This window comes from Drosophila nasuta, chromosome 2L (assembly GCF_023558535.2).
Source record: "Drosophila nasuta strain 15112-1781.00 chromosome 2L, ASM2355853v1, whole genome shotgun sequence".
In the NCBI taxonomy this organism is placed as follows: domain Eukaryota; kingdom Metazoa; phylum Arthropoda; class Insecta; order Diptera; family Drosophilidae; genus Drosophila; species Drosophila nasuta.
In genome coordinates, this window is record NC_083455.1 from 5,009,529 (window position 1) to 5,131,424 (window position 121,896).

A 121,896-nucleotide genomic window follows, 5' to 3' on the forward strand; every position below is an offset into this window, starting at 1 on the left:
AACCAGAATTGAAATTCAATCAAATATGTTTGATGTCCGAGAACTGTTTCCAGCCGAGACGAGCTGAGCTGAGCTGAGTTGGGAGCTGGAAGCTATGAGCATGCCGGGGCTATTGCAAGTGACAACTGGCAACTGGCAACAAATGATTTAGAAAATGATTTATGGCACATTCATCTAATTACCACAATGCCCGCAGAGCAATGCAATGCAGAGCCTGAACCGAACAGTATTGTCGACCATTGTGAGACCAGAGAGGCAAAAAGCCGAAGCAAAGGCAAAGCCTGATGACAATTGTGAACGTTTTGTTGTGCGTATACTAGGACTCTATGCTGGCGTGTGTGTGTGTGAGTGCGAGTGTGTGTGCGACACTGTGTGTACAACACCATTGCTGACATTAATGACGCATGCCATCAGTCAGCAGCACCAAGAAGGGGGAATGAAAAAGAGTGGCAAACTGGAAACTGGAAAATGGCAAGCCTGTTGCTAAGCCTTTTTCCGCGAATGCAGCGCATCAATCTCAACATCAACTGTCTGTTCAGTGGTGTAATGAGAGGGGAGCGAGGAGGACGAGGGTGAGATCCCGGCCCTAGGACGCGTATTAATATCGCATCAATTATAATTTTCATCTGCCAGCAAACCAAGTTGACATCCAAATGCGTTTTAGTTATGTGATTTGTTGCAATTTTTGGTCCAATTTTTCGTAAACTGTTTGCTGTTCGTTCTTGTTCATGTCTCCATTTCACTGTGACAATTTAGCCCCCATTGATATTTAATTTCGTTTGGAAAAACAATACTGTTTGTTTGACAACAAAAAAAAAAGTAGAAATGCAAGTTACATGATTTATTATTGATTTATCATTACGGTTGTGTTGTGTTTGTTCGACATTTGTTTCGTACCAATGTAATTGACAGATTTGGCTAATGATCTGCTGCCAACTAAACGCAATGATTGAATTGTTGCCCAAATTTAAGTGTGATTTGCCAACAATTTAAGAGAAACTATAAATCTATTCTCATAATATTCTTTATTAATTTAACAAAAAGGTTATATTTTCTACAATTTTTAACAGAAAGTCTCTCATTTATCTCTCATTTTGATTCAGATTTAAAAACATGACTTGAAAAATGCCTAATAAAAAAACTAAATCTTAATATGATTAGTGATGAATAAAAAACTAAATCTTAATATGAGTTATTTATTAGTACAATATCAATTATATTAAATTATTGATGAACGTTTCAGCTTAAAAGATAGACAAACAGAATTTGGTTATATTGAGAAATATTTTGAAAAGTAGGTACATTGTGAATTTAAGTCTAGCAAACCATTTATGAATGTTTTTTTGTATATAATTATTTTAATTCAACAATTATAATGCATTTGATTTGACAATGTTTTCTCAGTTTCTTATGTATTCCAAAATTGGTTCAAAGTAAATTGTCAAAACTAAACAAAAAATGTTCTACATTATTTTTCAATCACATCATAATAAGCAATAAATATTGTGAATTATTGTTTGTTAGTTCATTTAAATTAAACTTTAAATTGCGTTTGTCGTACTGATTATTATCTGAGCAAAATGTAAAGTCTCCTTCCCCGCTCTACGAGCTGCGGCTGACAACTGCTTAAGCATATCAGAGGCAGGAATAAATTCGAAATTTAATTCAAATCAAAACTTCTCATAGCGCTTAGAGGAAGAACACAGAGTTTCAAAGCTTTTCAATGCTGTTTTCCCAGCATCTGTCAGAAAAATAAACAAAACTGCAAATTTTATCGTGCTGAACGTTTATGCGCAAATTGCTTCCAGGTTTCCGTCGTCGTCGTCGCCGTCGCGTTCGCTGTCGGTGTGTCGCCTTATCGAATTTCAGGGAAACGACCCCGTGAACACTGTGTGTGTGTGTGTGTGAGGATGATGCCAGGACTCAGTTAAGGAGGACGAGAGACTTTAGGGCTCGGGACTAAAGCTGAAGACGACGTCGCGTCTCGTCGCCAGTTTGACAATGGGCACAGATTTCTCCATGGCGTGCTCCACAGCATAGTAAAGTTTCGTTGCTCAAGGCGTGAAATGAAATCGACAGTAATTTGTGTTTATCTCTGCCAATATGTGTGCGTTTGTCTGTGTGAATCTGTATCTGCATCCGTGTTGAAATAACAATTGTCACAACTTTTACTACGGCTTGCAATTCGAAAAGTTGTGCGACAAGAAATTACTTTAATTTGTGAACTTGACTTTATCAAACTATCAGATCTCCCCCCAACACGGATGGCTTGTGTTAATGCAAGCCAAACAAATATTTCATCTTCGTCTCTGATTCGCAGTTAGTCAATATAAAGCCAACTTCATCATATTGCCATACGAGTGCGTCTATTTAGATGTGGAAGGCTACCAAATGGAAATGGAGCTACGAAAATCGCTTTGATGGCGCATAAGTAAGTGCCTATGAATAATTCATATCCTATTTATACAAAATCGAAATGATAATCGTGCACTTTAGCATTTAAATCAGAGGATGCTGACTAGAAAAGGAACGTCTTCAGACCAGCTGCTGAAGGGTAAAGAGAATGGCAAAATACTGTAAAAAAAAAAACAAACAAATTTACATAAATGCGGAGAGAGTGAGTGAAATTTAAAATGGTTAAGCTATTGGAATGCAGACTTGTCATTTGGTTAAGACTTGTGTAATACTGCTATTAATAATATTGTTGACTCTTGGTTTAAGTCACTTTCGTTTCTGTTGGTATTGTAAAATGACATTAAATTGTCTGGAATCTGTAATTAATGCTTGAAAGGAACTTCACAGTGCACTGAAATGTTGAAAATGGCGAGAAGTAGTGAAAAATGTAATCTTTATCGTTTAGGTCAATTCATAATTATTGTTCAGCGAGGCACGTTGATTGTTCCTTTGAAAGTAGCTAGTTCTAGTGATTTGATAGTGCTTAAGCTTTTAGCTTTAGTTACACATTCAAAGGTAGAAATCAGTTATAAATCAGTTGCCTAGTAGCTAAAGCTTAAAACTTGACTTTTAACTTTGTAAAGTTATTTATGTTTTAGTGATTTGTGGTTGTTTGTATAGTTTAACATATAATTTTTCAGAATTTAATGACTTTCATTTCAGATATTTGAAAATTAATTTTAATTTAAAAGTATTTATAATTTAATTTTTGTAGCAAATACTTTCTTGCGCCGTTAGATTGATTTGGCAAATTTTGCAAAGTGAAATTGATTATGCTTATCAAGAAATAAACATCCATCTATAATTATTACACTGCAAGTAGTTGCAACCGCATTTCATTTCCTCACCATTACCGTTACCCATCCGGACTTGTTGCCGCTTGCCACTTGCCGCTTGCCACTTGCCACTTTGCGTGAGCCAATTGACATTTATGGGTTGTGCGGGCATGCAAACTCGGCGATAACACGCCTCACTAAGCTCCAAGGAATACTCAAGTTGAAAATGCCCGCTGCAGATGTGAGCGAGTGAACGAGTGTTCAATATGTTTTCAAGAGCTCAAGTTCCACTACCTACGAGATGCACGAGTACGTATTTATTCATAACTGTAGTGGCGCTTAACCCTTTCGCCACGCCCCTTTTCCCTCTGACTCTGTCTCTGCCTTCGCCCTGCAGCACTCACGCATTGGCAGGCTGTCAAGCATGCATTTTTGCATTAAATTGTCTTGTTGAAGGGGAAATCGCATACACTTAATGCCATAGTAAAACCGATTTGCAAGAGACGCTGGCATGGGCTGGATGAATATGGATGATATGGAGTTACTGCTGAGGGAAGAGAAAGTGAGGGAACAGAGACACAGAAAGAGACAGAGAGAGAGAGAAGCAATTCACTTCGCATTGTTGTCAGCAGCTGCTGAAATGCATTTCGCTTGACAGTTGATAAACGACATCAGTACTGAGCTCTACAAGCACTGAGTGCCGAGTCCTTAGCTAGATAGTCGAGTTTGCTTTAGCCCCTACACACACACACACACACACACACATGCAAAACAAGGACTCCGAAATCCTAAAATACATTTGCTTCATTCTTTTATTCAGCTTGGCTTCAAGTGTCCAACTGAGTGATGATTGTCAGACGGTTGCTTCATTTTTTTCATTTCCCTATCTATTATTGTTTTTTTTATACCCGCTACCCATAGGGTAGAAGGGTATTATAACTTTGTGCCGGCAGGAAATGTATGTAACAGGTAGAAGGAGGCATCTCCGACCCTATAAAGTATATATATTCTTGATCAGCGTTAACAGCCGAGACGATCTAGCCATGTCCGTCTGTCCGTCTGTCCGTCTGTGTGTCTGTGTGTCTGTGTGTCTGTTCGTCCGTCCGTATGAACACCTAGATCTCAGAGACTATAAGAGATAGAGCTATAATTTTTTTTCGACAGCATTTGTTATGTTTGCACGCAGATCAAGTTTGTTTCAAATTTTGCCACGCCCACTTCCGCCCCGAAAATCAAAAAATCGAATAACAAGCGTAATTTTAAAGTTAGAGTTGCGAATTTTGGTATATATAATAATAACTATAGTAGTTATGATTCCTGAAAATTTGGTTGCGATCAGATAAAAATTGTCGAAGTTATTAAAGAAATACTTTTGTATGGGCAAACACGTCTACTTACTAGGGTTGTTGCTTTAGATGACAATCTGGTATATTGTGCCGTCTATGGTATATTTTGAATGCGGTACTATATCAATATACCAAATATACTATTTGGTATATTTTTAGTATTTTTGCAGTATATTCGGTATATTTTGAGAAAATTATAGCAAAATATATTTCTTTTATTCAAAATGGGTAGCGGGTATCTCACAGTCGAGTGCACTCGACTGTAGCTTTCTTACTTGTTTCTTTTTGAGCTTATCGCTCACTTGTTGCCGAGGCTTTGCATAATTTATGATGTTTAGTGTAATTGCCCTATTTTATGTGGGCATCCGGGAAGGATTTAACGACCTTCCCATATTTGTAGGCGTTCTCGTCGTCGTCGTTGTCGTCGTCTGCTTATCATGTGCCACATTACGTGGACTACAACCACGAACTAGGACGGGGACTAGGACCTCAACCTAAACGAAAGGGCTGTGGCACTTAAGCCCTTTAAAATTTATGTCAAATGCATTTGTAAAATATGCCAAACGTACGAGTGGAAGCTAAATTAACGTTTATCAAATATATCAGCCAGATTTTAGCTAGCATTTACCATTGTTCAAAAGGAATCGAGGAACCGCCAATGTCGCTGCCAATGGGAAACGTTTTCTGCCAACGTTCGAGTTAAAACAAAGCACGATAAAAAATAAAAGAAGAAAAAAAAAACAATAAAAAAATCTTTGTGCATTTTCGTGCAGTTTGTTGGTTGTGGCAAATGTTCGTGCAAAGAAAATGTAATTTTTACTGCACGTTTGAGTTCGGAGCTGGCGCTGTTTCCTCACATATGGAAGTACCTAAAACCCTTACCCACACTTCCAGGCATATATGTGTGCCTCTGTATGTGTGTATGCATATAAGACGCAAATGCAACGAAATGGCGACAAGCGACCACGTTTCTTGTCTTTCAGTGTGTGTTGTCTTTATCAGCGGAGTCCTCATCTTCCTCATCGTAGTTTGTGTTTTTGTATGTTTTCTTGGCTTTTATAGAAAAGACATTTTCACCATTTTCACATAAGTAGTCGCATACCCTGTTAACATTCAGAACTACGAATAGTATTGCTCACCTATAAAAGTATCGAAATACTTTATCGTATTCCGTCAGTCATAATTGACATCAATCAACACAGATCAATCAAGTAAAACATTACCTGAAAAAAATATACTTCGCCACTCAAGTTACAAAACAAAAATAAACCATCTGCATTATGGCGGCTAATTTGAATTTAAGACTGTTGAATTATAAAAGTTATGACGATTACTTGAATTCATTTATCAAGACCGAGGACTATCGTTACATTGGCAGTATTGCAATAATAAAAAATCTCGTTAAGCTTGGCTATCGATGTTCAGACAAAGTCTACGAAGAGAGCGAGTTCAATTATTTGAGAAACAAAGTGCATGATTACTTAAATCCGAAAATTACGAGTGTCCTTTATGGCAAATACTTTAATGGCACCGATAATGCATTAAAAGCTCTCATGGAACGTGAGGAATACAATCTGACAGGAATTTTATCGGTAAGATACTATATATAATACATTAGTTTGGAAAAAGAAAAAATTAAATTAATGTTCTTTTAGACTATTATATTTGTGCAGATACGACAACGAAATGGTTTCGATATAGCCGGATACATCGACTATGAGCAGAGACTGCGAGAAAGCAGTTTGCACAAGCCAGACTGCACAAATTGGAAATCTGTTTTCGAGGGCAAAAAGTTGATAAAACCAAAGAAAAGTGACCTGAGTTACTATGACTGGCACAAAGGTCGCATATACCATAATAGTACGGATAACTTTCAGACAGTTAGCGGAGGAGTAGGATTAACATTTATGCACAAGGCGGATCACAAGCACATTCCTGTTACGGACAAACCCAGTAAATATTCAATGAATGTTAATCGCGTTCTGATACCATCAGACTTATATGGAAATATGATTTTGTACGATCATTTTGTTAGATGAGTTCAAAATTAAAATATAAAATTTGAAATAAAAAAATTAATACACAAAACCAATTTTTTGCCATATTTTCATATTTATTCTAATTAAGTTAATTCAAAAAATCTTTTGTTAAAAAAAGTTTGGCTAACATAATAATTTAACATTTATTTACAGTGAAAAAAAAACCAACTGTTTTCTGTTTTACGATAAAATAAACAAATTCGTTCATTTTGTGTTATTCGTTCGAATTCGTTAATTTTATCTTAATATCTTAAAATAAATAAAATTATTAAAAAAGCATCCTTAGCTTGAATTAAAGTGCTAATCAAGGGCTGCAAAATTCATCTATATTTTTTTTCACTTTTAACATTGTTTACACGCGACATTTTTAACAGAGAATTTCCCATATACAAAATTAGTTTTTTTTTAATATTTATTATAAAAGCCGTTAATTAAGTGTTCTTGTGTTCAAAGGTGGAAATAAAAACTTTTGATATTTTTGCAGGTCTAAATATTATAAATAAATATATTATAATTTTTCAATTTCTTTTTGCTAGGTGTCTCTCCGTTGAGTGTAAAGTTTCTACACATTGCTTCTTTGGTTATTTTAGTCTTTTATCCAATGCAAATAATGCATGCTGCATGCAAAAATTTCTTTCCATACATATGTAGCTAGCTTTTTGGAGATAGGCAGGTGTGTATGTCATTTACACATGCGATAGTGTGCTCTAAATTTGGTCACGAATTGCCAAAAATATTTTTTGGCATTAAAGAAGTGCAAACGATGGTGCTCAGATGCTTTCATATGACAAGCCATTCATCCATCCTCTTTCTGTGTTTGTTCTCGTTCTGGTTATTGGCATAACTAAAGTGCTGTCTTAAATTTGATTTTTAAATGAAAAACGAAGGAAGGCAAAATAAAAATAAGGAATTCAGTTGTGCATATAAATCAATACGCACTTCTGTGCAAATACTCGTTCTCGTTCTCGTTCCCGTTCTCGTATATTTGTGCGTGCATGCTCAATATATATTGTGCAAATAAAATGGCACCAACAAGCACGCACCATATTGTATTTATGTAAATTTATTTCCGTTACATTTCCGCCGTTCAATTGAAAATCGTCGTGTGATTCTCCTTCTTTCTTTTTACCCTTGTGTATATTTGTTCTGTTGTTCACACTGGAGGCAGAAGGCTGGCCCCAAAAACGAGTCGGCACTGAAATCACAGCAGCCTGGCGAAATATACATTAACACAAAGCAAAAAAAACGCAAGAAAATTCTCAAAAAAAACTACAAAATATGCATCATTCATTTATAATATATTCGCATGATTCGGATCGATTCGAAGGCCAAATTGTAGCAAGTCAATCTCAGCGTTGTTCCCAAAGTATAACAGAAAATTATTATATCAATTTAAAGAAAAAATGCAACAAAATGTTATCATTGCTAAGGTGGTACTGTGAAAAAGCAATATAATAAAATTTATAATTTTACTGAAGTAAGAACAAATATAAAAAAAACACACAAAAAACATATTGATGTTGAAATGTATAAGTTATATATTTTTTTATTTCATATATATTAAAATACTAAAATCTTTATTTAGTTTCAACACTTTATTCGAATGTATTATGCAAACGATAGCGACTGCCAAATATCATTATTAAAATACAAATATTTTAGTTTACTTCATTTTACTTTAAAAACAGTTGATTTTGAACATTGAGCAAACTATTGATTCAGCTGCATTGAGATTACTTCATTCATTTTCTTTTATTTTTACATTCAACAGCTTTCTTTGCATACTTCGCATGATAAGTTTTTCAGACTCGAACCAAATTCAATGCATTTACCTTATTGTGATATCTAAATTGTTTGACTTTTGGCTTTTGTTGTTGCTCAAAAAGGCAAACAATGGAATGGCTTATTGTTTTTCAAACAGATGCTGACAAAGCCAAACTTTTATCACACCCAGACTCAAATACATAAACACTCGAGTATATGTTGTGTATGTATGTAATATATGTACATACTTACACATTCACAACTCTTTGTTGTCTATTCATCAGAGCAAAAGGCCGATAAGCAGCAAACGTGGAGCTGATGAATAGGAAATTACAGAATTCTCAATGCACATTGTGCGCTTAATTAAACGTCAAGAAGCAATTTGAACTCGCTGTCAAAACCAATGTAACGAGTAGCGAGTAACGAGAGCTGAATAACGACCAGAAAAGTTCATCAGTTGAGCTGCAGCTCATTTTTGTATGTGATTATTTTTGGGCTTGTTGCTGAACCTGAGCTGAGCTGAGCTGAGCAGAGCAGAGCTTCTGCTCGACCATATCGAGTTGATATTCCCCTTGATGCCTATAAAACAATAACAATAGAAAATGCTCATCAATGCGGTTGGTTGCTCATCAAAATGTGCACATGGCGTTGACGATGGCGATGACGATGGTGACGACGGCGGCTGTTGATGTTGCAACAGCTTCAACACATGGATTTAATTTCCTGCTCTCTACCGGCTTCTCTCTCTCTGTCCCTGCATCCGTCTCCGTCCACTAACTATTTAAGGTTTAATGCGTATGTGTTTGTCTGTCTCTTGGTGCAGGCTGACAAACTCATTTACCATTTACCATTGAGCATTTATGCGAGAGACCGTCTCATCTTGTTACACTAGAAGAACTTTCGTGTTGATAAAGTTGCAACATAATGGCCTTGCTTGGCTTCGGGTGCAACGCGCTTTGGTTGCATGCGAATGTTGCGCCAAGTGTTGCCTAATAATCCAAAAATGGACCAACTTGGCGGCCGCAAAACTTTTGCCAAGCCGAGTGTGCAGTGTAGAAAACACCAGCAAAGAAGTTTGCCAGAGTGTAGCCAGGATAAGTTGAGACTGCTCGACTGCTGCTTTAATGTTTGTTGTTACTGTTGTTTGTTGTTGTTGCTGCTGTTGCTGTTGCTGCTGCTGCTGCAGGCCAGAAACATTGGCACATTCATCATTTTTGAAGCTGGGCAGAAGGCAGCAGAGTGTGGCAGCAGCAACAACAACAACAACAACAGCAGCTGTTGCAGGCAGCCGCGGCAAGTTCTTGTCACATGTCACGTCGCCTGCCTCAGCCAGGGAAAGGAGTCGATGCCATTCTGAGGCTGAGGCTCGTGTTGGGTTGGTTTGGTTTGGTTCGGCTTGGTTTGGGTCTAGGAACTATCACTGTGGCCGTGGCTGGTGTTGACGAGGGAACAGAAGGCCTCCAGCGTTTTCACCACTGGCATTTTTCGCATGCTGTTGAAAAGTTTTCCGTGTTGGCCAAAGAATTTTAGCATGCAGTGTATTAACGAACACTTTAAACTTTGCTGCCATTTTAAATCGCATGCGACAACTTCAACCACGATACTTGCTCAATAGCCAATTTAAAGTGGCCAACCAGAATGTCACACGATAAGTACTCGTTTATGGAGAATGGGTCAAAGTGTTCTCAAGAGGTGATGGCATTTTTCAAAATACTTATACATGCATGATCTGCTTTTAAGAAGCTGGTGGCTCTTCCTTAAAGTGGTAGGCAGCCAATTCTTAAAGGTGAAAATGATACGGATAAATTATTCTACTCTGCAACTTGCATACAAATTTAGTTAGATCATTAGACAGAATTTTCGGGCAGTCAACATTTGTATAATTTAATGTAAATCTTATAATTAATTTCGCTCTTTATTAATTTAACGCTGTATTATAAACAGTCATTTGTTGCGCAGTTAAAAAATAAATAATTATAATTATAACTATTATCGTATGTTTGTCTTTACTTCTACAAGTAAAATTTAGTTTAATAGTAAGCATATTTAATTAAGCTTAAGGCATATGCATTTGAAAGTATATAATACTTTTTTCGATTTACTTGAGTTTTTATGAGTATTGGATTTTTCAATTTTGGTAATTTCAACTAACTTACTAAAGACACATTCATTAGGATTATTTCAACCAACAAATTACAACAATATGTAACATATGTACGTCAAATTAGACACATCGCTACATCTTACACGAGCAAATTCTCAATAGAGATGTATATTCTTTCATTCCCATATTAACAAATATGTTAAAATTTTCATGTGTGTGGCCATAAATTAGTTTCTTATCGTTTCAAATTTAGGCGCATAAATGTTGTAAGATATCACTCTAAAATTTGTAAAACTTGCGAAATATATAGTTTTTTCGCAAGTCAATTATTTTGTTCATCTGGAAACGGCAATTAAGTGAAAATTGGAATCAATATAGTATATTTTGTATAATTCTAATATTATTCCTAATTTCAAACTAGTGACTGGTGCTAGGCTCAATTATCAAATTATTTCACTGCTCTATATCTATCATAATGATCTATTTGATATAAATTGATAAAAAAAAACATTTGTTTTGGTTAAAGTGTGAAAATATATTTAGGATTTTTCGTTTTTACAAAGGGTGGAAGGTGGAATAAATATAACACATGCATCAATCAGTTCGATGCTTCAATGCCTTGTGTGTGTGTGTTAGCCTGGGTGTGTGTGTGTGTGATTCTCTGTTTAACTCCATTCTTTGTTTTGCCGTGTGTTCGTTCCTGTGTCCTGTGGAAAGTGTCTTAACCGCGGAGTGGCCTGCCACCACGTCTCCTGATCGTGTTGCGGCGACGGCTGGGGCCACGACGCCTGCGGTTGTTGGGACCACGACGACGACGACGGTTGTTGCCATTGCGACGACGACGAGAGTTCCTGGTGCGGCTAGGACCACGACGACGGCGCACACGACGGGCACGGGCATCATCATTGCTTGGCCTCACAATGGTCTCCTTGAGGTTGTCCTGCTTGCTGACTGCGCCGCTGTGGTTCTGTTTAAGCTGAAGGGTGTTGTTCTCGTCAGTCTCTTTATCCTCCTCCTCTTCGAGTTCCTGTTCACGCTTTGCCTCAACTTCAATGCCGTTCTTGGTCTCGTCGGCTGCCTCGACTGGGCGAATGGCACCATTGCGACGCTGAGTGGCTGCCTCGGTGGCCACCAGGCAGCAGAGAGCCGCCAGGACAAAGATCAGTGCGCATTTGGAAGACATTCTGAGGTCCGATAGTTGCTTGTAGAACACCGGAAGTGTTTGTGATGCTTTCGTTGTGGCACAAAGGGCGTTTTATAGTGAGGCATACGCTTGACTTTGGCTGCAGCCACCAACTGTTCAAATGTTTATCCACTGCAGTTGACACTGCGCCTCCTACCACTTTCCACCTCATACAACCTCTTTCGTTTTAATAGTTGCCCTCCATTCCCCCAACCCCATAGCAGCTGTGTTTGTTGTTCCTCACAGCCAAAGTTGTTGGTCATGCTATTAATTTGATCTTTTGTTTGCTGTTGCCTCTTAGCTGCCAGAGATACTTATTTTCTATTCGATGCATTGCCTTGCCCATGCTTTTCACTCTGTCTCCTTCCTCCTGGTTTCATTCGCTTCATTTCCTTTTATATTACTGGCGTCCTTTGGCTGGCGCAACTCCTTGCTTCAGATAATTGGTTTCTCCATCCAGCTCTAGACCAGACCAACTCCATTGCAATTCAAACACGCTAACCCGTTTGCCAACGGGAAATATCATTTAAAAAGAATAACGTAAATAATCGAATTGTGCACAAAAGCGTTTCTAGTTGCGCTTTTCCTTCTCTGTCTCCCTTCGACTTGCGTTGCAAGAATTCAGCAGGGAGTGCGGAAAGAACACGTTCAAAGATAATTTATTTCTATAGCTTAAATGTAGGAAAATATGAAAAACGGCATAAAAAGTTTCTCCACACAAAATCAATCTTATATTTCTGAATACCACCCATTTTCTGTTTTCTCATTTTCAATAATCGTTTTTCCAATTTTGTGCTGTAAAATATTAATTCAGAAACTTCAAAAAATATGAAAAAACCTCAAATGTATTTTCATGAATAATTACAATGTTTGTATATTCTTATTTAACTGAATTTTGTAAATAAGTAAGAATCTTTTCCTTTTTTAGCAACTTCCAGTTTCAAACCCGATACTAAATTTTGTGCTACACTTTTTCCATGAAATCAATAAGAAATATACAAGGTATAATAACTAAAAATAAAAATAATATTTTTTTTTTCAACCATAAATTTCAAAATATTTTTTTAAAATTTGAATATTCTTTTGCATATAAACGTAAACCTCTAAGTACTGGGTATTTTATAACGAATCATTTGGAATTGCGATTTCCCGCTGTTTACCATTCTGACAGATACGAATCAGCGTCTATTAAAAATCTGTAGGGCAAACAGCTTGAAGCGATTTACTTGCGACTTTAAATGAATTACAAATTGGAGTTTGAAAATAAAGAAGATGAAAGGGCAAAGAGTTGAATATGCTTGCTTCTTCTCTTCTCTTCTTTTTTTTTTTGGTTAGTTGCCAGTTTTCAAGCGTATTTATTGCGCTTGAGCGAGATGCCAATAATTTGTGCTTTGGCAGCTGTTCATGCTTGGGCCGAGTGGGCGCGAGGCTTCGCGGGCAATGCCGGAGGCCAAATTGTACATCGAGTTGCAGGAGAGCACGTGCAGCAAGTGGAAATCACGTGGCGGGCATTTGTTGAAATGATTTAGCACTGTTTATTATTTAGCCAAAAAGCAGCTGCTCTATTTTCCCTTTTTTAAGCCAGCTGCAAAGTTTTTATTCTTCTCGTCTATCGCTTTTCACATAACTCCCACTTTTTGGTAGTTTGTCAAATGAATGGGGCCAATCAATGTGAATTGCTAGCTCAATGTGCTGCCAGCTATTAAATTTTTACAAAAGGGCTGAAAAATCTAATTAAAATCCAATGAATTTCAGCCAACAAAAGCTATTGCATGTTGTATGAGATGTGGTCAAGTAATTATTGCTGCTGTTGTATATCAAAACGTATTTTGCTTGAAGCCATAGTCAAGCCAGCTAATAACGTGTATTATAAGAATAAATACATATGTAATGAATTACAGAAAAAAAATTCAACGACTAATAAAAAGACTACCGAAAATTGTATTGCTCTCAGAATAAGTAATAAATACAATTTTGTAAATATGAATTTAAAAAAAATTATAACAAGTAAGAAAACTGCAGTCGAGTTTCCTCAACTGGAAGATACCCAATAAATAGCTATTGGTATAATAATAATACCAAATTTATATTTAACAGAAATACAAAAATATACCGAATGATATATTTGGTATATTTATATAGTAATAGTTTAGTACAATATTTGGTATATTTGAAGAATAATGCAGCGCTGTTTTGCTTCTATCCAAAATGGGTACCGGGCATCTCACAGTCGAGCACGTTCGATTGTAGATTTCTAACTTGTTTTTTGGAGGCATAAAAGTTAGAATATACCCTTTGGGTAGCGGGTATAAATAATTCAAAGACTCTAAGTAAAGTAATTTTAAAAATTATGTTGCTCTCAGATCAAGTAAAGAGTAAACCTGTTTCATACAACTAACATATAATATGAATTTAAATGATATTTTTAAGGTTTGCTTAAATGGTAATCTTCTTTGTATAATTAATAAATCTTTTGGCCTCACTTTAAACATGTTCGTATCACAGCTGCAAAATATACAGATAAGATTTAGCATCAAATAAATCTAGTGATCCTGGACTTTTGGCTTTTTTCGAGTCGACGTAGACAGACTGAAAATTAACTCCATTAAAAGTACATTCGATACGTGAGATCGAACTCAGACCGGAACATAAAATAATTTCAATAACATTCCACTGGAAATATATATATATACAAACGTAAAGATGTCTTTAGAAAATCTAGAAGAGATTGTGAGTCCCAGGCTGAGCGCTGAGGATGAGATCAATACGGATGTGGATTCGGAAGACGAGATCAACAATGTGCCAGCCGCGAGCGGAGTATTCGTCCATGGATTGGGCATTTCTGGCGATTTGGACAACTTCCGCTGCATTGTGTGCAACACGGTGCCACTTTCAAAGATTTACCAGTGCAACAATGGGCATCTCATCTGTGCTGGCTGCTATCAAATACGTGTGCTGGACAAAATGCTCGGCTCCCAGATGGGCACGTGTTCACAGTGTGGAGTGCGAATCTATCGACAACGAGTAAATCGCAATACAGATGTCGAACAGCAACTAGCTGAAGCAGTTGTGGCCTGTGAGAAATGCAATATGCATTTGCCGCGCTGTCAGCTGCGTCTTCATAGCTTACAAGACTGTTGCAACCGGTTGACAACATGCAAATACAAGCGCATCGGATGCAAGTGGAAAGGTAAAGTGGGCGTGCTGGAGGAGGCACATAATGAGAATTGCGAGTTTCGTCACAAGAAAGCTGAAGAATTGCTCAAGGAGCTGCGTAAGATGACGGAGAAACGCGATAAGAAGACTGCTCTCCGGGTCAATGTAATGAGGTTTCTGCAACTGCCGCAGATCACAGCTCGTATGGTGCACCTCATACCGACAGATGAGACATTTTCGCCAAATCTTTTTACGACCTGCCATATCATTGATGCTTTCAATCGGCGTTGGTCAGTTGAATTCATGTGGCGGACGGCCAACCTTGCTGATGAGCCCAACGAAGAGGAAAGCGATCCATGTACTCTCTTGTTTCAATTGTGCTTGTACAACTCGGGTATCGAACGTTCACCTCTGGGACTTTCTTACACACTGCTCAGCAGCACCTATTCGGACATCCGATTCCAGGCGAATCTGTGCATGAGACACGATTTTAGCAGAGATAATCCTAACGGACCAGTGGCGATCCTCTATGAAAACTCTTGGTATAACATCAACAGACTTCTCAACAAGCGCGGATTCTATGCCCGTCTACTGATGGCTCGTCTTTAATATATTCCAAACATTTAACAGATTTATTTGAAAAATAGGTAAAATTAAGTAAATTAATTTAGTTAAGAAATACATTTTTATTTGTTTATTTTCTAAGCAAGATAATAATAATTCAAGGTGTCTTTCATTCCATTTTCAGTAGAGTAGCTATAAACAAGTAAGAAAGCTACAGTCGAGTGTACTCGACTGTGAGATACCCGCTATACATTTTGAATAAAAGAAATATATTTTGCGGTATTTTTTCTCAAAATATATACCGAATATATTACAAAAATACTAATACTTTAATAACTTTGACAATTAAACAATTACTGTGTATACCGAAAATTCACAGAAACAAAAGAAAGCTACAGTCAAGTCGACCCAATAAATAATATAATAATATTCTAAATAAATATTTAACCATAACCAAGATGCGACAGCAGAACCCATTTTTAATCGGCTTTTACATCAGAGCATTAAATTGATTGAACTTGACGCGAGAATATCTCGATAAATCTGACAGGGAAATATGTGGATGCTGCGAAATAGAAGTGTCTGTTTCGGTTGGTATGGCCCAACCGATTAAACACAATTGGAATGTAGCGTCGCAAAAATAAAAATAAAGTGAATGTATCTGCGTACCTTCTTAATTATTTGAACTGAGTATCCAAAATATTTAAAATTATTAAAACGAAATCAGCAATTCAAGTTCTTTGATCACACATGAAAAATAAATATTATTAGCTTATATAGGCTTTCTGACAATATGATCATATAATACAATAGTTCCAAGCGACGGAGAAAAAATCATTCGGCGCTTAGAAGTAGGATTACCACATTTGTATTCTGGATCAATAATCTTGTGATCGCCCTTATGCAGAAACAAGAGTGAGTTTCCAATGGCCAACGTCTGATAATTGTCACTATTATTATGAGTGACTTGCTTCTTTTGCATATTGTAGTAGCTCAAGTCGCTCGACTTGGGATGTAACTTTTGGTTTCCCTGAAAAATTTCCTTCCAATTGGAGGCGCCAAGAACATTCAAATCAAATTGACGCAAGCTCATTTCGTAATCCACGTAACTGGATACATCAAAGCCACTCGGCATCCGTATAACTACGAAGATTATTGTCTGAAAGAGGAAATAAATATTTAAATAAATACCCAGGATGCATTAATTTTGGGTTATAAAATATACAGATATGTGCTTAAATTGTAATATTCTAATTTATTAAAATAAATAAAATTTATATGTTCAAGCTCTCAAAATATAGCCGAAGCCTGAATGCGCACTTAGCTCTTTGAATAGAATTCTGAGCTACAATAATAATAAATAAAAAAAATATATATTCAGGCTCGTAGATTTTTGTAATAGGATGGCATCTAAAATTTAAAGTGAATATGCGCCATAAGTGCACAAATCTATGCATGAAATTTCACTTAAATTAATGGAGATGCAAGTAGAGACAACAAAACTATGATATTATTCTATCACCATTAATTATGAGGTAAAAGATATTTAGTACTGCTTACTGAAAGTTTTTTCAATAAATTCGGCGTTTCACGTTCCGCCAAAGCTTGCAGCCCCGGATCATTACTTTTCACCAAATGTCCGCTAGTAATACTCATTTTAATCTTTGGGTTCATTAACTCTAACGTCTTCATTCTGCACAATTTGAACTCTTCCTCATTGTAAATTCTGCTTGTATTTCGATATCCAAGTTTTGCCAATTCATTTATGGCTGACAGGCAACCGAGATACCTGTGGTCCTTGACGGTCTGGAATGATTGCAGATATTCCTCATAGGTTTCAAAATTAAGTAAAGTGAAGTCCGGCCTCAGTGCAGTCATTTTTTTTTCTTTTATATGTATATTTATTTTATTTTATTTATTTTTTTTTGTTTTTGTTGGTTAGTGTGATGTGTTTGTGTGTAAGTGTAATAGTGTTATTTTTTGTTGCCTACATGGTAGCCTACTATGTTGGCTAAATTTCATTGATTTCATTGTATATTCTTCCAATTAACAATAGAATAAGAATGTTGCAAAAGAGCGTACTCTACTCTGAGATAATAATAATATAATTTTTTATTAAAGGGAAACAATTTTTTTCTCACGGTCTGTAGACTTCATACGTTATGACTTTTGAAATCAAGTCTCTTTGTTCCATAGAAAAATCTTTCTTTTTATTTGTCTATTATTTGATTATTTCTTTTTCTATTATTTGATTATGACTATTATTTGATTATTTCTTTTTATTTTTTACTTGACAGAATATTATCACATAAATCTTCGAATTTTATTAATCCCTTTTAAATACAACATATGTTTTATGATGCTCATAAAGATTCGACAGGCAGATCTATTAGCGAAAATTGTAATTGCTGACCAATGAAGACCGAATCTTATATTTGCTACTGTGGACAAGAAATATATACAAATATATATAATATTTTAACATATATTTATATTTCAACGGGATGATCTGATCACTTCATTTTAATATTTATTTGATATTACATCATAATTTAGTAATGCAAGAGAGATAGCTTATTCCGGAGACATTGTATTAGATTGATGTTGAATGAGTTTCTCTCTAACTTTGCGGTAAATGTTAGACAGAGGTGTATAGAATATTTAAAAAAAACAAGTAAGAAAGCTACAGTCGAGTGTACTCGACTGTGAGATACCCGCTACCCATTTTGAATAAAAGAAATATATCTTGCGGTATTTTTCTCAAAATATACCGAATATACTGCAAAAATACTAAGAATATATCAAATGATATATATGGTATATCGATATGGTACCGCATTGAAAATATACCATAGAAAGCACAATATCCCAGATTGTCGGATAAAGCAACTCAGAGTCTGAGTTGAGTCTGAGTCTCAGACCCCCAGTAAGAAGGCGTTTTTGCCCATACAAAATAATTTCTTTAATATCTTCGACAACTTTTATCTGATCGCAACCAAAGGTTCAGGAATCATAACTACTATAGTAGTTACTGTATATACCAAAATTCGTAACTTTAGTTTTAAAATTACGATTGCTATTCAATTTTTTTGATTTGCGGGGGCGGAAGTGGGTGTGGCAAAAATTTGAAACAAACTTTATCTGCGTGCAAACATAACAAATGATGTCGAAAAAAAATTTTAGCTCTATCTCTTATAGTCTCTGAGATCCAGTGCTTCATACGGACAGACGGACGGACAGACAGACAGACGGACATGGCTAGATCGTATCGGCTGTTGACGCTGATCAAGAATATATATACTTTATAGGGTCGGAGATGCCTCCTTCTACCTGTTACATACATTTCCTGCCGGCACAAAGTTATAATACCCTTCTACCCTATGGCTAGCGGGTATAAAAACTCAAAAAGTCTTCGTCACAATCATATTGAATGTGGAATGGGCTGCTTTAATGGATATGAAAAATTGAAAATATTTAAGTTACAGCCCCAGTCTCGAGGAATCGATAAAAATGTATGTATTTTAAAAGGTTATAAAATAAATAAATTACATTCATGAATTCAATGATCTTCAATCAGTAGTTCGAATCACTAAACATTATAGCTTTTTAAAATAGTAACCTACATTCATGCCCAAACACCTCTTGAAAAAGAGCGAAATAAAGTATAAAGAATAATACCACAATGAGTAATGCACAAAATATAATATTTTTGACGGTGTTCGCATCTTCCGTTTTCATGTAGTGGTAAAAAAGCACACACTCTTCATATAAGGAGGTGTCAAATAATTTTGGACATGAGTGTATGCTTATTAAATTAGTTAAAAAAACACTTTTTGTGGAAAAACTTTTGTTGGAGAGCTATGAAGCTTTCCTTACAATGTGATCATACAAGACTACACTATCGTACAAAGGCGATTCAATTAGTGTACGCCTAACGTTATCCTTATGGACGGAGTCCAGAATTGTGACGGGAATAATCTTATGATCTCCGTAGTGCTTAAACATCAAAGTAGTGCCATAGGCCATGGTCTCATAGTTGTCACTATTATTGAAACTCACTGTTCCCGTGTGCCAGTCATAAAAACTCAAATGGGTGCGATTGGGTCGCAGCAGAATTCGACCTTCAAAAATAGCCTTCCAATTGGTTGCCCCAAAAGCATGGATTGCACAGTTGCGAAGACTATCGGCATAGTCAATGTAACCCGAAATGTCAAAGCCATTCTTTTGTCGTATCTGTAGAAAAATAATCGTCTATGCGCAAAAAATAGAATTTATTATATTTATTATTTCAAATATCTCATTACATACCGATAACTTTTTCTGCACGTTCGGTTGCTCACGCTTAGCTAGAGCAACTAATGCCGGATCATTTCCCACAAGGTATTGGCTAAACAATTTGCTTGTGACCGCCTTAGGATTAATCAAATCATAAAGATGTTTCTTAATTTTATAGAACTCCTCCTCCTCGTACACTGTTGCATTGGTACTGTAACCGAGTTTCACAAGGGACCTAATGACGTTCATACTTGAAAGGTAACGATAATCATCGACTTTTGTGAACGACTTGAGATAGTCGGAGTACGTTCTAAATTTCAGCAAGTTGAAGTCGCTTCGAGTTCCCATTGTAATTAAAAGTGTTTTAATCAGTAGATAAGTGATTTTCTAAAAAAAAGTTCAGTCTTATTGTGTATGAGTTTGTTCGTGTGCCTCTGAATTGAATGAATCGAGCGATTTGCTCTTCTATTTCAAAGCATGCAGAGCCTACTGGAAATTGAAGTAAAAACACTATTTTATTGAATATGTTATATATTTCAGACGCGGTTACACGTCATTATGCAGTTCCAGTTAAGAGTAAATAACGAGGAATGGAAGATATCCAACTCGAAAATGAGCCGCACGCACTTGGCTTTTGCCTGGTAGCGTAAATTACGCGCATAAAATGAACATTAGATTCATATTTTAATGTGCTAGAGCGACATGCACACATTCACACACACACCTACACACTCGCACCCACACACACTTGTGCTCATAAATAAGAGCAGGCTAAGTGCACACACACACACACACACTGGGAGTTCTAGTCCTGGAAATGCCAGCGACAGCTACAAAAAAGGTTATGCCAAATAACCTGCAGCTATTACAAACACAAACAGGCACCTTCACAATTCTACATACATACGCACATACAGTAAGTACGTGTATCTACTTATTTCCATTACAAATGAGCTTATTATGCGCCCGACTCACAAAGTCATTGCGACTTAAAAGGATTTGCATGTGATTAGCAGCACGAAATGTAAACAAAATTCTTGTGCCAAAAGACAAAAGCCAACAAGGAAAACGAGTGTCTTCCTATAAAGTGACACACATATTTGTTACCCTGCTTTACAGAAATACAAAAAATCATAAACTCAAACTCCTTAAGTGAAAACTTTACAGGATTTCGTTTTAAACAAGAAAAAACTAAAATAAAATAATATATATAAAAGTCTCAGAAACAAATAATGATAGAAAATGCTAGCGAATTCCTAAATTATATAAGCTTTCACAAAAAATAACATGTTTACAAATTTTTGTTCTTTAAATGAAATAAAATTACTGATTTCAAAAAGAAAGTATATAGTATGAACGTGCTAATTTTTTTTGTATATTATAAAAATTAAGCTTACAAAAAAATATTTCACATATTTTTATAAATTCTATTGTTAAGGTATTTATTTGTGAAAGGAAATAATTTAGAAGACATTTATGAGAATAAAATATAAAATTCTATTCCATTATTAATATACTTATTTGGAAAAGTTGATATTATTCTTAATTTCAGTAAAAATTAATGAAGAAAAATGTAATTTTCTTATATTTTTAATCATGTTGTTCATCATGTGGAAATAAATTTTTCACATATATTTAAAAAATCTTGTATTAATATATGGATTTTTTTCTATTTTTATATTTTAAAAGAAATATGGCCCAACAACACTTATTTAATGAAGAGTATTATTATTTGAAAAAAAAACAAAGGTAAAATGTATGCAAAATTGATGTGTAATATTTACGAAGCGTTACAAACCTTATCAGTTAGCTATGTTGACCCATTAAATATACTTGCAAGCAAAAGACGATTTGTAAGCACTTGAAAAGTCTAGCTGCTCGACAAGAAAAAGTTACAAATGTAGTATGTGTGTACGTAGGACTCTGCAAGTGTGTGTGTGTGTGTGCAGGCATTTTTGTTTGTATTGCGTATTTGGCAAATTGCCTTTTGGCAACGGGGCGCATTAAAACAATGAACACATCATAATCATAATTTTTGTTGCCTAATTTCAGGGGCAAAACGTATTTGCCGTATAAATATGCAGTGTGAGACAGCGAAAGAGTATGATTGCGTGTGTGTGTGTGTGCGTCTGACTGCTTGGAATACAATGCATAATTTAACCTGGCTTTCGACCCAAACTGGCAATATGGAATCGAAATCCTTAAAACTCAACTGACAGACGCCTGGAAATTGACTTTGAGTGGCGCTTTGCGCTTCGATGGCTCTGCATAATGGAGATTCTTTTTTGCTTAAGCCGTGAAAATCTGCACAAAAGTAGCACCAAGCAAATAGAAAAGCCACTTTGCATTTTAGCCAAGCTGCTGACGTCTAATTGAAGCTGACTTAAAAAAAAAGCGCTAGCGATGGACGCTAAAAGAAGTTAAGAAAAAAATATCAGTATCGATTAGCCTTGCATGTCGGAAAATAAAGTATTATTTAAACGCAGCTAGAATTTAAACTCTGACTTGATCATGCGGTCTTTGGCTAAGCTGTTGGGAAAATACATATTTATGTGTGTCTACTTATAATGACGTCAACTGCTCGGTCATGGTGTAACAGCAATGACTTGCTCTAAGCCCAAACACACACACACACACACCCATTCGCATCAAGTGAGCATTCGCTCAAACTCTTCACAGACATTCATAAAAAAAGAGCAAACAAGCAACAAAAAAAAAGGAATAGAAAAAAAATAAACGCAGACAGCTCATGAATGCAGCCCATTGAATTGGCATTTGGCACAAAAGACTAGACTCCAAGTTTAGCTAAAAGTCAAATAAGTAAATATATGAAAAAAACTGTTGTGCTTTTGAATAAATAAATCGTAGCACAAATAAAGGTGAATGGCAAGAATGAAGAAGCGAAGCATATGAAAAAAAAATACTTAACTCTCTCGTTCAATGGACTGACAATGGAGTAACGATGACGTCAAAGTTCAGATTTGAGTTGGCTTAGCACTTGGCCAAGTTTGCGTTATTAACGTAAGTTAGCTTTAAATCGAATGACAGCAATTTAAAGCACAAGACGCACTTCAAAGGGTCTTAGTTTACCAACGTAGTCGGCATCAAAATCAGCATCAACATCAGCGTCAGCGTCACCGTCAGCGTCAGCGTCACTTAAATTAAGCATGTATGCCACGTGGCTTAGGGCCGACGGCTATTAGGCAACACGGGAACACGAGAGAGTAAACTGTGCATAAAACTCAATCAAGTCGAGACAAGCAAAAACAACAACAACAACACGAACAAGCAAACACACACATCAATGGCCTTTAGATACCTCAACGCTGGAGCCAGTCGGTGGCACTGAGTGTCCTGGCATTGTCCCTGCAGGCATGTCAGCTCTAATGCCAACACTGACACGCTCTTCTTATTCCCGAGCTGCTTTGCTCTGCTTATAAAATAGGAATCAGCGTACAACACAAAAACAAAATCCATGCCCCGATCCCACTGTTTTGGCAACACAACAAAACACAACACACAAAAGCGGGTTAACAACAAAATGTTACTCTACCATATGTAGAGCGAAGTGTGTTGCAACAGCAACAGCATCTTTTTGCCCTTTTACTGCTCGGGGCCTTTGCGACGACTGCAAAACAAAAAAAGACCAAAAAGCCAAAAACAAAAACATGAGAAGAGAAAAGAAAAAAAAGTCAAATAACTTAAGTAAATGTGCGAAGGCCTTAAGAGCTGAACTTAAGTGTCTGAGGAGCAAAGCATTTCTCGCTCCCCTCGGCGCTCCCCTCTTGTCCTTCCCCACTCGAGGCCGCGTTGAGAGCGCCTTAAATAAACATGTGCAACTTTCTTATGTTAATTTCATTTAGTTTGGCTGTCTGATCCAAGGACTTAAATGTTCTTAAATCTCTGTAGTTATTCTTTTTGTGTTTGTGTATCTTGTAAACCTGAGTGAGAACATATTTAACTAGAAAGACTTCAAAGCTTACACTGTAAACCATATTCAAAAAAGATTGTGCAAATTTAAAAATATTAACTTTAATTTTAACAAACTCAAATTTAAAAAAAGCTACTTATTTTAAAGACTTCTCTACAATTCGTAAAAGTTTTATCATTGTTATGTTCTATGTACAATATAATCTAAAAAGAATTAGTGAATATATATACAAACAATTAATGATGCCTACTATAAACAACTATTACAAGATTTACAGCATTAAATAACCATTACAACACATTTTAGGAAAACTCATACTCATATCATAAGTAGAAATTTATCGTAGTTCACGTTTGAATAAACGTTTTGGCAAAATCTTAATGCTTTAAGATCCTCTGTCCTTTGATAGGTGAAAGTCTCCTCCCGAGTCTACTTCGATGCCAAATTAGCCTGTCACTAAAGCGGCTCGTATGTCTGCCAATCTTCTCATATACAGAATGCAGTTTCAGATCGCGACGTAATGTTGATCGCCGTAGAACGAAATTCTCCAGTACCTGAATGCGCTTAAATTTGCAATCTGTATAACCATATTGAGACTGCGGACTTTACGTATACGGCCATCTTAGCTCCGAAAGACATTTTGCTTCTTTCGTTAAGCAGCCAGTTCAATTTTTGCAACACAAGGATGAAATAAAAAAGTTTATATTTATATGGTCAACTGAGTTCAGATTATATATCAAATGAATTCAGATTACATAATAATATCTATAAATATTCTGGTGGATCAAAAGAAATAGACTGCAGCTGATCAACATATGATCAAAGTTCCTTTGGTGAAAGAAATCACTTTAATATACAACAACAACAACAAAACATTTAACTACATTTAGTTAGTATCCTCTTTCGGTTGTAATCCGTTTCAAAATTGTGCCAATAGCTCATATTATTCGCAAGCATTTATTTGTAACCCTCTTTAATGAAATGCCACAATCGAATGATTTATTTGCCACACATTGAACTCGATGGCAGCCATCCACATGTGTTTTCCATTGCCAATTTCCCATTTTAAATGCGAGCTAATTTATTTGCCAGTATCGAGAAACGAGCAACGACGACGAACGCAGAACAATCGAAGGCAGCACCTTAAAAATTTTGTAATAAATGTCACACATGCCGTGGCAGACCAAAATTATTGCCACACATTTGTCACACGCATTTTGCAGTTGCTAAAACAAAAGCAGAAATAAAATTAAAAACTTTAAAACAAATAAATAAAGAGTGCTGCAAGGAAATAAATATAAAATGTAGGTGCTTTTAATTAAAACATCAAAGTCAAAAAGAAAAATGAGAAATTGCCACCGTGACATTAATATTTATGTTCTTCTGGAAATATTTTCCACTACAATGCGAACAATTTTACTACAAAAATCATATGCTTCAATTGAAACATGAAAAATATTCAAAAAATGTGCAGACTTTTTTTTCGATAGTTATTAAAGTTATAAAGACGTTAGTCAAATCTTTGTAGAACAATAATAGAATGAAAATAATAAACACATATTTTAATTAAAATGAGTCTTCCAACCGTTTGAAGTGTATCTCGATATTATTATTGAAGAAATTTTGTATTTTTCTTGCACTTTTCACAGGTTTTACGAAATGAGAAAATACGAATAAATTGTTTTTGTCACGTTTCCATTTTGTAACGTGGCGGAATTGAAATATGTTTTGCCGTTTCTCGTCGATTGTTGCAGCAGCTGTTGCATTTTTAACGCTGATTATATAGTTTTCATTTTTTACGCCCACTTGGACCGTTGTCATAAAAGCCAATATGGCCAAACGCCTTGACCCTTTCTGGATGTGGCACATGTGGCATGCGAGGCATATGCCACACACATATATAGAAATTGTATACAACTTAATCGCAGCATTTTCATAAAATTTTATTGAATTTAAAACCGAAGCCCAACCAGTCAGGCAGCCAGTCAGCCACTTGGGCAAATATCATTTATTTTATTGTTCAATTCCGGAGACCGTAACGGACGACTGGCGATTTCAGTTACATTCCCATTGCGTCTCCTTGTTACAGCGACTCTTAAGATATTGAGTGTGTGAGTGTATACATGTGTGTGTTTGTGTGTTGCGTGTTCATGTGTGTGTGTGCTCTGATTTCCTGGCTGTCTGTTGGCAAGTGGCAGCTGTGCCATAAAAACTAAAGCAAACCGTCCACGAATACAACAAGTATAGAGTACTCTGTGTTATGCTGTGCTGTTGTCCGGCTCTGTTTGTGGCATGCGGCCATACGTAATGAATGTTTATTGCACCGGACATGGACATGTTTTGCTCAGTGCCCGTCTTTTGTTGGTCTGCCCAACAAGACTGCGTAATTGCTTTTGGTTTTTGTGTAGACATTTGCCATCTTAACGATTCTTCAAGGCGTACGACAACAATGCTAACAAGCTACGCTACGACAAACACCTAAACAATCTGTTCAGATCATTTAAATGCTTTTATCAAAGCACAATTAATACTAGACGTAAGTAGTCGGGCACTAGAGACATTTTCAAACACTTTAATTTCTACAGTTCAACGTACTACACACATTAAAAATTTATTTAATATTTTACATTTTTGGCATGTGATTTACTTCAAATAAAATAAGTATTGCTATGGAAATAAATTTAAATGAATATTAGTATTTAAAAGAACACTTGATTTTTGAACTAGATCATTCCATTCGCTCATTTGATTTTGTTTCCTACATTGTCTATCGTTTGATTTCGTTAATATTTATTTAATAATACGCTGTTTAGGCTGAAGCGCTAGATAAGCAAAATTGTGAACGTACGGAAATACTTGTACAATATATTCCGCAAGTTGCACGATTTGTAGAGTGACAGTGTTTTGCAACCCTTATGACCCAAAATTTGGCAGGGAAAAACAAAAATTTCTGTATACACCACTCAAACATTTGTCTATTAAATAAAAGCAAAAATTAAAAAAGAAAAACAGTTAAAATTACATTCATTGCCTATTTTGATGGCGTCAATTATTGCTTATTGGTTGCAATATTTTCTTGATTTTAAATTTCATATATAGTCTTGCGATTCCATAATATTAATTAATGCTATTTTTTTTTAAGAGAAAATGCATCAGACTTTTTCTTTAAACATATTTGTTTTTAAATTAAACCATAAGTTGTCTATTCTTTTATATACTACTGTGGGCAAAAAGTAAGGTGAATTTGTTTGTAAAATGAAAAATCTTTATTTATTCTTCTAAATCAATATCATTCCCTTCAAAGTGATCCCCCTCCCGATAAAATACACTTATGCACACTTTTTTTTCCTATCCTCGAAATATGCCAAATAGTCCCTTTTCGGTATAGCCATCAGTGCCTTCTTCGATTTAGCTTTTATCTCCTCAATCGACTCGAAACGCATTCCCCGAAGTGGTCTCTTCAGTTTTGGGAATAGTCAGAAGTCACACGGAGCCAAATCAGGCGAATACAGTGGTCTTGGAACGATATGCGTCGAATTTTTTGCGAAATGGTCAAGAAAAACGTGTACAGAAATTGGTCGTTTTTGGTACCAAACGAGATTTGACTTTTCGTAGGCCCAAATGGTCTTTCAAAATGGTTTTCACAGATCTTTCTGATATTCCGATCATATCAGTAAGGTCTCTAATAGTCAACCGACGATTTTTGCCTCCACTTTGTTGACGTGTTGGTCATGTGTTGACGTCGATTGTCGTCCGGAGCGCTCCAAGTCATCAACACGTTCTCGACCCTCTTTGATGTCTTTGTACCACTTAAAACATTTTTTGTGACATGGTAGAATCACCAAAGGTCTTCCGCAACATACTCGGCGTTTCCGCAGCCGAAATTTCATTCAGCAAACAAAATTTGATGGCACTTCTCATTCAGACATTGTAAAAAATCGAAAAATGCACTCTTGGTCGTTTGGAAAACACAAGCGTAAATATATTTCTGATAATGACATTCAAATGAAATTTGGCCCAGATGTCATTAACAGTCTTGCCAACTTAAGAAAAAAAGAATTAGGCCGAATTGTTAGGCCCGCGAAGTTTAAATTGAAAATTCACCTTACTTTTTGCCCACAGTAGTATATATACACTGACGAGCAAAACTGTAACACGAGTTCGTTTGTGCAACTTTAAAGGTCTGTAACTTTTTTTCTAATGCACGCATTTTAAAAATCTTAGTCTTGTTTTATTGGTTATATCATTTACTATTATTAAGCAAAATTTAAAGCCATTTGTTATCAGTTAAAGAAAATGACACGCCAAACTGGTGATTTGATATCGTCATACATTCCAGTATCGAAGTATCGATAAACCTCGAAATTTTTTGTCCTGGGAACTTGTGGGAACAGTGCATATGGGAGTAAAGCTTAAGGTACAAAATTGAACAATTTTACCAAATCTCATAATTGTTCTTTCGTTCGCAAACGACTCAAAATGTTTAAAGAAATGTTCTTCTGAACATTTCAAAATAGATTTGAATCTATAATAAACATTTTTGTAAAAAGAACAGCCTGCAAAAGAACTAACGAACAAAATTAAACAACTCAGCCAAGGGAACGATCGAGGTGAACTTATTCAGTTTGTTTACATCACAAAGTCTCATTATTGTTCTTTTGTTCGCGAAAGGATTGTCCTTTTAAGCATAATGAAATTTAAAATGTAAAATGTCGAAATATAAATGCATAAATAAAGACAGTTATCAATATAAATTCAAGTTATATTTAATTTAAAAACGCTTACATCTAAATTGTAAAGGTAATATTGTCAAGGAACATAATGCGTTCAAGATGCGCATAAAACATATGTAATATTTTAATAATCATAAAAGCAAACAGCAAAAACCAAAAATGACAGCCCACACGGCAGCCACGATGAGAATTTCGAAAATCTAGTTTGATGTGCAAAGATGAAGGCAAACGTTTACCCACTCAAACACGCACACACACACACACGCACACACATACTTATATACTAATATTAAAATGGCTTAAACTTGAAAACTCAGTGGCAGGCATCGACATCGTGGCTGAAGTTCTCTTGCCTCTCGCACAAGTCATTGTTATGCATGACGCCAACTGGCAAAGCCAAATCCAAAGTTGCTCGGTTGGATGGCAGCTCCCAGATACTTCTGTCATTTCCATAAACAGCAACAACGCCCAGGATCAGAGGGATAGAAGGACGAGGAGACTCAGCAACAAGAAAAATATTAAAGATTCTCAAAACCATAATCTTATTGACGTGATAGGATTACACTTTGCTAAGTGAATTAATAAAGTATGCGTCGTTGTTGTTGTAGTTGGTGGCAAAAAGTGTGTGGCCAACTACTTAGGGAGACCACTCAATATGAGATGCACACAATATTATGGTCGAAAATGAGGTGACAGCGGCATGAGAGACGGGGAAGCCAACTGAACGTGGCCTGATTCTTGACAAGCTATGGGGATGAGCTGCCTCCTCGCAATGTTCGCAATGCTTTGAGCAAAAAACTTTTGTAGCGCTCACAACTTTTATGCAGCAACTTGCCCCGCGTCCCGGGCGAAGAACATTATTAACATAATTTATCACGACAGCGACAAAAGTCCGCTAAGCAGCTCAATAAGGTAACACTTTTGTCGCTCCCACTCGAAAAGTTTGCCGCAGAAAATAAAAAAACTCGAAAAGTTTTCAAACCAGCCAAGAGCAAAACATATTCATTACATAATCATTACTGAAGTATCAGAAATTTCTGGAAGCGAGTTTGCCTTCAAGCTGTCAATGGGTTTCATTAAGTTTTGCTGCCAGAAATAATTATGTCATGTTGCCAATGATTAATCATTGTTCGATTTGCCTGACTGCAAAATAAATTGGCATTTCGACACATTTTGAATAGACCACGAAAACTTTTAGGCTCTAACTATAGATCAATATATTCAGCACTCGATTGCTCCCCAGACACCACTTGTGAATTTATTTGCAATTATTGTTTTTAATGTGCGTGAAAACTTAAAAATGTATTTATGTTACTACAGGGATACACAAAGCATAAAATTGTGCTTAATAATTAATTGTTTGGTCTAAGATTTGTTCCATTCCAAATATTTGGAGAGTTAAAAAAAATAACAAGGAATGCATTGATTTAAATCAAGGTTCCAGCTCCAACATCCCATTCTCATTGACCTTGAAAAAAGGGACTTACAATCGCTGTCAAAACTTCGCAACTTCCAATGCGACAGTCATAATTCGAAAAGTTTTTAGAACTGGCCAGAAGAAGTCCAGAAATCTAGGAGTTCCCCAAGTTCTGGCTATTAAAAAGTTACGCTTTTCATTTCACAATTGGCAAAGTCGAGGCGGCCGGCCCAAGTTGTAAGTTGGAAGTTGGAAGAAATTACAAAACTAGTCGTTGAGAATTTTACAGTTGGCCACCGAATGCCAAAAACCAAGAGCGACATTGGCCCAACAACATGGCGTTAAAAGTGTTGCGCCAATTTTAGTGATTGTTGGCAACACAAGTTGGCCAAGAAGTTAGCTGCCAATAAATGTGAATGCAAATTGCCAGCCAATTAGTTGCAAGTGCGAATCGCAATGTTGCTTATTAATTGGCCAAAGCAGCAAAGCTTAAAGCCCTCTGACTTTTGGTTAACAAAAAATATGAAAAAATGTCTGTACAAGATGATTTACCACATTTTTTTCTGACTCTTAATTAATGCAAATTAGATATGCAGCAGTATTTTAGCATTTTGTTAGCAGCTAGCTTGGCCAGCAGCGAAGCGCTTCAAATGAGTTTTTCATCAGGTCTAACAACTTAATTAGCTCATAAAAATGACGCCCCGAAGCTGTTAACCCGGCCAACGACATCCCAACCTCCCCAGTGTGTCCTGCTTCCCCCCTTCCACCTTTTGCCACCCGCCCACTGCGTGTTGTGGCCACTTAAACGCAGCACAGATTGGCTCCGAATCCGGCCGGAAATGCGGGGGACGCCAGGTCGTAGGTCACAACGTAGGCGCAAAGCTAATTAGTATTAAGTGCTCTTGCGGCACTTGAAACCGACCCCGTAATTCCCTTCCTATGTTGCTCTTTCTCTTGCTCTTGCTCTTGTTGTTGTTGCCGCTCTCATTGTGGCGTCTCTGTTATTATTCCTGTTGTTGTTGTTATTGTTGTTGTTGTAGGCTTCGCGTCGCCTCGGGTGTGGCAAAATATTTTTGTGTGTGCGGTCACTTGTGAAATTCCAGCAAAACGGTCTTTTCCAAATACAAAAAAATAAATAAATAAAAGGAGAACGCGATAACACAACGGCTTGGGAATACCCTTTTTCTCACTCATACATTATTAAAAGTTGTATGCGTACAGTAAAAATTGTTGCATGAGGTTTTCCATTTGGTTGGTTTTAGATTTATCCATTTTCACATTACTTTAAATATTTGTAAGTATTTTAGTAATTTCATAATTTTGAATACACATTTTGTGTAATTATCATACATTTCTAATTATTTTGAAATTTTAAAATTGATATAAAATAAGAAAAGAAAGAACAAAACTGAATATACTGAGTACAAGCAAACCAATTAGATCCTTAACTCAATTTATATATTTTTAGTAATAACGTTTTAAATTGAAATTTAGTTTTATTATAAAGGTACGATTATTTTAATTTATGGAAAATATTCAATATGAACATAAATTGGGAATTAAATAAAAATTTAAGACAAGTTACTATAGTATATCTACAAAATTACAAAGTACGCTTATTGCAATCGGGTCTTGGCTGCTTTGTCTGACAATCTGGTATATTTTGGCATCTACGGTATATTTTGAACGTATCTTCAAGTATTGTTACCAAATATGGCCTTTGCTATAATTGGGGGTATATTGGGGTATATTAATTTGGTATATTTGAGGAATAATACCGTACTTTTTTGCTTACATTCAAAAGTGAAAGTGGAATGAGCACACTCGCATATAGCTTTTTTACTTGATTTTATTTTTTATGAAATCTAAAATTTTTTTAAATTTTTGCTACATATTTTATGCATCATGTTTGCATATTTTATGCTTTTTGTTAATAAATTTAATTAGCAATGTAACTGCAACTTTCCTGGTGACAAAGTACAACTAGCCCAGTCGAATTAAAGGGAAATGAAATTCGTGCATAAAGTCCATTGCCGTGGCGCACTTATAAATACTACAAGCGATTTAATGCCGGTTGAGTGCGCAATGATCCAACACCGAATCGAGTTGGCGTTTTTGCCTAATTTGTGTGTTGTTGGCTGTTTCTTCATCTCATTTTGGGGTAGCTTCAATTGGCTTGGCTTGCCAGGTGGATGCTGTGCTTGGCGACCGAGAAGGTCAAGTAAATATGTTTGATGTTTTCTTTATCGCTTTTCAAATCGCTTCGTGTCGCTGACACATTTTCAAGTCAAAGTCAAATTTAAGCTAAGGTCCCATTCCTAAATTTCAATAAGATAAGCAAAATACTTGATGTAACAATCATCGTGTGACCTTCTTAATCCAGCCATAAGTATCTTTGGCTTAGCCGCAATTTAACAAGCACTTACATCAATCCGCAAACAAGTCAATTATCTTATTAGAAGCCATTCCACTGGCTTCCCCACTTTCACTGTGCTTCCGCATTTTCTCTCCCATTCTTGCTGTACGTTGCCTGGCACGTAGCGTTTTACTTTAGTTCAACTCATTTCCGCTGCTCACATGACTTTATGCAATAACAGGCAAATAAAATTATCTTATCAGCCAGTGAGGAGCATTCTGCTGCGTGTGTCTTGTGCGTTCCTCTGTTCGGCTAATTTTATTGCATAAAACTTGTGCTTATTGCGCTGCCAACTGCCCAACTGTCCGTACTCCATAGTCCTTGGTCCAGGCTTGTGTCCAAGCTAAAAATTGCACGTTTCGGTCATACGATGTGAACGTGACCGCTTCGTCCGTGTTCTGATGGGAACTGACACGACGTCCCTCTCTCTCTCTTCTCTTCCTCCCCTCTTGCAGATGATGGCATCCTGTGGACCATGTGTACTATATATACATATGTCGTACATATCCACGTTCTCGTGTAATGTGTACGACTTGGAGCAAACAAGCAACAACGCAAAATGACAGTTATTCATGGTAATTTTCTTTTATATTTTTCTAGTTGTAGCCACATTTAGTTAGGTCCGCACGTCAAGTTATTCCTCATACCCTACAATTTAAATTTGATTAAAAATGCAACTTATAATTTACAATTTCTGATTTCCATCCATCTAACGAACATCGACTCATTTAGGCAAAATATAAGATTCTAATTGCAATGTTATTAATTTAATTTAGTATAATTTTAAACAATATACCACTGTACATACTAAAAATATATACATTTAACAGTATTAATTTAATATTTTACAATAAATGATTGTTTTTTTTTAATGAAGCTCATAAATAATGTGGAACAACGAATATACTTCAATAATTTATTATATTAATAGTAATTTCATTATTAAGGATGCATAATATTCATTAATATTTTTATATGAATTTACATTTACTATTATTTTTAAACAATACACCACAATAATAATAGTACTACACTCATATTATAGTATTTATTTTATATTCCATATTAAATGCATTTACACAATTTTAATATGATTATTTTTTCTGTTCTTATTTTATTTCTATTTTCTTTTTTAAGTTTCAATGCTTACCTAATTTCGCATTCAGCTAAATGCTTTTATTCCAAGCTCTCACTCCACGTCAACTAATTTGAGGAAAAAGTCGTACCTAAAGATACGATATAATCGTAGATTGAGTGAGGCAAATATTCCGAGAACGACGACGATGCTGACAACTTGAGGCAAATGTGTCACGTTCGCTTTTTGCAATGAAATGACAACACGTCGAGTACAACAAATATAAATGCAAATACACATTTTGCGGTGAACATTTGTAGCTCGTTACACTCTCACTGTGTATGTGTGTGTGTGTGTGTGTGTGTGTGTGTCAGTGTAGTTGTAGTTGACTGTGGCATGTATCCTTCGTCTGCTCTCTGCGTTGATGCCTAGCAAACCGGAAGTGTTGATTTTCATTATATTGGCGTTAGTTCAATTGGAAAAATATTGTTCTAGGCCTTCAAGCTGCATAGACACAGTGAGTGTGTGTGCGTGTGTGTGTGATGGTGATTGTGTATATATTATGTTGTGTTTGACTTATTAAATTAGCCTGGTTCATTGACTGTGTTTTCGATTGTCTACTACAGTTTGTTGTATCCAAACGAAGTCAAACGAAAATTGCTGATAATATTCTAATGCGCATCGCCGGCTGAAATTGACAGATCTGGAAATGTGGCTTCAAAGTTCGAATATTAATTTATATTGATTTCTCTCTTAGAAAGCCATAAATAACAAGCAAGTGCTAAGGTAGTTACTTTGAGAGAGTAAATCACGCACTTGGCTTTAATATTGATTTGTTATTTAAATATTTTTGTTTTGTTTTTTTTTACATTTTCTTTTAGTTTTTACATCACATAATATTTACCTTGCAATGATGCTTCTTTTAATCCTATGCTCTAAACTGTTAGTAAGATTTTTAATTCCAAGCTGATTCTTAATATTTTCTTATTTCCCATGCAGCTGATTGTGTAAGAAATTTGCAAGTGCACATTGTATTCTGTTGGTTCAGAGGCGAAATTTAAATCAAACATTCAAAGTAAACTCATAAACCTATTGTGTAGTCCAGTCGCAGCTGTTCCAGTAGATAAGCAACAAGAAGTATCTTGCTCTCACAACCACACTTCGAATGCATAGAAAAATGCAATTGCAATTCAACGAAGCTCAGAAGTTTGACAGAAAGAAGTATGAGCGCAAAATGTGAGATAGTTATGTGTACAGTTGTCACAAAAAAGCAAGCGGACAATGGCAAATGCCAACTGAGGGAAAACATGAAAATTTATATCCAAACGGATGGCAAAACGAAATGAAATTTAAAACCAAATTCATACTTACATATAGAAATTGTCATTGTCAGTTTTGTCACTGTGTTTGCATATATAGTTGATATTGTGTAAATATTTGGACATAACAATATGTGTTGTTGCTAGAGCATGCTTCTGTGTCCGTATGTATGTGTATATGTGTGTGTGTGCTCTTGAGTGTTTGTGCAAAATTTACAATTCATACGATATACTCAATTCAAAACTGTTGAGTGAAAAGGTGTCCTTCTTTCTGGTCTGGTTATTTGTTTGTTTTTCGGCTTCCCTATTCGCAGTTAATTTGTTAAAATTTCACTTTATAAATAAAATTTTGTAAATTGTTGTTTGTCCAACAACAACGACAACAACAAGACCAAGAAGAACACGTACAAACTGCACGATGACAAGAGTCCATTTTAAGCCGCCATCTGTTTTGAGCCACAAGTTTTGCAGATTTACATAACTTCCGCTGCTCTTGAGGCCATAAATATGCACAAGAACTTTCAGCATTTATTTATGAAAATATCTCGGCGAAATTGTGTGCAACTGGTAGATTTGATTTCCTTTGGCCTGTGAAAAAAGAGCAAAACAAAATGATATTATCTTTATGCAAACTTTTATAATAGAAAGAAAGAAGCTGCAACTATTTTAAGCTGCATTTCATTTTTGAAAAAATCAAATTTACGAATTACAATTGTTAGATAGGTATTATTGCCTATTTAGTAATGCTAATGAATATATGTTTCAATCAAATTATTTGATCAGCAGCAGATATCCTTCACTTTGCGTTCGCATATAAACAATTTTCAAGAAAAAAGAGAAAACACGAGTTAAATTTCAAAAGTTATTCTAATCTACTAGTAAAATACTTTCAATTTTTTTTTTTATGAAATCTAGACTGTTGTAATTCGCGTTTAATTTTCGGTTTCAAAACGCAACAAAAGCAAAATCAGCTATTTACTATCTCACCGTACAGAAAAGATAAAAAACAATATACTTAATTTATTGGATTTCTGTATAGATTTTTGATAATCCTATAATATTAATTTACAAGAGAATTGAAATATAATTGTTAATCTTAATAATTATTTGTATTATTAACAATATATTGAATAATTAAATTCACAATAATTAAACAAAGCTACATATGTAGTCAGAAAGATAATGAAAGTGAAATCTTTTTATATGCGCTACCCAAGAGTAGAAGAAATTTATGTAAGGACATCACAAAGCACATACTATATATTTTTGACCAGACGATATAGCCATGTCAGTCTGTCCATCTGTCTGTCTGTCCGTATGAACACCTAGATCTCTTGTGTATTTTAATATAATACCATATTAATGCACCAAATAAAGCCTTTGAAATATTTGAGTACTTTTGCGGTATATTAATTTGATATATTTTTAAAATATGGTACTTTTGAAAATGATTGGTAGTCAATAAATTAATTTATTATATTTTAAGAATATGGCATTTTTGAGTGTCGGAAATCTTACAATCGAGCACAATGAACTGTATCTTTCTTATTTGATTGTTTAATAATAGCTTATTAGTAAATCCAAGAATGGACATTAAATATTCTGTGCTCTTATCCATTTCTTCTTCAATAAAAATATATATGTTAGTTATTAAATCCAATTTATAAATTGTACAAAGCAGAACCACAAAGGCAGTAATAAATTCTTTTTTTGGATTTACAAACTGATTCAATTTAGATAAACAAAATTTGATGGGTTGCTGCTCCACAACTGGCAATTGACCCAACATGTATTTGTTTTTGTTTGGGTGTTGTCAGGTGGACGACAGCGATACTTTTAAACAATTTTGATACCGCAATTCGTTCACATCCTAGCGCAAATATCGAAAGCCAAGCCAAACTTAGAAAAAAGAACAACGTCAGAAAATTTGATCATCCAAAGAAATGATTTTGAGCGATTCGAACACGAATGAAATAACCCCCAAAAATGTTGATTCACATATAGTCGCTATCCGGCAGCGGTGCTGGCTCCGAATGCGTCTCATCGACGCCATCAACAAATATCATAATGATGCCCAGCGTGGGCCGCAGATTCTCGGGCATGTGAGCATTGTCGCCGCCCAGGACAACGACGCATGGTTTACCAGTGATTAAGACTGGCAGCAGGCGTGTCACAAACTGCGCCAATCGATGCAGATTCATGCGACGCATTTCCAGCGTCGCCAGGCCCTCCGGCCAGCTGTCCTCGTAGCAGCAATCCATCAGCACATTGATCAAATGCAGCGGACACCCGCTGGCCCGCAGTCCCTCCCTCACCATCATGTGCATCGGGCTGTCCGGGGTGGAGATGAGGCTGCCCCAGGTGCGAACCGAGGCCAGAGGCAGGCTGCGACCCCAGCGCATCAGTGAGTAGCGATCCAGCTGGTCGCCAACATTACGTATAACGGGATTGGTGGAACGCAGTGCCGCTATATAATATTGCACCAGCTCCAGCTCACGTCGATGCTCGTTGAGCCGACGCTCCTGATGCGCCTGTAGGTCGCGTAGTTCGCTGATCTCGCTGATCTGATCCTTGAGCTGTTCGCGCAACTCGAAGACACAGTTGTGCTTGGCCAGCTCGTCCTTGGGCACCTTCATGCCGCAGCCCTTAGTGCACATGACCACCACCTTGGGATTGTTCTTGCAGTTGGCCACATGATCACGAAATTCATCGAGCGAGAGGATCGCCGAGCAGCCGTTCTCGGCAAAGCTGCACTTGATCTTCAGGCGGCTGAGCATGTTGCGCATCAGACGCGACACGGACACCAGATGAACGGGCATCAGATCGGAAGCGATCGACGGGACAGATTTGCTTCTCCTGCATCCACTTTTCGATGCAATAGCGACAGAAGGCATGCTCACAGCTCGAGGATTGCATCGGTTCCTCCAGCACATCGGCACAAATGGGACAGAGTAGCTCCTCATCGACGTGTCCGATGATCAATGCTAGATCGTAGCCCATTATGGTTTCACTTATCAATAATTGTCGCTTTTCGTAAAAGGTGAGACAGATTCTTTAGGGAATGCGTGATGATGTGTGGACAACACTTGCTTACCCTTATCTCTTGTCTTTAAAGGATGAAAGCCAAAACAAATGAAGAACAATTCGTTTTTTTTTTTCAAAAATTTCGTTTCGAAATGTGAAAGTTGCGTTGCAGCCGGCAGTTGACTAGATCTGATACGAATTTCTCCAAAACTGACATTAAATTCTCTCTCTTGTTTTCAAAATGACTCGTTAGCTTTCTTTCAACTGACATCTGAAACAAGTTGTTTTGAAAAACAACAAGTATTTGATTCATTTTCGTCTGTTAGAGTAGCTCTCTTTCAGTTTAATCGATTGATTTCGAATCAAGTGACACTTATTGAAACAATACAATTCTGATTTTCAGATATAGCAGTATAAGAGTATGTCATTTCGCACTTACTCACTTAATAGCCACAAACTTGAGGCAGTTAGATGAGCTTTTTGTAGTCTAAGGATGAGCACTTAAAATTATTTAGAATTTTAAGTTTTCTACGAGAAACATAAGAACTCTATTTAGATTTTTTGTTAATTTTTTTGTCACTTAACTGTCACACATTTCTAACTTACACGCTTAAGGGCCACAAAATTGAAAGCCGTAGTATGCAGTATTTATATATTATTGGATACTTCATGAATTCACTTATATTTGAAAATAGTTCTCAGAGTCACTTATGCAATTTGAAGACTCATTTCACGCCATGAATGAATTCATACCATTTGCATTAAAAGATTGTGCAAATTATGCAGATGCACAAGCTTGAATTGAGGTTACATTGCATGGAAGATATTTAAGCGAAACTTGTAATGAAAATGCGAAAAGTTTCCGTTTCAGTTTCTGTTTCTGTTCGCGGCAGTTGGCGACACCATTTGCTACTTAAAGTTTTACAAATTGCATTTGTAGTTGGTATAATTTTTATGGTCCTTTCAAAGTTTCGCACTAAGCTGTGACACACAAATTGAATTGAGGCTCTCTCAAATTGAATGAATAGCCTCAATATAGGCAATATTAAAAAAGTTCTGCAAATGCGATTACCATTTGAATATCGTTATTTCACAGAAAAACGAATTAAATTAAAAACTAAATGAACAATAGAATTTTAATGGGAATTTCTTGAATTCAATTGGAGAAAAGAGGAAATAATTAATGATTAAAATGATTTGAAACTTTTAAAAACATTTGCATATTTAAGGTATATTCAGTAGTTTCTTATACTAAAATACGACTTTAGCAACCTTTCAAAACCTTGTAAGACACTTTTGCCATATAAACTTAACAATCTGTTAATTGAGTTAAGTAAAGTGTAACATATTTATCTTCAAGGAATTCAGTAAATTAATTAACTTATAAACCATGAAACAAAGTCACTTCGAACTGATAATTTATTTATTTGCATTCAGCAAACAGCCTCGAACAGTGTCTGCCTTAAGTCAACAAACAAGCTTGTGAACAACCTCAGCAGTAACAACAAATGAGTATAGAGCAAATTAGTGTCAAATTAAATGAAACTCTTTGTCAACTAATTGAATTCAATGGCAACCCATCCCCAAAGTGCAGAAGATTCTCGAGTATTTAGATGCAACTTGAGTTAGTTGATTAAACAAAGGCCAAAGGTTGCTGGTAAACTATGCAACTAATATTGCTGATAACATAGATGCTTACACCTGCTGGTATATTGAGTCCTGAGTCCTGCCCGGTGTCCTGCCCATATGTGCTGTGCTGTCGGCAACAAAAGCATAAGGCTAATGCAGCAAAAGCCAAAACTTAATTAATATTTACATGAACACTTGTTAGATGTGCTTGTTCTCCGCCCATCGAGGCTAAAAGGGCTCTGACTTGTGGCCAATTGTTGCAGCTGCTGTTCTTGCTGTTGTTGTTGTTGCTGTTGTTGTTGTTGTTATCCTTGGGCTGTCATGTTTGCATATGGCTGAGGCACAAACATGCTACGTATCCTGCAAGTATACGGCATGCTTGCCTAGAAATCAATTCGCATTGTTAACCCATGATTGGATATTATTGATTCAATTTGCTGCCACTGTGCCGAGACATGTTTTATGCATATACCTGCATCTATCTCTGTGTTGGTGTGTTTGTGTGTGTGTGTATGGGAGGGGGAGTGCCGATAATGTCTGACTGTATATATAATGGGGAACATGCACGCTTGAGCAACAACACCAACAGTTAACCCGCCACCTGTTCAACATCCCACAAACCCATCCAAAGGGCTCTCTCTCACTCCCTCGTTCTCTCTCTCTCTCCCTCTCTTGTTCAGTCTCGCTCTCAGCTCTGCTTAATTTATGCATGTGTTGCACTTCCTTATACGCACAGTGGAGTCTTTAGAAATTATCTAAGTCAAAAAGACAAACGGTCAAAATTGCTCTTAATAAAAATAACATTCATACATTGTTATATCTAGAGGCGAAGTTAAATTCTCGCACTCTTTTGTCCGGCCAACAGAGGTATCCTACCAAAAGGGTTACTATATATAAAAAAAACAAATTTGGTGGGAAAGTTTTCTTACACGTACATGGAAATTTTGATTATTCTTGAATTATAAAAATCTTTGCTTTTATTTAAAATTAAAAGAATTTTATAATAATCCATTATTTTTTTTTAAATGTACTATCCCAATATAGGTTAACTTCGTTGTATCACTTTAGATAATGAGATTATTTGAAAGCGTTTTTTACAAAACTATCTTAAGTTAAATACATTAAAACATAGAATTATTTATTTTTGGATACATTATATAATAGATTTGGGTAATGTAGCATATGAAATTAATTACCTAGCGCACAACCTTAATTTTATTTTAAACAATTATTTCACAAAATATTGAAATAGTATAGAAATATTGTCTCATATAAATTTATCTGAATTTGTATAATAAAATATTTTTCCCTATTCTTTATATTAATTAAATTGTTATTATTTTTTTATGAATAAACCCAATTTGGAACTCAATGTTGGAACTAAAGATACAAAATGTATAGAAGACATTATAAATTTGGGTAATGTAGTATCATATGAAATTAATTACCTAACATTAAACTTTAAAAGTCAATAGCTTGGGAAAACATTGTAAGCCCCATTATGCGATGAGAACCATAAATTGTTCGTGAAACGAAATCTTCGGTATTATTTGTTGTTGTGGTTGCTGTTATTGGTTGTTGTTGCATGCTGCAACAACTAGACTTGTTGTTGTTATCGTTGACAATGACAATGATAACAATGGCAGCACATGCTGCCGCTAATAGTACTTGCAATGTCTGCGTTTGCTGCATGCCACAAACAACAACAACAACAACTGCCACTTGAGCATATTGTTTTTGCAGTCTGTAAAGTGTTTGACGTTTCCTGTTGCGCTGTCGGCGTCGCTGGCGCATGGAATTGATTTTCTGATCGGACACAATTATGACTGCCTTCCCAAGAAATCGCCACTAATCACCAATGCATAAATCACGTAGCAGCTAAACCAAAACACACAAAGCGTGCCATGGAAAATACAAACTACGCTAAGAATGAGTCCAGGCAACAAGCGTGGAAAGTGGCGGAAAATGTGTCTGAAAATTGGAAGCGATAAAATTGAAAATTCACTGAAGCTGGACCCACGATGTTTTGCCAGACATATTTGCGTGAATACGGAAGCAAAGGATTCGCAATGTCGGGCAAAAACCGAAAACAGGAAATGTCTGGCATAACTCCCCCCTCAGACAAAGCCGCAAAGAGTTGGCCACGTCTGAACTTAGATCCAGCGTTGCATTCAAAATCTGGTTTTTTGCCCTATTATTAGTTCTACCTGAATCGACTTAAAGTTAGACTAAGCTTGTGTAAGAAGTTTATAGTTTAAAGAGACATTTACAGAATAAATTGTGATTTTTAAGTTTATGTTTACCGGTGGAAAAAGTTCAATAGTGTTATAAAAATTTATATAAAGATAACTGCATATATATTATTTTATTTAAAAGCTAAGAGCTAACACTTATACAATTAAATCTATATGTTATTTTATTTTACACCTGGTTAAAGATTTCAATTGTGTCAAGAGACATTTAACGTTTAAGAACAAATTATAATTATTTCTTATATGCGCACCTTATTTGACTATGTAACTGCATATATGTATACATAAATTTTATTTAATTCTAAATCTTAGCTTTGATGTTTGAACTAAGAGATATTTTGCATATGACAAATGATTGTTTGATTTGTTTAATATAACTATAAGTATATCGAATTTTATTTACTAATGTTATTGCTAAGATAATTATAAATTATAAATATAATATATATATATATAAATATTTTCTAGCTACCATTTAGTTTTGATTTACAGAAATGCTTTAAAAATAATTTTAATTCGTACAATGTCTACATCGAAAGTTTCTTCACAATAATATATATATTCATAGTTTTCGAAACAATATTTATTTTAATTATCTCATTTAATTGCAAAATATATATTTCACTTATATTGCCAACTTTTCTGTTCCTATTTCTAACAATGAAATAAAAAAAGTCTCCCTTCGCATTCGCCCTAAAATGGTAAGCAAAACAATCGTTTATTTCATCGTAACCAATTGACATATTTTATTTGGGTTTAACGGGTTCCTCCGATTTATGTACCTGGTCGACAAACTCCTATATATGTACATATAAGAGCAAGTGTGTCTGTGTGTGTTGCGTGTACGTGTGTGTGTCTATGGGGAAAGTAATAAAAACTTAATGGCAAATATTAAGTACACATTAATCTGATTTATTAGAGTGTGGGTTTGTGTCCAGCACACAAAAACGGCGCAGAGATTTATTTTTATTTGAGTTGGAGTTTGAAGAGTTTTGTTTGGGTTGAATGAAATATGCAATTCGACATCGCTTCAATTGAAAATGGCAGAGTTTTATTTGTATGCGCTTCAGATTAATAAGAAAATATCAATATATTGCACAAATATAAACTTAATATAGTCTTGTGTTTTTTCGCATTCAAAAATGTTAATCTTTTATTGCCATTTTATCACTAGTTGCATTTAGTCAACTAACAAAAAAAAAATAGCTAAAACTAGAATATAAATATTTTAAATATATAACTGAGTTCAAAGTGTTCTGATATATCCGTCTATATGTTTGTATATGAACACGAATGTACATATGTCTCTGAGACTATAATAATTTTATGTTATATATTTATATATCCTAATTGCTTTGATTCATTCACTTGAATGTTTTAAATAATATCGCAGGATAGAATATTTATTTCTTTAATTGATATGTTTATTTTATTTATTTATTTAAGCAGCACCACACCATGAGCTAGCACTTTGAGAAACAAGAAAGAAGAGAGAACGCTTCTTTTTACCAGAAAGGGACAATAATAGTGTGACCACAGGAGTTAAATTCATTAATACCTTAAATACTAAATATGGTATATTGCTAATTTTGTCTGGGAATGGTGATATTCCAACACTGATAATCTGGTATATTTTGTACTCTACAGTATATTTTGAATGTAACGGTATATTTTTATACCAATTCTAGTATAATCGGTATATTTCGAAGTTTCGCAAACATTTCTTAAATACAAATTCAATTTAAACTTTAGTCAAAAATAGCTTCTGAATGGTTTCAAAAAAGAGCTCATTTCTATGCGAGCATTGCGAACATTCGGCCAGCCTTTTGCTAATAGTCCTTGTATTTTAGTTTCTACTCCAGTCAGTCCAAGCGAGTTTAGGAGTCTGCTGAACGGGCAACAACAAAAGGCAAAATGCAACAAAAGCCTAGCCTAAAATTGGCAAAATATTGGGTCTAGACTGTTGTCAAGAGGATGAGAATAAAGCTAACGTGAAGAGAGATGGCAAAAAGAATTTAAAGCTGTGACAATTGTTCGTTTGCTTTTGGGCCATTTAAAAGAGTGAAATGTTGGTTAGATTTTCATTGCTTTGTAGTCTGGTGATTTTCTTGCATATTTGTTGATCTCTTGAATTTTAGCAGCTATTTGTGCTTTTAATGCAATCAGCGACTTTATCTCGTTGTTTCCGTTGTTGTTGTTATTGCCATTTGCAGCTAATGCGCTTTAGGCACACACACACTTATACACACCCTCACGCACACTCAGAAACAGAGCCACATCCCTGGAAATCAATTGACACTTGCCACTTGGGTGCTGTTATATTGAAGACAAAGCAGCAGCAGCTGCAGTAGAAAGGATTGCATTACCTCCCTCTTTTCGTCTCAGCCCCAACCCTAAGCTGTTCTTGCCTTGCACTACTTATCACTTTTTTATGCGCTTGCAATTTACGCCAATTGGAGAAGAAAAAAATGCAAAAAAAAGAAAATGGAAAAGGGCAAATGGAATAGGAAAAGCAAGTGCAACTTTCATTTAATGCCCGCACTTTTGGGTGTCGTTTCTTACACGACAGCAGCAGCAACAGAAGCATCATCAGCGACACCGTTCAAATACAGCTAAATGCCGTTCCATAGGGTGTCCTTAAAGACTGTTGAAAAGGAAATAAGGATACAGAGGGGGAAGGTACCAGCAGGGATCACAATGCTGCCAAAGCGGATTTGTTCTATGTCACATCCCTAAAAAGCTTTGCAGACTTTTCTTTCATTTCTTGGGATGTTGTGCAGCTTGAGAATTGGCTGATAATAACTGCAAACAGTTTTCACAAAACTTCTTTAAGTTTGGCTTCAATTTTAAGTCGAGTTAAGTATGCATTTAATCTTTTTAAGCATACGCAAAATACTTAAAGTTTATTTAGTTGTATTTATTATGTTTTAATTTATCTAGACATAGCACCATTTTTTTTTTAATTTAAAAATATATATTTCAATTAGACAAAATAAAATAATAAAATCTCTTAGAGACCTATTTGTTTAACTAAATTTTGGATTTAAAATAAATTGCATTAAATAAATTAGCTTAAAGTACTTCCATCAACAAGTCCATTGAATTATTTTAAATATATTATTACTTTTAAGCAGTAACTGAAAAATAATTTAAATTCAAATAAAGTTTTAGGCATTTTAAATATTTACATTTTTAAACACCTCTAAAATAAATGCCAATTTCATAGATTCCACATTATTTGCAAATACAATTATTTATTGCTTTGCGTTTAAATTAGCATTTTGCTGACAACATTATGTAGTATTGTTATTTATATAATAATTTCGAGCATGAAATGGCAAAAGAGTTGTTCTCTTTATGGCAGTTTATAAATGGCCAGACTTTGTGCTAAGCTTCTAAATACCTTTTAATGCGCTTTGAAATGGATTCGACAAGCGGACAGACACACACAAATACACTCAAAGAATGTCCCCAAAAATTATTGCGATGATGAGTGAGGGGGGAGGAGGGGTCCTCCTTGTCCCAAGCTGACCTCGACACCCCAAAGTTGTGACGTTGCCGTTTGTCAAATGTTGTTGCTTTGCCCATCATCATCGCCGTCATCAACGTTGCTCTGTTGTTGGTCCCTTTTTCCTATGCCTTTTTCATTTCCATTTTTTGTTGTTGTTGTGTTGTTGAAAAATGATGCCTGGCCGAGGAAAACTGTTGCGGCTCATTCTGATAAAAATGTTGGTCAAGCTCTTGCAACAAAACGTTTGCTTTAAATACAAGTATTTTTCATAGGTTTTTTTTTGGGTAAACTTATTTGCCTGAAACAAAGGCGTATGATGAAACTTTAGTGCTAGAAGCTTCTGTTTGGTTTTAAGTTTTACTCGCTGTGTTTATCGCAATGTTGCCAGCCCACGCTGCGTATGCGTCATAATTTTATTGTGGTTGCCAGAGACTTGTTCTTGCCACACAACAAATTTTTGTGTTCCAGAGAGATAAGCCAATTTTATGTAGTTGCTATTTATAATCTGCTTGCTAATTTGACTACATAAAACGGGTCGAGCATAGTGCTTTGAGTTGAAAGATTGAGCTATCTAAATAAATATAAAGTATAAAAGGTAACTGATTTACCGCATACGAATTTGTCTGTTTACCATAAGACTTTCACTTCACAATATTCAACCTTCCAGCTTTGCTTAGTGGACATGATAATAGCGTTAACAAGCCCTTATAACTAACCTAAGCTAACCACCAATCAGTAGTCAACTTACTTAGCCGCATGCTGAGCACACTGTGTGCCTATCATCATCACATCGGACACTAAGCAACTAAGGCAAACATTTGAAAGTCTCGCGGGTCGCCTTCGGTTTGCTGTGACTCCTTCCAGTGAGTCGCTCTTCACTCTCTCTTACATTCGGTCGCACTTTCGAAGTTCGAAAAGCCGACACATGGCACGAGCAGCGCACGAAGCGAAACGAAGTGCACTGTTCGGTGACTTGGAGGTCGCCGCATATCCACCAATCGAGTCAACGCCATTTACGTTCAGTCGTGCATCGGTTTTCCTTCTGTGCGGACGGTTATGCGCTCTTTAGGGTCGCAGCAGCAGCAACTCAATCGAAATCCCTCTATGTAACATTCAGCTCTCGTAACTGTAAAGCGTGTTTTTGTGTGCCGCTAACGCGAATTGTTTACGTCTTTACGCTTACGTTGACGTGTAGTACGTTAAGCGAAACAACGTTATAAAACGATTTGACACGAAATGTTGCTCGTCGCATTGTTCACGCCGTTCTCGTTGTCGTTGTCGTTGCCGTTGTCGTTGTCGTTGTCGATGTCAGTGTTGCCATCAATTGTCAGCTTCTGGCAGCCCTCGCAAAAGTTTTGAACGCATCAAGAGAAAGTTTTGCCCGTGCAATTGTCGTGTGCAACCGGAACCCGTTACTCAACATCAACTTGCAACGTGTGTGTTTGCCTCTGTGTCTCAGTGTGTGTGTGTGTGTGCTTAATTTGATGTAATTAGAAATTGTTTCTGTTTTTGTTTTGAGTTTCTGCTTCTGTCGGCTGCAAATATATTTTGTAGTTGGCCAAAAACATTGCTCGACAGTTCTGTGTGTTTTGTTTGTTTGCCCAAGCAAAACTTTTTGTATGGAACCATTTGGGAAGGCGTGAGGAGGGAATTGATATGCCAAAGTGATAAGAGAGCAAGGTTAAATAAAGGCGGAGCTTCACACTTTAACGCAACCTTAAAAATGTGGGAAAAATAGATCTGAGCAAGCTAAATACAGAAAGAAATAATTGGGGAAATATACGAGATATGAAGTTTAAATATATCAAAGAAAATATTGAGAGCTAGAAATCAAGTAAATAACTTGTTTTGGTAATTGATTAATAATTTTATTTTTAACAGAATATTTTACTTTTTGCGTTGCTACTTAATTCATATTTTTATATGATGTACTTTATATTTTAAGTTGCATGCATATTCCTAGCACTCTCTGTTATATCTAACTTTAAAATATATATTTTTATTGTAAATAGTATTTATGATAGTTTTTATTTGCGATGTAAACTAATTTGTTGGCAATTGCTGCAGAGAACCGCAAAGACTCAACTCGACTCTGAAAATCCTGCAACAATGCAATGCAACAAACTAAATTGCCATAAAAACCACTCACAAACAGCGGGAAGGAAAGAGTTAGAAGCAGGAGCTGGAGACATGTAACCAGCAAAATAATTTGTTGCAATAAATATTTGAAAATCCAGTTAAGCGAAACATTTTCGTCACGAAGAGGCCAAACTCCAGGCAGCAATGGAATCTACCAATGAATCCCTGGCGCTGGCGTCAGGAGAATGCAGCCTGCAGCCAGGACTTTGCAAAAAGGAACTCTATGTGCTGCTGGTCCGCAGGCATTAAGCTAGCTGCCTGCCAGAATTTTCCCCATTCTTTTTGTTGTTGTTTTTCTGTTGTTGTTGCTGTTTTTACCACCGAGTTTTCCCACTTTTTGTCGTTGTATTTTCATGCAGTCGCGGCTTTTTGCATGCACCGCATGCCTACCGATTGTTGTTGTTGTTGTTGTTGTTGCTTTATAGTTGCTGCCGTGTTGCATTTTGTTGGTTGTTTTACCTCTGGTGGCAGCATTGAGCTCAGCTCAGCCAACTCCTCTCTGACCCTTTTTGTCTCTCTTTTCATCCCAGCGCTTTAATATTAAAAGCGTTTACAATTTTCGTACGTTTCGTCGCCATTTTTCGTGTCTGGACCCCTGCTCAAAGGCTTTTGTTTTGATACCCTTTCAGCACTCACAAAAGTTTACTGGGTCAGATGAGTTGTTATTGAGAAGAACACTCTGAAAATATTTAATAAGGTTCCATTCAACAATTTGTGTCAATTAAAAAATATTTAAATCAGTCATTAGATCATTTATCAGAATATAGATTAAGTTGTTTATCTTTCAAATTGAATTTCAATTTTAATCAAACTAACAATATCGAAATTGTAAAAGTTGTAAATGTAAGCACTGACAATATTCTAAAAATGGCAGACAGCAAGGGCTATGATATTAGAATAGAGTTTGAAAAGTTTGTATTTACACCGTGTGTTGAAATCAAGAATATAATCTTGAATCAAAATTATATGATGTGAATATTGAACCAAGAAAGTTTATCCTTTATCATGGTTCTAGAATGGAAAAATCTCAAAATTGAATTAAGGAAAAATCTTAAATCTTAATCTATGCATATTTTTATTTCCCCTCCCAATTGAATTTTATAATTGCATATATTTTATTTTTAAATCTTTTATCAATACTTAAACAAAAATATTGATAATCGTAGGAACCTTAAGTTGTTATTGATAACTAAAATAAATTTAGGAATTATGATTTTAAGACATTAATTGGATATAAAAATTGTTAAATAAAATATTTAAGTCTTAAATCTAAAACTAAAAATTTTTGTAAGTTAATTCTTCGATTCTTTATTGATATTCTTAAAAGTCTTATATCTAAAATATAAATAAAGTATATACATTTTTGATTCACGATTTTAAGGCATTCATTTGCTGAAAATATTTGCATATTTATTTTTTTTCAAATTCAGCCAATTTAAAAGTAGTTGATCTCCTTGATGAGCAATAAATTGTTCATGTTGGTAGGGTGATTTAGTAGTCCATCAATTTGGCATACAAAAATACCATAAATTGTTTCGCATTGTTGTTGTCAACGCTTTGGGGAGCAACACTAACAAGCTTTGTTATGTTTCGGCTCGTCCGTCGTCCTTCGTCTGTCGTTTGTCCTTTGTCGTCTGTCGCCGCTGCCTTTGAGTTGAGTTTGCTCAACGTTTTGCCAACTGTGCTGTGCTGTGCTGTGTGTTGTGATGACGCCTGCAGCGCCGGAAGCGGAAGTGTTGCCATTGCCATTTTGCAGGCATGCATTTTCGGAGTCGTGCGGTTCGTTTCGTTACTTTTCGGTTTTGGCATTTTGCTGTTGGCAATCATCGTTGTTGCTTTTGTTGTTGTTGCTTATAATATTCCTTTGGCTTTCCGCTTGTAAAATGTTGCCATGTTTCCCGCTCGCTCTTTTTTCTCACATTCTTTCCATTTCACGTTTTCACTTGTTCCCCCTTCCACCACATTTCAACACTACATTTACGTTTGTGTTTAGTTATTTATTCCTTCTTTTTTTTTGGCTTTTGGGCAAGTTTTTTGTGCTTCGCTCTCTCTCCCTCTTTTTCTCTCTGACAGGTGGTTTTGTGTTTACTTTGTGTAATCATTTCATTTGTCAAACTTGATTTACTCTCAGACACACAGCGACGACAGCTTGACATCGCAAATTGAGGCGAAAAGAAATCAAGCCGCAAGCAAAATGCAGAAGAGTTTTCTGTGTGAATTACAAAACTGAAAACACTTCAAAAATGCACTCAACAAAATTAAATAAATAATTATAGAAGACAGTTTTTGTATTGGACTAAAAACGAAATACTTTTACATAAGAAGTTTATTTAATTATATACTTTTGACGTAGTGTAATGTTGTATTGAATTTTTATTAGTTTCCTACTCATGTGCTCGCCAAAAAAGAGTTCTTAATATGTTTTGAATAGTCCTTGCTTTGGAAAAAACTCTTTTACCATTTTTACACTTGCGTACTTCAATTATTAAAATGTAACTTAAGTTCATTTAGTTTATTTCATAGATAACTTAAAAAATTGTTTTAAATATAATTATTTTATATCATAATCAGGAAGACAAGACAATCTTAAACAAACTCTTATTTGAAAATATGTTTCCAAGCACATAAACATCCTTAACAATTATGTCAATATAAATACAGTCAATAAATAATTATAGATTGGATTGGATATTGTATCTCCTTTTCATAAGCTGTTTAACTCTTTAGTATTTATTTAGAGAATTGTTGAATGAAATATTTAATTTTTTAAATTTCTGTTCAAATAATTTCAAGTTTACGTTTTGTAAGCAAAACATTGTTAAAAATTATTTAATCAATCATCGAAATAATAATATAATTTTAAATTTTAGTGTAGTTGTCATAGTCTATTCTGCTAAAAATTGAAACAAAGTTTTTTGCCGTAAATATTTTAGTTCAGAACTCGATAGACATGAGAATTAACAATCAAAAGTTTATTAGATTACATATACGTAAGTTAGATGTCTGTGTTATTCATAGTGTAATTAATAATAGTGTACCAAAAGTTATTGTATCAAAGGAATTTATTCAGACTAGTTATTTTTGTAATATGAATTTTGTATAGAATGTATTTCAAGCTCTTAAACAAACTTGAATTGCAAAATATAATTTAAAGGGCATAAACATCCTTAAATGCTAGGTCAACAATTGTGTCAATATAAATAGAGTCATACATAATTCAGTAAACTTTAAATCGTTGCCAAAAGTTTGTGACGAGAGAATCAAAGTCAAGGCGCAAAATCAAATTACTGTCTAAATGCCGTCTAAGTATATTTCATTTAATTGTCTCAACTTAATCTAGACGACGGCAACAACAAAGACACCCTGAAACGCGTCAAAACAACGCCTCAAAATGTACTTGGCTAACTCAACTACAGCCTCTAACAGTCTAACGGCCTAACAAACCGCCCAACCAACCTTGCGCACACAGGCGAACAAGCTGACGGACGGACGGACGGACGAATAGACGGAGGGAGAGACGGAAAGACAGGCAGGCAAACAAACAAACGTTGGCAGAGTCAAAAAGCTACAGCCAAACTATGTAGCAAGCAAAAACAACAAGAGCAACAACAACCACAACAGCAACAGCAACAACAAGTATATTTAGACTTTAGCTTGAAAACGCTACGCATCCGGATCCGGGTTGGGCGCCATTGCCGCCTCCATTTCACCGTTAAGTGCTGGCAAACCCGCACGTCATCATCCTTGCCATCATGACGCTCAATTTCAATGCTGTCGGCGGCATTTGGTGTTGATTGCAATGCCTGCGTTGTTGTTGCTTCCCTGGTTGTTGTTGCTGTTTTCGTTGTTGCTATTGTTGCTGTTGATTACGCGCCATTTAAGTGATTAAAGGTGAAAACGTTTGCTGGCTGTGCGCAGCAGTAACATCATCTGATCCCCACCTCCGTCCGCTTCTCACTCATTCACTTTTCAGCTGTATATTTTGTTTGTGCCTCTCGCCACTCACGCGGGAAGTGGCCTTTTGCATTTTCGTGTACAATTTTTGTCCATTGCCCATTGCAGAGATTTATCGAAAGTTGGCTCCGAACATGCGACCGCGACCACGACAACGACCACGCCCCCAGTGGCCTCATGCCAATGGGCGTTTAGCCGCCATCGCTCTCATTATCAACGCCGTATCTGTTGTTGTGCTGCTAATGATGACTGCATCGCCCACTCTGGCCGAGATACCTTCAAAGGGTAAGTGCTTTGATAATTTAATGAGCTCTCTTTAATGGGCTTCTTAATGATTAATTGATTGAACACTGAACACTGAACACTCTCAGTGCTGAAGTGCTACGAGTGCGAATGCGCTTAACATAATTATGACATAAGTATATAAACACTTTTTTTATTTTAACCGCACTTTAGCAGATTTTTAAGTTGCTTTCTAGTGAAAATACTTTTTTGTTGTCCATAATGCGATTAATTGTAAAAAATTTGGTGAATATTAATCAATGGTACCACCAAGTAATGGGTTTTACAATGCTAATACTCATCATATTTTAGTCAAGTTTTAATCTGGGGACTGTTAGTCAATCTTTTCCTCTGGCGAGCATAAGTTTGTAGATATTTCCGATTGTTGTAGTTGTTTGATTTTATAAAATAGGATATTTCATTAACTGCCTAGCCACATTTAAGCAGCGCAAATATATGTTATACTCTAATTTCACTTGACCCGATATATCTATGGGCACCTGGATCCCAGCAACTATGCGAGATGGAGAAACCCGACTTTTCTGTAAGTCGCAATCATTGCAAATGTTGGAAGTAGCGAAAATACTTAAATACTTGTTTCACATGTGACTGAAATGATTGATATGTTATATCATATGCCAAGTATAAAAACGATGTGACCATATATAATGTAAAATTATATTGGTGGTAAACAAGTTTTATTTTCTAATCATGGACAAACGACATATAATTAGGTGGCTTACCAGGTCTTACTAAGAAAGCGAAATTTTTCTGATATGATATTATTTTTGTTTTTTATGTGGCTTCCATTCATATAACCCTTTCGAAATCCACAAAAAGTTATTTTGACGAGTTTGCTAAAGTTAATGAAATTATGAAAAATGCAATTAATAACAAGTAAGAAAGTTACAGTCGAGTGTGCTCGACTGTGAGATACCCGCTACCCACTTTTAATAAAGGCAAAATATTGCGGTATCATTTTCAAAATATATCGAAAATACTTAAAAACACTAAAAATATACCTAATGGTATGTTTGGTATATCAATATAGTACACCATTGAAAATATACCATAGACAACAAAATGTACCAGATTGTCGGCCAAAGCAACTCAGACCCCTAGTAAGTAGGCGTTTTTGCCCATACAAAAGTATTTCTTTAACTTCCACAATTTTTATCTAATCGTAACCAAATTTTCAGGAATCATAACTACTATAGTAGTTATTGTATATACCAACTCTAGCTTTAAAATTACGCTTGTTAATCGATTTTTTGATTTCCCGGGTCGGAAGTGGGCGTGGCAAAAATTTGAAACAAACTTGATCTGCGTGCAAACATAACAAATGCTGTCGAAAAATTATAGCTCTATATCTTATAGTCTCTGAGATCCAGTGTTTCATACGGACGGACGGACAGACACACAGACGGACAGACGGACATGGCTATTGACGCTGATCAAGAATATATATACTTTATAGGGTCGGAGATGCCTCCTTCTACCTGTTACATACATTTCCAGTCGGCACAAAGTTATAATACCTTTCTACCCAATGGTTAGCGGGTATAAAAAGTGTGACGAAATTCCAATAATTAGAATTTATTTCAAAAATAGCAGATTTCTAAACTACTTCTATGGCAAACCAATAAATAATTATTCAAAGATTCTTCCACTGCAATATAATTATCTTCCTTAAATTAATATTCATTAGGTTACGTATAAAATACATAGTGAAATTAATAACAATGTTCACATCAAAATTTATCTATTAGTTTTTACTAGTTATTGTTTTGTATGTATATAAATAACTTTATATTTTTTGTAAAGTGTATTGTAAACGTAACTAATTTAAATTTCTAAAGTGAGAGACACATTTGACCCAGAAATAATTGTTAGCTATTAAATTTAGCTTGATAACTTTGTTAAGCAATAAAATACCTTAGCTTTGAAATTTGTATATTCACTTCGATTGTATAAAATGGAATCAACGAAAGTGTAAGCGAAGATACATTGCATATCAAATATATCCCGTTTTTTGAAAGCAATCAAGAGTCAAATTTGTTGCAGTTTATGAAAATTTCAAATGCATTGTTTTCATACTCATCTCAATAGAAAAACATGGAAACAAGGCAAATTGGGCATTTAAAAATAGAGGGAAAAAATTTAGAAAAATTATTTTCAAGAGTTCTTTTGAAGGAGGTTGAATGATAAAATGGGTTTGGTAAAAAAGAGTTTATTTGCATATTTCTTAAATTTATCTCCTTTTTTTCTTGCAAACTTGGAGTCTCGATGCTTCAGCATATTTTATGACATAATCAAATATGCTTTAAGCCAAAGCTAAAGCCAAGGCCAACAGCAACCCTTTTGAAGTCTTTCGCTTAGCTTTTGGTCGAGAGACAACGAGTAACGAAGTGAACTGCAGATAAAGTATGTTTCTTTTGGTTGTTGCTGGTGCTGTCTTTTGGTTTAGTAATTTATTTATTTTTAGAAAATTTGCTTTTATCGTGCCCCCGCATAAGAGATGGAGTATCTTCGTATTTTTCTCGTTGTGTACAAATGCAAATGCTTACAAGACGTTTAACTTGTCACCTGCGGGCAAAGATGCTCTGTAAAATGCTCTCCGCACTTATCTGACAGTTGTGCATCTCAACAACAACTTCCCCTCAGCTGCCCTCCTCCTCCATTGCCGATGGAGCAACATCGTCATGTCATATGTATAAAATATACATTTGTTTGCCTTACATGTTTGTCACTTATCGTTTTGGCCCAATGTTCAAGTCCTTGGCTCGTTCGCTTGCTCGCTCGCTGTTTTACTGCCACTTTTGACCCACTCTGCTATTCTCACATTCTCTCACAGCACATGGACAAGTCGTGTTTGGTGGTAACACAGATGCCTGTACTGCTGCTATTGCTTCCATCTGAAAATATATTATAATTTTATGCATGGTAAAGCGAAAATATTATTGCACTGTGGCTACCCAAACGAATAGTTGTAGTTACTTTTCTGTGTATTGAAATGTGTCAGGCAACTAAACAGAATCTGCACAATGCTGCTGAAAGTTGAATCATTTAAGCATAATAAAAAAAACAAACAGATTTTAAACTAAGTATTTCAAAATGTTCTTATTTTTAAAGAAATTAAATATTTTTGAAAGTGAAAGCTAGTTAACAACATGCTTTTATTTTAAATGTAATTATCTATCTATTTTATTTAGTTGATTCATAAAAACACTTTTAATTATGAGCGTTAGTAAAATAATTTAAATGGAGCAAATAATGAAGAACTGATTTATTGTTATGTCAAAATGGAAGGGTTTTATAACTTTGGAAAGTTATTTAAGAAATACTTTTGTATAGCAAAAAACTCTTACTGCAATCGGGTCTTAAATGTAGTACAATATCGAAAGAGCAAGTATTTCTTTCTAATATTTGTACGGAATATTTTTTGGTATATTTGTAGAATATGTTGTTTTTTTTGCGGGTAGGGGGTATCTCACAGTCAAGCATACTCTACTTGTTTTAATAAGAGTTCATAGAGAATAGCTCAACAATGCTTCACGGGTTGAATATATTTGTTAAGCAACTACTTTAACAATTGCTTATAGTTTATACTAATAAACAAGCTAAAATTATAGAATAAATGGTAACAACTATGTAAATAAGCTTAAGAAATATATGTTTTAAATGACTAATAATGAGGAAATACATAATTCTGCATATAACTAATAGCAATTTATATATGTTTATTAGAAATGATTCTGTACACACATTTCACATTTACTCATCAACTCAGAACGTAATTTAAAGCACATATGAATTTTACTTCCTTCCGTCAACGTTTCCTATTTAAGAGGGACGCCTCCGAGTCCTGAGAGTACAGTAAAGTACATTTTATTGCATACTATTTTCTCGTTATTTCCGTTTGACGTTTCTATATACTTTTATATTTTTTGCTATTCCCATTTTGTGCGATACTTCCTGTCATGGAAATGTTTCTGTTCCTGAATTTATTTTTTGTGAGTGTTTTTTTTCGGCAGACGTTTCGCGTTTTAAAGCATTCTTTTCACCGCCTCTTCACTGATGTCCTTGACTGCATTTTAACAAGCACCGCATAGAAGTGGGAAAGTGCGAGTGTGTGTGTGTGTTGCTTTAATAGCTGCAGTTCGTTGGCGAGAAGGAATTTTCTTAATATTACAAACTCGCGTGTGTGGCGCATGCATTTTTCTATATTACGAGTACGTAGCACTTCCTCAAAAAAACTGCATGCGGCGTGGCTTATTAAAATTTTTCACTGACTCCCGACTCAGTTTGCCAACACTGGCATAGACCTTTTGTGGGGCAATTTATGTTTCAAGTTGAAATTGTTGAAATAGTTTCGCGTGCTGTAAATTGTTAACGAAGCTAATCAGCATAAAAATACCAAGCGATAGCGACGCTTGATAGAATTTTCAAGAGCTGAAAAAGGAGTTGGAAGTGAAAGTGTTTCACATTAGGCCAACCTAATAGGTTTGTTTATGGCCTCTGTGGAGACCACCGGCAAAGCAAAAGTTGAAAAGTATTACTCTCGTGTTTAGGTTAAATTTTATATGAATGCAATATTTTATGGGCCCGCAATTTGAAATCATTTTACATTTTAGCACCACCAAAATGGCATAAGCTTGAGTAGTACAATTTATTGCACAAAAGCAATCTAAGAATAAAAATGGTGAAAAATGGATGAAATTATTAGTATGAATATAAAAACATTAACTTGTTCTCTTGAGTTGAATTTTGACGGCTTAGAATTAATTATAGTTAAACAATAGTTGAGTTAAAATTGTATTATTATATACTTGAAATTTTCCCCAAAAATCTAAAAAAATATTTTGTATGCATAGTAAAAAAATTGGCTAGATCGGAAGACTATTTCCTATAGCCATACAACCTTACTATGCAATGTGCCCATTCTTTCAATAGCTTGCTCATACGTTAATCTAAGAAGTATTTCCTGCCAATATTTTTATGAAATTAGCTTAGTTTGCTTTCTTTTTAAATTATTTATGCTAAATATGTTAAGATCTTGACTTCGTCTAGCCATTTAATTGCAAATTTGTGCCTCAATCTTCCTAAAATAAAAGCAAAGCAACGCCAGCAAATGTCGTTAAAATATTTTCCTTGTTTCGATTTTTTTTTTTTCAAATAAATTAACCAAATTTGCTTTTCTAGGGTTTGGGGGTCGCTGAGGGATGCTGATGCGCCCACGTTATGCGGAAGCGATTTTTATTTTACCCATTTTGAATTATTGTTATGGGCGCGATGTGGGCGTTGCTGTATATGCTTATCGTTCATATATTGCCTTATTTATTGTCTGATTGGGTGGTATCTTTTTGGAATGAGTGTCTGCGTCGCGTCTGACGAGTTTAATGTGCCTCCCATTTTGACTAATGGCCGCTCGTTAGCTACACAAATGAGTTTTTTTATGACTGAAACGAATACATGTGACTTTCAATGATTGTTGTATTAATTTAGATCGTTTTTCAAACTTGAAAGAAGGATTTCGAAATATGTGTTTACTTAACAAATTTTTTAATGTCACAGCCAAAAATAAATGTGTTTTCTCTGTTAAGTTTGTGATTTTATTTTGAATTCAGCGATGTAGAACGACGCCAATTTATTGATTTTTTTTAATGTACTTACTTTTATTATATTAGTATCATTTTACATTGCCTATTTATGATACACTTTAAACATTTTTAATAGTACTTCTTCTGAATAAGTTGTAGGTTTAAACATAAAATAAATACCCATTTATACACACATACTTATTTTACTTGGAAACGACTTTTATTGACATTATCACAGATTCAAAAATATTTCCATTGCTAATTCGCTCAATATCCGCGCAATCCACACAAAGAACAACTTGCCCATGATACAAGTGTATTCCTATTGTGTTCGATTGCGTTGATATTGAGCAAATAGATAGAAATTTGAAGACTATCGATGCTTGGGATTCATGTGAGGTATGTTGAAAGTGTTTTTCGTGTTTGGATTCTTGCTTAGCCCGCTATTGGGTCTTGCAATAGATGTCGGTGGCTTTACCACCAAATCAGGTGTGGCTTTCACATTTGGATTAATAGTCTGCCATTTTTTGTAGTTATTAGCTAATCTTGTACTGGTTGTTTCTCGAGTATTACTTTTTTGGTACACTCCTGATATCCGCATTTCTCTTCAGCTGTTCGTAATACGTATTCTTGGAGAGCAGAGCTTCCAGTTGGGCTGTTGGTGTAAATAAACCATCGACACGCTTTGGACTAAACATTTGTCTTTGATCGTCGAGCGAGAGAGGTTTGCTCGGATACTTGAATTTCTTCATAGCGAATTTGGGTTCAATCGGTTTACGTTTTATATCGAGCCTCTTTGTTTCAAAACACTTTCGGTTGGAGTGATTTGGTTTTAGGAATTCCTCTGATAGCTTCATGTAGTGAGCGTTGTCAATCTTTGAATTCCCATTTAAATTCGTGGTATTAATATTCCTTACTTGCCTTACTTTAGTTAGATGGTTTATCTTGGGCACTTCATTGGAATTGGCTTTTACTGTAGAAGAGCTGACAACTCTTGTATTTGATTTACTATTGCTAGGCAGCTTAGAGTTGATTTTGATTATCCTATGGCTGGCCTGATTTGGTAATTTGTTTTGCTTAGTAAGCCTTTCTATTAGACGAGACTTGGCAGCTTCAGCTTTAGCTGGTTCAGGAGTATTTTCCTGTTTTTCTGAAGTTTCCCCTGGTTTAGAATTTGCAACTGTCTGAATCTTGCTAGGCTGCTGGACATTGGCTGAATTCAATTTGCTATCCGATGAAATGAGAATATTGCAGGGATTAGAATAATGACGTATGCAGGCGGGTTGCTGCTGGCTTAGGAAACCCAACGTGTTCTTATTCGATTTGGTGTCTTTTGCTTCACAACTATCCTCAGCAATTTCATCTCTTTCTGCTTGATCATATTCTTCAGTTCTATACGAATCATTTTCACTGCAGTCTTTGTCAATTTGGGAAATGTCTGCCTCCAAATCATTCAGAACTTCATCATCATCATCATTTCCAACCTCATCCTCAACCATTTTTGCAACATAACTTTCACTGCAGTCCTTGTCAGTTTGTGAAGCATCTGCTTTTAAATCATTCTCATCATCATCCTCATCTTCATATTGGATGGGAAAAACCACTTTGTTGACAACATAACGCGGAGCAATACCTTTATGATATTGGGGCAAATATGTTTCACTATTGAATGCTTCATTTTGGTCCAACGTCTGAGATCTTGCCACAATTGGATGAATGACAGCACCTAGAGCATGAATATTATCTTTGTTAGCTGTGCTCTTCGCCTTGGCCAAAATACTGCAATAGTCACAGGGAGGAGGGTCTTGCAGATTATCGCTTGGTGGATTTTCTTTGTCTTTCTTCTCCTCTTTGGGAAGTGGATTGTATTTAACTATCGTGCCCAATCCCATCTGCTGCATGAGGAATCTTTTAGCCGCTTTCAGCTGCAATTTCTGTGTGCATGCAGTCCAGCAAAGATGCTTGGACATGATGCTCATCACGTTGGGCAGCATCTGAAATGCCGCCGAGGCATCCACAAAAGCGACTCGCAACCGACGAGCAATCACATCCACCAATTGGCAGGCGTATTCTCGCTGGCAGGCATAGTCCACTTCCGCTTTAATGTAGGGGAAATTCGGATGCAGTCGTTGCCTCTCAGATTTGGTGGTCTTGAAGAGCACTTGGTAGGCATTGCAGCCATAGGTGTCGGCCAGATGCTGTGCCACATCGAGGGGCAGATCATAGTTTTGCACCAGATTGATGGGCAGCAATGGGCAATGCTCCTCGCCACCATCGAGCAACACGTAGTGAGTGTTGCTTGTCTCGCTCTGTGACTCCAAGCAGCACAGATCTATGGCCGTATCGATCGCTTCGGCGGCCATCACGCGATAGCAGCTCCAGCTGCCACCAGCCAAGGTAATCAAGTTGTTGTTGCTCACCTCCAAGAGGTAGTTGGAAGTGATTTCACTTTGAGCATCTGAGCTGGGGCACATGATGGTGGGCATTACGCCTGACCAGGAGCTGAGCACGTGATCCGGACTCACCAGAACACAATCGTTGAGCACTTGACGTGTTTGCTCCAGAAGACAATCGACTGCTTCGCAATTGGCAGCAGGATAGACTCGCCGCGGTTCCTCGGGCTCAGTTTCGAGGCAACCAACTAGTGTTCGATTCTCGAAAGGAAGCATGTAGAAGGGCTGTCCATCCATTTGGCGACCGCTGGGGAAGATCAGGCCGCACTGCGATGAACTAAAGTGACCGGGCAGCGCCATATGAGTTCCAAGCGTGGGCTGAACAATGGCGTTGACTTGCCGGTCATCGAGTTTTCTAAGCACATCTGTCTGGGCGCCAGTTGCATTGATCAGGCACTGACTCTTGATCACAAACGAGTCTTCGGTCAGCACATCCTCGACAACGGCCTTGCGGCAGTTGCTCTCCTGGTTAACGGGCAACAACTCGTTGAGCTTCACATAGTTGGTCACAGTGGCACCGTATTTTACAGCCGTTAGAGCTAAAGCTAGGCACATGCGAGCATCGTCTAGCTGGCTATCGTAGTAGACCAAGGAGCCGAGCAGTCCATGAGGACGCAGAAGGGGAAACTCGTTGAGCGTTGCCTCCTTCGAGAGAAAGTGCGAGGCTCGAAGATTCGACATGCCAGACATGGCATCGTAGAGCTTCAATCCCAGCCACAGGATGGGCAGCCGGAAGGCAGTGTATATGGGCATCAGCATGGGCTGCACTCGATTCAGATGTGGCGCGATCTTCAGCATTGTGGCACGCTCGCTCAGCACCTGCTGCAGCCTAAGGATCTGCTGCAGATCTCCTCCTCGAAGGCTCGCTTGCAAGTGCGCGGTGCTGCCCTCGATTAATTTACTCGATTTGCTGCTGGCTCCATTTGCAAAATCGCCGGCCTCAATTAGCGCCGTCCTTAGGCCCCTGGATGCCGCATCCAAAGCGCAGCCGCAACCAACAGCGCCTCCGCCGATGACCAGAACATCAAAGTTCTGTTCTTTTAGGCATTTCAAGTGTTGTCGTCGTGTTGGCAGCTTCCAGCACTCCTCATTGCCATCGCTGCGATTGCGGCGGAAAATGTTGCTTAACGAAGAAAGAAAGCGTTGTGGATGCCCCTGAAGACATCGCTCCAGGCTCATTTGGATTCGTGATAACATCTTGATGCCAGAAAAATGCTCGACATTGCTTCAGAGCGAAAGCCTTAATGGGAAAACTTCTAGAATTTAATGAAACTAATCGAAAATTTTGAAATATTTAAAATATTTTCTGAAAGGCATTGCAAAGAATACTCCGCTTAAAGCGTTGGAAAATGGTATAAAAAAAAAGGGGTAAAAAGGATTATCTTCGGGTTATCTTTAGAAGTATTGTACATATACATGATACATTGTATCATAGAAAGCTATTATAACCTTCTGCCTGCAGAAAATGTATGTAGCAGGAAATATATGTTCATATGTATATGTATATAGTCATCATCGGCGTTAAAAGACGAGACGATATAGCCATGAGCTTTTGACCGTCTGTCAGCCATCATCATCTGTCTGCAAGTTAAAACAAGTAAGAAAGTTACAGTCGAGTGTGCTCGACTGTGAGATACCCGCTACCCATTTTTAATAAAGGCAAAATATTGCGGTATCATTTTCAAAATATACCGAAAATACTAAAAAAATACTAAAAATATACCAAATGGTATGTTTGGTATATCGATATAGTATACCATTCAAAATATACCATAAACGGCACAATGTGCCAGATTGTCGGCCAAAGCAACTTAGACCCCTAGTACGTAGGCGTTTTTGCCCATACAAAAGTATTTCTTCAATAACTTCCACAATTTTTATCTGATCGCAACCAATCATAACTACTACAGTAATTATTGTATATACCAAAATTCGTAGCTCTAGCTTTAAAATTAGGCGTGTTATTCGATTTTTTTTGATATTCGGGGGCGGATGTGGGCGTGGCAAAAATTTGAAACAAACTTTATCTGCGTGCAAACATAACAAATGCTGTCGAAAAAAATTATAGCTCTATCTCTTATAGTCTCTGAGATCTAGGTGTTCATACGGACGGACTGACGGACGGACAGACGGACAGACGGACATGGCTATATCGTCTCGGCTGTTGACGCTGATCAAGAATATATATACTTTATAGGGTCGGAGATGCCTCCTTCTACCTGTTACATACATTTCCTGCCGGCACAAAGTTATAATACCCTTCTACCCTATGGGTAGCGGGTATAAAAATATAATCGAGCAAGCGCAATTTTAAAGCTAGATTTTTTGTACTTACAATGGTAACTATAATCTTTATAATTCCTGGGAATTGGGTTGCAATCAAATAAAAATTATTCAAGTTGTCTTGGAACTAATTGTGAATGGCAATCACCACTATATCATGTAATAAAATATTTGAATTTTTAAAAAGCCTTTTGTAAAGGTTTTTCGTTGTATCGAAATGAACGTCATTTCTATCTTTTTCGGATTCATAAAATATTATTAATTTCCGGGTAAGAAATTTGGATATTATTGTCAATAAAAGTTGAGTTCCAACTCTTAACTGCTTTCTTTGACGTTCAGAAAGCAGTTAAGAGTTGGAACTCAACTTTTATTGACAATAATATCCAAATTCCTTACCCGGAAATTAATAATATTTTATTAATCCGAAAAAGATAGAAATGACGTTCAAGTGATATTTCCAATTGCCCTATTCTGAAATTAGTACTTTTCTATTAATCAATCAAAAAAGTACAAATGATGTTCATAAAAAGCTTATTTTATATTTTTAACAATAAATCAATCAATCTTTTGGTAAAAACACAAAATTGTAAACTTACCAATTAATTGGACAATACTCAAACACGTCTAAAGCAAATGAACTACTTTACATGATAGACGTGTAATAAAATTATTTTTTCAATATTATAACAGTTAAATGCCTTTTTTAAATTAATCTTGTTTTTTAATATTCCTTCTCTTAGGTGTCATTTCTATTAATTTAGCATTTTTTTTCTCCGCATTAAAGCGGTATAAACCGATTGTAGAAAGACAGAAAAAAGAGCGAAGCTAATTTATATAATTTCTTTATAATCGCTTTAAAATCATTATAATTAATGCAGGCGGATTACGCAACCCAGAGTCAGGCAGTCAGTCATCTTCAACACTTTCACGGCTTTGATAACTATGCCAATTAAAATTAATGAAAATTATAGATATGCGGGCTGTCAGCTGAATGAATTATTCCCCCAGTCTCCCTCAATGCTTACACAACTCAATCTTCATTGATGTCAGGTGGGCAGCAGACGACCTGCCACAGTTACGTCAATTTAAAGTCCGACCAGAGGCAGAAGACGGGAATGTGACACAAAATTACTATGCTTAACTCATAAAGGTTGGAAAATTTAATTACATGCAATGGGGGAAAAGAAAAAGAACTAACGCTATTCAGTGGGCATGGAAGGCGGATCCTGAACACGACAGGACATGAAAACAATCGACCAGGCGTTGCCCGAATGTTTAGACGAGAGGTAATAATTTGAAAACGCAAAAACTCCTGCCATTTGTGTGATGTCTTGGGCTGTCCGCTCGATGCCTGTCACCTGAGTTGCCCCTTGGGCTTTACTCTAATGTCCCCAAAACAGCTCCCATTGGGAGTGGGAAAGTGGCACGAGAATGGCCAAAAACAATTGGTGTCAACAATGTGCGGGCAGTTTGATGAACGCTTTTGACTTTCACACGCTAATGAGTTTGTTTAAGTAATTTCAATTCATTTGTTAATTTTCAACTATTGTCTTTCTATTGACTCTATTAATGCGTCGCCCGCCTGTCATTCTGTCACTTTCCCATTCCTCTCAGCCACAACGACATTTGTTTTGTGCCTCGAGTCCCTCAGAGAATCGAAAGTGTCGGCTTGTCGGGCCTTGTGTTTGCGTGCCCATAAATATCGTTCCATTGCCCACTTGTGTCCTTTTGTCATTGTCCTTGACTATATCATTAACTATACTCCCAGTGCTTCATCGAATCGTAGATTAATTGCATCGGCAGCAGATATTCACTAAAGGGTGAATTCTGTAATCACAGCAAAACTGTTCAATTTCTAATCTACCCTAATATTGTTATATGAAAATTGCATTCCATAATTTAGGAGAATAATTACATGATGGAAAAATACAGTTAGCGAAAAAGCATAATTAATATAATATAAGTAATATTGTTTTAAGACATTTATTTTTTTATTTCAAAATTGTTCTCAAATTAAGTAGAAGCTAAAGAATTGTATTTCTTTTCATATCATATCATTATTTTATTATTTTAAAATTATATTTTACAACTTTTTTGATAATCATTGAATGATAAAATGCAATTATAGATAAAACAAAATTAAAGTTACGGCGACAAGAAATTACCTTTATTTCCAATAAAATCTGTTTACCAATTTGACAGTTTAGCTTTCGTATTCCTAAAAAGGCATCTAACATTTATTAAAATATTGACTTTTAAGTTAAGTACAAATATTTTACATAAAGTTTTAATTTTGAATATTAGTACTTCAAGCATTTTAAAGCCTTCAGTTCAATATACCCAAATCATACAAAATTAAATGTTTTATTGTAGTTTATTATTTGCTCTTTATTTTGTTTTTTAAAGAGTTTAATTTAAGTTAGTTTGTCTGGTTGAGTAATAACTGAACTGACGCAGGCCTCGGAGGCACAGACTACACTGGCCTAAAGTCATACCCTGTAGGGCAAAACAAAAAAAATTAAAACAAAAACAACAGAGCTGGCGCCTAAATACAAATTTCCGGCAAAAGCCACATAACAAACCAGGCCCGTTAGCGACACGGACATGGACACGGACGCGGACACAAACACCAGGACACGGGACATCAGGACACCAGGACACGTCAGCGGCTGGCTGTCTGGGACAATGGATCCGGACTCCGGAGAGCAGACGACTGCGCCTGGCACTTTGTTACATTTCGTTAGCTCACCAAAGTGCCTCAACACGTTTCCTTAGTCTGCAATCCAGTCTTCATGCCCCTTTCCAGTCTGTTGAGCTGCAACTGGGCGGCATTTGCTTTGTTATTTTTGTTTTTTTTTTTTGGTTCTTTCACTCGTGGCATGCGACTCACCTTTTCCACAACAACGCCGCCTCCGCGAGTCGGGTCGACGATTCCCCGACCCTTGGCGGCATTATTTCAGCTATAAAGTCAGTGCCTTGAACTTTTTGCCAGTTGTTCTTTTGGTCGGACATTATGTTTTTCTGCCTGTTGTTTTTCGCCCATTTTTTGTCGCCTTATTGCTATTGAAGTTTGTTTTTTTACGGTCTGGCCGAGCTTGACAATAAGCACGTTGGCGGCAAAACTTTTCCACTTCTCATTTATTATTACGCGTTGTGTTGTTTCCCTCTGTTTCTCCTGCGTTTGTTGTCGTCCTGACAACCCAACGACGCAAATTGTCGTCTGCTACTGTCCAGCTGGTGAACAATAGAAAAACACAAACAAAAACAAAAACAAAACAAATCACCAAAATGCAAACAGACTCACAGGATACATCTAATATTATTCTTATTTTTTATTTATTTCGAGCGTGAAAAAAAGTACGTGAAAATTAATATAATTCAAATAAACGATTTACTGCGCTTGGTCGGGCAATCAGCGAGGTGTTAACTTTAAGTGGCATAAATTGTTCCTGCCACAGGCCAATTTCAAATCCATGGAGGCTGTCGCTTTCTGGTGGCACAGTTTGTTGACACTCTTCTCATTTGAGGTAACAAATTGGCTACAAATTTCTCTTGTATGCTGACCAGAAAGTTGTGTGATTTATTGTCGTCTTGAGAACAGCTATTTGTGAAGCTTTTGCCATGCAACAGTTGAGCTTAACGACACTTTTTCTACTTCAATTCAAATTACAGAAATTTCTCTAATTATTTTCTCAATTTTTCATTTTATTAAGATTAGAAAATCTTATAAATATCATATTTTGTATGAGTGTCATAAAATGCCAAATACTTTGGCTGCCCGCATACATTATCTTAACCTTTAATGATCATAGGATTAAATACCATTCCTTTGGTTAGTCTTCTTAACCTTTAATGATCATAGGATTAAATACCACTTCTTTGCTTAGTATTCTTCTCCATAGATAGAGATATAATAAAATAAAAGCCAAATGAGAATCCCCTTGGCAATATGTACATGCCTTTGTACCAAAAAACTAAAATTCCCATTTGAATTTTTTATATTTAAACAAATTCAAAGCAAATTTTCACGTCTTCTATTTCAGTATGTACGATTTTGTAAAGTAAATAGTATAAAATAATAAAATAAACTAAAAAATTCCGATTAATTTATTTACTCACCAACATTTCTTATTTCATCCATGAACATTTCTTTAGTGGGATTTGTTCACATTTTGTTTTAATTGCTAGTCTATAGACATTTTTAATTTCATTACAAAGCTCTAGGTGAGAATCATTTGGCTGCTCATTGTTTTAAATTTATTGTTAACTTTAATATTTTGATAAATAGTATTTCACTGAATTGAATTGTGAAATATTTCTGTCAGCACTTTAATAAATTTATAGCCTCCATTCGCTGCAAACACGCCTCCAAACAATTGACATTGAAATGCAAATGCCCGAGCAATAAATGTCTCATTCAGTCAAATGTAGTTGCCTTATTGTGTGTGGTAACAGAACCTAATTGGGAGGCACACGCAATATAACAGACGCGCCCCGACTTCCACGCCAAGTGCGACTCGATGGTCAGGTAATGCTCAGTTGGCCATGGCCAAGAGACAGGCAGACGGGTGCCTTAGCATAAAGGCGCTAATTTGCAGCAATTAGCTTAAAACTCACTGATGGGTTGTACGTGTGTGTGTGTTTACATGCAGATGTATGTGTGTGCGCGTTTAGATAAAGGATGGCCAGCAAACGACAAGTTGAGGGCAACTCAACCCAACGACGAGCAGATACTCAGAATTACATACATACATTTAGAAAATATAATTGTATTATAAAGGATATAATAAATCCCTTAATGAACATTATAAATAACAACAAATAAAAGTCTTGATCACAACAACTTTCAAATGCTTAAAATCCATTTTGATGAAATATGTGAATTTCTGTAAGAATATGGCACACATTATTTGTTACTTTAATTTAATTGAAGATACACTTCAACAAATGTTTATATAACATCTTCCAACTGGCTGCACGTTGCGTATACCCCACTAAGGCATTTTTAAAGGGCATCTGAACATGCGCTTGGCTGGGTCAATAAAGGACATTTGATAACAATTAAATAAACGTGGCAATGTTGCCGCATTTTTTACGACTTGACATCAATTAAATTTTTACCTCTTGGTTGTTGCTGTTGGCTTTTATGTTTTTCGTTTTAACAATACTTTTTTGGTTTTTGCTTTTCTATTTTTCTTCCCTCTTCTTTCAACCTTTCAACCTGGCTGGCATATGGTGGCACTGGTCTGGGGCAAACAAACTGTTGGACAATGCTAGCAAATTTTATTTTTTATTATCCTGTTGTTGCCGTTGTTGTTGTTGTTGTTGTTGTTGTTGTCGCCCAACACTATTTGTGTCATGCAACAATGTAATTGCCACTGTCGTTGTCATTTCCGCTGGACACACGGTTCGCCAGTGCGAGACATTAAAGATATTACCGGGGGCCAAGGGTAGTCAGCCGACCAGCCCTAAACAAAGGGCCACCTTGCCGCAGTATTGTTCAGGAGGGGAGAAAGAGAAAGAGCGGGGAACGCTTCCACAAAACGGAAGGAAGCAACTTGTAGGATGGCATTTGTGCAGTTTTTAGCGGCGAGTCCAATGTGTCGCCTTTTTAGCTGCTCTACCGTTTTAGTGTTTTGCTATTTTGCTGCTCTGTTTAAGTTGTGGGCGTGCCATGTCCTGGCCAATTGTTAAGTTGAAAATAATAGATGTGGACATGACTGTCAGCCTGTCAGTGGCAGCACAATACACCCTGGACACTAATCGATGTGGATGCGGACAAACTGACATTGCAATACCAAAATTAATGACTCAATGGGGCTAAGGCCACGAGGCTCAAGCTCAGGCTCAGGCTCAAGCATTAACCAGTGAGCGTTAAACATCGAGCACTGAACAGTGAGTGCCCATTGTTTTGTGCTCTTGGGCATTTTAATTGTGGCCTCGGTGGCCATTTCGTGGTCACCGATTATTTGTATTATCCTCCGCCTCGCCATTGTTACACTCATGCACATATATTTCACGTTCACGAGACCTCCTTAAGCCCCTCCATTGACCCCTTGGCCTCTTTATGCCAGGCTGCACTTTAAGCATGTGGTTACCAGAAGGTCTTGGGGTTAACCTCAACGTACAGCTCGCTGCTCAATATGTTCTCAGGTGTGAAGTTCCGGTTTGTGAAAGTGAAAATCAATCACCTAATAAAATTCCATTCTAAGCAGCTTGGTTATTGCTAAACTAAGTACTTTAAATATATTAATAGACAACGTTTTAGAATAATTGAATAAATATTATACACAGAAGATCATAAATATTCATTTGGTTATAGAGATAGATATATAGAGACTTTTGTATGTATAACTGTGGATATTTCATAATATCCATTAAATTAAACTTAAATTAAACTGGAATAATAGAGCTTCCTGCCGACTTCGTTAAGACTGATCGCTGATGTTGTTACTGTTTTACTTTTTGGCGACTGCTGATCTACTTCTCACGATTGCTGATCACTTTCCAACGACTGATAATACCAATAGCGACTTGCTAGTCGACAAGCGGTAGAGACCTCTGTTACACTAATTTTAATGAAACTTTTTGTTGGAAAATACAATTGAATAACAAAATTATTGACTATTTATGTTTGGAAAAACTTGCTAGATTTCTAATATAATACATCGATAGACTTCATAACCACGATAACAATTTAGCCTTATGTCTAGTAGACAACAATTTAACAGTAAGAAGACTGAAAAGATAGCACATACTCGATGCCCCCGATACATAAATCCAACCAAATGAAAATATGTTTTCTATAATAACAAGTTAATTAAATATTAATTATACAATAAAGATAAAAAAAATTTGTAATCTAGTTACTATAGCCTAGACTTAAAGCAAATTTGAAAAAATAAAAGTAAGCAGTTTTCACAATACAAAATATATTAAATGTTATACAAACATGTGATCGGAATGCACAATAATAATCATATTCATTTTTTCTTTTTACAGGTAAGTCAGCAACGCTTAAAATTATGGATAGTTAGTAAAACATATTGGCCGCTCGTAAGTTTTTCAATTTCACTTTAACTTTAGTTCAACTACTTCATAGAGTATCAGACAAACTTTCACACCTATTTAACGTTTTGACTTTCAGTCGAAAAAGCTGTAAGTAAATGTGGCATGAAAAAGTTTGTCCTCGTTCTGGTCTTTGCTTGCTCCTTTCGGCCAGTGAAAGTCAGAGTTGTGTAATGCCTTGGTCACTTTGCTGCCACACCACATTCGACACTTTATCACCTGGTTGGCCATTGGCAGCCATTGGCCATGTTTCCAGCCTTGGCCATAACATTTAATGGGGCTCCGCTTAACGCTTGTAAACACGTGGGTGTTTTCGTTTACGGGTGGCCAACAATCAGAGTGTGTCTTTGGCCCTAGGGCCATGACCAGCCACGCCCACCTATGTGTGTGTGTTTGCCCTACGCTTTCTTTGTGGAAAATTATGCCCAGTGGGCATGCTAATTTCACTCAGCTGAATCGCTTTTAAAAGTCTACAATTACCGCTAATAGCTGGCAAACTGAAATCAAAAACAGAAACAAAAACAATAGCAATAGCCTCGCCATTCATTACCATTAATTGCGGCCCACAAGGCGTATGCACAATGTTAGTAGTAGCAGCAGCAGCAGCAGTGTTATTATTGCAAATTAACAAATCACTTAGTCGACTCGAAACCCTCTCAAAAACAAGCAAATTAATTAACTTACTTGTTAAACTTTAACAATTTAGCCAAAGAATTTCAACGCACATAATTCGAATTTATATCTGAAAAGTATACAGGAAAAAAAAGGAAAACAGGGAGGAAGAATCCCATTGGCATTAGGACTTAACGGTTCGCTTAACTCGTTATTGAAGCCGAAGTTTATTGTTAAAAGTTTTTGAGCTGACGGCGTTCGCTTTCCGAAAGCAATTATCCTCAAGGAAGTATTCGACTTAATTGATTTTGTACCCAGGACAAGGGCAAGCGGCCAGTGAAGCCAAGTCAAGCCACGACTAGGCCTGGAACCGGAGAACCGAGGAGCCGAGGAACTGAGGAACCGGCGGCAGTTGTTACAGTTTTAAAAGGATTCTAATAAGCGCATTCAGCGTGTGCCTTTTGTCTTTTGGGTTCAGCTTAAGCTCAGCCGCCTCAGTTGTGCCATCCTTGTGTTATCCTTTTGGTTCAAAAGTTCGTTGCGCATTTAGATAACAACATTTCGTCGGCTTTTTTCACACTTTGTCCAAAGCAGCCGGACGTGCCGGTCAAAGTTGAAGGTTCAAATGCTAGTAAAACGTCTGTGTGTGTTTGGCCGGAAGTTAAGCATCCACATTTCCGCCTTCTTCCTTCTCCCACTTCTCCTTCGACTGCTTTTTGGGCAGTCACTTGAAGCAGTTCTGGCACCAGCCTGTAGTTTAAATATAATTTGAAAATTGTGTTGATTTAATTGTCCGGAAAGCAAACCGTTGAACCTTTTTTCTGCTATGTTTCCTTACTTTAATTTTTTCTTAGTTGATTGAGTTTTAGTGAAATGTGTGCCACAAAATGGCCAATTGAATTTTCGCCTCAAAATAATAAAATTCTCAAAAGTGCTATATTCATATGTGTTTAAATGTGATTAAAAGACAGACATTTTTTCAGTTATTCAGTTATTCATCTCTATGTAAATGGTATAATCATCAATTTTGAAAGCTTAAATAGTCTAATATGTCATTCCCTTTACGTTCTATTGAGATTCTTAAATTTCAGATTAGAGAACAACGACTTTAGAAAAGAAATCGCTTTTTACACCCCTTCATCACTGAAATCATTGTCCACAATTGTTTTGAACTTCTTAGTTTACATAAGCGTAACTAGAACACTTTATAATTATTCATTTTCTATACCATAACCTAAAGAAAGTTAGGAAGAAAACTTTAATCATCCACTTCTTAAAATTTTGGAAAAATAATACATGATGTTTAGTAGAAGTATTCATTTTACTTTTCTATTCCGATTTGTCTTTAAAGTAAACAAGAAATAAATTCCGCTAATTTGCAGACTAAGCACGTATAATTATCAAAACGAAGCATTCAAGCACAACGTCCAATTATTTATTTTTGTAAAAAATTAAAATACGATATTATTAAAAAACAAGTAAGAAAGTTACAATCGAGTGTGCTCGAGTAGATCGTCTTGGCTGTTGACGCTGATCAAGAATATATATACTTTATAGGGTCGGAGATGCCTCCTTCTACCTGTTACATACATTTCCTGCCGCCACAAAGTTATAATACCCTTCTAGCCTATGGGTAGCGGGTATAAATACGTGTATAAAATAAGTCTAGCTATAGACTCGAATTCACCTTAAGTGCTTTGAACTTGACAATTTCTTAACATGATTGGTAGAGCCCATGAAATGGCATTTGTATTGGAGTGATAGCGTTTCCATTAATTTGTTGTATATCCACTGCCACGCCCACATGTTGGCTATATGCAACGCCCACTTGTTTTCCCATTTCCCGCACTATGTTAATTTTACAGCGCTCTCATGTTTTTTTCGTTTTCTCCTTGATGATGAAGAGTTTTTGGCGTCGATCCAACTGCAACAAAAATTACAGGCATCACTTCGCTTTCGTACTCTTTTTTGTTTTTTGTTTTCCTCTTTTGGCATTTCTTTTGGTTTTCCATCTACTGGGCGCCCAGTGCAGACAGCTCCGGCAATGCTCGAAATGAACGCATCCTGCTTCATGGGCTTTTCGGGGCGTGTCTGGACACAGGCAATAACAATAACGCGCACATGTAGCTGCATCTCTATAACTGTGTGTGTGTTGTTGCTTTATTCATACATACTAGCTGAAGCTAGCTTTTCTCTCCCTTTTTTGCTGTTGTTTTTTTGCGGAACGCTTTGGTGAACTTCCACGCCAACTCCCGGACTCCCGCCAATTGCCGCTGCTCGATTTTGATTGTTTTTGTAGATGATGCGCGACGCCCCATCTCTAGTTCTTCCATATCTAGTTGCTGCTGCTCCGGCTGCTGCTGCTTGTTGATTTTGATGATGATGATGGGGTTGGCACTCGCAATTGCAATCATGTTGGTGTTGTTTTGGAGCGAGTTTATATTTTTTTGGGGGACTTTACTGTTGTTATCATCTCGCCCTGCACGCCACATTTGCCACAGTTGATTTCGTTAATAGAAAATTTAATTGCTTTTATTGAAATATTTCGAAACGAGGGGCTCGCCGTGATTGTAATTGGGATTTCACTTTTGGTGGATGATACAACGGAGCCGTGAATATTTTTGATGACCAACCAAAATGGTTGATAAGCAACAAAATCTTAAAAGAATATAAAGTTTATATTTAAACTAAATTACAATACTTAATCGAATAGTTTTATATTTAAAAAAGATAGGCTCTCAATTATATTATTTTATAATGTTAAAGGAGAATGCATAGATTTTTAGGGATAGTTATTTCACATTAAGACTAGAATTAGATCTCCAACTATTTTGCTTATGTTTTTTACTAAAATGCTTAAGTTATTCAGTTATTTAACAATGTTTAGTATAAAGTAAGAATATAACTTCTCAAAATTTAATTTTTTAAAAAAAATTATTTAATTATTTTATCTGTTTATTTGTTTTATTAATTGTGGCTTTCTAAATTAACAATTAACCCAATTAATGTTTAAAATAGTAATCCATATTATTCACAAATTTTAATAGGAGAGTCTTAACTAAGTTGGCTTAGAATATGCGACAGGTATTTTGTTGGCAATCCAAAGACTCCTTGTTAAGCTCGTTTTAAATTATTGGTGTCGGTATTGTGGTTGAGCCAGCAACAAGCAAGGTGTATGGCAAAGTATCAACCACAGTGTCGATAGACAGAGTTCCCTCCCCAACATTTTTGTCTCCCCCGCACAGTGAGGGCAATTTACATAGGCACACATTTCAGGCAACTGAGGCGGAAGTTGGCAGTCTGTCAATCAGGTCGCTGCTTTGTTGAGATCAGTGGTGCAGTTGAATCGACTTGGAAAAGTATGTCAGCTCTGTTGAAAATCGTTAAACGATTTAGATCTGGTTTCAGATTTGGTAGAACGTCAATGCCATGCACTAATTACGCTAATACAAAGTGGCGGAGTGGAGCAAAAAAAGAAAAAAAGAAAAAGCGTTGTCCAATCGAATGCCATAAATAATTCGTGATGCAATTCGAGTGGAAGGTTGACCATTGACCCATACAAAGACAACGACAACGTCAACAACAACAACAACAACAACAAGAATAACAACGGAAAATCAACTTTTTCGAGAGTCGAAAATGAAAACGAAAATCGAGCATAGAATACGGCAAAAGGGAAACAGCTCCTCGTTGTCTCAGGTAAGGTAGACACTCGACTGTCAGTCAAATCAAATGGCAGCAAGGAGAGAACGAGGCAAGAGGTTAGTTTTGGCAGGCAGTCAGGCAACTTGGCATGATACCAACACACACACAAACACACTCAGACAAACACACACACTCACACACTCGTAAACATATCAATCTTAATTAAGATTTCACTTCTCTTTCGCTGAAGTGCCTCGCACATATTGGCAGTGAAGTTTGGGGGAAAATGTGGGGTGCTGGGGAAAAGCCAGGGGCCACATTAGAAAATAGCGTTGTTGTCTTGATTTTTGCGCTGTTGCTGCTACGTTCTTGCTGTTGTTGTTGTTGCTTTGTTGCTGTTGTGGTTTTTGTTGTTAGTCAATCAGTGGCAAATGTTGTTGGCAGCACAGAACTTTATTACTTACTTCAATCGATTGCTCAACTAATTGCAGTTGATGTTTTATTTCATTTCGGTTTTTAGCAGCTGTTTTTCGGTCTCGACTTTATTTTGCCCGCAAACGATTTAATCCTTCAAATCGGAGTTGCAAACACTTAACCTTAAGCATATATTGTTTTGGCTTGTTTTGAACGTATACTTTATAAAATTCAGGAGAAGGTGAAGGTGTGCATGTGGTTGCTTATAAAGTTTAAAAATGTAATCCGTAAATAAATTTGAAAATATCAAGAGTATTTTAGATTTATTTAATATTCTAAAAAATATAATATAAAAATACTATAGGACATTTTTAGTATCTTGGTAAAGTACTACATTCAAATTATATCATGGAGAAGTTAAAAATAACAAAATACATACAATATTATAAAGATGACATAAATGCTTTATTATTATTTATTTTTATGGCGTTCAAGCAACTGTATAAAATTCTAGTTTTAATTACAAATTATTTAGTTCAAAATATTTTTTTATTTATTCGAAAAACAATTTAATAAATATAATTCATATCAGTATATTCTTTGATGAATTCTGTACTGATATATTTTCTTATTTCTAAGCAGAATAATTTAATGTTTCTGCCAGCAATTTTTTAGAAATTTTATTAGAAATAAAATGAATTGCAATTGGAGTATTGGACCAAAAGTAAATTCTTAAATACAATTGTTGCACTAAACGTTAGCCCACATGCAACATCATTTGTGTGGAGTTGAAGCAGCCGCAAGAGTACATGGAGCATGTTGTGTCCCGAAAATGAAGTGCAGCCACAAGACACATACACACACACACACAGAGACACACAGAAGCTTAGATACAGATTCAGATACAGATACATCTGGAGAATAGAGGAGACGAGTCGAGGCGAAATGATAGCGGAGGAAACCAGTTTAAGGCTGTTGCAGATGCCTAATACAACGATGAGCAGATGGCAAGACTTTTAACACTCCAGGGATAAAGTTTCATTAAGAGCAACCTAACATGGCCGGGACGGAGTCCAAAACTAAGTAAAGCCACAAGGCGAGGGTGTGAATGTCTGGGATAGACTCGTTGTATACTCGCAGCACTCTCCACACCCGAAAACTATCATACTTCATACTTGTACATGGAGGCACATCACTTCAAATTGCACTTGGAGCTTATGAGACAGACGCCCCTCCGACCCCTTAACATAGCTGCCCCACTTCACTTCAAGTGCATGTGAAACCGCAGTTGAAAGGCATTTATTGTACTTGTCATTGTTGTTGGAGACTTCAGCTGGGGAGTGCAAGAGGAGCTGGTTGGAGGCAAGTGTCAGCTGAGCCAGGCTGTGTGCGGTTGCCAGTTGCCAGTTACCACCCTGCCTCAAATCCCTGCAGTTGCCTCCTCCGCATAGAAAAATACTGTGTACTCCCTCTTATGAATACCAATGCTGGGCGCTCATAAAAACTTTCTCACTCTGTGCGTATGCGTGTGTGTGTGTGTGTGTGTGTAAACTCTGTCTTTTTGTGTATTAGGCATTTGCTAAACGACCCTAGTTAACCTCCAGGCCAAATAATTTGCATCAAGCACTTGCACTCTCCAGCAAACGCTTAGGCAACAACTTTGCTCCGAATCTCGTTCGCCCTTTGGGCCTCCATGGCATTCTCCTAGCTACTTCTCCTCGCTGCTCCACCTCTATTGTGTGTCTGGGTTTGTCGTCTACTCCGACTTGTAGGCGCTTTTGTCTATGTCGCTGCTTATTTTAGTTATGCCATTTGGAGCATTTTTGCCAAGTTTACAAGATTATGCGCTTAGTGTTTTGGCTCGTAGTTCGACCAGGCAACCAGGACACAACTTTCAAGCCAGGCAGCCAGCCTTCCAGTGTATTCACATTCAAAAGTTTCTTCTTTTTTTTTCTTGTTTTTGTTTGAGGTGCAAATGAATGTGTGTATCCGTATCCATGTCCGTGTCTGGCCCGAGGTGTAATTAAATTGGTGCCGTTTTGATGGCAGTCTATGCTACGTAGGAGTCCTCTTCGAAATGGCCAATAAAGCCCTTACTTAAAGTTATGAATTTTCTGGCAATTTTCCTTTGCTTCCTGCCAACATACAGCAAAGACTTTTTGGATATGGCAAGTCGAAGTTAATTCTTATACAGTCTTTTATGGGCATGGGATCTTCTACTGCTAATTGCTTCAAATTGCTTTAGTTTGACAATAAAATAGATTTTTGAATTTGTTTACATTAATTATATTTTACAAGTAACTGTTTTAAATTTAAGCATTTTATTTAATTTATTATTATATAATATAAAATATAGCGAAGAGTTTATTAAAATAATGAGAATAATAATTGGATTGAAGTATTGACCGATAAAGTAATTATAGCAACTTCTAAGTTTTACTTGTACAAATTATTTCGTTTAATAATTTCTAAATTTTTTTTTAAGTATTATACTTAGATTATGTGAATAATAAATAACAAGTAAGAAAACTACATTCGAGTGTGTTCAATTGTTTTACAAAAACCATTTTCGACAAATATACCACAAAAATTCTAAAATATACAAAAAGCTATAATTGGTATATCGAGATTGTACTTTGTACTACATTCAAAATATAACATAGAGTACAAAATACATTAGATTGCAATAGGCGTTCTTTCTACTCAATGCGTAGTTGGTATAAATATTAAGAAAAACTTTTTCATCTTCAAAGTCAAAGTTAAATGTTATAAAGCTAAGATTGAATTACGTTTAAAAACAAGCTTATTGCTTGTTAATAATTTCAATATATGTAATCTTTGTGGTTTATAGCTTTCAAAGAACTACATACACAACACTTTGCTTCCGCATTTTGCAATATTTATATGCATAGCACTCGCCAAAAAGTAGGCAACACTTTTTGAAGTCAACACTTGTTTACGTTGTTCAAATGTTTCGGTTGTTCTTCTTGCTTCTTTGACATTATGCACTTTAAGGACTCTCAGGTTGACTTGAAATGTAAACAAAACTTAGCTCAAACCGAAACATAAACTCTCGAAAACCTAAACACTTCAAAAATACATATTCACATGCGGACGCTTAAAGCCAAGGCTAAATATAAACAATTTATGGAATTTATTAAATTGGCCAAGAGGCGCTCATTGTTGTTGTCTCTGTGCACGCTGCCAAGAAGCGTTGTAAAAGCCCTTGAGCCGCTGGCAAACACATGAAACATAATAGAAGGCAAACGAAGGGAAAACGAAAGCGTTTTCCACACAGCCGACAAAATCTTTCGCTCTTCAATGGATTTTTTGTTTTGCTCTGTTTATATTTTCATTTTTTTTTTCTTTTCCCTGTGACGGGGGAAGACCACTGAGCAAACACTTGAGGAAATTTATGACAATGAGCCAACAACTCTGAGTGCTCATAATATAAATAACAAGTAGGGCAGTGTGCAAATGGGCGCTGTGCGAGAATGTGGGCGTGGCCGGAGTAGCCGCAGCAGTAGAGCGACTGAGAAGCCTAACTGACCGTGGATAAGTGTGTTTTATGCTCGGCAGCTGGGCTGAACAGGCTTAGAATTCCCATTGTGCCTGATTGAAGTAGGCGTGCCTGCTACAGAATTGAAGTCGATGTAGGACTCGAAGTTAGAGTCGTCTCTGAAATCGTCTGTGCCACATGTGCCGGCAATTGCAAAATTATGCCCAGCGGGCCAAGTCAAAAGTGAAAAGGCAGAACTTGACTTTTTGGCCTCAGTCGTTTAGCTCTTGTATCGACTGAAATCCTCTAACCAGGGCCGATGGCATTATTTTTTTATGTCTACGGCCTGCCGACTGCTGCCTTACACCTCTGAGAGCAAGAGACCCCGAATGGAATTTACGACAATTGAACTTAAACGTTTTGACAACAAGCTGTAAAGGGCACACGGCTCAAGGAACTAGATGCGGCTGCAAAATTGTAAATCAAAAAGGAACTTCTAGTGTGCAAAGTAATTTGAAAGAGCTTACTTAAAATATAAAGTCTTCTCTGAGCAATTAAGAAATTATCCTTACTTTTAGTATTTATACTTATTTCAAATCAACAGCATTTTATTTAATTCCAAAGTTAACTTAAAATTGTACATTGTCAAAATTAAATTAAGTGTATAAATTAATTTACACCTACTCTATAAATTTTGTTTCTATCATTCATGTTCAACAGAAGTTAATTAAAAACTAAACTGAGTTTTTAGTGGACTTTATAGCAACATTGTTCGCATATGAAAAAAAAACAAATTTGAAGTACTAATTCCAAATTCAAATTTAATCGTAGTAAGTTTGACAATATTTTGCCATCCTAATTTATTCAAAACTTCATTTAGATAGAAGCAATGAAAGCACTTGAAGTGCTGCTTAAACTGTCTAACACAAATTTAATCTAAAAAGCAAACGCTTCAAGCACATCTCTTACTATTAAATTTTAGTTCAATCAAAATATGTTTTGACTCTTTTGACGACTTAATTAAATAAGTACACAAAATGAATTGAATGCACATTATTGATTTATTGTGCTTCTCATAAATAAATGTAAATTTATTAGTAATTAAAAAGTTCAGGAAATAATTCTAAGTGGATTTAAAAATAACCTACAATGTCTCATTTATGTTAGCTCAATGAAGTGAACTATCATTAGCTTCTTTGAATATCAATAATTATAATTAATCACAAATGAAAAGGTTATTTTTATAAGGAGCTGCACGTGCAGAACACCCCTAAAAGTGGAATGTCAACAGGAAAAGAAGATGTTTGTTGATTTTTAATTACTTGGCCACCTAGACCAGGACGAATGACATTGAGACCGCTGGAGGACTGCGAAATGGCGAAAAAAAAGGGGACGAAAAACGAGTCGAGAAATTTACATTTGCTGGGCACAAAAGGCAACTGGCCACAAATAAATACAAGAAAGGAAAATCAAAAACAAAAAGTATAAGAAAAAGAATACGCAAAGAAAAAGAGTTGCCAACTGTTGGCCAGAAGTTGCTGAATAATTCAACGAATGTTCTGCCAACATTTTAATTTAAGTTTGCGCTTCGTTGGTCGCTTAGATAAGAAACTGTTTTGGCCATACTTGGCACTTGGTTGGTTGGTACTCGTATTTATTTACACTTTGCTACCGCTTTCCGGCCAAAATGACAACCAGGAAGGCTGGGCTGGGACACAAAATTAATAGAAAACTTTCTGCGGCGACATTGTGCAAACACAAATAAAAATGCGGAAAGTACAAATTATGCAGCAATTTCATTTTGATATTTTGCGGCCGAAAAACTGAAACAGAAACTGGATGAAAGGCTGTTAATGTAAATGACGGCCAGCCAGCAAAAGTAGCCAACGAGAAGTGAGAAGCAGGAAAAACGTAAAAGAAAACTTTTAATAACGTCTCTCAAAAGACACATTTTTGCGGGTCTTTCTGTTGTCCCGCAGACCCCACAACCAAATATATACTTACGGCCAGCAAGACAGCAGACAGACAGAAAGTGAGACACAGTAAAGCCAAGCGGAAACTCTTGTTCACACTTCATTTGCAATTCTGAGTGCGGTTTCTTTTGTTCCACTAGAACAACGAGTATGCGCGCAGGGCGACTCGGCTGGGCCTAATTATTATTTTCACGAATTCAAGTTTGTGATTTGCGCGCTAAGGACTTTCAGTTCGTCCTTGCTTTGATGGCCGTCACTTGATGTAAATTATGTTTATGCTTGCATTCTTTTAGGCATATCCTTCGTACCCAAGCCTAAACATCTCCTTTCAACCCTGCTGCCTTCAATAAAGCACCATTAATTTTTATGTGCAGTCTGCTGGCTTTGCTTTGAACTTCACTCTCTGGCTCTTGGATAAACTTAATGGTCCAGTTAAGACTGTTATGGTCAAAGTTTTGTCCATATTTTGTCAGAGATGTGCTGTAATTTGCTGGACATTTTGAGATGTGACTTTACCATTCAAAGTAAAGAGTACTAGAAATTAATGAGAAGTATTAGAGTGTTAGTTGAGGAAACTTATTGATTAAGTACAAAAATAAACTAATGAAGCCATTACAATTTAGATAATAAAAATTGTAGATGTTATTTAACAAATTCTTTTGTATGAAAAAATGACAAGTTAATACGCATTTTAGTTGCTTTGGTTAACAGTCTAATATATTTTGCCTTTGTGATATATTTTGATTGCGGTTCTATTTCAATATTATAAATATAGTCCTTGGTATATTTTTGTGTTTTGTGTTTTTAATTTGGAATATTTTAAGAATTCTAACACACTGTTTTACTTACTCGGTAGCGAGCACACAAGACTGTAGATTTGTTACTTGTTTTTTTATAGTTTATATTGTTCTCTAAACAAAATATACCAACTCAAATTAAATGTAATTGTTCCAATACTTCTGTTTCAAACTTTAAGGTAATTTAAAACAATGAAACTTCAATTTAGGAATCTTATAATGCATTTTCATAGACAAGCCTTATGCCAACTTTGAAGTACATACGAGTGTCGCCCACATATGCTGATAAACATATTATGTTAACCGACTTTACGTGTTATAGCTAAAAAAAAAAGCGACGCGATGTCTGTCTGTCTGTCTGTCTGTAAGAGTGTCTGGGCCATTGTCTGGCTGTCGACATATCTTAATTCCCATAACCAGCAAAAGTCTGCATGAATTTCAAATTCAATTTGGCGCATTTTACATAATTTATTAAACAAAAGGCTCGACAGCAAACAGCAACACCAACAGCAACAAAAGCAACAACACACAAAACGTTTTATTGCCCGAGCGACGCGTCGCTTGTTCGCATGGTCTGAGTGTGTGTGAGTGTGTATATATGTATGTGTAGGCTGAGCAGGCCTTTTACATAAATAATTTAGGTGTGAAGATTATATGGTTGCGATATGGTTAAAATTGTTGACAACTTAATTTGTGAAGTGGTTGCGGTGGCCGGAAATGGTGGCAGTAAATGGCCGCCTCCTAGCGAGCGTAGGTGCTGCTACCACAGAATACTTGGTCAGGCCTAGAGAGGGACGGCAAAACAGATTAAGAGAGAGAAAGAGAGAGAGGGAGAGAGCAAGAGAAAGGATGAGAAGGAGAAGTCGAGTGAGAGACAGACTGGCATCCGAGTGTGCTCGCATTACAAATTGTAATTTAAATGCGCGTTGAAAATAATTTATGAGCCAGCTGGCAAACAAAAGAGTCACGCAACGCATGCGGCGCACACGGCGTATACTTAATCTGAAAGACAGCTGAAAACGGATAAAACACAGCAATGAGACGACAGCCACTTCGCTGAACTCCAAATTGAATTATTGAAAAATTAAAATACTTAAAATTGTGCCAGCATTGTTGGCGTTTGCTTCGCTTCATTGCAAGACTGAATGAAATATCACATGAGTAATGCACGACACGCACTGCAATTATCCCAAGCGTAGCCCACTTGCCGTGCAATGCTGCGAAACCTCTACCTTTAATTGCCGGCATCGGTTTGTTAATTGCTACATAATTGTTTGAAATAAATTTACTTACCTTACGTTGCAGCGCCGTAAAAGACATTGCTGCCAAGCGCTGACATGGCGTATGAGTAATGTCCTGTAAAATGACACTCTCTCCCACTATCTCACTCGCGCTGCCACCTCCGCGTAATTTGCATTTTGCATTTTGAGCAATTGAGCATTTAATGGAGATTGAGCATTGTTGACTGTTCAACGGAGTGTGAGTGTGAGTGTAAATTGAGAGAGCGACTATTGCATGATTAATTCAGTTATCGAATGCATTGGAGATTTGGGTGTCGTTCAGTTTGGGGCGGACAAATGACTTTCTGTGTCTTGACATTGCTTGTTTAAGTGGCTTCTAACATAAAGTTTTAAATATGTAGTGTGGGTGCAGCTTGGCCTAAATAAACATTGAATTCTTTCGCCAAAACTCAGACTCAGAACGTTTTAACGTCAAGTTGATTTAAAAGTCATAAAACACTTTACGCTTCAATTCAACGCCTCAGAGCTATGCCATGAATACTGAATACACCGAGCACGATGCTGGTGGCTAGAGAATCACATTTACAGCGATTTGCAGATATGCAGGCGCTGTGCATTTGTCACAATCATTTATTAATATGTTAAACACAGTCTAAACGTAGCCGCAGCAACAGCTGCCAACTGCCAGGTGCCGAGCTGCCAAGTTTGCCAGCCATCTAGCAGTAGAAAGTTGCACCTTCGAGTCCCTCAGCCACTGCAGAGCGTTCAACAGGAGCTAACCGTTGCAAGAGGACTTCAAGTTGAAGCTGTCAAGCACGTAGCATAATTCATGAAAGTGAGAAAGTGTCGAGCAGCAGCAACAGCAGCAGCTGCCGTCGTCATCTCTGTATTACCGCCCACTCTCCCGCCCCTTGGTCATGTTGTTATATTTTATGTTTTCGCTCACTTTCTGACACATTTTCGCACATATTTTGTCTTAATACCCTCTTTCAAAATGGTGCGGTGGGTATTTAGTTTCATAAAGATTAACATTATTTTTTTCACTTATTTATTTAATGAATAGTAACAAATAAATAAACAATTAATATTTGTTTTAATAAATATTAAAAATTTCCAATATTTTTTTGAAATTTTTGTGTACTATAAGATACTGCAATTAAGTTTACAAATTTTATTGAAAAGTTTTTTATTTTATATAAATGTAAAATTAAAAATGGTAGTCTTATTTTCGACAAGAACTTATATTATTTATTTTTAATTTTGTTTGATATAAGTAAGCATTTCAAAATAAATATACCTTTAACCAATTGCTTTTAAAGTTTTTTATTAAATATTTTATTTCACCTATTATTATTTTTATTAGTTCTACCTATTAATTCATTAATATTAGACTAACACTCTTCTACAGAGGGTGAGAGAAGAGCATTTCAAAAACGGTTATTTTCAATAAACTGCAAGCTTGCCAAGTGGACAAGACTTTAGACAAGACCTTAGTATTTTACAAAATGCCTTATGAATAATGGGTTTTGGTATTAGGTGGTTGGCTGATTTTGCATTTACATTTTGTTGCAATGCCGTTGGCTCAATTTAATTAAACTTCTTAATGAGTTCTCCATCGCAGCTCAATCAATCAAGATCCGTGAATTGAGCTATTAAATGCACGCTGCCTTTGTCCTACAAGCGATTACATTGTCAGAGGAGAGCGAAAGAGAAAAAGAGAGAAAGACTCAGGCGACTGAAGTGGGCAAGTTGCCAGCAAATTCTTCCTCAATGAAGTTCGAAATACTTGAAGCGAAAAAAAGGCAGCCACAGTTGCCCAACTGCTGAGATTGCAGCTGCAGCTGCAGCTTGTAAAACAAAAGCATTCAGTCTCAACTTATATGTGTAACACAGCTCTGAATCTGAATCTGAGAGCTGAGTCCCTTAGTTCGAGTTCGAGTTCATTTGTTTGCCAAGCTGCCAACTTGGCAAAGTGCATTTTGCCGCAGCCAAAATTTGTTTTGCGGTTTTGCATATAAATATCTGTAGCAACACACACGCGATGTGGACGATCTCTTCTTCACTCTTTACACCATACCTTGGTTATTTTGTGCTCTGTTCTGTTGTGCTTGCATTTAATATTATCTGGTAAGCATTTATTCTACTGTGTGTGTTGGTTGTCCTCTTCTCCTTCTTCTACTATTTGCGACACGTGTGCATGCTGTGAAAAAAATCATTGCATACTTTTGGGCTGCAGTTTCACTTCCCTCGCGTTGTACATACTATTATTATTATTGTGGCTGCTGCTGTGCAGTCTGAGCTTGGCAAAAGTAAACAATTTGCATAAAATATTTCATATGCTGCATCCCTTTATGTCAGTAGTTTTCTGCTGGATAACTTCCGGTATTACAACTTAAGTAAATCCCTTAACTTGTTTGCTGAAACACATACTTTGATTCACGGCCTACGACATTGTCTGATTTTTTAATTGAAAACTAAGTTAACAGAATTCATTTCTGAAAAAACAAATATTTATGAGTAAGTTACAAACAATTAAGTTTAGCAAATCAAAGAAAGTTTTAATAAACAATAGTTAAATCAATTTAAATTTATACCTTTGACACAAACTAAATTCAATTGAATTAAATAGCTGTTACATCACACTTGCCTTTAATGAGCGTTGTGTTGTCTTTAATGTAAATAAAATCCGAGTTTAATGCGAACATATCTGGACAGGTTGCCAACACAGCAGCCAGCACAGAGCCCACAGAGCCCCGAAGTCATTTAATTGCATAATGACCCAGAGCTGGCATTTAATCAGCTCGTTTGTCAACAAAGTGCATATATAATTGCCAGCTGCAGAGAGATACACAGAGCGATACATATAGTTAGAGACAGAGAAAGGCAGAACTAGGTGGGGGAAAGCGAATCGTGGCAAAGCTGAGACATCACTGCTAAACTAATTACGTATACGTAATGTAATTATGAGTTACAGCTGATTAAGTAACTGACAATCGTCAGCAGCATATCATGAGTTGAAAGCCTAGCAGAACGCTGCTCAACTCAAAGCCGTTTCTCCTTTAAGTGACAACTTACTTGTACAGCTGAGGAAATTCTACTTTATAATAATGACCAGACCATAAGCAATAACGAGGTGCACATTTGGTAAATGAAACCCGAAAAGCTGGCCCCAAATATTTGTTGACATATTGCGGGTTTAAAATGATTTGTGTAGGCCCCCAGGCGACAGCGACGGCGATGGCGATGGCGATGGCGACCAATCCCCGCGAATTAAACAAATACATTTGAATAATGGCAAGCAATCAGCAAACAAAACCAGAAGACTGATTGCTGGCAATAAAAATGGACCATAAAAAGCGATAACATCATATTTATAAGCGGCCACTCTCTCTTGTCCAGCCCAAGCACAAGCACAAACTCAACAAGCAGCCGCAATTCGACATCGAAGCAAAACAAAAGAAGCACACGGACCTCGGTCTCTGGCCGCAGTCTGGGCAACATCCCTATTCCCATGCTCCCCATGCTTCTCATAGCTCCCGGAGGCTCTCTCAGGAGTAAGCGTTGAAAGCGATTATATGCGTAAATATAAAAATGGCGAAAAGACAAATAAACGACAATAAACGGGCAGGCGTGTAAGGCGAATAAACCGAAAGTAGCTCGAACAAAAACAGAGAGTACAAAAAAATGGCCAGCAAAAAATATGGGCCCATAAAAAAGGGCAACCAAAAAATACAACAAGGGTCAAGGCGTCTAAAAACAGTGGGCAAAATAAAAAGTTCACTTAGCAAATCAATACATTCGATTCCAGCTTAGCAAATGGTTAAAGAATAAATATGAATTTGTATTTTGATAAATAATTTTTTCTGAATTTTATTTGTTTTTATATAATTCGGTACACACTTCAAATAAATTAAATTTGATTTTATTAGTTTTTCGACATAATAGAAAACTATTATAGATATAAATACAAATAAGAACTAGTGCCCAGCAAGCATTTACTTTATTATTTATATCAAAATTAAAGTATTTTATATCAAATTAAAAAATGGTAATTTTAATTTTAATTTTTTTTTACCGAATAATTTTCATCTTCGTCCTACTGTACTCTGCTTAGTCAACCTGGAGGAAAGACGCACTCAAGGCAAGTAGCCAGAACGTTTGCCACATGATTCTCCCTTTTTCTTATTCCTTTTTTGGCTGATTGTGAATCTTCTTTATGTTGACCATTCGGTTTGTGCAAGCGGCCGAGATTAGATCCTGGGCTTTTCAAGGTGGACGCCGTTATGCCAATGCATTTCCTTTGCCTGTCGGCGGCCACACAGGCACAGACAACAATGATTTGTCTTTTGTGGGCAGTCGCGTAAATGTTGACGACTCATTTTAATGCCGACAAAGACGTGCAGATTTGCATTTGCAATGTTTGATGTTGCTGTTGATGTTCAGCTGCTCATGCTCGGCCATTTGAATGTTAAGCGGCCCATAAATTTTGCTATAAAACTGGAACTCCGCTTTAAATAGCGCATCGAGGCACCTAAAAGTATGCCGACAATTTGTGTTTACTCGCTTGAAACAAGGGAGAAAAAATGCGCAGTCAAATTTGCTTTGGCGCCGCCTTTTTTGGCTACTTTTTTTCAGTCCTGTTCAGTCTCATACCAAATAGAGGCAGCTCATTGAAACTGGCTGGCACTTTTCAGCGCTTTTTGTGTTTGCACAAAGTCGAAAGCCAACGCGATGGCGTTGCGAATCCTTCGTCGAGCCTGATAAATTGAATGGTCAGCAATGCTACGTTCGCTCGCATAAAGAGGCCAATTCAGGTCCTGACCTGACGTTAGCTCTTCTGAAGCCCTTCGCTTAGATGAGGTAAACAAAATTTGTGCGCCAGATCATGGACGAGTCGCGGACGTGGCGTTGACTGATTGCCAGACTGAAGTCCGGCCATGTGTGAAGTCTGAAGAGCACTCAACTAGGCAACGGCGAACTGATTGACAGTTTATTTTGCTGTTTTTGTTATCACTAAATCAATACAATTCATAATATTCAAATACTTTTTTGTATTACATTTTTGTGAGTATTTTCAATTTGATTTAAATACTTTAGTTAGTTTTACTGCTTTCAACATTTTTTAAGTTTTTGGATAAGGAATGTATTTAATTAGTTTAGTTGCAAGATGATAACAATTTATGTAGCACATTTTGTCATCGTCTTCTGGAATTACGCAAATGAAATCACAGACAATTCGGAATGTCAAGCTGCAAAACTGATGAAAAACTACTCATTAAATTGCAGCTTGACGCGCACCCAAAAACAAAAAAAAAAAAAAAAAAACAACTTTTGAATTGCAAAAAGCTGCAAATGCAATCGTGACAGGTGAAATTGAAAGAAGGGTCTTCGTCGTAGACAGAAAAACAAAAAATAAACGCTGTGTTCCAAAACTACACGAAAAACGTGCTAAAACGTAAATCAACAGCGAAAATCGTGTTGAGCATTTTTCGTTGTCCAAAAAAAAAAAAGCAAAGAATGAAAGAAAATCAGAGAAGGAAAAGGGAAGAAGTGAAAAAGCATAAACAGTAGTTGCTGGGCACAAGAAGGAACGGGATTGTGGGATTGACTCAAAGTTGAAAAGTGGCAAAAGTCCGAAGGGGATTGGAAAGTGGACATGGCTTTGCTGCTGGCCAATGGCAAAAAGCGAGAAAGCGAGAAAGTGGGAAAGTGCTGGCAACTTTTAAGCGCCTTTTGCAGTTGTCCTGCTGTCGGATTGAGAGCAGCTCCTGCTGCCTGCCATTCGCCACCTGCCACCTGCCAACTGCCACATGCCGCATGCCTTCTGACTCCTGACGCCCAGATGTCTGACGCTCGACTTTGCAAACGTAATTCAATATGCAATGCCGTGTTAAAAGCTGTAAAAAATGCTTAAGCGTTTTTCAATTTAGCAGTTTTATTTTACGAACATTCTACACATTGACCGAAATGAGATTTGCAGCTAACTCAAATTTCTCAAACGCGTTGGGAACATTTACAAAACGGATGTTGCCAAAGAGGGGAGAATGTAATATGAATTGACTTTATGAGCGGAGCTTGACTAACGTTCGAAAATCTAGTGCAGAATTCTCAGGGTTATTATTAAATGCAAATACAAAGACAAAGACAAAAAGAACTGAAACTTTGTTATTTTTACACTTCAATATCGCAATGTAGCACATTGTTTACAGAGAGATAAATCTATAGCCGTCAATACTCTTCTTAACCTTAAGCTTTTTCAATCTTCATTTAATTATTAATACATTTGCCTCTGGGTACATTAAATTTTGATAAACTGTTGTGTTTCATAATTGGTTTAAAGCAACTTAATAAATGCCAATCTCCGTAAGATACATTTAATGCATTGCAATATAAAGGTTATATATAATATATTCTTTTCAGAAATTTGTTGGTCAAAAAACAAAAGTCCAAATCTCACAAACTATTCTCTGTAATATTCGAGTTTTTGTACTTTTCTCCCTGGTGAAAAGTGCAAACGCAACAATTTGCTAGAAAAAACAATTAAACTTGAACTTTTGTCATAAAAAAGAAGCAAAAATAAAAGCGCAGTGTGAAAATCGTCGTATCAGCAAAAATAAAGTCCACTGTTGGCAAATGGGATTGGGAATGGGAAATGGGAATAGGAAAGCAGGACTATGCCAAGCAGGACACATGGTGCAAAGTTTCAGTCCAAGTTTGCGCTAATTAATTTTTATTTATTACGTATACGAAAGGGCAGCCAAAATGTTTTCCCAATGAAATTATATGTCAAAAAGAGAAGAAGAAGAAAAAAAATGGGAAAATAATTAAATTTTCTAACTGCTTGCCACTTTCTCTTCCCGCAGGCAAACACTCTCGCGTGGATACACAGCAAACGGCACAGGAAGGTAATTAATACGGTGACTTTTAGTATAACTTTTGTGTATTCTTTTTTTTTTCATTTTTTTTTTTTTTTGGTGGTTTTCCCCCCGACGGGTCACTGCACTTTCACTGGGTATACTGTACGTATGCGCAATATGGCGCAGTGCACCAGGGAGTCAAAGAGAGTGCGGAAAGTGCGACAAAGTAATGTCAAAAGAATGCTCTAAAAATATGTGCAGCATTTTTCTTTTGCCATCGCTTTTGCTTTTATGAATGGGGACCACAAAGTCAAATGTGGGGCAAGCAAACTTTTAAGCAAATGAACTTTCCATTACTCTCCTCCTCCTCCCCGCACACCGATTAACCGACTTCGTTCGCCCCTCATTTTATACAGAAGCCGACATGCCACGTTTCGCTGAACCCATTGCCAATGTCACCGTGTCCATTGGACGAGACGCTCTACTTGCTTGCGTCGTGGAGAACCTCAAGGGCTACAAGGTGGCCTGGGTGCGTGTGGATACTCAGACGATACTTTCCATACATCACAATGTTATTTCGCAAAATAACCGCATAAGTTTGACCTACAATGATCATCGATCGGTAAGGAAAGCTTGTCGTTTATTTAAGATACATTTATTTAGTAATAATAGTAATTTTATTTTGTGTAATTTTAAAAGTTATAAGAGATGTGCCGAATGCAATCATTCAGTCTCAAGGAAACACAGTTTTCATTATGACTATTGTTTATTTTAATATATAATACACATTTTATAATTTTGATTCAAGCACTTTACTATTTACTTTCTTCATTTTAAATCCTTTCTTTCTCTTAATTTTATTCTTTTATCGATCTGCATAGAATGTAACTGTGATTTATTGGTTGATCGATAGTTAATATTGTTGTCACTTCGTGTTTTACTTATTCGTAAATATATTATTATTAGTATCGGTTTCCCCTCAATACATTTGAATGCCATATTTGTCAGATATAAAAACCCAGAAGAAAAACAGCAAAATGTAAAAATATCGCTAAATAGTTTTTGGTATATTTCTTAAGTCACTCGATATTTATCGGGGTAAAATCGAAACAAAGCTCACCTCAACACAAAATAATAATAAAAACGTCGAAAAATCTTTGCAAATTGCATTAATGATTTTGCCAAATCATTCTTCTTAAATTTTTGACGATTTGGATTTATAATTTGGTTGAAGTTTGCTCCACCTTTTTTACTCTCAAAATTATAGTTGCACATTCTTTGCTGTAGCTCTGGCAAAAGTCTATTATAGTATAATAATATTTATTATTCTGTATTGAACTTTACAGTGGTATTTACACATTAAAGAGGTTGAAGAAACTGATCGCGGCTGGTACATGTGCCAGGTTAATACGGTAAGTTTCCTTTGTCTTCTTTATAGACAGAAGTTCTCATTCTTCCATTTGATTACAGGATCCCATGCGTTCGAGAAAGGGCTACCTTCAGGTGGTGGGTAAGTAGAGTCTCAACTCTTTGGCTATTGAACTGAAGTACTCACATTGTTTGGCTCGGTTTTGTTCTCGCAGTGCCGCCGATGATTGTCGAGGGCATGACCAGCAACGATATGGTAGTGAGAGAGGGTCAGAATGTCTCATTGATGTGCAAGGCGCGTGGCTATCCCGAGCCCTACGTCATGTGGCGCCGAGAGGATGGCGAGGAAATGCTAATTGGCGGAGAGCACGGTAAGTGGCTAGCGCATTGCATTCACCGTTCACGAACAATACCAGTTCAATTTGGCATTCGTTTTTCCCTTGTTCTTCAAATACACAGTGAATGTTGTCGATGGAGAGCTGCTACACATTACCAAAGTGAGTCGACTCCATATGGCGGCTTATCTCTGCGTGGCATCCAACGGGGTCCCGCCGTCGATTAGCAAACGGGTTCACTTGCGTGTCCAATGTAAGTACAAGAAACTTTCTACATTTTTATAAATTTTAATGAAATAGCGGTATCAATAAGCACAACTAAAATACAATAACGGAATGCAATTCTCGCAATTGAAAATACACTAATTATTGGAAAGTGTACTTTAAAATACTTTTGTATCACAATGGCTAATATTCTTTTTTTATATAAACTTTTCTTTAAAATAATCTCTTCAAACCCCTTGAAAACAACATAAGTTCGCAAAACTAGCTGAACGTAAATATTACTTTTAGAATTATCTTTAATTCAAAAGCCTTACATAAATAAGAATGAAAGCTGCTATCAGATACCCGCTGCCCACTTTCATTAAGAGCAAAACATTACAGAATTTTTCTTAAATAATACAAAATTAATAACTGCGCTAAGTTTTCGATCTGCGATGGCGGATATAGGCGTGGCAAAAATATAAAACGAACTTGATCTGCGAGAAACAATAACAGATGGTGACGAATAAAATCAATTACAGCTTTCGAAATCCAATAAAAAAATCCTACCCTTCAAATAATGTTTCCTAGAACACGAGCTTAAGTTCACAAGCATAAAAATCACAAAAAGTTAATACAATTGGTCTATTTCAATTTGAGCGAAGGATTTAAAAAGGTTTAATATTATCTCAATTGAAAAAAGAAAACTTCACGTTTTTATTGTTTAACCGAAAATGTCAAGGGGCAAGCGAATTTCTTAAAACGATATTTCAGCAACCCCGAAGTACTTTAAAAGGTCAATCGATATGCGATTAAAAGTAATTCGAGCTGTTCGAAACTCAACGTAACGACAATCATACGACAATCTCATAACGAATTCCACGTGCCAACTTATACAATCCATTTAGGGGCAAAAGTTTTATGCAATATTTACGAGTATGTGCCGTTCCGTTCCGTTCCGATTGTTCGAAGAGTGGAAAGCGTTCAGACAGACGCGTTGTTTAATGCGTAAAATACACAGAAACAAAGCTTTTCCCTCTCCCCTCTACCTACTATGACCATTTGGAGCACCTCGTGTTGCAGTTTTCGGGGCAATAACCGCAGCGTGTCCTCAACATTGGCACACAAAATGGGGCCTAAAGTTTTAGTGACGATGGCGGAGGGGGCAAAGAGGTGCACGCACTTGGCCGAAAATCGACCAAAGCTGCAGTCACGTTAAATTAATTTACCAGTATGTAAGCGTGTGTGTGTTCGTGCTTGTGTATGGTACGTGTGTGTGTGTATGTGTGTGTGCTCATTTCGAGTTGTTTGTGGGCGTTTTGTTTGTTTGTTTGTCAGCAGGTGTTATTTTGTGCCCCAGCGCAGTGTACGTGGTGAAAATGCGTTGCCAATGCCATCGCAGCTTTTGTTGTTACTGTCACACACACACACACACATACACACACAACCACACGTGGAGAGACACTCGCTTCAGCTGCTGTTGTTGCAACAAAAGCTATTTACACATACGGCCAGGCACAATCTCCACGCTTACAGGCGCACTTTTAATGACCGAATGCATTTTAATCCAAAAACAGTTTGCAAACTCACGTAAAATGCATGCGAAACTTGCTACCGAAAATCTGTAATGGAAAATGAAGCTCTATGGGATCGAGAGTCAACAAAATTGATGACTTTTAATTACTTACCGATCGAGATAATAAATGCGAAATCGCAACTCAGCGAATCTGTTTTAAACCAACTAAAAAATGTCTCTTCATCTTAAATCATTATTTTTGCGATTCCTTTCCTTCTAGTTCCGCCAATGCTTTCGATACCAAATCAATTGGAAGGCGCATATGTCGGTCAGGATGTGATGCTCGAATGTCATACGGAGGCGTATCCAGCATCAATTAACTATTGGACCACCGAACGCGGCGATATGATAATTTCAGGTAACTTTTACTTAAATGTTATTTAATCGAATCGAATCGAATCAATTGTGTGTTGTATTTTACTTCAGTCAAGCAATAATCGCCATTAAAAAGGCGACTCTTGATCAGAAGGGAAACGAATGAAAGAGAGCGACTTTTCAATGTAGCCACGTTTATTATCTGAAAAGCGATTGTAAATGAGCTTACTCTGTAATGAAATTACTGCCTGGCAGCGTCAAAGGGAGATGCGGAGACGGAGGCTCAGCAGCAACATTCAGAAAACTGTCATGTAAAATGGCAAAAATTAAAATTCGCATCAGTGCGTGAACGAAAAAATAAGTTAAGCTGCTGCCATTGTAGCAGCAATCACAGCTGAATTCCCCTTCAGGCAAGCAACAAATACAAAGAAACAAGACAAGTGCATTAACTTTTACTGATCGACTAAAATATACTCCTTAATTTATTTTTGAATATTAAAATTCAAGACGAAAATGAAATACTACAACTTTAAGCAAAAGGAAGAAAATAATATTCAATGTTAGCATTAATTCAATTATCCTCTCTACAGGATATGAAATCATCGCAGTCTATAAACTGCGAGCAATCATTGTTGCTGATGCATTTTTTTTTGCATTACTCATACGCAATGAGTGACAGGCATTCGAAAAACTCGAACACACATTCATTCGCAAACTGTTGAGCTGTTAATGTCACATTGTGAGACTACAAAGTAATTGTCTTTATTGGACAAGGTTTAACAATTGTCTCTTAAACAGAAGCCAGTAAAAGGATTTCAAGCGACAGTTTTACATTATAAAACTGTGTAGTTAAGCATTTAACTTTCATCTTTGCTTCAATCACCTTAAAAATTTATATTAATTTGCGAATTTTCGCCATGTTTATTAAATCAAATATTCAGTCGCATAAATTCGAGTATGGCATTAATATCGTAATCTGAATATGAGCTTCGCGGTAATATATAGCAATCTGGCTATCACAAGGGATTAACCCTTTCAATGACGCTGCATATTTGCGGACAGCATTTCTGCTACTGAAATTCCTCTTCAATTCCTGTAATTGGAAATGGCACTGATTAAATTACAGAAAGTCCAATGATCAGTGACAAACAGACAAAGCATTTAATTAACCACCGAGATCGGAATGCAAACATAAATTAAATAGCATTGACATTGACACAATGATAACTAATAACTAATAAATAATATTGTGTTGTCTGGCAAATTGGCAAAAACACCAAAAAAAAATAAACACAAATGTGTTCTGTGTTACATATAAGAAAATGCCACAATTACAATCGCGTTGTGCTCTAAAATCAGTGAAATTATGGTCTGTCAGTATAGCATAGTGGAAATGGCGAAAACATTATTTTGTAGCGGAAATTATATTAACATAATCACATTGGCAAATACATGTTCGAGAGTAGGCCAAGGGAGGTGAAGGCATCAATTCCGTATGTATGCAATAGTGCGTGAAGCGGAAAGTGCGTAAAAGCATGCAACAGTATGCAGAGCAACCAACAAAATGACCAGACCAGAGGCAACACAATATAATCCACGCATTTCGACCAAATTGAAACGAAAATAATTGCCAGTGCTGTACGATTGCTGAGCAGGAATCTGCAAAATCAATATTTATGGCAGTAACAAAAACTATTGCATACTTTTAAGCAACAATAAAAAACATTAAGGAAAATTATATACAAAAACATTGCATACTTTTAGGTAGCAAATAAAACCCGTTTACTAGAGCAAGTCCATATTAGTGCAGCATAAAAACAACGTTTAAATATCTTCTTATAAGCATTTTTATCACAGTTTGTTCTTTTGCCCGAAAAATGAGTCATCAAATATAGATGCGCTCGCCTTTAAGTCTGTGGCTTTAGTAGCATTGTTTTTATGCCTAAGTGCCATTTGTTTGTTCGATATGACATAGAGCGGAGAGCGAGCAGATACGCCAAATTACGGACAGGTATCAGGCTAGCAGAGACATTTCATATGCACACACGCACAGGCTAGACACACATGCATTCGTAAGCCGAGGCGGAGGCATGTAGAGGAGGTGTGGGGAGCAGGCAAATAAAACGCGAGTCTGATATCAGAAATCGCCGACGAGCATGATGCATGGCAAACAGACACTAAAAGTTTTGGGTAATAAATTTTAAGCGATTTCTGAGCGAAACGCGTAGAACTACAATGTGTGTTTATAGGATGTATTAGAAGAGGGCGGCAAGCAAAGACATCCAAGAATTTAAAAGACACATGAATATTGTAAAATCACAAAAATATAAATATTTTAGAAGTAATGTAAATAAATTAATATACCATTAAATCAATTGATATTTAACATTGATTTAATTTGTGAATTTTGATTATTATATTTTTTATAATATATAACAATATAATAATAATCTATAATGTAAAAAACATCGAAATACTAAAATTAGACATATCATTGTCCTTAAAGCAATGATTGAAAATAAACATCTGTACAATTTAGTTTGACCTACTATAGTGAAGAACAATAAATAAGCTTAGAACACATTTTGCAAATCAACTTGTCGAACAGCCCTCGTTCAACTGTCGCTAGCACATGCCATTTATCACAGCCTTAGTCAAGCTAGTACAAGAATTTCTCACACGCTGCCACCAAAAAGCGAAGAACAGCAAAAAATAAAGCAAACTTCTGTTTTATGTCCCAACATCGACAGAGGCATATTAAAAGTATAAAGTTGCTTGCAAAGCGTCGAAGGAATCGCATATGTCGAGGCCGTTGCTGCTGCTTCTGCTGCTGTTGATTATGAGTTAAATTATATATTTGCGTGTCAGAGGGACTTATAATGTGTAGCATGGAAAGTATCTGAGGAGAAACTGCCTCGTCACAAAAGGTGACTGACTATGCCATGATATGCCTGCATGTTTAGCCTCAAAAAGAAACTGAGAAGCAAAAGACATTTGTCACACACACGCATACACTTACACACACACACACACTGAAACAAGGAACATCAATTGAAGCACACAGCATGGCGTATGAGTAACATGCGATATCGCCTTACACTGCGCCAAACAATCAAAGTGGAATTAAGTTTATATATTTATATTTAATGCTACTTACACGAGGCATTTGCCAGGTTTAGGCTTTTTTTTTGGATTGTTAAATCGTTGCCTGGCCTAGTCTAGGCTAGACTACGCCCCTCGAAAAGTAGGCAGCAGAAACAACAAACTTAAAGCCAAAAGAAGAGAGAATAGAAAGGGAGCATTGAACAAAAGTTTTTCTTTTAGATTTTCACTGATTAATGAGAAAAGTTTTAGTTCTTGTGGATAGAGAGGAGAATTGGGCACTGTTCGAATCGAACTGCGGCAGTTTTAATTACACATACACGCAGTCACAGCAGTCGAAGTCAAGGGAAGAAGTAATGGCAGAGGGTGTAATTAGTTTGAGTCGCCATTGAAAACACAACTCGCTTCAGTGCTCAAACACACAGAAATGCAGGTGACATTAATTAATTGATTTTCTATTTTCTATTTTGTTTTTGCTGCTGTTTCTTTTTTACTTTTTTACTTGGGTCTTTCAGATATTTGATCAATTCAGATGATGGCTGCAAAACGAATTTAAAGCTGAATTTAATAATAAACGAATGTGTATAATAAACTGTATGCAATAAACTGTCTGTCGCACTTGCTCTGCTTGTAGACACTTCACGGGCTGGCGATAAATACGAGACCACATCAACCATCAGCGGTTATACAAAATATATGAAGTTAAAAATTCGCGCCGTTGGACCAAATGATTTTGGCACCTATCGCTGTGTGGCAAAAAATTCGCTGGGCGAAACCGATGGCAACATTAAGCTTGACGGTGAGTGACATTTCGACACACAACATATCTGTTTTTTTTTGTGCTTCTTTCTTTTACTACATTTTTATTTTGAACAATTCCTTAATTTATTGCACTCTATTTATATGCATGGCAGCTTGCATATGTGCAACATGTTGCTCTACCAACTTTATAAAGTGTATAAATGCCAGCACATTTTTTATTTTAAATTAAAATTGCTGTATTGTTTTCAGTTCTTTTTTTGTCGGTTGTGCTTTTCTGTATAACAAATGCTGATAAAACATTTTAAATTCTATGGGTACTATTGAATTGAATATATAAACAGAAAAATAAGACCTTAGATATTAATTAAAAATTTGTATAAATTATTTATATTTGTTTTTTATTTTTATTAACTAAAGTCTCTTTAAAATAGCAAAGCTTCTTTTATTTAATTAATTTGACTAATTCCAATAAATTCGGATTTTCGTTTAAATGCCATTAATTTGATTTTCATAACAAACCAATATTTTATTACATTGTCCAATGAAAACAAATATTTTAACAATTAACTTCCTTTTCTGATTTTTGTCTCAGAGTAGAAAATACCCTAGGCCAGAAAGAAAAATAAGACCTTAGATATTGATTCAACATTTAAATCTATATTTATATTTATTTTTTTAATATTCTTAAAAAAGTTGTAAGGATTGGTGGATTTGGCTGACATTTTATATCATTCGGTATATTTTATTTTGTGTGTGTACTTTTAATATATTTACCGAATATGGTCTTATTTAAAATTGGTAGAGAGTATCTCACAGTCGAGCACACTCGACTTATTATTTGTATAATCTAAAGTCACATTTGATGCCAAGAAATATTTGTGCAATAAATTTATACAGTGGGTAATAACGTACTCTATAAACAGAGTAAAGATAAATAAAACCTTAGATATTGACTTAACATTAATTTAAATCCTTTTTTTTTTGTTTAAACTCAAGTCTCGATATATTTGTGCAATAAATTTATATTTTTTTCTCATCTCAGAAATGCCAACACCAACGACTGCAATTATCTCGGAAATGGCCATGTTGAATCGAAGTTATGGTGAGTTTATCAATGCACACACACACACCCATATAAAAAACTATTAATTGATAATGCGTAGAATTAGTTTTTATTTTGTTTATATGTCAACCAGCACTAGCTCACTCACTCAACCTCGAATGCGTTCAAAAGTTCATATTGATAGTTTTTTACCTTTCTGCACCGCAATCATCATTAACATCAACGGCACTATGAAATGAGACTCAAAACTAAAACTTATTGCCATCAGTATCATCAATATCATTCAGATGGTCTTTAATTTTGTGACTGCAGATGCTCGTAAATTCCTTAAAACATGCCTTGAGAATCGGACAGCTTAAATTGTGCGCCACATAGTGGCAGCGTTTGCTTCCACTAGAAACTCTGACTATAATCAACGCAAATAGCACAAAATACTCATACTTAAAATAAAGTGACCGACAGACTTGAAACTCTGGCGGTTAGCCAAAGAGACTTCAGTGGCCTCCCCACCCCCTTTTATTCGACTCCCAGTTACCCCTCAGCCCCTCAAGGCAGCTTGCATGCAATTTCTGTGTCCATTTTTGCTTGTTTTTTCCATATTTATTTTCTCTTCTTACCTCTGTGTGTGTGTGTGTGTGTGTGTCTGTTTTATTCTTTGTTTTTGTTGCCGCTCCTCAGACGGCTATTAAATGCAAATAAATGCAAAAATTAAATAAAAATACCTAGAATACCATTACGTCTATATGTATATTCATTTTCTTTTGCTATGGTTTCCTCTTTTTCTCTCCTATGTTTTCGGCTGCTTCTCAACGTTCTCATCTTACTTTTGAATATTTCTTTCATGTTGCGCCTTACTTGCACACAACCAACAACAACAACAACGAAAAAAAAATGAAATATAAATAATAATAAACAAAACTCAAACAAAACAACCAACAACCACATTATTCATGTACCGTCTTGTCGTTGTACTAAATCCAAACTTCCAACTCTTTTTCTCCCCTGCATCCCCCCGTCCCCTTGACTGACTCTTGCTGCATAAAATTATTCGCAAAATCTAAATGATAAAAAAAAAACAACATCGGCAACAACAACAACGACGACAACTTCGCATTGCAAAAGATGGCAAGAGACGTCATAGAAATAAATTTGAGTCAGCCAACGCTTTGCCTGATTACGGGGTTGAGGAGTGGCGTGACGGTGCTCAAGGTAAGTACCCGCTACCCTTCTCCCGTATCTATGTTATGTATACGATCTGTATTGTGCGCCTTTTCACAATTTGCACGTAGCACGTCGTTCACATCTTACTCTCATCTTGTTGCAGTTTCTTTTCATTCATTTGTGGGAAATATTTTCATATTTCAAGTGTGTCGCGTTGGCCTTCTCTTATGCATAGTATTTGCCCGGTTGGCAGTTCTCATTTACCAGTTGCCAGTTGCCAGTTGCCATTTGCCATTCAAAACTTATAATAGCAAAATTTGCACTTTGCCTTGCTTTTGGCTTCTTTTGGGCTTTTGTTTGGAGCCAAGTGTTTAGCGCAAACGTTAAAAATTAATTAAATTTCCTCGGACAAGATGACGCTTGCATTTCTAGTTCTTGTTTTCAGTTCGCATTTCATATTTCGCATTCTCCGGCTGTACATTTTATTGCTTTCTAGTTGGTGACAACATCGTTGCCATCTGCGATTTATAAAGTGCCAAAACCAAAATATTTAAAGATAAGTAAATGTTTATAAATCTTAGCTATAAAGCAATAATGCTGTTTAACAGTTAGTTAATTATTTCGAAATGTCGAGGATTACAAAAGACTGACGTTTTATTAGATTACTGCTTGAATTAATAATCTTTAAATATTATATATCTTGATTTGTAAGTCAGTCCGTATAAACACTTAGATCTCATCTAGATCTAGATCTATAATTTTTTTCTTAAGAGTAAGTGTACGAAGATCAAGTTTGTTTTATATTTTGAATATATGTTACTCCTCCATCGATATACCAAATATGGCCTTCAATATATTTTAGTATTTTGTGGTATATTTTTAGTATAATACCGCACTGTTTTGCTTTTATTCAAAATGAGTAACGGATATCTTACAGTCGAGCACACTTGACTATTATTTTTTCCTTTTTTCTCAATGTCCACTGTTCATAGTCGACTTTAAATAAAAAGGTAAACTTAAAGATTATATCGATTCTTTGTTGATAGAGGAGAAATACAAACATTTAAGCTACACAATTGCGATAAAAATAATTGCGTAAAGTTCCGGCAAAGAAATATGTAGTTAGCGAGAGGAAGAGCAAAATGGCACAAACAATGCAAAAAGTGAACCGGAAGAGAGCCCGCATAGCTCGTATCAAACGCGCCACAAACGCTAACCATCAAATTGCGGGAGGGTTGAGGAGAGGAGGAGGGGACCGTAAGCTGTGGCAACTCACCCACAGAATGCAGCCACAAAACACCTAGCAACAATTTATTTTAGTATTTTATTCTATTTTCATTTCGAATGCACGCCAAGCATTCGAAACGAAACATTTATCGAGCTGTTGTGAATGTTTCACACTCAAAAGCTGCATGTATGTGTGTGTATACGGTATGCTTTGTGTGTGCGGATGTGTGTGTGCATCTCTTTTAGCCAGTCAAATAAATCTACAGCAATAAAAATGCCATCAATCGCAAAAATGCAGCAACAACAATGACAAGCTGGAGCACAGCTTAAATGTTGATTGACAGTGACATTGTGACGTTGTCAATACCAATAACCTCGTCCAGTTTAGCCAGACAGGCTGCAGGACACGCACGCGTGTCCTGTGCACGTGCACAGCCACACACAAAATTCATGAACTGCACAACAAAATGTTGACAACGCATGTGTGACAAATTAGTCCGAAAGAACTCGCAACAAATTAGCCATAACCAGTCTGTGGTTTCTATTGTGGTTTTTGCATATTTTCCACACTGCCTACTTGCAACCAGCAGCGCATTCCAAAGCATTTAATCCGCACTCGGCACTCGGTACTCGGCACTGCGATTCGTTGGTTTGCTCTGGCCAAAAATATCCACTAGCAAAAATGTTGATTGCATTTAAAATGCAATTATTTAAGGCACGCGTCCGTAAAATGCCGTTCAACCGACTGCACTAATGAACTGGATCCGTCCAGAGGCGCAGACGAGCAGCTGCAGAGGGGGTTTGAGTTAAGCGTCTGCTTGTCTGAGAAAAAAGACTACGCAGAGTCGATGCTCCAGACGGACAGACGGTCAGACAGGCCGATGAGAAGGCGGGCAAACGCAGTCGTGCATTCCAAGTGGCTTAACAAAGAAAGCAAGAAAGCAGAAAACAACTGCACAGACACACACACAATACACATACAATATCACGATGTGTAGACGCGTGTGTGCGATTAGTGAAGCTTTTTTTTGGTTCATACATTGCTTTTAAGGGACCACAGACTGTCAAAAATGAAGTTAAAACATTTAAAATTCTAGAAGAAATTAAAGTCTCGTCCTCAGAATTTTAAAAATTAATTTTATCTGTTATCTGAATAATAAAATATACCTTTAACTTAAATATTACATTTCACGATGATGACACAAATATTAAAAGAGAGGTAACAGACTACCTTTAGTCTAGTTTTTACTTAGAGCTTACAGTCAAATTTAGAATTTATCTCAATTATAAAAAATTTCATTTACTTAAATATTACTTCATATAATTGGGTTATTAAATTTCGCGTTGATGACACACATTAAATGTGGCCCTTAAGAGGTCACAGACAGTCAAAACAATAAAGCAATAGCAATAAGTCTAGCCGAAATTTGTATCTACAAAATTATGGGATAATTACAAGAATGAGTTCATAAAGCATATTTATATATTTAAAGCATACTAAAATAATTTTACTTAAATAGTGCCTCAGATAAAATGACAATTTAATTTCGCTACATTGAATTAGTTTAAATTCAGACTTTAAGAGGTCAGAGCTTGTCTTAATAAAAATAAATCAGTTAAAAGTCTAGTCAAACATAATCTACTCAAGTTCTGTTTACGATTTAAAATACGTGTGGCGAATGCCACGTAAGTAAAACGAAGTAGGACTTCTTAGACCAATTCAGCGGGATGGTTCAAGCCTTTCCATTAAACCTCTTAACACATAAGTATCTCTGAAGATTTGTCGAAACACCTCAACATAATTAAAGTTTTTAACATGTATTGTAATAAATTAAATTATAACATACACATTCACTATTCCGTGATAGAACTTAAAGTGACAAAAAACTAAACTGCTGATAGAAATAATAACGAGTACTCTTTTCTTCAGTTTTTCCTTTTTCTCGCACAAAAGTTTTCTGGTCTCGCGCTATTGATTTTTGATCGTAGACAGGGTTAACGGAAAATTGCATTTAAAAATAAACAAAAAATATTTCATTTAAGCCCCGATAAAAACGAAAACGAACGCACAGAAAACGTTGCCACAAAACCGAGCACAAAATGCCATTCTGATTGATTTGCGATTGACAGTTTTGACGTTGAGTTGTCAACGTTTTGTTTTATTTTATTTACGTTTTTTGTTTTCCATTTTGCCGTTGCTTTTATAATATTTATCTTTATATACATCATATTGCCAGAGCTGAGAGAACAAAAGATGCGTAGAATATAAACGAGGAATATTTATTGCCACGGAATTGGCATTGAAATGAAATATGCCATCAAAAATTGACTGAATGTCACACTGACACCTTTTCAATGTGTTCTCAATCAAGTGTAAATGCGGGCATTCACAAAGATACCCACATGCACATTCAATATACTCATACTCAAACTCAAACCCAGTCTCGCACACTCACTCTTGATATTTATGTCGCCGACATCAATCAAAGGGCAAAGTGTATTTCCGCCTATGTTTTGCTTAGAGGCCCCCAAACAAACAGTCCAAAGTAGACCATAAAGTCCTCGAAATACTTGTATAAATATAAGGGTGGTGTTGACTACCCTTGATGCTCTTAGAAAGCCTTTAAGTTATGTTTATTCGAAGTGCTTGGGCTATTTGAAGCAACTTTATTTGAGCTTCGGCGGAGCATCCATCACTTAATATTTATGACTTTGATTGTGTGAACGGTGGGTAAATCCACCAACACCAACACCAACAACTCCCAACTACAATGACCGCCAGCCAGAAAAACATCATCAAAAACGAACCACAGAGATCCACACAGATGGCTAAAGGAAAATCAACGCAATGCTCGCTTAAATACCACTTTGTTGTTATTTATGACGCCAGCTGATGAAAAGCCAAATGCCAAAGATTAAAACCAGATAAAATATATTTAATAGCCCCCCCTTATGAACACCTCCCAACAACCAATATGAGCTGTCTGAATATGCGGGTCTGCACTGTGGTTTGCTATTGATTGAATATGAATTGAATATCAATAAACTTGCGGTCAATGTTTACAACACGTGGTTTTCTATTGCATAGAATTCTATTAAATAGTGTACAATTTTTAAAAATTTAAATGTATGTTGAAAGTTGAGTTATTTAATTGAATTTTTCGCGAGATTGTTGAGCACTTTGAAACCACTGTAACTGCCATACATATATCAAACATTGACATGCGGTCAACAAAGTGCGTTCAATGACGTGCATAAAAACCGAAAACAGAGACAGCCAGCGAAAAAAGAGGGAAAGAGAGAGAGAGAGAGGGAAAGAGAGAATAGGGACAGCACTCAATCAGTTGGAGACAGCGACAAACGCTGTCCAAGCTTGGGTACATTGACTGGCAGCCCTATAAGGACGAGAGACGCACAGAAGCAAGCAGCTTGGTAAAATATTGTCAAGTAACCGCTGTCGAAATGCTTCTCGCATGCATTGAAGAAATAAAGACACACACAATGACGTTGTAAAAAAAGAAGAAGGAAAGCTACAGTCGAGTGTGCTTGACTGTAAAATACTCGCTACTCAGTTTAAAAAAAGTAAATCAGTGCGGTATTAATTTTGAAATGCTCCAAATTATTATAACGCTAAAACTTGGTGTATAGATATAGTACTATATACAAAATATACCAGATTGTCAACCAAAAGCTGGAGTAAGTAGGCGCTCTTGCCCACAGAAAAGTAACTTCAACAATTATTTGATCGCAACCAAATTTAGAAATCATAAAAAGTATAGTTATTATTGCATGTAGGAAGTGTATGGGAGAAAGTAGGTGTGGAAAAAATGTGAAACAAACAAGATCTGCGCTGTCGAAATTATATGTCTATCTCTTGTAGTCTCTGAGATCTTAGTGTTCATACAGACGGACAGACAGACAGACTGACGGACTTGGCTATACCTTTTCGTCTTTTGTCGTCAATCAACAATATATACTTTATAGAGTCAAATATGAGTTCTTCTGCCTGTTACATACAAATCCAGGAGGCATCATTTTATAATACCCTTCTATCCTTTGGGTAGCGGGTATAAAAACTAATGTAAAAGAAAACTGGGGAGAAAAACGAAGGAATGGGATGCAACTAAAAGATGTCAACAAGCAGCAAAGGGAGCTCACTTAAGTGAGAGACCTATAAATAAAGCTTTGAATGATTGACCAAAGCAAGTGTGGCAAAGGAAGTTGGTGTCAGATGAAGTTATTACTCTGTCTGCGAAGGAGCGAAACGAAAATGTAATTTAAAAACATCACTCAGCAAAAATTTCGCAATAATAGAGACTGTAAATTTAATGAGTTACTTGACTTATTAAGCATAATTTAGTTAAATTTAAAGCTCATAAGCCACCGCAAATCTTAGTGGCTTAAGCTGATAGACAATCGATAAATTAGGAAGCAATACTTGTGAGCAAGGAACTATTAAACGCATAGCACACTTTCTGGCAGCTCGCAGCAATTTTCTTTTATGCCTCTTGATGTATCCAATGCCAAAAGCCACAATTCGGCTTTGGCAAACGCGCAGAATAAATGAAAATATAAACCCGACTAACCAGAAACTGATTACTACTAAAGCTCACACTCCCCCGCCCCTTCGTCCCATTCGCATTCACATTCTCCGTACTCTACTATTCCTCTACATTTTTGTCGATTCGCAGGCAACCATCATGCTGGCAACACTGGCGATAACAATCAAACGCCCGTGCGTAATCCGCCCGGAGCATTTCACAATTCTGCAGGCTCACTGGCACAGCATAATCTACTTGGTAAAATAATGCGCGGCATTAAAACGCAATCATTTGGGATTTTCAAACGTTTATCGAGTTATTTGCCAGCGGCGCTGCTAGCGTCGCTGCCGCTGTCGCCGCAGTCGCCATCGCTGCCAAGTCGGTGGCGTATGAGTAATATGAAAAACCAGGCCCAGCCACAGTATTCACCGGAGACTGTTGTCAACGCGCAGCCAACAAACATAACCAACAAGAACAACAACAGCACCTGCCAAAGGACCAGCAACACAAGCACAACGAGCAGCCGTAATAAATGGGCGTGGCATCGAGAGCAACGCCAATTTCACATTGCTCATACGCCGCGTGTGGCGTCAACGCAAAAGCAATGCCATTGGCCGATGCTCATTTGCATAGTAATATTAGCTAGCAATTTTGTAGCCACCGATGTTATGCCAAAGTTGCTGTCGTCGTTGCTGCTGTTGTCGTTGTTGCTACTATTGCTGCATTTTATCGGCAGCCACATCGCATTTTCTATTAGTGCGACGCATAGGCAACATTTAATGTTAACATTTTGGGCCGTCGGTAATAAGCTTGCCGTATTCTTGCCGCAAATTTATACAGCGACAGCAACAACAACAACGCTAACAGCAGCCACAACAGCAGCAGCAGCCAACGCAAATACATTCACTGTGCTCTGCTTCCAAACGTATTCAAGATGAAATCAAATAATTGCAAAAAACTCATTTAGGGCACAACAACAGCAGCAACAGCAGAGCAAGAGCAGCGACACGACGAGCATTGGAAAAGAAAATCAAACTTAGACGAGTAAGAAACACATTCGAAATAGCAACAGAAATATTAATAGAAACAAACTCAATATACTTGTAGTGTGGTAAGATTTCCCCCATATCGTACATGATTAATGTAGATATATTTATGCAAGAGCGTAAAATGAAAATCCTCCAACAATCTATGTTATTCTAATCTGTTTTCCATTCATTCCATCTCTCACCATTAATTAAGTAAATAGTCAGCGCAATTGGCATAACAACTTTTCCCTCTTTTTTTTTAATTGCCAATCAGACAACTCAATGGGTGAAAAATGGTTTTCATGTAATTTTCTAAGTGCATTCACATCATGTTAGGTTAATTAAGAAGTTGAGAGTAATGTTCAATTTAATCGATTTTCAATGCATTTAAATTAAGTTCAAAGCAAACGAAAGTCTCTTTTGAACCACAATTTGTTATTATTCAGAACGTTAAGAAATAAATGAAATACAATTTTTTTAAAATTCGAAAAATATTTACATATTTTAAACATTAAAGCTTCATGATATTTGCAATTACTTTCGTTGTTTTTTCACCAATCTTATTCATAAACTGACCGACGTAAATTTGCTGCTGAAATATTTAATAAATTGTTGTTTGCCCAGCAAACATTTAATTTTCCAAATCAATATCAAATATGCGAGCAAAATGTTTATAGTAATGAAATATGCATGAGGACAACAAACAAATAAAAAACAAAAACTGTAATTTATGAATGGGATACTTTACTTATGCAAGTCGAGCAAAAACACATTGGAACATAAAAAATTATTGTAAAAAAAGTTAAAGGAAAAATATATACAAACAAAAGAAAAGAAATTAAGAAAAACTGTTAATCAAGTTTACATTTAGATGAACATATAACGTATAAAAAACACACAAACACACATATAATTAGCGAATTTACATAGTAAATTTAGCGTTAAAATAAATAATGCGTATATACAAAAGCGAAATAGCATTATTACTTAGTCAAATATTAGCTAGCGATACGATATATGTTGATCAATATTATATACGTTAAATACAAAAATCAAATTGACATACATTCTTATTTTAATTTACTATTTGTTTAAGAAAGTTAAAATTATTAAGAAAATAATAATTTATCATGTAAATAAAATTTAATAATAATTTCTTCCTCAAGGATTTTTCATATAATGATGTAAATACGATACTTAAGTTTAAACTTAATGAAAAGCAAATGGAAGAAATTTCAAAAAGTATAAACTATGCTTTAAAATACTTGTAAATATAATTAAGTATTAATATTATATGAAAGTTAAAGTGAATGTTGAAGTGTTGAATAATTTAATATCTTATATAAATTTACATATATATACGTATATGAAACATTTAATGCTAATTAAGTAGACGGTAAATCCTCAATCAGCATTTAGTAATTATAATTGAGAAACCCCTGAACTAAAATAAAAATCCAAAAGCCCAAACTATTTGCTGTTGAGTATGGAATTATATATGAGAACATTTTGTATTCTAAGCATAAGCGTTAAAAGCATAAAGAAGCTCAGCTAAATGTATGTCTAAAGTGAAAGCTATACACTATACAACTAACTATAACTAAATATATCGTACATTCAGATATATAGCTAGTTTATATGATTTCATAAACCGAACATATTTATTATATTATATATAGAAAGTGTGGAGAGAGTTCTACAATAAGTTGTGGCATATCTACTTATATGTAACATATATTTGTATGTAAATGTATGCTAAAGTTTACAACAAAATAAAAATAACAAAAAAAAACCTGTGTGAGAATAACGAGAAAGAGATGCGTTTATCTGTGTGTAGTAGCTAATGCTGGGGGCGTGGCAAATTACCTCCGACCACATTGTCTGGGAGGTGGAAACTGTTGCGAAACTGCAGCAAATGTAATCATATTAAGAGCTGCGCCAGCGAAAGGACACAAGTCTCAAGGACACTGCAGCTACCCGTATGTGGGAATACATCTGTGGTAACAAGACGGCAGCCGGCTCGAAAGCAATTGTGCAATTTGCCACAAGAAAGGAAGCAACAATAGAGCGAGCTGCAACAAAACAATAAACTGAAAAGTTGACGATGACCGCCAAGTGAAATACCTCTCACTAATTGTTGTAAGTGGTACAGAGGTACATCGCTAATCCCTTAGTTCTTTAAAACGCGAAGTTAAATTAAAATTGGTAGCTTAGAGAATACTGTTAATAAATTACTGTTTTAAATATATTATATAATACTATAATAAAGAAGACAAGACAATCTTAAACAAACTCCCATTTCAAAATGTGTTTCCAAGCAACATCTTTAATAGCTAGGTCAACAATTTTATCATACAATATTTCAGATAATGATATTCAAACTTACGTTATTCCGACACTAAGAGCAACTCTTTCATTCATTCCGAACAATTTCCAGGGTATGCGAGAACAAAACATTGCATCCGAGAACATAATCGTTGGCACAAGCGGCACAATTACCAAAAACCCACATACAAAAGCGAAGAAATACTCGTAGAGAGAAAAGCCCGATGGAAAGTAAAAGCTGGCTGCTCGTCTCGTCTTTATTTAAAACCGTGCCAAAAGATTTCCTCGTTGTTGTCGGTTCTCGGTTCTCAGTTGTCGGTTGCTTCTGGCATCATAAACATGTTGCAGTTTTTACAGCCGTCTGTCTCTCTCGCAGATGAAATTGTTGCGGCTGCCATTGAAATGTTGTCGTGTGGAAGTGAGCATATTTTCCAAGCAATTAGTGGTAGGAAAAGCGCATGCCAAATGGACGACAAAGTCGAACACTGGGTTAAGTGAGCTACATACAGCTGAATACGCATATACAAGTGAATCTACATTTACATATGTATGAAAATGTGTGTGTAGATGGCATTGCCAATGGAATTGTCATTAAATTTGAAATATTTGTGAAAGTGTAAAGCAGCTTAAGTAAACGGTGCGTATGTGCAATATGTTGTCCTATTTGATTTAACGTATGAATACAAGTTTCAAGAATAAATGTTATTTGTGATGATTGGAGTAATTATCTTCTTTAAACATTGAAAAGTCAAATAAAAAATATGAAAAAATATCTTTAAAATTTCATCCAAAATGTATTTATTATTTTATTCAATTGAATAATAAATGTATTATAAATTATAATGAATTTTAAACTACAAATGACAGTTTAAAGTGAAGAAATTGAGACAACTAGCACTTCCATGAGAGTATTTAAAGCCTTGCGTATTTGTTTCTAAAATTACAACAGTTACTTAGCAAGCGCAAACACAGGCTCTTTAAGCCAAGTGCAAAAAGTCAAAGTCAGAGAAACGAAAATGGCATTCGTCTGCTGCATTTCTCTTCGACAGCCACGCAGGACCTTTGTCTTCTCGTCCTTCTCATATGGCAAGCGTTCGCTGCGTATAGAAGTGGAAAATTCAATTTGCAAAGTGCATAAAAGTAGCAAACGACTGACGACGGACGACTGACTATGACGATGGCGATGAGAATGAGAATGCCACGTGTGAGCTTTCTCTCCACACGCGGCGTGTTTGTTGTTAAACAAAAGCGGCTGCTACTATCCTCAGTTAGGGCCCAGAAACTGAACCATATCTCGACCCAGACCAGAGGGCCACAAGCAGTCTGAATCAACGTCTGCTTACATATGCTGCAGCGACAAAGCTCTGTTGTGCGACTGAGAGGCAAATGTGTGTATGTATGTATGTAGATGACTGCAACAAACAAGTGGCATAGTGGCATAAACGTAAACGTAGCGCCTGAGTGACGCAAACATTGTAATTAAATCTACGTCAACATAAACGACGAATGTGAATGGTGATGGCACTAGGAATAACACAGCAAAAGCCAAATAGAAAAGCAGCAGAGGTACGTATGTAAAAGCTAGGTACGAGTCCTTCAACGTGATACATTCAACACTTTTGTGAACTAAAGTCCTGTTAGTTCACTTAACTGTTACAATGAAAAGTACAGCAAAGTCAAAGTCAGCAAAAGATAGAGATTTATTCAGATTCATGTAAGTATTTAAACAATTTCTTTCCAATAACATTTGTTTTATGTTATCGATTATTTAAAAAAAATACATGTAGGTATTAGTTTCCAATTATATTTGTTTTGTGTCATCGATTAGTTTTTAATAAATTGTGGATTAGTTGTAATTAAAAAAACTGTGTTTGACTTTCAAATGCAGGTACAAAATTGCACCATTTTAATGCGTACAAGTTAATAAGTAGTTACCACATTATTGCCTAACGATCCAATGTAAAAATTACTTATTATATTGCATAACCTATCGCTTTATTTTCAAAACAAATATTTACTTCATTTCTATTGATAAAACTAGGAAAAAATAAAGTGAACGTATTTTAAATAAACGCTTGTGATCTTTGAAATGAACCGCATAATATTCCATTTCTATATCAAATCAATGTTTCACACTAATTTAATTTTGTTCTCTGTTCTTAAACTTTTATAAGCAACTTTAATTGAACATCATCAGACCTCTGCCTGCAACTACATTAATTATTTGTCTTTACTTCTGCACTTGACACTTATCAATTGCTTTTTTTTTCTGATTAAAGTGACTGAAAAGTTAAATTACATTTGGCACATGCTGCAAATACCCCAAGAGTGCGGTAACAGTTGGTTAAAATGGAGAGTTAAATAAAAACAAAGTTGTTGTTTGGTGCATTTTAAATGTAAAATGTAAATATGTATTTAAATACTATTTGTCATTTCACCTTTAATGTTAACGAAACTGACTTTAATAGAGTCAAATGGTTATTGATGTAACAAGTATAATTTCATTTAAAAAAATAAATAAATTTAAATACAATTTAATGTTTGATTTTCAATTAGAGAGATAATAAATGTATATACAATTTCCGCAAATTTCTTCTAAGATGACAAGTTTACATTGAATATTTTAATTAACTGACAAGATAGATTAAACAAGTCATACAAAAGTATTTCTTAAATATCTTTGATACCTTTTATCCGATCGCATCCAAATTTTTAATACTAATTCTTAATAGAAGGTTATTATAACTTTGTGCCTTCAACAAATGCATATCACAGGCTTAACGAGTCTTCGCCGACCCCATACAAAATAAATAATAATTTAAATAATTGGTTGAAAATATGTAATCCGTTCTATATTGTGAACGTAATAAACCATACATAGCGTTGCTTGTATTTCAGTACTTGTTTAACATATTTAATTGCTATATTGTAAGAATGTCACCGCATTGTTTTGTTTTTATTAAAAAATCGGAGCGGGTATCTCATCTATACTGCAGCTTTCTTACTTTCTTTCTTTACAATATGGTTTCCATATTGCGTTTACATTGTTGTTTTTTTCTGTACTCTATATTACTGCAGTATCGTTAAAAGGCTGAATTAGCATCGCTAGCTGGAAATTTCTTTAGCAAAACAAAACTTAATAGTTATGTCTTAAATAATAACAACTTCCCAGCTTAAAGTATGTTTTAAACGTCATTTAACTAGGTTCATATGTGTCCATTATTTAAGCCGCTTGCAAATATCCATTAAACTGCACGCATATCTGCAGCAATTAAGACATAGCTAAAAGGCCAAAGGCATAAATCACGTATACGCCCCATTGAGCCCATTTTCATGCAGAGCCCATAAAAATAAAGAAGAAAGCTTAAACTGAATTGGAACTACGCAACACAATTTTTGCTTGCTTTCAAATGTATACTCATATGACCTAATTTGTTTCCATTAGACAGATAATAAATATTCGAGAGGTACGACTGTAACTAGGCAATCGATGGGCTCTTTATATTATATGTATGTATATACAAAGTATGCATCTATGTGTATCTTATGCTGCGTTGTGGGTGGCCCACAAATTGCCTGTCAAGTGTTTATTGTCGTGAAAGGGTTGAGCATCGGAAGTCAGGAGGCAGTATATTAAGTTGCAGTGTTTGGCTTTGATAAAGGTCAAAAGCTGTCCAGCAATTATAAGGCCAAGTAATACGATGCCTTACCCAAACACACACTCACACACACAGACACACACGCAGACACCACTTATGGTTAATAGCCGTGCAGGGGCAGTGAGAAACAGGACGAACGGATGAGCCAATAAAGCAATAACTTATTGCGTGTTGACGCTGATATCGTTTGGCTGTGGCCACTTATCATAACGCAGTCGCGTTGATGGCTCTCATGGCCGTAGGTTCTTGCTTGGCCCTTAGGTATACACGCAAATACTTCTGCAATTATGCTAAAAGCGTTAAATTTATAGTTTCCCACATTCGACTGTCTCCCGACTGACTGCCATTTTTAACATGGCTCGGCTTGTCTGCGTCCAAATAAATGGCTTTTAGAGCACGCGTTAATGATGTTGATTGTAGCTCTGGGAGCCTGCAGCTCGGCCCCAACTCGAACTCAAACACAAACCCGAGCCCGAGTCAGAGTCAGAGTTCGAGTCCGAACTTTAACTCCAACCCAGGACAGTTGGCCACCTCTACAGGTAGTATTATGCCATGTTTAATGTTTTTGACTAATGTTTTATAGCTGCGCCGAGTCGACAGACGGTTTCAGTGCGAATGTTCGCCGTTTGGTTAAATTTTATGATGATATATGGTCAGCGTTTGCTGTTTCATATTGCCCACTCGATGCAGACCGTTGTTAAGGATTTAGCGTCATATTTATTACGGCTGAGTAAACAGTTTATGATCATGTTATGGGTCTAGCAATAAACAAAGAGTCGTTATAAAGATAACATACAAGTTGAATGTTCGAAATATTAGTAAAGTTTAAAGTATTTGAATTTCAGTTAATTTCGAAATACAAAACCAAAAAGCTTTGCTGAAATATTCCACTTCGTATTCAGCTACCAACATAAAGTTACTTCTCCATAGACTCCAGCTAATATACAAAAAAGTTTCATGCACACATCCGCCCAGTTTGCCATCAGATGAAGCAACAAAAAATGTTGCTGTGAAATGCGCTTAGTATACAAGTTTTTGCGCCAACGCCCAAAATAACATTAGCAAAAATCACTTAAATGGCTGTAATTTGTTTGGCGCATGGGGCGAATACGTTACCTGTGGGGTCGCTGTTCACTCAACAGCAGCACACACACACACACACATATACAGCTTCTGGCAAACTTAATACAACAAATTTGTGTGCAATTTTGGGCGTAAAACAAAACGCATTGGAAAATTTAAAGTGCAGCCAAAGCGGAACCGCCCAAAGAGCCCCAGAGAGAATCACCGAAAAACTAAAAAAAAAGAGAAAAACGAAAACAACAACAAAAACAAAAACCATTCGCTGAAAAACTCATCACTCAAGCGAAAAACACGAAATAAGTGCAAGGCCCACGCCCAATACCAACAACAGAAGTACGAGCAACGGCAGCTGGAGCAACAGCAGATCCCATCAAACACAATGGCGTAGTTTTTATTTTTTTTGTTAACAAACACACATAGCAAACCTATACACTCGCAGCACACACATATATACAAACGTAGAGTAAACAATTCTCAGTACGACGCTGGGCCAACCAGCAAAATGGTTTAAAACTCAATTAAAGTTTTAGCCGCAAAATAAATGCAAAAAACTACGGTGGCGGCAACGTCGACAACAGCTACAGAAACAATAATACTATATGTACTTCCCCCCAAAAAGGTGGCACAATTTCGGCAAATAAACGAACTGGAAAAAAATATATACCCTCACTCTAAAGTATTGAAATGCTAATGAAACGCATTGAGTATATCGTATTCCCAACTTGAGAACGTCTCTCAAATTTTCAATTATTTATGTATTCTTGTATTGTCATTGTCTGATTGATTGATTATTTGGGAAATTCATTTCAAACTGTTTATTAAGGTGTAAGCACCTTAACACTATAATTAATGCTGACGTATTTCAAGAAAGGTACATCCCTCAGTCGTTATTCGAATTATCCCTGTAATTCAAATGAAAATCACACAATTCAATTGAATTTCCTAAAACTGCTGCAGCAACGCCAAAGACTGCCAAAAACTTTGACGAGCCTCCCTCTGAATGAGTGAATGAGTGTGCGAGTGTGATTGTTTGTTTGTGATTAGTTTACTTGGAGCTGTGGTCGTAGTATTGGTGTCTGGATTCGTTTGTTTTATGTGCTTCGCTTCGCTTCGAAGTCCAATTTTACTCTATTTGCTTTTGCCATTTGAAGTGCTGTTGAAAAACACACAAATCGTTTGAAACTTCTCTACGAGATTAATGAAGTTTAACAACATTTAACTGGGCATTCCTTTTAGCGCGTTTTATCCACAACAAGTTCGAATTTACTTTATTGGAGCGTAAAATCGCATTTTTCGGAAATTTGTAAACAACATTTAGTCTAGTTTTATTTTATCGTTATGTTATTCGCTTATGATTATTAAAAACAAGTATGAAAGCTTTTTTCGGCTTTATTTGACCATAAGATTCTCGCACCCCTTTTTTCGATAAAACCATATGCTAAAATTAGACCAAATTAATATACGGCAAATATACTAAAATATACTGGAACCTATTTTTAGTATATTGATGTTCAAAATATACCAGATTGTCAGCCAAAGCAGCTCAGACCAGCAGGTTTTTTTTCCCATACAAAATTTTTTCTTAATTAACTTCTACAATTTCTACTTCATTGCAAGATAATGTTCAGGAATCATAATTATTATAGTTATTATAATACCCTTATATGGGTGACGTGTATAAATACATTAAAATATGCTTTGAAATTCTCTTTACCTCCCAAAAAAACAATTTACTTCTTTGTTTCAATTTTTTAAAACATACAACTATATGGACACATATTTATAAAAATACATCACAAGTTATTTCCAATCATTAGACGTTGTTAGTAAATACATATTTACTTATTTACACATTTGGGAATTAATCTAAACATTTTCGCCAATATCATTCATAACATTTAGTTTAAATTTTCTTAATGTGCCTCAGTATTTTATCGCATTAGTTTTCCATTCATTCGCTTCGCTTGAATCCGGCAGGGTAATAAAACTTTAATTACGCCAATTACTCACCCTAATGAGACTTATGAGCAAAGACTTAATATACTTACAGCCATTAAAAACATTGTTCGTAGTTTGCTGTGTTTATGGCCGACATTTTTTTGGTGGGGAAGGAAAAATCAAATCAACATAAATAAAATCGCCTGGCACCTAATTTGAATGCAAAAATAATAAAAATAATAAAATTAAAGTATTTTCGTTTATAACAACTTTCTGCACCATGTTAATGACTCATTACACATGCAACCCAAAACGAGAAACGAGAGACGAGACAAACAACAACAAACTTTTTCAGAATTTGCTGGCAACATGAACGTGGCCAAAATGCGGCAAACGTAAAGTTGAATTATGCAATAAAAAATAATGCAATAATTGTGAAAATAATGAAAATGGCAAACATGTATGCACCATATACTTGTATGCTTTGCGAACTGTCTGAAATTGGGCAACCTGAACACAAATCCTCCCAAAATGAGGAACAAAGAAAAGTTGTTTGCTGTTTTTTGCTCTGCTAAACTAACATTCTATAGAGACATGGTTTCAGCTTTTAAAAATAAGGATGAGTTGTTATGAATATTTTAAGATAAGCATCTACTACTTTCTATATTTTTATAGATACTAAACAAATATTAAAATAAATTGTGTTTAGTTTCATTATTTCTGTAAGTCCTCCCTCATTTTATTGTCATTAATGTTAAACACATATTTGTTGCTTACATTTCTTCATTACATTTGTTAACCAGCGCCTTATAAATCATAATTCAAAACTTTATTAAAATAAAAGTTAACATTGCATATAAAATAAACTAAATTGCACAAGTCTAAAACATTGATTAAATAATGTAAATTTATCTGATGTGTGTATTATGATGAAATGCCAATCGAGACACAGAGAGATATGGGAAGTACAGAACTAGTATCGAAATTGAAAATTGGGATCCGAACCATAGACAATGCAAGAACATGGATAACCTGTAAAAGGCGTTCAATGAAAAACACCGGGAAGAAAATATTAAATAATAATGATAAACACGTAAGGCAAGAAAACATACAACATAATTACAAACAACAATATATTACAACAAATACGATGTTTATTCAAATGATACCAAAATAGATACAAAGTTAAATTCGAAAAAGGCAATTACAAAACAAAATACAAGTTTGTAATGTATAATTTAAGTAATTTTATAATCGAAATAGCTTAGTAGTGGATTTAATAAATTTTCTTGGTTCTTAATGGAATTTTTTCTTTTTGGTAAAATCTCATTAGCCACCAAAAATGGGAAAACGTGTCCAAACTACTTGTCCCATGCTGTTTACGGATACTGCAATTGTTTGTGTATTTGATTTAGGATTCGCATTAAAAGATATGTCATTGTATAAGGAATTGTATAACTTAATTAGTTTAAAGGTTATTCGAATGTAGTTAAATGCAGTACATAGGAAAGGGATTAAATAGCATACATTTATACCAAAAATTACCAATTTTACCTTGACTATGGACTAACATCTGAAATGAAAAAGAATTTAGTAATTCGCTTTTGTAAAATATACATTTGTACATAATATTAATAAAACGGAGATGCGTGTTCGTAAGCTTGTTTGGTATTTTTTGGTATATGTATGACATTTGTAAGCTTTGTTTGGTATTTTGATAGGATTAACAGACCGAAATTGTCAAAGCAAATTATTAAATTCGCCAAGAGAACTAAGCACATAAAGCATACAGACTTTCGCGTAGTTTTAATGTATTCTATAAGACCTGTGTCGATAAATTCATTTAGTTACATAGAGGACATTCGAACATGCTTAGTATGTACATATGACGAGTATAATTATGATTAAAATTTCGATTTTAGTAATCATAGCGCTCACATGCCAACACCCAATGCACCATATTGCAACACTTGAACTTGCCTCGTGGTTTGCACTGCAAATGCTCCTTAATATACTGACAGGGACACTGGAATTGGCCGCAATGGCGTCCTGGCTCCAGAGGAGTTACATCGACCAATCCCCGCAATGCTTCCATGCCCCAGCGGGAGCCATAGCGCAGGTATAGTTGAAGACCACGTTCCTAGGAAGCAGACAGATGGAGGGTATTAAACAGAAATGAGAGACATCAAAGAACAGTAGGTAATTAAGGTGAGGGGGTGATAGTGTGGGTGTGGTTATTAATAAAGGAGTAGTTGATAGTGCTGAACGTACAACGGTACGTATGTGTAACCCAGAGATGAAATGATCAAATAATGCAGCATACTTTTCGGCTGTTTTAAGAAATTAAAAATTGATGTGTGTATAGTATATAAAATGAAGAGAGAGGTAGACACGTAAACGTAACAAATAATAATAATAACTCTGATTGGTTTTCAACAGGTTTTAATCGTACAATTCACAATGCACACACAAAAACATAAAATTACACGTTGTAAGCGGAGCAAAAAAGATAGAAAGGAAATAAATTGTTTCGCGTCTCGTTGGACACGCCTAAAGCCAGCAGCCCATGCAATTGATGCCACAGCACTGGCGATGTTGCAGACTGATTTTGATTTTGTTACGCAACAGCTCCTCCTCGTATTGACATGGGCAAATGGACGACTGTAGATGCCTTGGTGTTTCATGAACTCCCGCCTCCTGAACGGTCCAGTCGAGGCGACGACGCAGAAAGTCCTTGCCCCAGCGCTGCAGATAGCTGAGAAACAGCTCCTGGGCAACGGCCTAAAGAGAGTGGATTGAGTTTGTTTGTGCAGTGCACGTCGGTGTGAGAGACAAAAAAGAAAATGCGTGAGCGATGCGATGATCAATGTTCAGATAGAAAGACAGAGAGAGAGACAGAGAGAGAGACCGAGAAGTGTCAATCGATGAGCATGAATGCAGCTACAGCTACAACTACAACTACAACTAACGTTACTACTTTATCTACGAGCGATCAAAGCAAAGCAAAGACAACTGCCAGCTCAGCTACTGCATAAATGAGCTTGTGTTCTTGGCGAAAGTAATTACAACTCACCTGCTTGCGAGAGAGACGCACTGGCTGACTGCCCTGGATAACGATATCGTTCACATCAATGTCCAACTTCGCCTCCCAGCCAGCCTTGATGGCTTCGCCGCCATTCTGTTCGGTGTGCTCGAGGAATTCGTTAAGGAAGCTCACACATTGCGTGGCATCGAAGTACATGAAACACAGGTTGACCTTGTGGCAGGAGATGCGACCACGATCGTCCAGTACCAGTAGAATCTTATGTCTCATCAGCTGCTTGTTCACGCGTGCCAGGCACTTTTCCAAACCACGCGACAGTCGCAGCTTCATCCACATGCACAGGAAGATGGCCGCCGCATTAAGGAAGAGCCAGCCGACGCCGAGAGCAAACAATGCCACGCCCTGCAGCCCTGAGAAGAGCAGCGCCAGCAGCACGGCGAACGCAAACAGTATCCAACAGACAAGGATCCGCTTATAGCAAATGTTGTACACCGTGAAGCGATAGTCATTGACCAGCGTCTCCATTGCATTCACATAGTCCTCCACAGTGAGCTAACAAAAAGGAGAAAGACGTAAGTGGTGAGTGGTCAGCATAGACTGATTGATGGCCCATCTACTTACCGTCAGACCCTGAGCCATCAGCTCTTCTGGAACTAGCTCGGGACGGAATATGGCGGGAGTTATCCAAGGCCATTTGGTGTTGGCCGGCAACAGGGTGACAATCACATCTCCGTTAGCTGTTGGTTATTGAAAAATAGGGCAATAAGTGTTTACTATGACCTAATCCATAAATTCATTAGCTATATAAAACGTAGTCTTATTTTATGTGTATATATAACATTCTTTACAGCTTTTAAGGCAATTAATTTGTAATAAAATTATGTAAAATGAATACTTGCTGCAATTTTTAACCTATCATATAAACCAATTCATTATTTCAGGTAAGTTTTCCCCATAATATTTATAATATCCTAAGGTAACTCATTTTTAAAAATTGTAAATTCAAGACGAATATTCTCTCTCTCACTTCAAATGATAAAACTTAATTTGAAATTGCACTTTTAGTATACTTTTGCAATGCTAAGGCAGTTTAATTATCATAATATAATGTAAATAACCCAATCGATCAATATCTTCGATGTATATGTTTACACAAAATAGGTCACAAATTAAAACTACTTTTTAAAATAATTCCAAAATAATATTATTATTATCTTATTTCAAGTATATCCAATATATGTATAATTATTCTAAAAAAATTCTTATCTCGATTTGAGATATTTTCTTCTAGGTTAACAGTCTTAAAACGAGAATATAGTATTGTATTTCAAGAATAAACAATCTAAAATTGTTGTAGAACTTTAATCTTGATTTACAAGGTTACCTTACTGCGATTATTCCTGATTTAAACACATTTTTTTCTGTATATAAAAAAATTTAAATTTCTTAACATATACTTATGGAAAAATTGAAAATTAACTTCTCAAAATTAAATACATATTTTTTACTTTATATTATTTTATAGCTATAAATAAACGAAACTAAAGAAGCCAGCTAACTAAGACAAATAAACTACGTAGCTTTTATTACTCATTTTCAGTGTATAGTACATTTAATGTTCAGGTCTCTAATTACAGTTGAAACCTTAGTTTTAATTACTGAAATATTCGAATTACAATTTGTGAGGTGCATTTAATTAATTAACCCCACCTATACTTTAACTAAGAGCTAAAAGAGTTCAGAAAATTTATTGCTATGAGCTTGAGGAAGTTACTTACCAAATCCTTCACGAATGCGACCCGTTGACAGCTCAATTGTGCGCATTCCCGAGGCCTGATCCACAGGAATGCTGACGCTTTTACCATGAGCATTAGCGCTGCCATTGTTAGATGCCCCGCTATTTGGATGAGTGGACGAGGACAGAGATGGAGCAGCCTGCGATGATGAGACTGAGGCTAACGCTGATGTTGTTGCGGTCGATGTAGACGATGCTGCAGATGCTTTTTGGTTTATTAGCTGCTGTGAGTGACGAGGAGGACTGTTGCTGCTGCTGCCACTGCCGCTGCCGGATGCATTGAGATTAACGTGCGTACTCTCAGTTGTCAAAACAGCGGGCGTCACATCCGGCAACGACGACGACGACAATGTGCCAGCTGTTGTGGAGGAAACTGCAGTCCGCTGTAAAATGTGACAACAATGGGTTAATGTTCTTGGCCTTAAGTTTCAGTTCGCCGCATAAAGTCAAGTCAGACAGCAAGAAAATGAAAAATATAAAAAGAGAGACTATACCACTTATGCAAATGCGCGAAAGAAAATCAATAATATTGATTTGAATATTACAATGTCGCGAGAACTGTAATAAATACAAGTATGCCTTGCCACATGTGCAACAACCTAAAAAAAAGTAAACACAATTTATCATTTTGCACGTACGCAACTTAGCTTCACAGTAGCTAAAAAGCTAATGTCAAAGTAGGGGATATTTGATCAGAAATTCAACGACAACTCGACAGTCGATAGTTGATAGCTGCACCTGTTCAAGTTTGCCAAAACTGATCTTCGACGTGATATACATTTTTATAGCTATAAGTAAATCTAAATAGGGTAGCAAACACTTTTATGACAAAGTACACAAAATAAAAAATGAATTTTTATTAAGTCAACATCTAGAGTCGAGTCAGTAGTATAATTTAGCGCCAACTTCCAAAAGCAAATCACAAATTATTACCCGCATATTCAATGTTTACTTTATTATGTTTATCTAATTATCATACAAGCAGCTATGTTATTCAAGAGCTAAGCAAATGTAAACAATTTTGGAGAGTAGGTAATACCCTACAATATCGATACATTAGTGTAATAATGATGTCTCTCTTATTTGTAACCCACAGTCCTACATACAAATTATTGCACATTAGTGCAAATTATTTAAATGCTAATTGCATGCAAATAAATAGTTATTTATTCCAAGTTTTCTTCATGTATTTTGTCTAAACATTGGTAATATTACACAGCGAACACGTAGGCACTTTTTAGGTACATATTTGTAATTATGAATGGAATCATTTACTAACTGACGTGAATAACGATATCTGCTGTTTTTTAGATAATAAATACAATTCTAAATTTTTTTTGGTTTACTCATTCTAGAAATGTCCCCAACAAATTTCCGTATTTATGTCAGTGTCAACGTTGACAAAAAGCGTCTTCTGCTCTCCTTAAGACAAGTTGCGAAACGTACAAAAATAAAATAAACACACTTCATTTAATCATTATCAAAATAAAGCTGGCAAAATATTTAAACAAATGCTGCTTGCGGCAACGAAATTCTGCTTATTATTATTATCATATCATTTCTCTCTTCGTCATAAACAGAAAAAACACTGACGAAACCACAATAAATAAGAGAGTACTGACTTCATATGAAGAATTTGTGTTTACTCTTCTGATTCTCATATTTACTATATGTATGTGTTTTTATTTGCACGTGCTTTGTTCTGCCCTCACTTCAAACCCTAAGAACTATATAAAGAAAAGCAATTATGATCAGCAAACAAAATATATCATATTTATAAAGCAGCACTTCAAAGTAATGCCTACTAAAACAACATTTCAGAGTAAGGTTCGTCAATCAATATCATAAATGTTATAGCCGTCAAGAGGTAATATTCTCACATCTCGGTTAGTCACATAAATTAATATTAAATATCACCTTGTATTCACAATCGAACTGCAGTCGCAATTGTTGCGAAATAGCTCCAGAACGAATCACTTCAATTTAAGAGTACTTTTTATCTATTCTGTATATCAAATGGAATTCTCTCTAAATTAGAGTTCGGCGTATAGATAACGATTTATTTCGACTACAATGAGTTCCAACTGTAGAGAGAGCAATGAAAATTTCTCATCTCCGCTCATGCATGCACTTGAACTAATCGGACAATCCCTTTCGACATGCAATGCATTATGACTTGTTGCTTTAGCTTTTTAGCCCGATGAGTAATCAAAGCTTATCGCCGACGCGACATCTCAACTGTCCCGACACGACGCGTCGTTCTTAACTTCATTTGTCATGCGTGCAGTGTACCCCCGGATGAGGAGGGGAGACAGCAGAAAGAAGTAGAAGCAAAGTACCGCTGCTAACAACTCCATTAGAGGCGAAGCTCAGACGTGTAAACAACAAAAGAAACGTAGTTATAACGCACCCAGCGAATGGAATGAAAGGAAACTGAGAGCACAAACGTACGCACAATGGAAGACGCAATGGAATGCGTTTGGTTGAGTTGGCGACAACACGTGAGAGTTGCATTCAAAGAGAGTGATGTCAGAAGAGCGAGCGATGCAAAGAGAGAGAATGAGAGTGAGAGACCAACTAACCTGCACAGGTATTGGAGCTGCGGCGACTGCTGCTGTTGACTGGTCATTGGGACTGCGCGAGCGCGCGCGTCTGTTGTTGTTGCTGCTCACCACTGATGGTGGTGGTGGCGGCAGCGACAACTTGTTTTGTTGTTGTTGTTGTTGCTGCTGTGTGGCACTGCTGTCTCCATCGCCGCTACCGCTGCCGTCGCCACCGTTACTGTTATTATTTTTTTCACTGATGTCGGTGTCGTCGTCGAATTTAACCCAATTTTTGGGCGTCGGTTGTACGTCATCAGCTCCATTCAACGGCACATCCTGCAGTGGATGTGACGTTGGCGTCGACGTCGACGTTGCCGACGAAGTCTGCGCCTGCGCTTTGGCCTCGTGCTCCATTGGCTTAGGAATGTGCGAGTTTGCGCGTGAGTTGTGTTTGTGTGTCTGTGTGTGTGATTGACGCGTATTTGGAATTGTTTTAATTGAACGTGTTTCGCTTAGCAAACTAACTGACTACGTTTTGTGTTTTTTTTTGTGAGTTACGTTTGCGTTTGGTTTTGCTTGCCGCTTACATAACCTCAATAACAATTCACACTTGAACTGTTGCGGCACGACTGCTGCTGCTGTTCTCGTTGTTTTTGTTGGTAGCGCCGCTCTCGCTTTGGCTTTTTCTCATTTAGTTATAACTGATTTTTGTATTTTATTTTTTTTTTAGGGGCAGCGCACAACGCGTCGTTTACGTGTTGGCCGCTCACGCGTTCTCGACACACTGCCGAGGCACACCCAGCCCAAAACCAAAAAGCGCAGCTTAGCTTGGCTCAAAGGCGTACTTCGCTCGCTCGCTCGCTCAGTTAAGTGCGCTCAGCTAAAGCCCTTTCCGTTCCCACACGTTCCACGTTCCAAGTGTTTCCAGCGGCCAGACGCTCTAACTGCAAACACTCAACTGCGCTGCTCACCTGTTGGCAAAGCTTTGTATGCGGCTGCTGCTCTCCCTCTCTCTCTCTCTCTCTCTTTTTGCTCTTTGCTCT

At 36.3% G+C, this 121,896-nt stretch overlaps 9 protein-coding genes and 1 long non-coding RNA gene across 16 annotated transcripts; 4 read left to right on the top strand and 6 right to left on the bottom strand.

The window, feature by feature from the left end:
- The first annotated feature begins 1,439 nt into the window (after window positions 1-1,439).
- LOC132794958 (uncharacterized) lies at window positions 1,440-2,634 on the top strand. Its single transcript, XR_009633395.1, has 2 exons — window positions 1,440-2,431; window positions 2,497-2,634. It is a non-coding gene; the product is annotated as an uncharacterized LOC132794958 (long non-coding RNA).
- Window positions 2,635-5,748: 3,114 nt separating this feature from the next.
- Window positions 5,749-6,662, top strand: LOC132795379 (cilia- and flagella-associated protein 299-like). Its single transcript, XM_060806059.1, has 2 exons — window positions 5,749-6,168; window positions 6,232-6,662. Exons 1-2 carry the CDS (start codon window positions 5,857-5,859, stop codon window positions 6,613-6,615), a joined length of 696 nt encoding a protein of 231 aa, XP_060662042.1. The 5' UTR covers window positions 5,749-5,856; the 3' UTR covers window positions 6,616-6,662.
- A 4,542-nt stretch (window positions 6,663-11,204) lies between these two features.
- On the bottom strand, window positions 11,205-11,704 carry LOC132784850 (protein nemuri). Its single transcript, XM_060790729.1, has one exon. The coding sequence runs from the start codon at window positions 11,664-11,666 to the stop codon at window positions 11,205-11,207; it is 462 nt and encodes a 153-aa protein (XP_060646712.1). The 5' UTR covers window positions 11,667-11,704.
- A 2,665-nt stretch (window positions 11,705-14,369) lies between these two features.
- Window positions 14,370-15,431, top strand: LOC132784860 (zinc finger TRAF-type-containing protein 1-like). The gene has a single exon (XM_060790741.1). It carries the CDS (start codon window positions 14,370-14,372, stop codon window positions 15,429-15,431), a length of 1,062 nt encoding a protein of 353 aa, XP_060646724.1.
- A 713-nt stretch (window positions 15,432-16,144) lies between these two features.
- Window positions 16,145-17,367, bottom strand: LOC132792459 (cilia- and flagella-associated protein 299-like). The gene is made up of 2 exons (XM_060801858.1): window positions 16,947-17,367; window positions 16,145-16,545 (listed from the first exon to the last, which is right to left on the bottom strand). The coding sequence occupies exons 1-2, from the start codon at window positions 17,262-17,264 to the stop codon at window positions 16,159-16,161; spliced, it is 705 nt and encodes a 234-aa protein (XP_060657841.1). The 5' UTR covers window positions 17,265-17,367; the 3' UTR covers window positions 16,145-16,158.
- Window positions 17,368-19,073: 1,706 nt separating this feature from the next.
- On the bottom strand, window positions 19,074-20,113 carry LOC132791335 (cilia- and flagella-associated protein 299-like). The gene is made up of 2 exons (XM_060800208.1): window positions 19,695-20,113; window positions 19,074-19,637 (listed from the first exon to the last, which is right to left on the bottom strand). The coding sequence occupies exons 1-2, from the start codon at window positions 20,007-20,009 to the stop codon at window positions 19,245-19,247; spliced, it is 708 nt and encodes a 235-aa protein (XP_060656191.1). The 5' UTR covers window positions 20,010-20,113; the 3' UTR covers window positions 19,074-19,244.
- A 16,082-nt stretch (window positions 20,114-36,195) lies between these two features.
- On the bottom strand, window positions 36,196-37,793 carry LOC132798615 (E3 ubiquitin-protein ligase NRDP1). The gene is given in 3 exon segments (XM_060810542.1): window positions 36,196-37,380; window positions 37,382-37,579; window positions 37,647-37,793. Coding segments are annotated over 2 exon segments (1,005 nt in total). The 5' UTR covers window positions 37,553-37,579; window positions 37,647-37,793; the 3' UTR covers window positions 36,196-36,546.
- Window positions 37,794-46,004: 8,211 nt separating this feature from the next.
- On the top strand, window positions 46,005-105,516 carry LOC132787383 (lachesin). 3 transcript variants are annotated; one of them, XM_060794389.1, is made up of 13 exons: window positions 46,005-46,454; window positions 51,170-51,346; window positions 87,792-87,833; window positions 88,202-88,407; window positions 89,132-89,197; window positions 89,256-89,295; window positions 89,369-89,524; window positions 89,613-89,741; window positions 91,489-91,626; window positions 95,320-95,484; window positions 96,490-96,549; window positions 97,633-97,719; window positions 103,590-105,516. In XM_060794389.1, the coding sequence occupies exons 2-13, from the start codon at window positions 51,196-51,198 to the stop codon at window positions 104,375-104,377; spliced, it is 2,028 nt and encodes a 675-aa protein (XP_060650372.1). In that variant the 5' UTR covers window positions 46,005-46,454; window positions 51,170-51,195; the 3' UTR covers window positions 104,378-105,516. The 3 variants fall into 3 exon arrangements, with proteins under 3 accessions (XP_060650372.1, XP_060650377.1, XP_060650385.1); XM_060794394.1 differs by lacking the exon at window positions 97,633-97,719; XM_060794402.1 differs by lacking the exons at window positions 95,320-95,484; window positions 96,490-96,549; window positions 97,633-97,719; window positions 103,590-105,516 and adding an exon at window positions 91,695-92,296.
- Window positions 57,220-60,687, bottom strand: LOC132798243 (glycerol-3-phosphate dehydrogenase, mitochondrial). Its single transcript, XM_060810027.1, has one exon. It carries the CDS (start codon window positions 60,591-60,593, stop codon window positions 57,513-57,515), a length of 3,081 nt encoding a protein of 1,026 aa, XP_060666010.1. The 5' UTR covers window positions 60,594-60,687; the 3' UTR covers window positions 57,220-57,512.
- Window positions 105,517-113,598: 8,082 nt separating the features above from the next.
- On the bottom strand, window positions 113,599-121,685 carry LOC132787400 (uncharacterized). 5 transcript variants are annotated; one of them, XM_060794451.1, is made up of 7 exons: window positions 120,893-121,662; window positions 118,294-118,693; window positions 117,137-117,252; window positions 116,546-117,067; window positions 115,453-115,612; window positions 115,027-115,045; window positions 114,280-114,504 (listed from the first exon to the last, which is right to left on the bottom strand). In XM_060794451.1, the coding sequence occupies exons 1-6, from the start codon at window positions 121,265-121,267 to the stop codon at window positions 115,032-115,034; spliced, it is 1,587 nt and encodes a 528-aa protein (XP_060650434.1). In that variant the 5' UTR covers window positions 121,268-121,662; the 3' UTR covers window positions 114,280-114,504; window positions 115,027-115,031. The 5 variants fall into 5 exon arrangements, with proteins under 5 accessions (XP_060650425.1, XP_060650434.1, XP_060650416.1 ...); XM_060794442.1 differs by lacking the exons at window positions 114,280-114,504; window positions 115,027-115,045 and adding an exon at window positions 113,599-113,682 and having other exon boundaries at window positions 120,893-121,681; XM_060794433.1 differs by lacking the exon at window positions 115,027-115,045 and having other exon boundaries at window positions 114,280-114,860; window positions 120,893-121,685.
- Between the last annotated feature and the right edge of the window lie 211 nt (window positions 121,686-121,896).

What these genes read in the sequence shown, in the direction of transcription:
- LOC132795379 (XM_060806059.1), top strand. Translation starts at nt 5,857, where the DNA reads ATGGCGGCTAATTTGAATTTAAGACTGTTGAATTATAAAAGTTATGAC. An exon ending in ATCTGACAGGAATTTTATCG is followed by an intron (nt 6,169 to 6,231) that starts GTAAGATACTAT and finishes ATGTTCTTTTAG; the next exon opens with ACTATTATATTTGTGCAGAT.
- LOC132784850 (XM_060790729.1), bottom strand. Translation starts at nt 11,666, where the DNA reads ATGTCTTCCAAATGCGCACTGATCTTTGTCCTGGCGGCTCTCTGCTGC.
- LOC132784860 (XM_060790741.1), top strand. Translation starts at nt 14,370, where the DNA reads ATGTCTTTAGAAAATCTAGAAGAGATTGTGAGTCCCAGGCTGAGCGCT.
- LOC132792459 (XM_060801858.1), bottom strand. Translation starts at nt 17,264, where the DNA reads ATGACTGCACTGAGGCCGGACTTCACTTTACTTAATTTTGAAACCTAT. An exon ending in ATTTATTGAAAAAACTTTCA is followed by an intron (nt 16,546 to 16,946) that starts GTAAGCAGTACT and finishes TTCCTCTTTCAG; the next exon opens with ACAATAATCTTCGTAGTTAT.
- LOC132791335 (XM_060800208.1), bottom strand. Translation starts at nt 20,009, where the DNA reads ATGGGAACTCGAAGCGACTTCAACTTGCTGAAATTTAGAACGTACTCC. An exon ending in ACGTGCAGAAAAAGTTATCG is followed by an intron (nt 19,638 to 19,694) that starts GTATGTAATGAG and finishes TTTTGCGCATAG; the next exon opens with ACGATTATTTTTCTACAGAT.
- LOC132787383 (XM_060794389.1), top strand. Translation starts at nt 51,196, where the DNA reads ATGCGACCGCGACCACGACAACGACCACGCCCCCAGTGGCCTCATGCC. An exon ending in ACATGTGCCAGGTTAATACG is followed by an intron (nt 89,198 to 89,255) that starts GTAAGTTTCCTT and finishes ATTTGATTACAG; the next exon opens with GATCCCATGCGTTCGAGAAA. An exon ending in TGGCAACATTAAGCTTGACG is followed by an intron (nt 95,485 to 96,489) that starts GTGAGTGACATT and finishes TTCTCATCTCAG; the next exon opens with AAATGCCAACACCAACGACT.
- LOC132798243 (XM_060810027.1), bottom strand. Translation starts at nt 60,593, where the DNA reads ATGTTATCACGAATCCAAATGAGCCTGGAGCGATGTCTTCAGGGGCAT.
- LOC132787400 (XM_060794413.1), bottom strand. Translation starts at nt 121,267, where the DNA reads ATGGAGCACGAGGCCAAAGCGCAGGCGCAGACTTCGTCGGCAACGTCG. An exon ending in CAGCTCCAATACCTGTGCAG is followed by an intron (nt 118,694 to 120,892) that starts GTTAGTTGGTCT and finishes CACATTTTACAG; the next exon opens with CGGACTGCAGTTTCCTCCAC. An exon ending in TGATGGCTCAGGGTCTGACG is followed by an intron (nt 117,068 to 117,136) that starts GTAAGTAGATGG and finishes CCTTTTTGTTAG; the next exon opens with CTCACTGTGGAGGACTATGT.